This window comes from Sinohyriopsis cumingii, chromosome 4 (genome assembly GCF_028554795.1).
Source record: "Sinohyriopsis cumingii isolate HCF-2022 chromosome 4, ASM2855479v2, whole genome shotgun sequence".
Lineage (NCBI taxonomy): Eukaryota > Metazoa > Mollusca > Bivalvia > Unionida > Unionidae > Sinohyriopsis > Sinohyriopsis cumingii.
In genome coordinates, this window is record NC_142964.1 from 27045358 (window position 1) to 27189536 (window position 144179).

The 144179-nt window shown below is 37.2% G+C and overlaps 3 protein-coding genes across 11 annotated transcripts in view; 1 reads left to right on the plus strand and 2 right to left on the minus strand.

Moving 5' to 3' along the window:
* Positions 1 to 6607: 6607 nt before the first annotated feature.
* On the minus strand, positions 6608 to 106344 carry LOC149800852 (uncharacterized). 7 transcript variants are annotated; one of them, XM_089954868.1, is made up of 19 exons: positions 106226 to 106344; positions 103833 to 103968; positions 102628 to 102710; positions 102272 to 102309; positions 80100 to 80970; positions 79313 to 79374; positions 77872 to 77946; positions 55660 to 55779; positions 48276 to 48401; positions 47758 to 47832; positions 46147 to 46256; positions 28456 to 28551; positions 25362 to 25451; positions 24623 to 24718; positions 21426 to 21621; positions 16345 to 16518; positions 15771 to 15877; positions 14960 to 15030; positions 6608 to 10240 (listed from the first exon to the last, which is right to left on the minus strand). In XM_089954868.1, the coding sequence occupies exons 2-19, from the start codon at positions 103965 to 103967 to the stop codon at positions 9784 to 9786; spliced, it is 2982 nt and encodes a 993-aa protein (XP_089810994.1). In that variant the 5' UTR covers position 103968; positions 106226 to 106344; the 3' UTR covers positions 6608 to 9783. The 7 variants fall into 7 exon arrangements, with proteins under 7 accessions (XP_089810994.1, XP_089810993.1, XP_089810992.1 ...); XM_089954867.1 differs by lacking the exon at positions 106226 to 106344 and adding an exon at positions 106004 to 106215; XM_089954866.1 differs by lacking the exon at positions 106226 to 106344 and adding an exon at positions 105949 to 106215 and having other exon boundaries at positions 102628 to 102707.
* On the plus strand, positions 89230 to 91376 carry LOC149800853 (uncharacterized). Its single transcript, XM_089954223.1, has 3 exons — positions 89230 to 89483; positions 90405 to 90619; positions 91156 to 91376. Exons 1-3 carry the CDS (start codon positions 89368 to 89370, stop codon positions 91263 to 91265), a joined length of 441 nt encoding a protein of 146 aa, XP_089810349.1. The 5' UTR covers positions 89230 to 89367; the 3' UTR covers positions 91266 to 91376.
* A 26520-nt stretch (positions 106345 to 132864) lies between the features above and the next one.
* Positions 132865 to 144179, minus strand: part of LOC149800854 (lachesin-like) — a 175029-nt gene continuing 163714 nt past the window's right edge. For 2 of the 3 annotated variants that reach the window (XM_089954224.1, XM_089954225.1), the window contains exons 7-8: positions 137563 to 137766; positions 132865 to 134322 (exon numbers count right to left, since the gene is read on the minus strand). In XM_089954224.1, the coding sequence (XP_089810350.1) occupies positions 134222 to 134322; positions 137563 to 137766 (305 nt within the window). In that variant the 3' untranslated portion in view covers positions 132865 to 134221. The remainder of the gene's footprint in view (positions 134323 to 137562; positions 137767 to 144179) is intronic. The other variant, XM_089954226.1, reaches the window with a different exon arrangement.

The window sequence follows — 144179 nt, forward strand, 5'->3', positions numbered from 1 at the left end:
TTTTATTTTGAATATTCACAAGTGGTTGAAATTAACATTCCTGATTTTGGTGTTTGATCGCACTTGTGAGAAATACATTTAAGAACATTTATTTCCCACTGTCCAAATAAAAGCAGATTCCAAGAGGATAAATAAAATATATTTTAAGGCTCTCATACTCTTTTCGATTTTGCAAAGTAGAGTTTTGGTCTGAAAGAATAAGCGAACCATCCTTAATGGAACTGTCATGGGTACGCTTCAGTCATGGCTGACGTTGTTCAAGATAGGCCGGAGAATTACATTTCAAAAATTGTTGAAAACATGGAAACGATGACAATGAACTATGCCAAACAAAACATGTATATGAACGTTGTAAACATACCTTTTAAAATTCCTTCAGTTACTTGGCATTGCCGTCCAATAAAATGCCGAAATAAAAACATTTGTAATGACAAAATTATTAAGAGCTATTTTCCACACTTTTTCCTTACCAAAGCTAAATAACACCTTTCGGTCAAGCATTGTCTGAAGTTGTCTACTACGACCACAACGGTATGCGAGCAGAACGTAGAGAAGCTTTATACGCTTGATTCCAAACTCTCTCTTCAGACCCTTTTGATTTTCATAAGAACATTTGAAATTTTATCGATCCGTTCTGGACATTTGACATCGTTTTCGTTGAAAATTTTGACAATTATTTCTAGATCATGGAGGTATCGATACAATGAAAAAAGTTTATACCAATGTCAAAGCTTGCTATGTATGTCATGCCAGAGATTAAACTAGCCATCATGCCACCTAAATCATATCACTCTGTCTGCCGTCGATATCCAGCCGAAGCGTTGGGCGTTGACTATATTACTGCTGTGCAGCCCAAGACAAGTGGATACAACATGCTAGAAACGGTGGAGGAAAGAAAACAGGAAACCCTTCCGTGGATGGCCGAGATTTAGAAAACACACAGATTATATACTGATTCAGGGATATTTACTTCATGGATACTCTTGTCTAGTTTCCCCAACGAGACCTTAAGATATTTCCTCAGAATTGTCAATGGAGGAGTTTTACGACCAAATATATCAATGACGCCAGAGTTTAGAAAGTCAATGATTCCAAGAGATATGAGTGTGGGAACACGATTACGCTCAATCTTTGAAAACGTAATTATAAGTTAAAGGTATTGTGGAAGGTTACGTTGTAGTGGACATTCAACCTTTAAATGCACTCAACAGTGTGTTTGGAGGATAAACCAATGAGACACGTTTGTTATTTAAAGTGAACACATCTCTAGGAGTTCAAACCAAGGACATCGGTGTGTGTTCCTTGTAAACTTGGATGTGTTAATATACTCAATTATCCACGGATCATTCAGAAATTGATAATAAAATACATCAATATAGAACACAAGGTTTGATCATGTGAAGGTTTGCCGCCGACGAATTGTGTAGCATCTTGATTTACTACATCATTGTCACAGAAAGATATTTCCTTATGTCGCGTGTGTGCTGAAACGTGTAATCAAGTTGAGCCTTGTTTGTCTCCACGATAAGCAAGAATGAACCTTGGCAGGAAAATGATCGAGTGTCGAATGTTTCATGCTCACCATTGTTGATACCGCTTGCTAAACATATACGAATGTTTAGCACTTTCCTACCACAGAACAATACCAACAGGGCGAGGACTCTAATTTACGGATGTTCTCAGGCTACGTGAACGAACTTCTGAAACAGAAGCAAGAATCTACTAGCTATCATTCTAGGACTCTAGACCACAAAGAGGAGTTCAAAGAACGTTACCAAGACTTTGAAGGTTTCACCTTGGAACAAGTCTAACCCAACGAAGGGAGAAGACCCTATGCAAAAGTCAAGCAGAATTGTTTTCGATGAAAATTGTCTGAACGACCGATATTTCAAAGACGGAACATTGTTAGATCCATGTCGATACTTTCAACGCATTGACAATAAAGAAACACTGAATAAAGAAGTGGAAGTCATACCCGTAAGATTTAATCTTGGTGTATGAAGAAAAAGTAACAGAGTTCACCAAGTTTGGAAATATCATCATTTACAGGCAATGCCAGTTTAAAATTGTAGTCTGTCTTGGAACCTTATGGAGGTTCGGTGCATTACTTTGTTATCGATAGTTGTATTTACATCAATTGACTTAGCAGCTATCACACTTACACTGAAACCAAACGTGTAGGTAGTTGGACCGATGAAATCCACAAGACATTTTTTCGAATTTTACCACTGGTGGATCTAAACACTACTTTTTCCAGTGACGAGACAAGAAGGAAACCTTGACACGAAATGCAAAGTAAAGGACTGACACTGAGCTATCATTCTAGCCATTTGGTCAATTTGGATTTCTTAAAAATGTCCTTAAAGTTAGGTCAAGACAAAAACGTTCGTCTGAAAACGTCGGATCCTCACAAAATTGTACCCTTACAAGACAATCAGTTTGTATCAGTCGACGTTTGGAAACGTTATCAGATCGTCTACAGAAATGACCACGTCTTCTAAATCTCAAGACTTTATCTTACGGGTACCGAGCTCCAGTGCGATGCTATATCTTGCGATCAAAGCGATGCCGTACCCAGCGACATCAGCAGCAGCACGATGTTGAAGCTTTACTAGCAACGTTTCGCCGTACATGTGCACATTTTCGGATCTCATCCATACACTCAGAAAGCACGACGTATACAACTAGCTCATCGAGATTTACAAATGAAAGGATACACATTTCCGATGACTTGGCTCACTATTGTAATTGTGAAAGTCGATTCCAGACATTCAAAAAAGAATGGCCTAACTAACTGTAAGAACCCAGTCTCAAACATTTAGCCAAGACAGGATTTTATCTGCTTTGGTAAAGGAGATAAAATACATTGTGTCAGCCACTGGAAGCTTTTTTGAACATTCCAGCTGGTCTCCGTGCTGACACTGCCTTCCTTATGCATACTTTATACGAGATAAGCATTTGGAGCTGTAAGAACTCATTTACAGAGAGTTTGTCAGGATTCAAGTGGAAGGCCAACAAAAAAAAAAGTAGAGTTTCATCCTCTACGAAATATACATTTAACCGTTGGTACTTTCTTGCAAAAACAGAGCTGATTACTTTAAAAGTATTCGAGTTGTCATACATTCATAAAATAACTACAACCAAGATACATTTCGACGCCAAGTCTTCCGCCTTCAATGTTTGTGAGCTACAATGAATTTCAGCGGACAACGCATCAAATGATTACAAAAAATAAACTAAAAACCACAAAAAGCAAACAACCCCCCCCCCAAAAAAAAACCCAACAAAAACATTTTAAAGACGTATCAACTCAAGATGAGACTTATTCATGCGGTCTGGTGTATGAGTTCGTGGCCGAATTCCATCGATATGCTTTACCAGTACATTTGGTTGGCAAAAGTATAACCATTTCCTCAAAATAAACACTCCTCCTGTGAATAACTAGTTTAGAAGAGTACATTGAAAGCCGTCTACAAGAACTGCGATAACGCAGTCAGAAACTTTCCCAAGATTTAACTAAAACATAAAAAGAACAACTGTATCAGCATCATCAACTACAAAGACATTTTAATAATCGATATCTAAGTGCTATAAGAAGACTGATTGCTTTGAAAAGATCCGAATTGATCAGACTGTGATAAACTAATTATAAGACTTACCATGCAACGACTTCAATCAACAGTGTTGCACCAAATTCCGTTGATGGAAGTCTTAAGACAATGGATTGCCAGATGCTACTAAAAAAAACGACTGAACACTCCTTTCGAGTTTAGGATCACCTGTCGTGTGCGTTAATGGCTGCATTTCCTTAGATTTATCAGATTTTTTTTGCGGCAACTTTATTAATATAATTGTGCATTTTATTAAAAGTGTTGATAATACCGAACGTCTTGTGTGTCTCAATGACAAGTAGACACTCGTCGTACTTTATCGCCTTTTCATGCTTACCAAGAAGCGTGTATATCAAGATGTGTACACCAACATATATTTAATGAAAGGATGTATGTGCCTGGAAAGTCTTGGATTTGATGCTTGGATACAAGAAGCTGATTATACCAAAGACACTGTTTGACTGATGGAAGAAAGAAAAGAAAATAACGAACTTCTGTTGTTTTATCAATTAAAACTTTTCTGTTGCTCTTGTTATTGTTACAACACAATGAACAATTCAACCAGTATAAAATGCATAAAATGCCTTGTGTCGTAATGTCAGAAATCCAATCACAACGCGAGAGTTATGGCTGCATTCTGAGTTCTCAAAGTGATTAACAATTGGTGAGATCGTCAAAGGTGGTAGTCACTGTATCTTCGCCATCTCTTCAATCTGTAGATTGTTGTTCAAACTGGTTCAGGCATTTTACAAACATGTGATCAAGCACAAATTACAAATTTCGATCGTCTTTCCTAACGTATCACGTGTTGTGTGACAGGATGGAAATCTGTTTACACGTTAGGGAATGAAAGTCAAAGAGAATTAATTTCTTTTGAAGTAGGTATTCCAGTCGAAGGCGATAAGATCGTGTCTGACCTTACTCAAACGCAATTTGTTGCCTTCCATGATATTTTAGGTGAAACCGAAGAAGGAATTAAAATTTCGTTTACATGAAAAGGACATCATCATAAAGCTGTTATTGTTTGCATTGTTCAAAATTTATTCAACAAAGTAAAGCATATCTTAACATCAGTCAAAATGTGCATTATGCAATTTTATTTAAAAGTGTAAGAGTTAAATCTGTAAGTAAATAAGACTGAATTTTTACTCAGATGCTTATAAACCTTATAATTACAAGTTACCGGAATCTGATGTACAACTGAAAATCATGGACAAAAGGTAAGCATACAACATAGTAGAATATACATGACACTACATTAATAATTGTTTGGATAAAGACGATTATGTCCATATACTTGTAAACTGAACATAAAGGGAAACAAAATGAAGAAAAAGTCAAACAAGAAACGATCATCGCTATTGATACATCCTTTACTCCTACGGCTCTATTCAGACAAAGGAATTTCAATCCAAACAGTGGTCCCTCAGAGAAACGGGTATCATTACTTCATTCATTGAGGAGCAGCAGTAACAACACCATGGACACACCATTAATTACAATCTAGCTCTTACTGCTGGCTACGAGGAAACTAAAACTACACTGCATCGAGCAGGTAACGTGAATCTCAAGCGTTTAGGTGTACAAGATGAACAGCAATACTTGCATGGACAATCCACGTACACGTAACAACAACAAAATCAGCGAAATATTTCCATAATTCAAAATGAAATTGATGGAATCAATTGACAATAGCATGCTGATTTAACTGATATCCCTTATTTAGCTTCCTACAGTTACGAATATTTGCTTTGTGTCACCAGTGTGTCTTCGAAATCAAATTGTGTAGTTACTTTCAGTTCTTAAACAAATTCTGAATTTGTTCCACCGTTGAATCCTGACATTCTACCACCTAGCAGAACATCTATGCAAAAGGCCTCCAACATTGTCGGCAAAGCAGCTGTGGAGCTCAATAAAATGGATATGACAGACAAGCTGAAACTAGTCAGACAGGTTAATGTCACGCCTGGTGTTCAGCATCCCGAAACAAAGCGATTGACACCGTGTACAATGGCAAAGAAACAAAGGTACCGAATGTTTGAACCACACATTGACGTTGTCAACACTGGAAATCCTGAAACTAAAGCTAATTTCGTTGACTATTTTCAAAGAACGTATGTGGAAATATTTTACATATCAGCATACTCTTAAACTTTTCGACGTGTTAACACGTTTAGTTATTGCTTACAATCAAAGGGACAGTGTCGGAAAAGTGAAAGAATTGTCAAACATTGGAGATTGGGTTCGCATGGGAAGAACAAAATTCACTTTTGACAAAGGTTCTGGACAACATAATTGTTTCGTGTCAAAATACACGCGCGTAAACGTTATCATCCTATCTATAAAGTAGAAGCTATGAATGGAAAAGTGTTAAAAGGAAACTTTTAATTGCCAGAACTAGAATGAGTGACGAAAGATAGAATACAATATGCGACATCAAAAGCATTCTCGATCAAATAAACGAAAAGTGGAAGAACATGAACTCCAAAAAGTACGTTCGTTGGAAAGATCATCCATCCAGTTTCGATTCATGGATTGCAGTAAGAAGCTACCACCATGCCCTGGGAGACTACTGTATGTTTATCTCATTGTTCGTCTCAACAAGAACTGCAAAAATAACCACTGTATGCGTGTTGTATTGAAAGTGTCCCTAAATGTCAAATAGTCTTATGCTGCCAAAAATCTTTGTGGTTCATTTTGTCATTGGGGCTGCCATTGCAAATCAGAATTTGCAACACAAAGATAGTTAACGTAAACTAATTTACTCCTCAGTTGTACTGGATATTTTCTTCCAAGCCCTTTGCTGAAAGGTAGCTTTGCCGCAAGTGGCAGTAGTCACTTATCTTCCAATCACAGTAGCAGCCCTATTATGGAACCCTCTTTGGAAAATCTTTTTTTAATTATTGAGTGACTAGACAGAGACTAGAATATTCAAACTATTATTACGAGTATCTTATCTTAAAATAATTAACAGAAAAGTGTGAAAGGCAACAAGCTTTGTAAAATTAAAAAATTGATTTATTTCTCTAGAATATGAAGTGAAAATGAAATAAAGAACTTACGGGATTGCGACTTAAATCCCAAAATAAACCAAGAATTACAGACACAAGTCCAAGTAATTGAAAGTCCTGAATAAAATACAGTGGAACCCCAGAATAAATCCAAACATTGAAGGCGACGATGTGCCTGTGGTAGCTTATAAAGTGTTGATGTGTAAACAGTCTTTTGATGAATAACAGTAATATAATTCCAAGTTTGAATTCACAATAAATTTCTGTGAATATTTCTGTCCAAGAATTTTATCAAAGCACTTGTGTATTTTCAGAGAAAATAATCACTTGAATCCAATAATTTGAAGGAATAAAATTTTCAGCCCAAAAATAAAATACTTGAGACAACATATAATAAAATTTGAAAGAACCAGATCTTAAAGCACGACTGAGAAAATCCTCTCAGCTACAAGATTATATAGTTCTCTACTTGACCTCAGTTCACAATGAGCATTTTCTAACAAAATCTATTACCTAATGGAAAATGACCTTCTTGAATGATCATGATGTTTACAAAATAAACACAAGAACCTGGACTACGTAAAATACACTAAGGAAATTCCAAAACCTAGATCTCGACCCATCTAAACATATTTACTTCTATTAATAATAATTCTGGTTTCAAACCCGTAAACATAGGGGATAATTTAGATATGTATTAGTTGTTTACAGAATAAAGTTAATTTAGGTCAAGCAGAAACAAACTCAATTTTTGAGAAGGTCAAATGCAACAAACAATGTTACATTGCAATAGCATGTAATGAAATAAATAAAACAAATAAAATCCCATAAAAAAAAACAATTAAAGGAAATATACATAACATCACGAATAACTATTTTTGGTGAAATTATCTAATGCCATATCTATGGATATTTTTAGCAGCAACAAAATATGTCGTTTCAAAACAACATTCCTCCAAACCATATGCTTGAGATACCCTTGTCTCTCCCTTTCCGACAACAATGACTTTAGTTTTATTGAGACTGGCCAGCACATAAACTTTCACTGACATTTCTTTGTTGTTGTAGGAATCCTAAGGTATCAGTAGTTAGTAACATCATCTGTGTACAGTACTGCAAACATTTCATATAGATCTTCTGAGGTAAATACATCGCTATTACATTTGAGTTAAACCTGTGTAATCAAATCATTAATAAACATGATAAGACTCAAAGCACAACCTTGCCTTGTACTTGACGTGCATTCGAAGTAAGTAGTTAAACATTACATTTAGGTGTTCGGGCACAGCTATTCAGGAATATATATATATATATATATATATATATATATATATATATATATATATATATATATATATATATATATATATATCGTTATTTACTCTTTCCAACTCCTAAACCTTTAAAAATGTTGAGGTAGGAAAGTTTAGAAGAACACGAATAAATAAATAGGACGTGCTGACGTTACTCCCAGGAATAAAACTATTCCACAATCACTAGAAATATTCTCGAGACATTTGAATTTCACAGTTTATAGATTCGGTAAAAGTAGTTCTTATTTAAAAGTTCTGATGATATCACAGACGAGATTAAATATTTTTAAAATGGTTAGCAGTTCCTTTATAGCAAAAATTATTGTTAATATTCTTGAAAGTTTGAACAAGAAAAAAAAATTGGATAAAGGTGTTTCACTCTTTAATATTTATTTTAATTCTGTTAGCAACATTTGCTAATATCGGAACTTAGCGTCGTAGATTAAATATAAATTTTTTCCAATCTCATCAAAATATGACAAACCGTTTTCACGTGTCACTAAGCAATTTTTACAATATTTACACGTTCTGCTTATAAAGAATGCGTTCAAAACGAGAATTTACTTCATCAGTGCAACATAATCCTAAGCGTCTATTTTATCAGTAATGTAAACATTGTTGTATTTTTTTCACATTCACAAATAGTCTGGATAGAAGCTGTATATTAATTTACATTATTGTAAATGTAAGTCACCTCCTGTCAAACTATTTAAATGTCCATATTCTAAACAGTACTTAGCTGATCTCGATCATAATTTCACTGTTGTTTATGTTAAGATGTCTTTATTTTTCATAACGTCCTTTGATCGACATTGGTTCCATTGATGATAATGTCTATTGATCGGCATCGGTTTCAAATACAAGTTTTAAATCTTTGTCAACAATTTTGAATGAAATTATAATCTTTCAAAATTTAAAAAAAAAATCGTTTATAAGATGGATGTATTTTAAAAAAAATAGTACAAAAATAGCCATGGCGACTGCCAAAAAACCTAAACACGAGCACGCTTCAGGCTTTAGATAGACATAATATAGAGGCCTGCTGATAGATCTCTCGGAACACAAACACACACACAGATATACAGACTGACGCACACACGCACCTACCTATGCAATCACTATCAAGTAATTGTGCACAGAGATGCACCAGTTCCCCCTCCCCTCCTTCCTAACAAAACGATGTCTCCATTAGGATACAAACTGCGACAAGACTTAAATTATACATGTGATTTTAGATGTCTAGATTTGAACGAAAAACTGCATGGGGCAAACCTTATTTACTGGACAATTTTTCCAATAAATAAATAAATGAAGAAGTAGATAAATAAATAAAAATAGATAGATGGATAATCATCATACATAAAACCATTCTCCTACCGCTTGACGAAGCTCATATGATTTGTTGGAATCCCTTAAATACATAATCCCCAAATCTTCACTCAAGACAGTTTTAATTTGCTGGGAGTAGTACATACCAGTACCGGAATAATTTAGTAGAACACATCACTGCTGAAAAAATATTATTTTTGTTCCTACATATATCTTTCCCTTTTAATGATTAAAAACAAATTTTGCTGTCGGCCTCCACTCGCTTTCAATCATCAGTTCGAAGCTACTCTTCATTAAAACGAACATAGATCTCGCAGTCTTTAAAGAATATGTAAAATATAAGCAAATCGTCATCCAAGTCCCTTTCTGAGGAAAATTAAACTTACAAATTGTAGACATTTTTGAATACGAAATGGGATACATTTAATACAGCCTGTACTCGTATTGCGTCATGAATTGCTCGTATTTTGTATGTCTGCGAAACACCATAAAATATATTGACTCCCAGAACGAATTTATTCAAACATGAGAGTTTTTGTTAGGTCTTTTTGGCCTGTGTCTCGTAGAATTACCATAAGAGCTAGCGTCTTCTGTAGCTTTATGCCCTTCAGCCTTCATGGAACCAGCACTATCTCTAGTCACGCCAATTGACTGTGTACTGTTTGCTTCTTTCTTCCTAACGAGGATTTGATTTCTGCTATTCATGTCGCCTATGTTGGGCATTCCATAACGTTCGACATTCTCTATCGTGAACGCTACTCTATCCCCTGCAGCAACACTGTCACCATTCTCATCAAAACATTGATGTTTCCTGCTCGAAGAGTGACCTCCAGATGACGGCAACGAAGAGCGACCTCGAGAAGGCAGCAAGGTTTTCCGTCTGGTTAGATCTTGTCTGGAAATATCCATACTTGGGTGGTTTATACCAGGATTTGGATTTGATAAAGATGGCAATGGATTTGGACGACTGCGAGGACTGAAACAATTGGCAATGAACAACTTAATAAAACTATTGTCACATATTATGTGGCACGTGTAACACAAAGATAATTGTAATTTTTGGTCTGTATAACACCAACATATTGGTAATTTTAGGTCTGTATAACACTAACATATTTGTAGCTTTTGGTTTTTATAACATATTTATAGCGTTAGGTCTGTATTACACTAACATATTTGCAGTTGTATGTTTGTATGCCACTAAGTTAATATTGATTTAGGTCTATATAACGCTAACCTATTTGTAGCTTTAGGTCTGTATAACACTAAGGTGACTCAGCATTAGGTCTATAGAGCATTAACATATTTGTAGATTAAGCTCTGTATACCATTGACACATTTGTATCTTTAGGTCTATTTAACACTAACAGATTTGTAGCTTTAGGTCTGTATAACACTAACATATTTGTACCTTTAGGTCTTATTAACACTAAAATATTTGTAGCTTTAGGTCTGTATAACACTAACATATTTGTAGCTTAAGGTTTGTATAACACTAAAATATTTGTAGCTTTAGGTCTGTATAACACTAAAATATTTGTAGCTTTAGGTTTGTATAACACTAAAATATTTGTAGCTTTAGGTCTGTATAACACTAACATATTTGTAGCTTTAGGTCTGTATAACACTAAAATATTTGTAGCTTTAGGTCTATTTAACACTAAAATATTTGTAGCTTTAGGTCTATTTAACACTAACATATTTTGTAGCTGTAGGTCTGTATAGCACTAACAGATTTGTAGCTTTAGGTCTATTTAACACTGAAATATTTGTAGCTTTAGGTCTATTTAACACTGAAATATTTGTAGCTTTAGGTCTATTTAACACTAACATATTTTGTAGCTGTAGGTCTGTATAACACTAACATATTTGTAGCTTTAGGTCTATTTAACACTGAAATATTTGTAGCTTTAGGTCTATTTAACACTAACATATTTTGTAGCTGTAGGTCTGTATAACACTAACATATTTGTAGCTTTAGGTCTGTATAACACTAAAATATTTGGATCTTTAGGTCTATTTAACACTAACAGATTTGTAGTTTTAGGTCTTTGTGAAACCAACATATTTGTAGCGTTAGGTCTGTATAACACTAACAGATTTGTAGCTCTAGGTCTATTTAACACTGAAATATTTGTATCTTTAGGTCTGTATAACACTAACATATTTGTAGTTTTAGGTCTTTGTGAAACCAACATATTTGTAGCGTTAGGTCTGTGTAACATAAAGATAACATAGCTTTAGGTCTTTATAACACTAACATATTTGTAGCTTTAGGTCTGTATGACACTAAGATAACGTAACTTTAGATCTATATAAAACTTGACTATTTGTGGCTTTAGGTGTGTATAACACAAAGACATTGTAGCTTTAGGCCTGTATAACACTAAATAATGTAGCTTTAGGTCTGTATAAAACTATTAGATTTGTAGTATTAGGTCTGTATAACACTAACATATTTGTTGATTTGTGTCTGTACAACAAAAAATGTATTGTAGCCTTTGGTCTGTATAACACTAAGATAAGGTAGCTTTACGTGTATATAACACTAACATATTTTTAGCTTTATGTCTTTATAACACTATGATAATATAGCTTTACGTCTATATAACGCTAAGGTATTGTACCTTTAAGTTTTTATAACACTATGGTATTTTCACTTTAGGTCCGTATAACACTACGATAACGTAGCTTCATGTCTGTATAACAACAAGATATTGTAAGCTTACGTCTAGATAACACTAAAATATTGTAGTTTCAGGTCTGTAAAGTATTACGATATTGTAGCTTTAGGTCTGTGTAACACTATGATATTGTAGCTACGTTATTGTAGGTTAGATATGTAGAGTACTACGATATTGTAGCTATGACATTTTAGCTTAAATCTGTATAAAACTACGATATTGTAAATTAGACATGTACACTACTTCGCTTTTGTAGCAATGATATTGTATGTATAACACTGATATGGTAGTCTTTGGTCTATACAATACGAATATATTGTAGCTTTAGGTCCTCCTATGATATCGTAACTTTAGGTCTGTATAACACTGATATTGTAGCGTTAGATCTGTATAACAAAAATAGATTGTAGCTAAGATATTGTAGCTGAGGTTTGTGCAACACTAGGACATTGGAACTTTAGGTCCGTATAACACTAATATTATAGCCTTAAGTCTATATAACAATAAGACATTGGAACTATAGGTGTATATAGAACACTAAGCAATCGTAGCTTTATGTCTGCATTCAGTCGCATTTTTTCTATTAAACATTTGAGACTGAATTGCTTTCAGACTGTCAACATATTACAAAGTGGATCGTACTGCGGAGTCACATTTCGGTAGAGTTGCCATTTTGTGAAGAAAAGGATACCGTACTGCGGAACCATAATTCGGTAGAGTTGCCATTTTGACAACAAAAGGTGAAGCCGCGTTATCTCAGCTGATAGAGGGCAACACGCGTGATCAAAGGGTTGTGAAATACTGGATTTGCAAACAACAACAAAAAGAAAATGATTATGATAATTCACTACAATGGAATGCCAGAAATAGTTTTCACTGACATCGATACGATTATGACCAAGACATTCTTGCTTGGTCTAGTGCTAAATATGGCCACCTTGTATTCAAGCAAACTATGTTCAATCCATCAATGGGCATATAATTTGCGTTTTTAGTTCAAGTTGATATACAGTTGCACCTTGAATTAAGAACTAGAATTATTGTATTGCTGATATTTTACAGAACGTATATAAACAAAACACTGCAGAATTTAAACGGTAAACCACTGATATTATCGGGAGGAATAAATTAAGAATCATGCTGATTCAGTTTATATTTTGGAGTATGCGCATTTGTATATAGGTCTCCATTTTAAGGATTTCTTAGATTCTAGTGATTACTTTTTAGATTATGGGAAGTCGGTCCTGAGGATTATAGTCCTTAGCCCGAATTAGCTAATTACCAGGAGCAATCGTCATAGAGTCCAGTGTTGGTGAGATTTCATGATGGCGTTTTGAGTTTTAGCGAGTTCAGGTCAGAGCCACGTGTGACTGGAGCTCAGTAGTCCCTATTAAAATCTAATTGTGTGGATTGAGTGTTTGACTCCATTTGCAGTATTTATGATTGGGACTGGTAAATTGCACAATCGATCAATCAAGAAGGGACTGTTCCGTCATGGCAGGTGCCGTTTATTGTTACTACTGTTGGTAAATATAGTGTAGAATTACAGGCGAAATGAGGCTTAAAATCATGATTTGACTGGCATAAGATAACATAGGAAAAATAATTCCCTGCATTAGGTGGTTGAGTTGCATATTTTTACCTGCGTTAAATGCTGGTGCTACGTTAGGTAATTGTAATGAGGAGAAACCATGCAGCTTTGAGATTAACAGGCTATGGTGAAGTTGGGAGAACTGTGGCCATGTATTAATTAGAGGAAAACATATTTATAATCTGGGCGCGTTTGAATGTCCAGTTTACAACAGTCGTGGCACAGATGTCCTTGCAAATAAGAGGAAAACAAGTGACTTCTAGCGGGATTCACGATAGAGTTGAAATCGATCGGTAAAGGAACCCTTTTGGCGTATGTATGTATGTATGTATGTATGTATGTATGTATGTATGTATTTAAACTCTTGTCGTACTATGAAAGGTCTTTTCAAAGCTGTGCCGTTGAATGTTTGTTAATGTAGAATTTGATACATTTGTGATATGGACACATTATACCGTATCAATCATTAGTTACGAAATAAGCGTGAGCTAAAAACCCATTTCAGTGATAAATATATTAAAAAAGACAAGATAAGTTATGAGAGGATATTTTTAAAAAATAAGATATATGCTTGTCAACGTATATTATATATTCTAAAATATCTTCGAATGCTACACAATATCTGGTCCGTCCGATATCGAGGTTTTAGACAGTAAATCCATGACATAATGTCTGTAATTTGACGTAATCATGATTTAATGGCACTCCCCATGACGTTGTCACAGACAATTTAAGTTTCAACTGTTTATTTAGACAATGTTTTTCTAAATGTTATTAAAGTGGCTATGAATCGTATGTTTGAAAATTATGTTTGAGGATTTTTGGGAGGAAGGTTAGTTGTTTTCTTCCCACTGAAAATTAAACGTTGAATCTGTTTACATGTCCTGATGGCGGTTTAAATCAATTGAAAAAATCAAAATGCCATTAGTGTCCTAGTCTCGATACATCAATGATGAAAACGGGTTGACGTTGATCTCATTTGAAATTGACTTGAAATTGTTACAAACGGTATAATGGTCAATCTTGAATCATGACATAAATCTTTGCCTATTGATCCAATTTAAAATGTTGTATTTTTGCTTGACAATTTGAACTATATAAAATTGTTTCCTGTACTAAAACTCTTCTTGGTAGCAACATAACCTCTATCATTTGGTTTTCTTATGAAGAGGGGGTCTATATCATTAATCCACGTGCGATAAAAATGGCAGTGCAAATTATAAACGATTATATTACAGTGTTTCATGACTTCCAGATACAAATATTTGTACGAGGTTTGCCCCCAAAACGAGATTATTTTCTAAAACGGGATAGCAATGGCTAAATTCATAATGTAAACTTTCTTTAATTTTAATGATTTATACCATAAATTGTCCATATATTTTGAGGAGAGAAAATACAAATCAAGAATAAAAGAAACCTTATTTCAATCTCGCCAACAAATAGACATCTTTCTCCATATTTCAGTCTTTTCCCATTTTGCCAGCGAACCTGCAAAGAATTTAGATATATGTAATTTAGTAACATGGATACCTTTTAAACGAATATGGTGCTCCTACACGAGTAGATGGCCTGACCTCTGTAGACAGTAAAGACTCCCCATACATTGCCCTTTATCATTTGTTTTTATACATTTTGATTTGATAATGAAATTAATTTTGTTTCCACAGTAACTATTTCAAATTAGCGGTACATATATCACAAAGTGGTTTCAATCTTTCTTGCAGAATGATTTTTGTTTTGCTGTGCATCTATACATTAAAAGCATGTACCTGAACCCCAACAGTTAGATGCAATATTTACTATTTAAAATTTCTGTCGCCTATCTATCTATCTATCTAGCTGTCTGTATGTCTGTCTGTCCGTCCGTCAATCCGTCCGTCCGTCCGTCCATCCATCCATCCATCCATCTATCTATCTATCTATCTATATCTCTACTCTGTCATACATACATACGTACATACAAAGACACATACATACATACATAGATACATACATAGATAGATAGATAGATACATACATACATACATACATACATACATACATAGACACATACATACATACATACATACATACTTTAACATTAGCATGTTCAATTTTATTATATTTATTCAAACTGTGGATTATAAATGGTGTTTATAGCTATCAAATTTAAATTTTGCTATGAAACGTGATATGTCAATGTAAAAGTGTAAAGGCTAGAATATGAATGTCAAAAACACAACGTTTACCTTTGCTATACTTTCACTATTATTCATGTGTTTAATATCATACACCATGCCAATGGTTCCCTCTTTGATATCATCAGCTTCATTATCACCAGACGTATGGTACCTTCCTTGGAAAGACAACAACTCAAATGAACTAATATACACAAAGAAACATGCTAATGAAAATAGTAGCTGTGTCAAGCCTCTGTGCTATTTATTTAAAGGTTAAATTCCGTTTTCAATATTTAGGTTTACATCATCCTATTACCTTTTAGTCAATAAATGTTAAACTATTTATAAATGTGGGAGTTTCGAAACATCCTTTAGAAATCGGTTTTAATAAACAATTACACGCTAGCTTTGTTTGTGCAAGTTGGTCCTAAAATTATATTTCAGAAGGATTTTGTCAAAGTTTTAAAATATCTTTGCTGACATACAACCACACAAATCTTACTTTCGAAGGAACAAAAAAAAAATGTCTACATAACCATTTCTAATTGGCTAAATATACTATTGACTTAGTTGTATAAATCTCCATTGCACTTTACAACCTTTCAACCGAATATGTTGAATTAGTTGTAAAATTCTTCATTACCTTTTACAACCTCGCAACCGATTACGATATTGAATTGCGATTTCATCACTCTGGGTTCTTCATTTGCCTGAACTGTGATGTCATACGCATTCTCTGCTCCATAGCGATAACGGAACCGCCAACGTCCGTATTTCTTCGGTTTGTCCCATTGCACGATTACCCAGCCAGAGGAAGCTGATATATATATATATATATATATATATATATATATATATATATATATATATATATATATATATATATATATATAATGAATGAGAGAAATACAAATATATACCAAACAGAACGGAAAGTGCTATCCCTGGATTATATAGGATAATGTTTGATTGATAATAGTATGCAGGATTTATATTTAATACAATCAATACCACAATACCTCATAATATTTTCTACTCTTGTCTTTGAGAATCTTTTCTGAGAAACGAATTTAAAATCAACATGAGGAAGCACATTATGATACAAGATACAGAGTTGTCATTCATGCCTTACTGGAAATAGAACCTGAATCAGCTAATTACAGCGCACGTTTCCTACCCTACATCACCTATTTAAAGTGCATTCCCTCCCTAAAAAATGTAAAGTTCTACTTCTTAATCATATTGGATAATGTGCGATTCTAAGTAAATTTAAATGCAAACTGTTTTCATATAAGTTAGAACATTATAATGAGAATTAAACGAATAGTTGGTCGGATTGTTGGACCGTTGAATATTATATGGGTGACACAAATATACCGCTATCACGAAAAAATAATGTCGCATGCATAACATTCACCCTAGAAAAAAACCGCACTATTAGCTCTAAGACATAGTTGATTCTTGAGCAAAATATAATACAAAGAGACGTGAACTTTGATCTAAAAGTGATATATTGTTGTTAATTCCATAAATATATTAATTAGAGACCTGAAGACCAAGTCAGACTTGGCGAGACTCAAACCGGATAATACGTTACGAAAATTAAAAAATATTTGAATATTTATAGCATATTGTATATTGCTTTTTGAGCTCCTGAATTGAAATTGACAGTATTCAACCATCATAAACTAATTCGTATATACATCTATTTTGTGCCTTATGGGTGGGCTTTGCTTTCTCTGAATTCAAAGATTTCTGATCTTTTGACCAACTTCATATTGTCTGTAGTTCCTTTCTTGTCATCTTGTCATCAGCAGACGTCACAAACAAAATATGCAACTTTAGGTAGCTCGAAGAATCACGTGACCGTTTACATCCACTCAAATTGGAGAAAACGCGGTCATTCATACAAAATTAGAATTTTATATATACAGTGAGATATGGGAATATGTTCTGGAACAAAAATGATATCGCCTTTTGTATTTTTATTTTTCTTCTGCTCCATCTCTCTATCTCACTACCTTCCAGGACGTATACATCTTGTCTTAAAATGTAGACCAGTGTACATATATGCAATCAGTGAAGTGCCATCAAGAAATGCCTTAAAAAGAACTTCAAACTGCATAGCGTAGATTTAAAGAATTGTCACTTTTATAATTAATTTTCTACATTAGATGGAAACTGTCAGTGACCTAACTTACATGACCTCTTGTTATGTGTCACCCAAACAGTTTTATATATATGTACTACTCTATTACAAACGGTACACATTTTTGAGGGGAAAAAACCCAAATCCCCCCAAACCCAACTCATGATTAAATACACTAATACCAGTTTTCGAAAAGCAATTTTTTTAAAACTTGCATTGCAATCGTGTTTAAAATCGATGGATATTTCAGGCATTAATTAGTGTTTATTGCAAGCCGACATTACGTGACAATCGGAAATTTAATACAGCGTCTGTTACCGAACTAGTCTGCAAGCTTGTCAAGGTCATGCAAACATTTATGTTGAATGCAAAAACAAACGAAATGAAGAAAGACATTACTTGCAGGTAAACACACAATTCTTACAATGTTTGGCTTAAAGGTTCTACATTCTGATGTGTGTACGATACATTCGATTTGTTGCGTGTAGTGACCCCAACCCAAAAGTATCAACCCGTGTTTGAAATATGTCAATAACAGTAAAAATTGTCCTCTTTTTCATATAAATACGTTCATTATTTTGACAAACACATTATTTAAAGACTGATATCTACAAGCTATACTTATCAAACAAAGAAATCAAGGTATATATAATTAATTATACCTTAATTTCTTTCATAGGAATCCGGAATGACGGTGTAGATACATGAGAATTAATTACTATTAGAATGTCACAATTATAGTCCATGTAGCGAAATCAGCCCACTACGGTACTATGATCATGAACGTTCCAGCTGCAAAGAGCTCTTCGAGATTACTAACAAGCTAATGTCAAGTAACAAATCTATACTACTTCCAACTACCTTCTCTCCAGCCGACATTCCGGACATGTTTGCAAATTTATTCCGTGACAAAGTACAAACCATTAGAGATACACTAGACACCACAATTTCAATAGACTCGTCGTCACCATACAGTTGGGATACAGAATTTGAGCGGCAACCATTAGCAGCATTTGAACCTGCCTGGATGTCGTACGTACAATCGTGATGAAGAGTGCACCAAAGTCATGTGAACTTGATCCAATTCCAACATCACTGCTGCTTGAGTGCTTAGACCCAGTATTGCCTTCACAAACTGATATTATTAATAACCTCTCTCTCATCCGGGGAATTCCCATCATTTTTCAAAACTTCCATTGTAAAGCCTCTGCTGAAGAAACAAACACTAGACCGTAACGATTTAAGGGACTACCGCCCAGTTTCTAATCTCCCATTCATATAAAAAATCTTAGACAAGGTTGTTCTATCCCAGCTTGTATCTCATCTGAATTCAAACAGTCTTTTTAGCAATGTACAATCTGCATATCGCCCTTGACACAGTACTGAAACAACTGCTCTAAAAGTAGTTATTGACATTCCCTCTGCTTTGCATAGCGGAAAGATTACAGTCCCTACCCTCCTTGATTGGTCTGCAGCATTTGACACTATAGACCACGATACATTACTTCACCGTCTCCAGCATGTATTTGGCATTCATGATACAGCCTTACTGTGGTTCAAGTCCTACTTGGTGAACAGGACACAAATTGTATCTGCAAATGGAATACACTCCAGCCCAGTTAAGTTATGTTGTGGTGTTCCACAGAGTCTGTTATTGGACCTGTTCTCTTCATTCTATACACTCAACTGCTCTCAAGTGTCATAGATCATCATCCAGTGTCTCACCAATTGTACACTGGTGATACCCAAATATACAAATCTAGTCACCCAACTGAAATTGATGCTAACATCCAAGGTGAAGAGAGGTCCATTTCTGATGTGAAATCATGGATTACATGTAACAAACTGCAGATGAATGATGATAAAACTGAGGCAGTTCTGATCACAACACAAATACTTTCTCATTCACATCCTTTAAATCAAACAATAAATATCAGCATCACCAACATTAAATTCACACAGTCAGTACGAAACCTAGGTGTTACTCTGGACAGTACTCTCACATTGCACCAACATGTCATGAACATATGCAAGGCTGCATATCTTAAGCTGAGACGCATCAGCTCCATTCGTAAATATCTTTCAGCTGATGTCACGAAAACACTTGTGTGTTCATTAGTACTTTCAAGACTGGACTATTGTAACTCAATTATGTCTGGTTCATCTCAGTATCTACTCCAGAAACTTCAAAAAGTTCCAAACACAGCTGCTCGAATCATACTTAGAGTACCACGATCAGAGCACACCTCCCCTGCTGTCTATACCCTGCAATGGCTATCCATTCGATCCAGAATCAAACACAAAATTCGTTCTCTGTGCTCTGTGTTCTCTGTGTGTTTCACTGACGGACTCCAGTCCAACATACCTATCCGACCTCACCTACGTGTACACACCAGCAAGATACTTACGCTCCTCTTCTGACAATCGTATGCTCATTATTCCTACTATGAAAACAAAGTCATATGGACAGCGTTTTTTTGTTGTTTCTTTTTGCATACCAGGGCCCAGCAACGTGGAATGAATTGCCAACTGAACTTAGACACAAAGACACAGTGATCCCATTCAAGAGTGCTCTTAAAACTCACTTATTTCGACTGCAAGAACAAACTTAAAGACCTAATAATGTTTCCTACCTTAACTATTTTCAGCATGTTTTTTATGTTTTCTAATTTCATGGTGTTTGTTTTTCGTAATCATATCATTATTGATGTTTTTATGTTATTGGTGTTTTATGTTGCAAAGCGCTTAGAGCTTCTAAAAATTAGGCGCTATACAAAGTCATTATTATTATTATTATTATTATTACGTCGTCAAGCGAGTGTGTCTGCTACACACGAGTGCTTATAACACCGATTGAGTAATATCAATGTTTGCTGATGTGTGCTTAGTCGTAAGGGAATATGGACACGTGTGGACAGGCAAGGGGAATGGTACCGTTTACCCGCGGACCTGGCTTCGAATCTCCGTAGAGTACTTATTAAAAATCCTCTTACCTGTATGATATTATTATTTGTATTAAAATATTAATTCTGCCTACTATTTTTATCAAGCATTCTTCTATATGAATCCAGGGATAACACTTTCCATTCTGTCTGGTGTATATTTGTAATTCTGCGTGTGTATATATATATATATATATATATATATATATATATAAGAAAAAGTCTTTTGAGTAGATATTCAGAAATATTTTTACTCGTGAAGTGAAAAGATTTTGCATTGACACAAGTGCCAAAGTTACCGCTTCCCTCGTGAAATATTTCGGTATATCTACTCAAGAAAATGTAGATATCCTCAACAGATACATGTATTTAAATTATTTTAGACAAGTCATGCCTCAAGATGTATTAATGTTTATTTGATTCCTTAATTTTTATGTTGAATAAAATATGAACATTTACCCTTGTGTTAATGTCAGAGAAATAATCTTTCCATGTCATATGTGTTATACGTATATTGTGAATGCTGTTTAAATGGAACTATTTTTAGCTCATTATAGTAAACTTAACTACATTTGTATATTTACGTTGGAAGTATGAGAAACAAATCATACGGTGCGTGAAAGCCATTCTTACCTTTACCCTTGCAATAAGTTACTAACGTGCCAGGACTGTCATTGTCTTCGTCTTTCCGGTTCCAATCTGGGCCTCTTCGAACACGTGACCCGACAGGAGGGAACTGATAGGACCCCACTACCTTCTTCTCGTCTGAAGTTGTTCCTTCATTATTCTGGTGTTCCATCTCATCTTTAACCACCTTGTTAATGAACTCCTGTCAATGTTTTTATTTGAGTTTTGTTGTATATTATGCTCCAGTATTATAGTAATAACCTCGCAGATAATGGTCTGTCTTAAATCCACCTATTTTATGTAACTTATGGAAAACTCCGCCAGTTTGATCTCAACAAAGACTGTCAATACTTGAGATGTCGCGAGCATACAGAAAATATTGCGAATGCAGAAGAAAAATCCATTACTTACAATCAATGAGTATCAGCTTACGAAATAATTTAATGATAAATTCAATTACATATGAAATATTATGTCATGTGTCAATTAGATGAATGTCAGCAAAAATTCAATCATAGATGAGTCGCGTACTATTTTTAAATCTCAATCACAACATTAAAGTAATATAGTCAAATCTTTCAGAAAAATTTATTAGAAGCCAAAAAACATCAACATAATGTCAGCTAAACTATAAAAGTAGAATAAATGAGCGCAGAAAATTGCTCGTTGGATAATTTTGCCACAGTTTTGGTTTTGTATTAAAACCAAGAGTATCAACCGTGTACTCTTAGGAAAACGAAACAAATAAGGTTAAGATCCTGAAATTGTATAGGGCAATATCGGGTCATATCATATTTATATATGTGCCCTTAAGTTAACATGCGGAGGACACTACCGGAACAAGGCGAAATCATTTGTTAAATTGGTCCATATGTTTGAACGGAATCGTATTATAGGGGCAAAAGTGTTTATGATGACAAACCTGCGTGTAGGGAGAAGAGAAAACCTTAAAACTGTGATGGAACAAAGGGTTGACAGTTAATATGGACAAGTGAAAATGTAATCTTAAAATTGTGATGAAAAACTGGGTCGACAGTTTATGGACGTGGGAAAATGTAATATTCAAAAAACACCAACTCATTACAAGCCATAACCCGCTTTTTATTAATATTGCTATGATCAAGAGCAATTCAACGAGATTACTAGTATCAAAAAAATGTCCTGGGTTCGGCTAATACTGGAAGAAAAGTGACCAAGGATTCACTAGTCAGACACAAAACACAAACTGCAAAGAGTGATGTCGGAGCTGGTTTTTGTGTAGTTTTGCTCTAGTATCAAAAGATGTAACCAGGATAAAGTAAATATCCTCCTCCTCCTCATAGTCCCAAAACACAGCCATCCTGAAAAAACGGAAATTAAAGGGACTCCTTCCTCGTTTAGCTAAACATTAGAACATTTTCACAGAGACTAAATCAAGTCTTTTTTTATGCAAAAACAGATCATTCAAAAAGCAACCAAAGAATCATCGATACCGTTTGTGAATGTTGTTTCAATTGTTTGAAAGGGACATAACCGTTATCCAAAGAAAAGAAACAACGATTAAGAAAACATCGGAAACTTTTTTGTCAGACTGTGAAAAAGAAACAACGATTAAGAAAACATCGGAAACTTTTTTGTCAAACTGTGAAAAAGAAAGAGACCTATCAGTCCACAAAAAGCTGGTTGAACGAGGTTTTCTACCAATGCTGAGAGGACCCTTGTTAAAAGTCGCTGCTACTTTTTTAGTATCGCTTGCATGACCACTTGAATCTTATGAAAGCAAGAAAACGCATTTTAGTTCCACACAAATAGTGGATACTACCCCATCGTTAGTACGAACGGATACCTCACTTGCATTCGAAGTCAAACCAAAACTGATTACTCTTGTTCAGACATTCTCTTGCACACTTATTACTCCTCGTCCACGTAATACATTATAATATAAAACCAACTAGATGAAGTAAAGCGCATTAGTAGCTGGTTAACGTATTCACGAGTAGAAATAACCGCAGTAAACCTCATCACCTTTAGTTACAATCCTGCTCCTGCTGCTGGTTATGGGGGAGTTCATAAATTGTACCGTGCTGCTAAATCCAAAAGAATAAAATTGTGTACTTTTACCAGATATGGTTACAAACTCAATCGGCGTATACGTTGCAGAAACATATTCGACGAAATCTGCAGAAGTCAGGCCAAAGTGGCTGCATCGATCTTTATTGGCTAGCAGATTTAATCGACGTCTCCCATAGGCGGCATAAAATCGTACTTACAAATATAAAGTTCGTATTATCGATTTGTTTCCAAAAGAGCTTGAGTCGTTGCTTTGACTCGTTATACCAACCAGAATAACATTAAGTGGTATGTTCACATGTTATAATATCAAAAATATTAAACTGTACACACTATAGGCAAAGTGTACCGTCTATGTGATAATTGCAGGTATTCATGACGTGATATTTCATCCTGTAATAATATTACGGGCATTTCATGACGTGATATTTCATCCTGTGATACTATTACCAGTATTTCATGACATGATATTTCATCCTGTGATAATATTACCGAGATTTCATAACGTGATATTTCATTCTGTGATACTGTTACCGATATTTGATGACGTGTTATTTTATCCTGGGATATTATTACCGGTATTTCATGACGTGTTGTTTCATCCTGTGATACTATTACTGGTATTTCATACACTTGATCAATATTGCAAACAAAATGATGCGCATGCCGAGGCAACTGTATTACAATAACACAAAATCATAGTATAGGTTCCTTTTGACTAAATCTTTACTCTGTTAAGAAATGGATCTTCTTTCATTATTTTAAAAATTAAAATTTAAGGGAAAAACAATACACAAGAATGCAAAGATGCCGATAACAAGTTTCAGAACTTAATACAATTTTGAAAATTTGCAAGGTTTTGTATAAATGTCACAAGGCCCAGTCTTCATACACTGTTTCAGTTACATTATTCACTTGGTTACAAATTGAATAGTCCCACTGCAATTTAGTCAGCTCAGATTTGAAAACAGGTCAATATAAACCTTTTCTCAGGACTACGATATAACGAATCAAGATTTCAAGCAGTTAAAATTTTCTGGCCGTCACAAATTCTTCGTTTTCAACGAATAATCTTATTCTATGGCTTACTTTAAGGCCCAAAATACGATAATAATAATAATAATAATAATAATAATAATAATAATAAATCTCACAATATCTTCCTGGGGCAAACGGCTTTCTTGCTTAATCCATCGGGCCAAGAATGTTTCTGACAGACTGGCCAGATGAAAGTATTGTGAAGCAAATTCCTATAAAATAAGAATCAGTCTAAATTACAAACACTTGTATTTCCAACGAATCTAATAATGTACAGTATTTGGTAGATTTAATAAAATATCAGTTATCCTTACCATATACCGTGTTTCATGTCATACGATGTTTATGTTGGCCACTTCAGATAAAATGTACCGATCACCTTGTAGCTTTAGTTATTAAAATCTCTACTAATCCGGGTACATCGTTGCCTGTTTGTGTCAATTTAGCATATCATGGTAACATTAAATGAACATTCAATGACTCGTGTGTGCCATACCTCTCACGTGTCAGAATGGATACCAAGCTGTTAATTATAAATCACTAAATAACGGCAAGCGAATTGGTTTATATTTCTTATTTGTTATAAAAATTATCAAAACAGCGCGCACAAGAAACACCATTATTGTAAATTATAAACAAAAGTAAATGTTTTGTATTTTTATTCGTGGAAATTAAATGAACTTACATCATAATTACGATAAAAGGATCTTTATTATACGTTATTTATTATTAATCTCCGCCAATTAAGCTTGATATTATGCATTCGGAACAGTTATTAAAATAGCCTGCATCAATTTATCATTTGTACAGTTATTTAACTTTCTCAGAAATGTCACATATAGTACGTGTATATACCACTTTTTTTCCGTAATGAGCAATCTCTCTCCATTCAGACAGATTCATGACGTTTCCTCTGCAAGAGTCTGCGATAGCCGAAAGAAATTCCTGTATAAAAGATGAAAACAGCGATCATGTAAATGATACATATATTATACTCCCTGGATAAAATGCTCCTCCCCCTTCCACCCCAAACTGTTCTTTTTGTATGAAAATGTTGTTAGAAATATACATTTGTCAACTGCGAGAATAGGTGGCGTAACATGTGTACCTTACTAATCAATATTTTATTGTATGTGATATCCTTATAAGCGAAAGATATCATATCTTAACTATAAGTACAGTTCATGATCTACACTCATACATAACTAAAATATGAGGTTAAATCACAAATGCTCCATTCTTAGTCTGTTGAAGAGTTAAAATTACTATCATTATTGAAGCAGTTAGAATTCCTTGCGTATTGAAAGTGTTAGAATTCCTAGCATATTAAAAAGTTTAGAATTCCTAGCCTTTTGAAAAGGTTAGATTTTTCCTAGTGTAGAGATCTAACAACACTTCAGCAATAGACTGACGTAATGTTCAGTTTAGAAGAAAGGGGATCATTGATGACTGCCTTCTGCTGACGGTCGTGGTTTCGTAGATCTGGTGAGCTCCGGTTGAAAAATCACATCACTAATGTCTTAAATAACAATTCTTTGCCTTGCTTGGATCTCATCCTCTGCCAAGATTGATACAGCGAGTAAAGGAACGTTGCAGCTGTTCCTTCGTGCAGTCCGGATTTATAATGCATGACGATTTCCCGTGCATTCCAGTGAGGAATATATGGTCTGACTTCAAGCAACATCTTATATCGTATTGTTTTGCATTTAATTACATGTCATTAAAATGTGTGAAATATACAACCTACATACCATCCACACACAATTAAAGGCAAAGATAGAAAGAAAACAGCTCCGGCCTATGTGGTTTAAAGTGTCCTCCTCAGATTTGGGAGATTGCGGGTTCGAAACCTGGCTGAGTCATAACAAAGACATATAAAAATGGTACTTACAGATGCCTCAATTGGCACTCAGCATTAAGAGATTAGTGTTAGGACTGGTTTGCCTGGTGTCAGATAACGTGAATGTGTGGACATGAGGCTACATGTTTGCGACTTGATGCTCCAGTGCTAGACATCACTATGAACGTGTACACGGCAGTCAGCGACATGATTAAAGAATTGTTAAAGCTACATTAAAATTCCATCTCTCTCTCTCACTCACACACACACACACACACACACACACACGCACGCACACACACACACACACACACACACACAGAAAAGAGAAAGCAGAAAATAAATACAGAATACATTGATATCAAGTACCATTGAGTCCATTGGGTGTAACAGGAAGATGTTTCAACGTTTTAGGTGCGCGTTTGACGATAAATACACCAAAATAAATAATTTAGAGTCAGGATAAACTAATTCCAGAGGTAAGCAAAGGTTATTCCGTGCAGTAGACTAGGCTTTTACGGACTGTACAAGAGAGGTGTTTAACTGAATACAAAGCAGTTGGCACTTTTTTCGAGTGCGTTGAGTGAACAGAGTTTAGATTTTCACGCTATTTGGGACTAGAATACAATGTTAATACCCCGTTTCATGCCGTCACTTGCTTTGACAGACTGAGCGATTTATCGTGATTTTGATGCGGCTGATGCTAACATCTATGTAAATATTTGAATAGTAGATATATAAATAAAATTAAAACAGTTTCAGAGTCTTAAAGAAAATTACATTAACCCAATTCATTCAACAACATCATCTATAGGATCAGCATTTTCAAGGGACAAATATTTCCTGCTTGAATAATTTGTAGGCACAGAATATTGCTTTCATAATTTGTAGGCACAGAATATTGCTTTCATAATTTGTAGGCACAAAATATTACTTGAATAATTTGTCGGCACAAGATATTGCTTTCATAATTTGTAGGCACTGAATATTGCTTGAATAATTTGTAGACACAGAATATTGCTTGAATAATTTGTAGGCACATAATACTGCTTGAATAATTTGTAGGCACAGAATACTGCTTGAATAATTTGTAGGCACATAATACTGCTTGAATAATTTGTAGGCACATAATACTGCTTGAATAATTTGTAGACACAGAATATTGCTTGAATAATTTGTAGGCACAGAATACTGCTTGAATAATTTGTAGGCTCAGAATATTGCTTGAAAAATTTGTAGGCACAGAATACTGCTTGAAAAATTTGTAGGCACAGAATATTGCTTGAATAAATTATAAGCACATGATACTGCTTCAATAATGTATGAACACAAAATACTGATTCAGTAAGTTGGAGAAACATAATACTGCTTCACTCATTTATAAGCACAGATTACTGCATCAGCACGTGATACAATGAAACACTGAATATGGACAATCAATCACATACAAATTTTAACCCTTTAGTATGAACACTTGATTCATAACGGGATATGTAGTCATAGAATCCTATGTAAGCAAATGTATTCCAAATAAATTTAAAATAAAAATAAATACCCATATATTAACTTTATCTCAACAACATGCATTAAGACCCTATCAACTGGGTATTTGACCCGATACATATGACTTCATTTCTATTCATTCAACTCAGTTCATAAAGATAAAACTCCATATATTGGTAGTGTTATCCATATGTCGTGCGATGTCAATAGATGTACATGAGGTTTTTTTTCTTCTCACCAATGGTGTCAAGACGTTCCTGTAAGATTAAATCGTATTACTAATTATGTTTTTCTAGTCTCGAGGGGTCAAATATATGTGACATCAAAAGACCTCCAGTTGTTCCGACTGTGATGTCGGAAAAGGATCAGACACTAAAAGGTAGCATAACTAGTCACATCAGAATGTAGGAACTTATAGATGTGGCTATAAATTTGTATAAGTATATAATAAATACTTGTATCAATCCAACTTATAGCTGTGGCTATAAATCTGTATAAGTATATAATAAATACTTGTATCAATCCAACCAACTGCAAAAGATTGTATTTTATAAAATTCAGCTTCAAGTGAATTAATAATTATAGAGAAAATGGATTATATCTTACCATATCACAGTTGGTGCCAACAGCGACAGGATACACTTTAATCGTCGGGGACCTGATTTTAATCCGTATTAACTCCCTTGCCGCGTCCTCCTTTTCCTATAATGAAATTGTATTATGACGTATATAAAATCTTAACGCAACTAGTTACATTAAATTCCCCAAACCATAGAATGTCCTTCTGTCAAAGAAACTTTGACATAGAAAACAAATCAGATAGAAAGGGTGAGTCATTGTTCAGAAATAAACGTCATTACTTAAGTCAAATATTACAGCAGAAAACGTACTAATAAATCTTAATATTAATAACTCAGTTGATATACATGAATGATTGTACAAGTTAATTCTTGTCTTAGTCTTTATAGGTGGTAATGAGGAAAAGCAGTAAGGACATTACGCTGATATTTGGATAACTTTCTGTCAATTTTTTGACCGGTTTATGTCTACATTCTTTTCTAAACAGATGCGAATTTATTTAGTTCTCTAAGTTAATATTTAAACCACGCTTGTCACAGGGTCGATTACACGTTACAGGTATCCCCCATCCAACTATCCATTGATCGATACCCTCAGTTTTATTTGTATCGAGCCCATGTGGGATAATTGGCCATATTCCGACAGACTTAACCTTTCGCAATGCCACTGGGGTAATGATTCGAAAAATGGCCGCAAAAATGTTGATAGTAATAGTAAAAACAAAAATATCCATAATGCGGGGTAAAGAAACATATAACGGTGCAGTCAATATGTACAGAGATTACTCAGCAATAATTTCATAAGCTTATTTGGTCAAATAACAATCATATAAAGTGATACGATAATATGTTGTCATATCAAGAATATCGAACTGAACACACGACGTGTAGAGTGTAACGACAATATCAATATATATATATATATATATATATATATATATATATATATATATATATATATATATATATATATATATATATATATATTCTTTAACTCCCTGATCAAACGTCTTAACCACACCACAACATTCAATTTCGACCACACATCGTCTGAACTAGTCCAAACCACACTCGCACTGGAGCAAAGGTCAGTCCCTTTATTCTGCCTATACTGCCCTCCTCCTAGAAGAAAAAAACAAGCTGGCCGAATCTCTCTTTTTGGAGCAGTTTCCGAATCTCCTGGAGTATGGAAATTCGATAGGTGGCAACCTGATTATTCATGGAGATTTCAACTTTCACATTGACTGTCCAAGAAACCCAAACACATAAAAACTCATTGATTACATTAACGTTAACAACCTGAAACAGTAAGTTAACCAACCCACCCATAAACATGGTCACATTTTAGACTGGATTCTTCATAGACCTGATGATAACATTCTACGGTCCTCCCTGGTATCCCATGACCTTGCATCAGATCACCAATGCATTATATGTCATCTTGACGTATCAGTCGCTAACCCTCGACCTTTATCTGCTACTAAGAGAATCCTCCGTATGATAAATAGAACCAAACTAATGCATGACATCCAAGCAAACTTAACAACTTGCTTACCTCATACAGCAGAACAACTCGATAACTGCCTGCGTTCATTGCTCGACAAATATGCCCCAGCTACCAAGTGCAGAGTATCAATTCAAAAGTGTTCTCCATGGTATAGCAGTGTTAGGGACCAGCTTCGAACTGCTGAAAGAGACCGCCGTAAAGCTGAGAGGCTTTGGCTTTACACCAGACTCACTATTCATAAGCAAATCTATGAAGCCACCGTTTCCAACTACCTTCTCTCCAGTCGACCTTCCGGACATGTTCGCAAATTTCTTTCGTGACAAAGTACAAACCATTAGAGATAAGCTTGACACCACAATTTCAATTGACTCGTCGTCACCATACAGTTGGGATACAGAATTTGAGCGGCACCCATTAGCAGCATTTGAACCTGTCTGGATTTCGTACGTACAATCGTGATGAAGAGTGCACCAAAGTCATGTGAACTTGATCCAATTCCAACATCACTGCTGCTTGAGTGCTTAGATCCAGTATTGCCTTCACTAACTGATGTTATTAATAACCTCTCTCTCATCCGGGGAATTCCCATCATTTTTCAAAACTTCCATTGTAAAGCCTCTGCTGAAGAAACAAACACTAGACCGTAACGATTTAAGGAACTACCGTCCAGTTTCTAATCTCCCATTCATATAAAAAATCTTAGACAAGGTTGTTCTATCCCAGCTTGTATATCATCTGAATTCAAACAGTCATTTTAGCAATGTACAATCTGCATATCGCCCTTGACACAGTACTGAAACTAATCTTCTAAAAGTAGTTAATGACATTCTTTCTGCGTTGGATAGCGGACAGATTATAGTCCTCGCCCTCCTTGATTTGTCTGCAGCATTTGACACAATAGACCATGATATATTACTTCACCGTCTCCAGCATGTATTTGGCATTCATGATACAGCCTTACTGTGGTTCAAGTCATACTTGGTCAACATGACACAAATTGTATCTGCAAATGGAATACACTCCAGCCCAGTTGATATATGTTGTTGTGTTGTGGTGTTCCATAAGGGTCTGTTCTTGGACCTGTCCTCTTCATTCTATAAACTCAGTCGCTCTCAAGTGTCATAGATCACACTGGTCAACAGTGAAATCATTACTGACTTGAAAAGGCCCTAATCTGTAGTATTTTGGTGTGCCGAACACGAATATAACCGTGAAAAATTTGTATTGGCTCTCGTTTTGAAGATATTCATATACCTCATTTTCTATGTTTCACTGTGTAAATTTCTCCAGTAGGACTGCAGCAACATCCGGAATAATGATGTAACATTGCATAATACCATCATGCTCACATCATCCACAGTTGATTGCATCATTTTCTGATGCAATGCAATACTAATGCCATGCGGCTGCTGAAGTAAGTTGACGTCAGCAGTGTACTATACATGTGTAGGCCTATTATACTAATGCCAGGCGGCTGCTGAAGCTGACGTAAGCAGTGTACTATATAAAGCCCAATCAGATAGGTTCAGCATTTAAAATATTTTAGACGTTGTGCGAGACAGTTCAAGCTACTGTTACATAAAACTCATTATTTTATCCATTTACGTACAATAAAGAACAGTAATGCCTCGAAAGTGTGTTAATACCGCGGACAATTGTTGCTATATTTGTGGGGAAGTGACATTTGCCAACCAGAAGAAAAGTATCAATTCTCAAGTGAAGAAGGCATATCATCTTTACTTCGGATGCAAGGTTGGTGACCAAGACAAGCCTTGGGCTCCGCATATATGCTGTGCTACATGTACAACACAGCTTTCACAGTGGTTGAATTGCAAAAGGTCATCAATGCCGTTTGCAGTCCCAATGGTGTGGAGAGAGCCAAGCAACCACCTAAATGACTGTTACTTCTGCTTGGTTCCTCCTCTTTCCGGCGGAATAACGAAGCGAAAGAAGTCGAGAATAGTCTACCCAAACATGCCGTCTGCATTGAGACCAGTTCCACATGGTGAGGGACTTCCTATTCCAGAACCTCCAGCAGAATATTCTCTTGATTCATCTGACGAAGACAAAGGTGAGTCGACCTGTTCTTCTCCTGGTCCATCAGCATGCAGTGATCCAGATTTTCACTGTGGTGCATCATCAACCCCACACAGAATAACACAGGAAGAACTAAATGACCTGATTCGTGATTTGGACTTATCAAAGAACAAGGCAGAATTGCTAGGATCAAGACTCCAACAATGGAATCTTCTAGAAGAAGATGTCACAATTACTGCATATCGAAAGCGCCACCAGCAATTGGAGCCTTTCTTCAGAAAGGAAAGTAATCTGATATTCTGTTCCGATATTGAGGGCCTCATGAATGCTTTAAAAATCACTCATGACCCACAAGAATGGAGACTATTTGTGGACTCTTCGAAACTGAGTCTCAAGGCTGTGCTTTTGCACAATGGAAACATTCTTCCATCTATTCCAGTAGCGTATGCTGTCCACATGAAAGAGACATACGATAACTTAAGGCAGCTACTGAATTCCATTGAGTATAACAAGTACAGCTGGCACCTCTGTGGTGATTTGAAGGTAGTTGCCCTTTTAATGGGACTGCAGCAAGGATATACAAAATACATGTGTTTCTTATGCGAGTGGGATAGCCGAGCAAGGGAAATGCACTACATGAGGAAGGAATGGACTCACAGGCAGAATGTAGCCATTGGAGAGAAGAATATCCAACACCCAGCTCTGGTTGAGGCTCAGAAAATCTTGCTACCACCCCTTCACATCAAACTAGGATTGATGAAGAACTTCGTGAAAGCCATTGACCGGACTTTGCCAGCATTCCGATACCTGCATGAAAAATTCCCTCGACTCAGCGAAGCAAAGATTAAAGAGGGAGTTTTTGTGGGTCCTCAGATTCGAGAGCTTTTCAAAGATGACCAGTTCAACAACTTGCTGGAAGGTGACGCGAAACAAACATGGAATGCTTTTCGCCTAGTTTCTACAAACTTCCTCGGAAATGTTAGGGCAGAAAACTATAAGGAACTAGTAGAAGACATGTTGATGAAGTATAAGAAACTTGGCTGCAATATGTCTCTAAAGATTCACTTCCTTCATTCCCATTTGGATTTCTTTCCTAGCAACTGTGGTATTGTTAGTGATGAACACGGCGAACGTTTTCATCAAGATATCGCAACAATGGAACAAAGATACCAGGGAAAATGGTCCACTACAATGCTGGCTGACTACTGCTGGACACTCCTCAGAGATGCTCCCGAACAGCTGTACAAGAGACAGGCGAAGAAATCTAAGATGTAGTCAATGACTTGATTTTTTATAGGTAGGCTATTACAGTTGACCTTTTACTATTGGAATGCATTTCGTTATGTAAACATTAATTTCTTGCAGATTACAAAAAAACTAGAGCCAATTTTGCAATTTGACTGTCATATTCGTGTTCAGCACATAAAAATTGATAAGAATTGACTAATTTTATTTCAGTAACATGACTTTTGTAAAAATTTGTTGTCCAGTGTCATCATCCAGTGTCTCTCCAATTGTACGCTGATGATACCCAAATATACAAATCTAGCCACCCAACTGAAGTTGATGCTAACATCCAAGGTGAAGAGAGGTCCATTTCTGATGTGAAATCATGGATTACATGTAACAAACTGCAGATGAATGATGATAAAACTGAGGCCATTCTGATCACAACACAAAGGCTTTCTCAGTCACATCCTTTACCTCGAACAATAAATATCAGCAATACTAACACTAAATTCACACAATCAGTACGAAACCTAGGTATTACTATGAACAGTACTCTCACATTGCACCAACATGTCATGAACATATGCAAGGCTGCATATCTTGAGCTAAGAAACATCAGCTCCATTCGCAAATATCTTTCAATTGACGCCACTAAAACACTTGTATGTTCATTAGTACTTTCAAGACTGGAATATTGTAACTCAGTTCTCTCTGGTTCATCTCAATATCTGCTCCAGAAACTTCAAAAAGTTCCAAACATAGCTGCTCGAATCATACTTAGAGTACCACGATCAGAGCACACCTCCCCGCTGCTCTGTACCCTGCACTGGCTATCCATTCGATCCCGAATCAAACACAAATTGTGTTCTCTGTGCTACGTTTCACTGTCGGTCTCTAGTCCAACATACCTATCCGACCTCACCCATATGTACACACCAGCAAGATACTTACGCTCCTCTTCTGACAATCGTATACACATTATTCCCACAATGAAAACAAAGTCATATGCACAGCGTTCTTTTGCATACCAGGGCCCAGCAACGTGGAATGAATTGCCCACTGAACTTAGACACAAAGAAACAGTGGTCCCATTCAAGAGTGCTTTCAAAACTTATTTCGACTGCAAGAACAAGCTTAAAGACATAATAATGTTTCCTACCTTAAATATTTTCAGCATGTTTCTTGTTTTGTTTGATATTTTCATGGTGTTTGTTTTTGTAATCATATCATTATATGTTTTTTATCTTATAGGTGTTGTCTGATGTTGCAAAGCACTTAGAGCTTCTGTAGAGTAGGCGCTATACAAAGTCCTCATTATTATCATTATTATCAGTATTAGTATTAGTAGTAGTAGTAGTAGTAGTAGTAATAGTAATGATATTATATATATAAAGAATAAAAATCATATGGCGGATAATAGTTCTTTCAAGAGCACTGGATCCAAAAAGGGATCACGTGTGTCAGGGATTGATTAATATAAATGCAATAAACTGACAATGTACAGTGCAAAACTAGTATCTAGCTTGCATTAGCGATGTCGCCTCTTAATGAGTCTTTTTCAACGGCAAATACAAAACACAGACAAGACAAACAAATAAAACACAAAAACCGTTGTGTTTGCAAAACTTTACATGGCTGTTTCTACAAGAATTACAGTTTTAAATTTATTATGTTTCAACTAGTTTATTACAACTTGTTGCGGATGCTGGAAAATATTTTCTTGACCTAGAAATCGATGAGCCGTAACAATCTATGTAAATGTATGTAAGCACAACTTATATGATTGTCATAGTAGTAGTCATAGGCTATTAAGCAAATTTAGATAATTATTTAAAAGAAATTGTGTAGCCTGCAAAAGATAATATTTTTTTGAGCATGGCTATCTTTTTCTAGTCTTGTTGGTTTAAACCACCTGGTTTTAATGCTATAAGGCGGCGTATCTAGTAAGATTTATTTTCTTTCCTGGTTTCGGAACTCCAGTTGCGGTTGTGAGCAATTGCAATATGTGTTATATTATTGAAAGTGTGGCATGGGGATGAAAAGTGTTCTGCGACCGGGTTTCTGTACAATATATATATATATATATATATATATATATATATATATATATATATATATATATATATATATATATATATATAATGTTTTTGTTTAATCGTGATAAATTGGATCAAAGCGCTTTCAGAACTCTTTATATAGGTTTTCTACTTAATCTATTCAATTTGGTATCAAACCTTTAACTTTTTCTCTTGCTATCAAAATTATGGACAGAGTATTAAAATATTTTACACAAAAGCACACAAGTTAAAGGATTTCAACCAAATGTATAACCTTTTGTAAGAACCCTTAAATTTTATGAAAGTAATCCACCCACCCTATAGCCCAAATCTACATAACTTCAAACGTGAATATTTGACCCATACATTTTAGGCATCCTTACTTGTATCTGATTGATAACAACACCCAGTCCGTCGTTAGAGGTGAGGTGCCCCCTCCCCCAATAAACGGAAGGAGGGAGCCTCGACATGTCCAATTTTATTTGTCTCCAATTCTCTATGCAATTAATCTCAAAGAGTACTTTTAGAACATAGTATAGACAGGATACCAACCAATGGATATGTACTATTTTCCTAATTAGAAGTACCAGAACGCGGATCCCCCTTTTTAATGCTTTCAATATATGTAAGTCCAAACAACTATACAATTTTTAATAGAAATAAATAGTACACCTCAGATTTTAACAATAACAATACTTGTCCAAGAATCCAGTTTAACACATGACATTCCAAATAATTATTTATAACAACATTAATGGTGTGTTAATATCTACACAGAAAATTGCTATTTAGTATACAAACAAATATGAATTTATGATAAAGGCACTTAATAATTTGACAATGAGCTTAATGGCAAGTAACTGATGGTACTGTACCGCCCTTAATACAACTAATACGTATATTTAGATCCAAAAACGACTGTCTGAATGCACAGTACTATTACCTATAACCTGAAATTTAATCCAGCAAGTAAACAATCTAAAAAGAATTGAACATAATTTATATTAACCCTATTCTTCTCCTCATTATCTAAGAGGGACGAATTTTACCTTTGTTACTTTGCTTAGAATCAATTACAAAACAGAAAGGGCAATTACTGCACCCGAGAGGTGTATGCGTGTGTGTGTGTGTGTGTGTGTGTGTGTGTGTGTGATTTGGACTTTTAACAAAGATTTAACAATGTTTCAGTCATATGGCTACGATGTCTGCAGTATGACAGTTTTTAATGACTCCCTAACCACTAGGCTACCGGAGCGGTCAGGGGCCTAAGATACGTGGACAAGAAAGATAGACAATTGGTACAGTAAGGTGTGGTAGATACTGTACAGTTTTGATTAACATGTCTTTCTACTATAAGGTAACGGAGCATTAAAGTATTAGATTACAAGTTAAGTGTAATTTAAGTGCTAAAGTACCAAATAATACACAGCCTGATTCAACAGTTTGACACGCAGACAAGCGTTTATCTGAGCCACACAAAATGTCACAGTGCCCTTCAGATTGAAATGTTATACTAAAGTATGTAGATTGTGGTAAAGGTATATTTCTTTCAACAGGTGTTTTAACGTTTCGCCTTTAGCTTTTCTTGAGTTTCATTCAATTGTATTAATAATTTCTTTAAAGTTATTTTTATCTCTGTTAAATGCCCAATAATTTAAGCCCCTTAACTTCATAAATTTGTAATATCTCAATTAATTTACCTGTTCTATTTTCATCTTTTTAGCGATAAATGTTTAATTTCTACATCTGTCAAGTAAATCGAGATCTAATTGTATTGCCACTATTTTTATACTGCTAGTTTTGAGCGTCACTACATAACCACATAATAATCTTTCATATCCATCAATAGGCACTATATTAACATTTCCTTCTCGACTATCAGATCTTTTGAAATCTTGTTCAAGGTATTTAATTATCATGTAATTCTCTCGCCCTATGTTGATTTGTTTTTCAGGGATATCTGTTTCGCCATCATATTTTCAATCAGTTGTGTATTTTTTAGTTGTGAATTAAGTTCTTTGTTTGATTTTATGACTTGAGTATCCGTTGAATATTTGTTGTCTTCCATCAATATAGGAAACGCATAACCTTCAAATATACTGGTAATTAATGAATGTTCATGAGACATCATGTTTGGTACATAATTTTCGTTTGCCTCTTTTCCATCTTAGGAATGCTACAGAATCAGTCGTATATTTTCTGATTCTATAGATCCAGGTAATATATTATTTTAGCTCACCAAACAGATAACTTTTAATACTATGTATATCCATATTTGTGTTTATGCAAACAACATTGAACTTGTTATGTTTCAATTACATTTTAAAATATTCATCACCTATCTCTAATACGTATTTAATACCTTGCTTATATTCATTCAGAAAACGTAAACCGTTCTGTTGAAAGGTCATCTTTTGCTTAATCTTGATTAAGAGTTCCATGATTGTGGGCTAGAAATATAGAATGTTATCATCTATAAGTAATATTCAGTTACAATACTTTGCAAGTTGATTACAACGTAACCTTAAACAGAACATCGGAACTGGACATTAGGTCAACTAAATAAACACTTCGTTGATGAAAATTAACGAAGAAATGTGATGTAATTAATAAAATAAAACATTGCATAGATGCTTGACAACACGAATAAAATAGGACATGACTTGTTAGATTTGTAGGGGCTAGTATGACAACTGTGTTTTGTGGAAAGAATGTTGGAGATACTAGGTTAGGAGTTGTGCTCATTATATGACTTATTATTCTAGTTTTTACAGTGTTTGTCTTTACAAGGGTAGTTTGATTAAACTTGACCATGAGTTGATGCTGCATACCATAAGGTTTCAAAAACACAAAGAGAGTGTAACCTATGTCATAAATAAGTTGAAAACTATTGTTGAAATGGGGAGTAGAGATATAAGCAATAATGAAATACGTTATGATAGTGCAAATTGGTCAAGGACTCAGATGCAGAGACGCCAAAAGGGACATTAATACAACTGAATAAGACGTCATGACTTTGACCAGGCTTTCTATCCCATTACTTAAATGAAAGCTTTCCACTACCTAACGCGAAGTCTCTAATACCTAACTTACTACAACAAAACTATATCAATGTTAAGGTGGAAGGACCGGCTAAACAAGAAAAATATTGTTTTGAGTCCAAGTGATGAAAGAGATGGTAAAGTGTACATTTCATTACAGAATCTATATTTCATAGTCGATTATTTACACAGTTTAAATGATAAATAACCCAAATCAATTATTATATAAACAATAAGAACGAAGCCACGACCATGACAATATCTAATGGTTTCGATGATATTGAAATGTATTTGAAAACTGTCTAGGTAGGAATGCATGCTGATAGTGACAGTATAAAAGCAAATAAATTGAATAACAGCAACAGAACTCTAAATGTTTATTAACTCAGAGTAATAATTAAGTCGTGTTAATAAGAAATCATCTGTAAATAACTAGACTTTAATATACAGAGATCTAAATTATCAAGAGGTCCAAGTTTATATCTACTGAATCAGTGACAGTTTGTGGATTTTTAAAGCTGAAAAACCTATATAATTTCCTTGCCCAAATAACCATTGCAAATGATTTCTGTAACTCTCCTGCTCTATTGTGCTAAAAGTCCTACCTGTTAGAAAATACAGTTCAGGGTGAGTTCATCCCATACGATGATAATAACCATATAAACAATTATAAAGAAGTAATGTAAAATACTTGGATATCAACATTAGCTATAATATATTTTAGTGGTATATTCAGCACTTATATCATTAGAATATCTCAGACAGATTAATTTGCTATTTTTGTCGAAAAATATATAAAAATCTTTAAGAGGTCTCAATGATTTTAATTTTAATTCATAGAGTAAGATAAAGATGGTGAAGCACGAAGCAATGCCTTAAATTAGAACAACACTCGTATCGTAAATTTAGAAGATCCGAATGAAATATCCGCTGAGCCCGACGAAGTTTCTCTACAATGTCGAATGTCGAATACGTGAGAGACTGGAAGATATTACTTTGACAGGTATAAAGACATGGAGAAAAGAAACAATAATAAATAAACAGCCATTGATCAGAGTATCATAGAAAAGTCTACCTACCCAATGAACTGAAGAACAAATATATGATGACTAGAGAATGGTTCCAGATCATGATTTGTTTAAACAAGACTTATATTTTCAGCAAGCGCTTTACACGCTTTACCAACTGTTCGAGCGAAATCAAACAAAATAAATGTAGTAAACCTGCAAAAAGTATTAGAACAATTGAAGAAACGATTAATGCTGAACTATCATCCATACTAAGAGCCGAGGAGAAAAGAAAGAAATATGTACAGTCACAATACAACTTCAGGAGATGCATACCAAATTAAATAATGAAAATAAATCGACTGATGAAAGACTTTAAAGCTGATAGAGACAATTGCTGATAGAAGTCATTAATAGTATTTCACAATTAAAAAGCAACAATAACTTTTGAGAGGTCCAAATAGATATATCGAACTTAGTCCAAATATATATAACGATATAGATTACAATCTTAAACTTCACTGTCTGAACGAAAGGAATGATAGTCAAAATATGTAGCTCCAGTATGGATGAGACTCCGTAGATGGAGCAAATCCGTGTGAGATCTTACCAAAAATTAAACCCGAAATGTTTCAAGGATGACTTGAATAATTTTTGAAGCTTGTCATTTGACCACACTTAGACAGTTCCCCTCCATCAGTTTGCTGTAAACAGATCTTTTAACAGCCTGGTTACCTGACCTATCACCTCAACTGTGATTTCATCAGTAGAGTGAGGATGCCTCGAATGCGGGAACCTCAGAGTCTGGGACACTGTCCAGCCATAGTTTTCTGATTAGATTCTATATGCAGTCCATGTGAGAAAAAAATTCAGCCTCTTGGCATGCCGCAAGTACACCGTGTTTCGCAAGCATACAGCAGGGTGAGGCAATATGATGGACATATAGATCGTAAGTATTTTGGAGACTGATGCTTCTGCGCTCCCACATTTGCACGAAGTCTGCCGAAGAACCTGCTTGCTTTAGCAATTGTATCGTTCGTTTCAATGTGGACTTGTGAATGTGGCCATTTTCTATTTGTTGGTTCATCACCTCTGACTTCTTGATACTAATTGTGAGAACGAAATTGTCACAACCTGTAGAAAAATGACCCGTACTGTGTTGCATGTCAGACTCAGATCTGGCATTCAGGGGACAATTATCATCAAATAGGAGATCTCGCACAGTCAGTTATTGTGACTTTGTCTTTGTAGTCGTCTCTGATTGAACAGATTGCCATCAGTCATATATATATATATATATATATATATATATATATATATATATATATATATATATATATATATATATATATATTTATATATAATGTCGATTCCAGTACCGTAGTCACGGAAGGCATCCAAAAGCATGGCGGAGAATATCATACTGAAGAGGGATTGGGCCAATATACAGCCTTGCGAGGCTCCATTAGTGACTAGGAATGGTTTAGATGATTCACATTCGTCCACAACACATCCTGGAATTGACACAAAATTGCAGTGAATTTCTTTGGGCAAAACATTTCGCTATGATCTTTCATAGGCCTCCAGACTGACTGTGTCGAAGCCCTTTTTCAGGTCGACGAATGTCGTGTACAGGTTGGAGGTCTGTGCCTGGCATTTCTCCTGGAGTTGTCAAGCTGCAAACACCATGCACGTGGTCTCTTGTCCTTTCCCGAAGCCACATTTACTCTCGCGCAGGAACCCTTGAACAGTGGGATGCACAAGAGTATTCAGCATAATTCTGACAAGGAATTTGCATGCTTTTGACAGCAAAGAGATGCCCAGTGATTGTCAAAGGATTGTCTGTTGTCTTGCACCCTTAGGGCATAATTCCCTGAGTCCACATGAATTGGATGATTCAGTCACTTTCTGTGTCATGTGCAATTCTCTTGCTTTATAGACGTCTGCAGGTATAACAACTGACCAAAATAATTTGCCGTTCGATATCAGGTGGATTCTTTTCGGTTGGCTTTGGGGGATCTTCAAGTGATATGTTGATTTCTTTTTGAGGCATTCGATCAATTGCCCCTTGGGTGATACATGAATGTTGATTGAGGATGTTGCTGAAATGTTCTGTTCATGTTTGAAGCATAATTTGTTTGTCAGTGAGCAGCATAACTCTGTTTGCACTCAGTATTGGATATGTTTGTGATGACTGTGGCCCGCAGATTGTCTTCGAAGCTTCAAAGAAATCCTTCATATTATTCGTGTCTACATAGGACTGAATATCATCTGCCTTACTGCTAAGCCACTAGCCTGGCAGCTCTCAGAGTTTGCATCGGACAGTCTTGTTGATGTTGTTCAAGACTATTTTTTGTGCTGCCTTCCGTGACCGATGTGCCTCGTTGAGAAGTCTCTGACTGGCATCATTGTTCTCATCAAGCCAATTTTGATGTTTACGTGGGGTGGGACCTAGGGTTTTAGATGTCGTTGGGTACACAGAGCCACCAAAAAATGCCAAATTTTCCTTGATATTGTCGGAGTTTGTATAGATTATATCCAGTTGCCTGCTTCATATTTTGCTGTTTCAATTTGTTAGCATGTTGATATGTATATAATATATTAATGTGACTTTCATTCATTGTATTACCCAACATTTTTTGTTTGACGTCGTTATAAAACTCTTGGGTTGCTTTCGAGAACGTTTGGTATATACTTATTCCTCATTTCATTATAAATTCAATCATCAAAATATATTATTATCTGTGCTCATTTCTAATTGCACATTACTATTTTGAAACTAGCAGCACGAGGTAGTCATGGTGCAGTAAAAAAGGGTCTCATCATGCGCACGGGTTTAAGTTTTCAAAAATATCACATAGCATTTGAAATATCTTTTTTCACCTAGTATCATAATGATCGCCAATATACTTTAATGTAAAATACATCATAATACCATTTACGTATGGGTAATCCTCCTAGTTGATAAATGATCCTGCTAGTTTTTGATAACATGTCTATATGCATAGTTTGTTATTTATCCAGTTTCAATAAACAATCTTTCAGCCGAATCAGTATAGACTTATCGATAAATATCTGTTTCCAAACAATCAAGATGTCATTTCTCTAAATGTTTAATTATTTATCTGAATTTATCTTTTATATCTTTAACTATTTTAACTAGTTGCTCTAGAGAATGACACATACATGGATAATTTTCTACAAATCTCATTTGTTCCTCTTCGAACATTATCGTTTAAATTGACTCTATCATCTGTAAACTCTTTACTAAATGAAATATACTTTTCATTATTGTTTGTATTATTGATACTTCTTGATCAGGATCGTTTTTCTCTTTGTACCAAGACCTTCATAATCATGTGAGAATCAAATCCAAACAAAAAGTGAATAAATTGTGGAATAAACTTTAGATACATTTAAGGTGTGCACGGCATTTGTACTTTTCAATTTAGTGATCCAGATCTCTTACTCTGTAGCTATTAATAACTTTGTTTTCGTGAGTATTTACGTTTTACTTGTATAAGATATATTGGTGCAATTATGCTGATTTCTTTATCTTTGCTAATCTGTATCATTATTAATGTTTCTCGTTATTTTTCGTCATAAACAGTTTCTGCATAATCCTTTTTTTCTTGTAATTTTAACTCATAATACCAAAATAAACAACAAACAACAACAAAAGCCAATTCTTGGCCGTCTTACAAAAGTGATCTTCTCTGTTCATTTCTAATTGGAGATTATTCAAATTTAGATACATCAGTTATTCCACCATAAAGAAAATGATGTTGAATTTTATCGAATTTTATTAACATATCTACATACCTAAGTCTTTACATGAACGTCACTTCCTTTTTACCTTCACATTGTAACCCAGGCCTACGTTTGAAAAGATATATATTACTGTCAAAACATATATCTAACCATTATTAAAGTTTTTATTTACTTCCGGAACATATATCTCTGCTTGAAAATGATCATCTGCTAAATGATCCTAAATCATATGTTTAAATCATATTTTTATGCTTCTGTAACGTCTGTGTAGATTGTTTTAATCTTACAATTGTTAAATTCAGAATATTGATTCAGTCTATATCTTTACGTCTCTATCTATTGTTATTGATTTGCATTTGTCTAAATAACTGAATAATAAAGCAATTCGACCTTTATGATCGTAATACAAATTCCTTAAATACTATGTTTTATTAATGCTCGTTATATGATTGTTAATACTTGTAAAAGTGTTATGCCCTTATAAACATTCTTTGCAGTCGAAATATATCTGATTAATTATGATTATACAATTATCTAGTTCAGTAAAAGACATTTTTCATAAAAACATTAGCAAATTGCTCACCCCCGTACACAAAGCCTTTTCACAAAGAAAGTATAAAAACCAATTTCCAAAAAGGGACAGGCCGCATTTCTTTGCAGATCGTTGTTCCTACTCCACGTTATCTGAATATTTGCTCTTTTTCATACACAAAATTCTGGGTAATTACTCATCATACTTGATAAGATTTATTTTATACTGTAGGACATAAATTTACTTGGCCTAGTCATATAACTTTATTTTGTAATTGTTGCATCCACAAGAGTCTGTTTTATGCTATTTAATACGCTAGTCATGTTATTTGTATTTCATTTGATTCCTATTTGGAACATCTTTTTCACTGATGAGCTTCTTTGATCTGTTTTATACTGCCAGCTTTAAGAACGACTATGATACTGAAATATATGTGCTAAATTATTTTGGAGTAAACCTGATTTCGATTCCTCAACCTTTCATATACAAGTCTAACGCTTATCGCAATTGTGCCATATCAGTCTATTGCTAATATTATGATCTATAGTCTATATGAGGACTAATTTACACTTCCCAGTTGTTCAATAGGTCAGATAAATATAATTTCTTGTTTATATCCGTAATAATATATGTTAATATTCGTAATATGTTAATATTCGTAATATCAGTGACATAAATAGTTATTCCAAATCCAAATGTTTACACTCTAGACCAAGGCAGCCGTTTTGTCCATAATTTATTTATTATCAGAAAATAGTTATTATTTACTAATGATCTATATGAACGCACTCGCTACTATCTAAACATTTATAGAATTCAGTTTCTAATTCCTTCAGTCAAGCTCGGTTTACAATTGTATTGAGCATGGGCCTCATAAGCAACTAAAGATCAAGGTTGCCAAAGGCAGGTGTTTTTAATTAATTTCTGAATATGCAACGGAAGAGCATTTTGCCAAGATCTTACAGACGAATCTATTACTAGTGAATTTTCATATAGCTTTCGGTGAAAGTGGTAAGTTTGCCATTTTTGTGAGTGTGAAATCAATTAATTAGCTTGATTGTATAATAAGTCCCCTGAGTATTTTTCAGTCAGTGCAGACATAGATTGAACCAATGTACATCCTTGCGTGACGCGCTGGCTTTTTATCCATGACTTTTGTTTAAATGTGTTAAGTTTTGGGTCTTTGTACTGCAAGTTGAAAAACAACCTAGATAATAATTACATACCCCCTGGTTGGCATTCTATCTAGCTTGCTTATAGAATTTGCTGAATTTGGATTTACTGTATAGTGAATTTGAAAATAATGAAAGTGGGTATATAAAGATTATGCCCTTGCTTTTCATCCAAGTTTTATTTTTGTTTTAATAATTTAATAAGTCATGTTTTATAAAAGCTAATCGAAATTCTTGGCGTAAAATGTTTGAAAAAATGTGACTTAAAGAACAGAGAATATGATGAATTGTTTGCTGTTTTTAAAAAGTTTAGATTTAAACAATACACGTCAGATTTTGGATGTTACTGCTCAAACAGTAGTTTTAGTAAATGTTTAAGTCAATGTTAAAAAGTGAGCTGATCATATTGAGAAATGGGCTAATAACTGAGTTTTTTATGAAAGCGTACAGTTTTAGTACAGAGGTCTTTAAAATAGTGTTCTTATCCAAGGTTTATCAAACTCGACAAAAAGCGTATAATTTTAGTACACAGGTCTTTAAAATAGCGTTCTTATCCAAATTTTATCAAACTCGACAAAAAGCGTACAGTTTTAGTACAGAGGTCTTTAAAATAGTGTTCTTATCCAAATTTTATCAAACTCGACAAAAAGCGTACAGTTTTAGTACAGAGGTCTTTAAAATAGTGTTCTTATCTAAATTTTATCAAACTCGACAAAAAGCGTACAGTTTTAGTACAGAGGTCTTTAAAATAGTGTTCTTATGTAAATTTTATCAAACTCAGCAAAAATATTACAGAATGAGCAACAAAAAAAACCTAGAATCTTAGCTACCTTGACTACTTGCATGCATGCGTGCATATATATATATATATATATATATATATATATATATATATATATATATATATATATATATATATATATCCTTACGATACACGCGGACTGATATAGACCCATATTTGATAGTTGTATACAATTCTGCTGTGTTCACAACGTACGAAAAAAAAATGTATACTTGCTGTCTACTCAGTTTTGAGATTGCCTAATTGATAGTTTAACAATATTTAATTTGTTCATGAGCGAAAGGATAACTATTTCTAAAATTCAGTCAGTATTTGTAAAATAATTAGACTGATATACTAGAATCAATTGATACAAAAAATGACACTGGTCATATTTCGTATTTACTACGTTACAGTAATCCTACGTGAGCATTTGTTTTAGTGCGATGATAAAAATTCATATAAATTTATTATTAATCATATTGCTTTATGGAGCTACAGTAAGCTAGGATATGTCCTTTGCGTTTGCTATCAATATGAAACTAATCCGATTAGGATGATTAGGATATCACATAGGAAATAACCTTTTCTTCGCAATCTTTCACAGGAACATCTGATCCACTTGTCCAGTATCGGTATGTTGGTCGTCCATCTGTGATTAGAAGGTACCTCGGGTGAGATCTGATCCTTCTCGCTATAGCAGGGAAACGACGATTGAAATGATGAGACGTATTTAGACAAAAGCTGCAACTGTTACTATGCAACAAATCTATTTCAATCACACACATACAAACACACACACACATGCACACGCCCTGCACTTGTTAAAAATAATATGATATTATACATAGATTGGCATAAAAACATTAAATAAGAATTAGGACAAAGGACCGTCTTAGTATTATGACAGCAAAAGCACATAGATGTCCGTCATACGCTAGGAAGGAACATTAATGGAGGAACTACACTACTGACTGTCATTTGTATAAGAATCTTAGTAGAGGATGACCGAAACTAAATTTCTGGTTTCGGCCGAAAACGAAACCAGACCGAAAATTACAAATTGACTTTTGGCAGAAACCGAAGCCGAAACCGAAAGTTTAACTACACCTTGGGCCGAAACCGAAACCGAAAGATAAACCGAAGTTGCCGAACACAAGATTTATTAAATAGGCCTGGGTCATGATGCAATGCTACACTTCAACAACTGAGTAGGGTAACATGTCGACAACGATCAAGTCCATGATGCACTTATCAATTCGCTGAGCTGCAACGTGGTCATCAGGACAGACCATTCTGCTCTCGACCATTGATGTCAAGGACGTCTGCACAAAATTTGGTAATGCATGTCGCTTTCTCTTCCATCATCATCTTTTTCGAGGCACGCTCTGCTCAGTCGTTCATGGACCTCTTGAGATACGTACCATGGAGCTCCTTGTGGCAGCTGGCCAGATGACTTTTCAAGCCTGAAACTGTCTGAAGTCTTGGTTTATCGCTGCCAAGTGATAACAGTTTGTTGCATTCTTTGCACTGCGCCTTGCTTGCATCAGAATCGATTTTTGTGAAGTAATCTCACACTGCATTTTTCGACATTCTTTGCGGTGATTAACTAATCCGTGTATTATTAACTTCAATTTTCTACTTCACACAGATTAATTCACTACAGTTTAACTAACTGAAATTATCAATATTGTCAGAATTCGAAATCTCTGTATTCAACACGCAAGTAGACTGAAATGCAACAGTGCTTAGAATTGCCTGGCGCCGACTGACCGGCCGACAATCAGAGTAAGAGACGCAGCACTAGCATAGCATTCTGAATGTTAAAATAGATCTTCGGCTGATGACCGAAAGTCAATGTCAGTTTCGGCCGAAACCGAAAGCGAACCGAAATCTAAGTTTTTGGCTTCGGCCGAAACAGAAACTATGCCGAAAGAGGCCATTTGCCAACTTTCGGCGCCGAAACCGAAACCGAATTTCGGTCGGCCTCTAAATTTTAGTACTACATGTTTCCAACAGAAACCTAGCTTATTAGATCTCAAAAGAACTGTATTATCATTATTGTTATTATTATTATTATTATTATTATTTTTGTTATTATTATTATTATTATTAGTAGTAGTAGTAGTAGTAGTAGTAGTAGTAGTAGCATAAGTCATTTTATCCATAGCTGCTGTTTAGAGAGGAAAACTTACCACTTCCATACAATATCGCTTCACACAGACCCAATCCCCAATACATAGGGGTAGAACCATCGGGTTTCACCAAATCTGAAAATGAGAGTAGATGCCCGCTGGGCACTAATGTTAATGAATTATTTGCAAAGAACATTCTTAACATGATCTATAAGTTATGATTTCCTGGAATTTGGCCGTGTATTTAAAGAACAAAATCAAATTGTGGAATTACATTCACGGTACCGTTGAGTGATGTTTATTTTTAGTAACCTTGGTTTACATACAGTTAAATATACATCGACTGGTATCTCTGTTTCCATGAATGTACTGTTTGACACCCATCAAGTGGAAAGGTTTGGTTTCAAATAACTATGAATTTATAATATCACATTGGAAAGGGTTTGGTTTCAAATAAATATGCATTTATTTTCTGAGAGCTTAAGCAATCATTTTAATTAACCCGCTGGATGAATTAAATACGAATAAATAAATAAATATATAAATAAATAAATAAATGTAATTTTGCTCCTCCTTACGTAATTTTGTCAGCACCTCCTGATAGTTTGTTGTAAAGTGTTGGAGTACACACGTCTCAAGGCCAAAAGTCACCACAGCAATGTGTTCCTCTAGTTCTACATCAATCTCTTGCATTTTGCATATTTCTGAAATAAACACTACTGCTGCTACTACTACTACTAATAATAATACAGTGGCTATTTTAATAGACCCCCCCCCCAATAAATACATAACTTTTTCACACAAAAGAGATATTACTCCATTATCGAGGCATATAGATCCATATATATCTATTATGATATTATGATAAGCCAAATAAATTAAACAGTATATCAGTAGTCAAAGGACTGTTTGAAAAATCAAAATAACTTAATTACATTTTCAATGAGTGATGTACGGTATTCAACGCACCCGGTCCCCCGAACATTGCACCGGCCCTATGCGTCTATTAGAATGACTAGGGTAATTTCAATAATAATAATAACAATAATAATAATAATAATGATAAAATAATAATAATAATAATAATAATAATAATAATAATAATTTAATAATAATAATAATAATAATAATAATAATAATAATAATTTAATAATAATAATAATAATAATGCTATCATCATAATCGTCGTCATCAGCATCATAAACATACTTCGAGGTATTTTCTTGCACTTAAACCTAGAATATATTAACTTTCATTAACATTTAAGACCTGTAGTTCTATTGTTTGGTTCAAAATAGTTTGAAATCAGGTTTATTAACGAAATGAAATAGGAACTGCCATTAAGAAGGACGTAACATAAAGTTACAAAACATAATATTAAAATAAAATCGACATTGTCGCTAAGAAAGCCACAAAGAGTTACAAAACATAATATTAAAATAAAATCGACATTGTCGCTAAGAAAGCCACAAAGAGTTACAAAACATAATATTAAAATAAAATCGACATTGTCGCTAAGAAAGCCACAAAGAGTTACAAAACATAATATTATAATAAAATCGACATTGTCGCTAAGAAAGCCACAAAGAGTTACAAAACATAATATTAAAATAAAATCGACATTGTCGCTAAGAAAGCCACAAAGAGTTACAAAACATAATATTAAAATAAAATCGACATTGTCGCTAAGAAAGCCACAAAGAGTTACAAAACATAATATTAAAATAAAATCGACATTGTCGCTAAGAAAGCCACAAAGAGTTACAAAACATAATATTAAAATAAAATCGACATTGTCGCTAAGAAAGCCACAAAGAGTTACAAAACATAATATTAAAATAAAATCGACATTGTCGCTAAGAAAGCCACAAAGAGTTACAAAACATAATATTATAATAAAATCGACATTGTCGCTAAGAAAGCCACAAAGAGTTACAAAACATGATATTAAAATAAAATCGACACTGTCGCTAAGAAAGCCACAAAGAGGTACAAAACATAATATTAAAATAAAATCGACACTGTCGCTAAGAAAGCCACAAAGAGTTACAAAACATAATATTAAAATAAAATCGACATTGTCGCTAAGAAAGCCACAAAGAGTTACAAAACATAATATTAAAATAAAATCGACATTGTCGCTAAGAAAGCCACAAAGAGGTACAAAACATAATATTAAAATAAAATCGACGAAAAGTTACATAACGTGCTACTGAATATTGCTTCATGATATGACGATATTAGTATACCTGTTACGTGGAATAAATTACATTTGTCAATGATGATATCAGACACTCTTATCTGGCATCGACTCAAGATATATTTTCTTGCATTCCAATAAATATGTTTAAGTCACGAAACAATCTTGAGACGTTTAGGAAGGTAGGAAGACAGGTTAATGAAAACAACATTGAGGCGTGTTCACTATTTATCATTGTTCACATTTGCTTTCTCATGCTGAGGAAAAAGCGAAGTCCTTCAAACAAACGAAAGGTAATGCTACTTGGTATTAGAAATACACCACACTTGAAGTCCTTTAGCCAGTCGAAAGGTAATGCTGTTAGGTATTAGAAATACACCACAGCTGAAGTCCATTAACCACTCGAAAGGTTATATTCCTTGGTATAAAAAATGCACGACAGTTTAAGTCCTTTAACCAGTCGAAAGGTAATTTTCTTTGGTATTAGAAATACACCACAGTTGAAGTCCTTCAAACAGTCGAAAGGTAATGCTCCTTGGTATTAGAAATACACCACAGTTGAAGTCCTTTAACCACTCGAAAGGTAATGTTCTTTAGTATCAGAAATACACGACAGTTTAAGTCCTTTAACCAGTCGAAAGGTAATTTTCTTTGGTATTAGAAATACACCACTGTTGAAGTCCTTTAATCAGTCAAAAGGTAAAGTTGTTCGTATTAGAACTATATTTTACGTATATTTGCATTGCTTGTTTGTTAGCTTTATATTTCTTTTTATTTTCATTATACCCTATTGAAAATTATATTTTGGACTTGACTTTGTCCAGAATCAAATTCATTTTCTACTTGACCTGACTCATTGACTTTGGTTTCGTAAAATACATGTTTATTTCAATCTCAGTCTATAACTTTGGAAATTCATAATGATATACTGGGTCTACCTTTTGTTTAGTACATTTTATATTATACATTTAGTAATAGACTGCTAATTATAACTCAGATTGTATCCTGTAAACATCTGGAACCTTCCAGGATGAACTTTTCCATTAGGTCATAGGTTTGATTTTGAAGATATTAATTGTGAGATGATGTCAGGTAAGGAACTATATAATCTTGTAACTGAAACAAAAAATGTATTCGTGCTTTAAGATCTTAGAATAATCAATTGTTTTATAGTAGTGTCCAGTAAATAATTTAGGATGGAATTTTATTTAGTCTAATTATTCTATTTACTTATACACTAGAAATACAAAATGTTCTTCCAAAATAGCATTCTTGAATGTAGAGACTTGCATTTATAGTAAAATTTCAAATAAGGATACATTCTTGGATTGTGTTATTGTGATCCAACAAGAGAATGTTGGCACATCACCACTACATGAGCCACCACATTAACACTTCCAGTTTTGGATGTAATTTGGATTGCAAAAAAGCTTTACTGAGAACTTTACTCATTAGGGCTTGTGTCTGAAATTCTAGAATTATTTGGAATTTAATTCGCAATACTGTAAGTTCCTTTTTTGCATTATATTTTGTATTCCAGGTAAACAACCTGTTTGTTGCATTTTGCAAAGCTCGTTGCTTGTTACGTTTTTAATTACTTGTTTAAAGACCATAGAGTCAACATATACACTACAGCTGAAGTCCTTTAACCAATCCAAAGGTGGTGTTGCTTAGCACTAGAAACATGCTTCAGTTGACGTCCTTGAACCAATATAAAGATGATGTTGCTTAGAATTAGAAATATGCCACATTTACCATTCAAAATGTAATGTTGCTTAATAAAATAAATATAATACAGTCCAAGTCCTTTAACCGTTCGAATGTTAATGTTGTTGAGCATTACACATACTACGGTTGAAGTCCTTTAACCGTTTGAATGTTAATATTGTTGAGCATTACAAATACTACGGTTGAAGTCCTTTAACCGTTCGAAAGGTCGTGCAGTATTCCATCCCAAAACTCGTTCATATTTTCCCATACAAATGCAGTAACCTATAAATACCACATTGTCTTGATATCAAACAGTATAAATTATGAGAGGCACACAGGGTGGTATGTTTTATGAGGATGTTGGTCAATAGCGTGTTTTCCAACTTCCTATGTTGTCGTGACTGAAATACTAATAATGAATCGGAGAAGATGATAGAGTTTAAATTATGTCTGGTTTCGATATATTTCAGAGCTATGTCTATTGCTTGGATTATATTCCATGGCTGACCTATATATTGTTCCATAGAATAAAATCCAAAATGTTGATGACATAGATGAAGCTCTGAGGGAGTGGTCTGACTTATTTAAGGATGCAGTCTCTAGACATGCACCACTGAAAGTACATCGAGTAAAGTATGCAATCCAACCTATTTGACTTACTATTTGAACCCTAGATGCCATGAAATACGAGACCCATTCGAGGCTATGGAAAACCAACCACAATATAAAGTATGGAGAAACAAAATAACAAGAATGATAAAATCAAAGCTAAAAGAAAATAAACTTATTACCAATCAATCCTTAAAAAGAAACACTCAGTTCAATTAGAAAGCTTTCAATGTACTCATTGGGGGAACACACAAAGATCAGACAAATAAAATTCACTCACTTCTGGGAAATGACGCCATAGTCACTGATGACACTGACCTTGCAAATGTTTTCCATAATTTATTTCATCAAAATTACAACAAAGTTCAAGGGACCAGTGACACGAGACAACTTAAATGAATTTAAAAGTTTTTGTAGGAGCAGAATCCCCAAGGGAATATGTTTTTCTATCCCACCAGCATCAAAAACTTTGTTTAAAATGTCTCATTGAACTTGATACAAAAAAAAAAACCTACAGGACTTGATCAGATTGGTCAGCGACGCATTAAAGCGTCTACCTCAGCTATTTCAGACAGCATAATATTCATACTCAGTTTAAGTATTGCAACCTCATCGACCCCCAAAATAGGGAAACTACAAAAGTAATGCATATTCACAAATCTGGTTTGTAGAATAAGACATTTTCTCCAAGAAAAACTTTTATAACAGTTACATAAAACCCTATTAAGATTACTATAATACAGTAGGGTGTAATTCAAATGATAAAATAATAGCAAAGCTAGCACACCTTCAAAAAGAGCATTTGGGTTAATATCAATCCGCAAAATAAGCATGTAAAATGTAGCTGGTAAGTTAAAATAACCCCTTAAAGACTGAAATCGGCTGAATAAGCCAAATTAATGTACAGGATATCCAATAATAGTGCTCCTGAATATTTACAATCACTATTCCACTGTAGGCTAGCTGGTAATACTCTCAGCTGCGATACATGTCTACCAAATAGTATAAAATTTCCAAACCAAGGAAGAAATTATTCAAAAACGTTTCCAATACTTTGGAACTTCGCTGTGGGATAGTATTCCAGATGAGATTAGAAATGCCCACTCTATTTCCTTCTTCCAAACCCAATATATCCTGTGGCTTCAGAGATGTAGTTAAAATGAGAATGAAAACTACTGTATTTGTATTCATCAGTGCTTCTCTGTATCATTAAAAATACTATTCATCTATTTGTCACTAATTGCGAATTGCATGCATATTGACTATGTGGGCTAAACATGTCTGGGTGAGTATCTATCTGATGAAAGGAAAGAAAGGAAATATCTATGCATATACATGCTATAATGTATAGGTATGCATGTGTGTATACATGTACATTTGTATATAAATAAGTTCATTTATATGATGGCCTCAAGGTATATTAATTCTTCAGCTAGTTGTGTCACCCACTTTAACTATTATTATTACTATTATTATTATTATTATTATTATTTCGGCTGAACCATCCAGCAAGCGAACTTTTGTAGCTGATTTCCACTAATTAAGGCTTCAGCTGCCTTTTACTTATGCTTTAAGCCATGAGTGTAAATTCTTGGGTAGTTCTTAAAATTTGGAAATAAGTTCCTTATACGAGTAATGAAAGATGGAAGAATTTGTTTGGGAGTTTTTTTTTTTTCATGCAGCATATAAAGTACTTTGGGTTCTTTTAGTACCCAGGGAGGTTTTATAGAAGCTAATGACTTTTGTATGCTTGAAAGGTCAGTTTTGTACTGGCAAGGCTGGGGGGTATTATAATGATAAAGGTAAGTATGGCATTTGGCTTATGCCAGTATAATGTTTTGTATTTGGGCTGGAAAACAGACGCAAAGGCACGTTCAAATGGGTGGATCTTAAGTTTAGGGTATAATGTACAGATAATGTTTCTCTGCAATGTAACAGAGGTATCTCATTCACTTCAGTCAAAATACTTTCTCATTGGGATGACCTAAATGCTCTCAAATCGAGTCGTATTGGTTGATGGTGAATTGGGTCATGCGTCTTTAAGTACGACTTTCTGGCTGAACCATAAACAACACAAACATAATCCAGTTTGAATCTAATAAAGGTTCGACAGAGATTTAAAACGACTTTTCTAACAGCACCTCAGTCACTGTACGCTAATACTTTACATAAATATAGGGCTTTCAAGCATTTAGCTTTCGATTTCTTAATCTGTGGAACGAAGGTACGGTTCTGTCGAAGACAATACCTAACCATTGTGCTTCCTCAACAATATGAATAGGTGCTCCATCTAGTCCAGAGTTAGCTTAGGATCATCATGTTCCCTTAGTAGCTGACATAAATGCATGTCTAGCATTTTTGTTTCTGAGAATTTAAAACCATAGACAGTAGCCCAAATTGTTATCTTGTCTACATATTCTTGCAATCGTCTTTCAATTGTATGCACGTGTTCCGGACGATAACAGGTAGCAGCCCACACCAGGCGCCAAACACTCAGTAATTTTATTAATTGTGATGTTACAAACTGTAACAGATCAAATACTGCCTTGTGGCACACCCATCTCTTGCTCATACATATCCGACAGGGTGGAGCCCACTCGTAACTATAATTACAGCCTTGAGAAAGACTACAACATAAAAGTGGGTAGACGGCCTTTTAGACGCTGTGTTTTATGCGTTGGTGGTTTCTGATACTATTATGATGTCTTTAACCTTTATGTGTCATCAAGTTCTTGACAATGAATCCGTTTTTGGAGCTGTGGAACAGCGCGATAGACACCAGCTAACACAGCGTAACTAAGGAGATCTGCACGTGGTTGAAGTCAAGAAATATGGATCAGTTTTTACTCAGTTTGATAACGGAGATGCTAACAAAACTTCATGTTAAAACAAAATATGAATATTGAAATTTCCAGTCGTACTTGAAATGGTGATGCACAATAGCAACAACACTCAGCACTAGTAATTGTGTTCTCTACCGAGTTCCAGGTATGAGGACACATATAGTGACTTGGTCTTTTGTACACGTCAGAGCACTCGTACGTGTATATGTTTTATTGTCCCATACGGAAGGCCTTCCGTCTGGACGAAACGTAGTGAAACATTGCTGGAACTTCCATTTGGACGAAATGTAGGATAACATGGCAAGACATCCCATTTGGACTAAATATATGGAAACATTCCGTGACCTTCTTTCAGGACGAACGCAGGGAAACGTTGCTATTTGAGAGAGAGAGAGAGAGAGAGAGAGAGAGAAGAGGAGGAGGAGGAGAGAGAGAGAGAGAACTGTGACAAACTTCTTAAAATGGCACAAAGACATCCTTTGAGAGCTTTATCTATGACTGTAGTATCGACATTTGTTAAAAAAAATACAAAAAATGTTAGAAGTTATAATATCTTAAAGATGAGAAAGGTTTGGTTAGAGACAGTCTGGCAAATTTTACCGTCTATAACGTTCCTGAGGAATTCTAGGATATCACCCCAGTATTCAGCCATTGACATTGATGTATCCAGACATATTATTGTATGAAATCCCTTGGATCTGGGAGAATCAATTTTCTTTGCTGCAAGTACATATTTGTATACATTAACGGTTAAAATCAAACTTCAAATGAAACATACAGACGTACGTGTATACATTTGTTTCACTCTCTTTGTACATATATTAGTTTACCATTTCTATAAGATTATCATGCATTATTTGTCCTAACGTTTTCACCGCTAGATTTTACCAATTGTTTCAAAAGGCAATTTAAACCAAGGAATATTAGGAGCATTTCAAAAGTAGCGTGTTCTCTTCATATGTCATTTCGCGCCGTGCATACGTTCTTCATGAGTACACATATTCATCCATCACATAGTATATAAATGTACGTAACAAGTTCTGCAGCGTATTTTCAGCTCGTACACTAACGTCGTGTCAGACTTCTCCATTTCGTCCATGAATAATACAGCATGACCCGTATTATTATTATTATTATTATTAGACTGTCTCACATACACACATACTAAACCACCTAACAAATACAGTCTGAAGCATAAAGTCAAAGATAAGCTAAGAATAAGTACCAATCACTTATAATAAATCCTCATCATCATTGGCTACATACAAGTAATCCATTCTCATTATCACTGGCTACATAGAAATAACCCATCTTCATTATCATTGGCTAAATACAAATAACCCGTCCTCATTATCATTGGCTAAATACAAATAACCCATCTTTATTATAGTGGTCTAAATAACAATAACTCGTCTCATTATTATTTGCCAAATACAAATAACCCATCCACATTATCATTTGCTAAATGCAAATAGCCCGTCCTTATTATCATTGGCTAAATACAAATAACCCATCTTCATTATAGTGGGCTAAATAACAATAACTCGTCTCATTATTATTTGCCACATACAAATAACCCATCCACATTATCATTTGCTAAATACAAATAACTCGTCATTATTATCATTGGCTAAATACAAATAATCAATAACTTAATCCATTATCTTTAAAATGTATTACAGTATTGAAATACACATTTTTCCTGAGTAGTAATTGGGGACGATTCAGCGTCAAAGGGAATTAGCATTACAGACCCCCCCCCCGGGACTGTTTAGCGTCAATGGAAATTTAACATTAACCACCCTGGGACTGTTTAGCGTCTATGTAAATTTAGCATGGACGAAAAACCCTGGGACTGTTTAGCGTCAAGGGAAATTAACATGGGAATATGGGAATTTAACATGGACGAAAAATCGTGGGACTGTTTAGCGTCAAGGGGAATTGAACAATGGAAATTGAACATGATGGGACTGTATAGCGTCAAAGGAATTTAAACAGGGTGGGACTGTATAGTCTCAAGGGAAATTGAACATGGGATTTTTTTTATTATAAAAAAATGGGGTAGGCAATGGAAAGTCAGTCTCTTTTCGAGAAATGTGGGTGGCCCTGAAAAGGGCCTTTGGGTTTATGTTAATGTAGCCATTAACATAAGGGACACCGCATTGGTCTTCTTCTTGTCCTTAGGCTGCGCCTCACTGTAGGACCGTAAATCAGGACTCTTTTGAGGCATCCTTGTCTTTCTACGTAGATCCTACGTATCCACAGACTGGTGTCTGTCCTGTGGACAACTGTCCACTTGGACCGGACATACATGGGTATGTCCGTCCGGAACATCATCGAAGACACAAGCGTAGAAGATTGCACATCGGTCCACATCTTGAGGCGCCGAGAACAGGTGAATCAATGCAGTGAACTGCGCTTATTTATAGGTAGAGGTAGGATTGAAACGGATTGAGTTTGTTGACCAATCCAAACACGCGTTACAAAATTCAGTTAGCCCGCATCCAATCCGAAGAGAGCAGTATGTGACGTCACTTGGCCTATATAGATTCGCTAGCGCCTGTGTGCAGTCAATCTATGCGACAGTGATTCAACATGACGGAAACTCAGAAAACGATTAACTGGGGTGCACCAGCCGTTGAGACTACACAAGGGAACCCGGACTTACTTTCAGAAGAGGTGAATTGTGATTTTGTGGATTTTCTTACCTCGCAAGAATTTGTTCCGGAACCGTCGTCACCTTCATTACCACACGTGGAGAATTTTATACAGAGACAGAAAGAAGAATTGGAGAAATTTATACAGCGGCAAAAGGAAGCGGAACAAGCTTTTCTGATACAGCAACAGCAACAAGAAGAAGAGGTAAGAAAAAAACAACAAGAAGAAGCAGCAAAGAAACAAGAGGGTGAAAGTCAAACCGTCACGGTACTGTTGGACATTTTAGCGGAGTTAAGAAATCTGAAACAAATGTATCAGACTTCTTTATCACGACCGAAGAGAATACGACCTTCCCGAGCTAAACACGCCAAACCTGTGACTAAGCCTACCGTACCACCCTTAGTGATTTCAACCAAATCATCATCAGAAGTAGGCCTCGGCCGTGGCAAAGGCTTAAGGCAGTTAAAGTTGATTGCTTAAACTCACCCCTACACCAAAAAAGGCCCTTTTCAGGGCCACCCACGTCTCTCGAATAGAGATACACTTTCAATTTGCCAATAACTCAAAAAAAAAAAAACAAAAAAAAAAACAACAACCCATTTTACCCCTATAGTACGTGTCTGTGTATGAGTGTGAGAGTGTAGGCTCTTATTTTAAAATCAAAACTCAAAAACACTTACCTTATATAATTAATGTATTCTTTTATCAATAGTTACAATCCAATTCACAATTCACAACAGAGCTCTTTAAAAAGTTCTTACACTCCTTCTGTCTCATTGTTTAGTCTCTCTGTTTTTTAAATTTCTTCACCGTCACAGTCTTTTCCTCTTCTTCCTCCTCACTTTCTTCCCTTCTTCTTTTCTTCTCCTGTTTCTTTTTCTTCACCTGGCTGCTTTCTTCCTCTGAAGAATCCCTCTCTTCTTCTGAAGAATCTCTCTCTTCTTCTGACTCCTCTTGTTTCTTTTTTGGGCAATCTGGAGACCAATGTCCTTTTTCTTTACAATAATAACAGGTATCTTGACTTTCGTCTTTTCTAGCCCCTGTTTTCTTTTTCTTTTTTGACGGTCTGGACACTCTGAAGACCAATGCCCTTTCTTTTGACAGATATAGCAAGTATCTTGACTTTTATCTTGAAAGGAAGGAGAGTAGTCCGTCGGGCTGGTCTGAAGAGAATTTTCTAATGACCCTTCGCAAAGCTCTGATGAAACGTTCGATTTGGCTAGTCTCTTCCATCGTTGTGCTCGGTTTGAGAGTGAAATGAATAGTGAAAGGACAAGACACACACCCTTTTATATACACTGGTCTGCCATGACTATAAATTAGTCCATGGTGTTTAAACTTGAGTCATTTGACGTTTTTCACTCAAGATGAAACGATCCTATTCATTCGAGAAGAAAGAAAAAGAAGAAAGTAAGAGGCAGAAACGTGATCTATCGCCTCGTACCAGGGCTGAAGTCTTGGCACAAATTCATGCCAGTGATTTTGAAGAGGACATGAGTGAACCAGAATCCGAACCCTCTAAACAAAGTTCACCACCCTTAGTCAACCCTGAAAAGTACTATTCCATTCGAGAGACGGAAAAGCGCTCCTCTAGAAAATTTAGAACCACGGCTTACAAATACTCAGTGAAGTTTAAAGATTTCAAGTCCGACGTACCGTTAGAGAAAGCAGAAGGGTTCATCACTAGGGTGTGGGATTCTTTGCTCACCGCACTCAAGCGACAATGTCAACCCAAAGAAGACGATCACTTCAGACTTTCCATACGACACGACGGTTTGAAATCCCCTGTTTGGATCGAGTTTAGCAGACCTGTAGAATTGACTGCTTCCAAAGTCATGGACAAGATTCAACACGTGTAACAATCTAATGACCAGTTTGACATCACCGATGGAAAAGCCACACTGGACATGACCCACGTCTCTCCTCCTCAAGGGACCGGACAACGCAATAAGGTGTTATTGGTGAACGACCTTCGCAGCACCAAAAAGAGTCTCGTCCAAATTCACAATTCTCAAGACCAGATGTGTTTAGCCTGAGCCATCGTGGTGGGACGAACCTATGCGAACAAGAACGACACGGTAGAATGGAAAAGAACCTGGAAAACTATTCAACAATCCGACCGAGCCAAACAACGAAATGAAGCAGAACTCCTGTTACAACAAGCCGGACTGTCCAAAGACACACCCTGTGGCATTCCTGAGATGCAAAAATTGCAAGATGTCCTAGCTCCATTCTACACCTTGAAAATGCACCCTCAGGAAGTGCGCGGACCTCTGTTGTTTCGAGGGAAAGACTTTAAGGACGGAAAATACATTCATGTCTATTATAACGATGACCTTTTTGATACCATTACCAGTATCACTGCATTCCTGGGATACGGTTATTACTGTGAGAAATGTGACCATGGTTATAATAATCGAGAGCAACACAAACATTGCGGATTGAAATGCTCAGGATGTTTGGAATCTCCACCCTGTCTGAGCGAAGGACAAGAAAGAGTACATTGTCCTGCTTGTCTGCGCACGTTTGTCAGCCCTGCCTGTTACCAACAACATCTGAAGACGCAAGGTTCACAGCAGAAATGTGCTTGTCAACTGCTGAGATTGTGCCCTACGTGTGGACAAGACCTACGTACCAATAATGTCAAGGCACACCTATGTTCAGGAAAGAAAAAAATGTCACATTTGTCACCGCATCGTGGACTTGGAACACGAATACTACGTGCAAAAATACCAACCCCCACCAGAGAAAGAGGACGGTCACAAGAAGAAAGGCAATTTCATCTTTTTCGATTTCGAATGCATGCAAGAGACCGGCATTCACATTCCTAATTTCTGCGTGGCTCATCGAGCGTGCGAGAAGTGCATTCAAGAACCTATCTTCAGTCATTGCCCTCACTGCAGTAAGATTCCCGGAGGGCGTGAAAAAAATTTTCGAGGACCGAACACGTTAGCCGATTTTGCCCAATGGGTCTTAGACCCCATCGACAAGACGTGGAGCCAAGAGGACATCGAACGTTACGGAGATTGTCATCGTCATGCCACAGCGATGGCTCACAATTTCTCCGGATACGATGGACAGTTTCTTTTGAGATACTATACGGAACAAGGCACCGAACGTCCTAAAGTGACTTTGAACGAAGCCAAAATCATTTTCATGCAAGTAGGACAAGTGCAGTTTAAAGATTCGATGAGCTCCTTGGCCATGCCTTTGAGTCGAATGCCTAAAACGTTTGGAATGACAGAAATGGCTAAAGGGTACTTTCCACACTTTTTCAATACGGAAGCCAATCAACACGTCGTTCTACGCCATTTACGCGAGTCTCACTATTACGACCCCGACAACATGCGTACCGAACAACGAGAAGCTTTCTACGCTTGGTACCAGGCTCATGCCTCCGACTCCTTCGACTTTCAGGAAGAAATGTTAAAGTATTGTCGTTCCGACGTGGACATTTTACGGCGTTGTTGTGGAAAATTTCGAGAACTGTTCATGGAACACGGAGGGGTCGATCCTTTGAAAGAAGCTTGCACCATTGCCAAAGCGTGTTCCTTAGTGTATCGACAACGATTCATGCCTGAAAACACCGTGGCTGTCATCAGCCCTCAAACGACCCACTATGTCAAACGTCAATACTCGGTCAAAGCCCTACGCTGGTTACATTACTTGTGCAATAAAGAAGACAAATGGATTCAACATGCCCGCAACGGAGGAGGCGAAAAGACCATCGGAAATTGTTCCGTGGATGGCTGGGACTTAGAAAACCCCAAGATCGTGTACGAGTTTAACGGTTGCTTATTTCACGGATGTCCCGTCTGTTACCCTGACCGTGGCACTAAAAATCAGTTTTTACAACGAACCATGGAAGACTTGTACCAAGACACTTGTCAGCGACACCTGAAGTTAGAACAGCAAGGATACCAAGTGGTGGAAATGTGGGAACACGAATACGATCGCCGTTTGAAAACCGATCCCGAGTTTAAACGTGTCGTGGAAAGTTACAAGCTGATGGACCCCCTGAACCCGAGGGATAGTTTGTACGGAGGAAGGACCAATGCCACCTGTTTGCTGTACCAAGCCGACGAAGAGAAAGAAGAAGAAATCAAATACTTGCACGTGTGTTCGCTGTATCCCTACGTGTGCAAATATTGTCACTTTCCTGCAGGGCACCCGCAATTGTTGACGAAACACATCGACCTGGCCAACATTCGACAATACGAAGGCTTGATCAAGTGCAAAGTTTTGCCTCCCAAGGACTTGTACCATCCCGTCTTACCTCACCATTGCCAAGGCAAACTGATGTTTCCTTTGTGCCGTACTTGTGCCGAAACGTGCAACCAAGACCAACCTTGTCAGCACACCCAGGAAGAACGGGCCTTGACGGGAACCTGGGTCAGCGTAGAATTGTTCAAAGCTCTGGACATGGGATAGCAATTGTTAGAAGTGTACGAACTTTGCCACTTTCCCAAGACACAACAATACCACAAGGGTGACCCCACGCAGAAAGACATTTTCGCAGACTACGTGGATGCCTTTTTGAAACTGAAGCAAGAAGCCAGTGGCTTATCCTTCCTGGTGTCACACTCCCGAAGACCAAATACATTTCAAAGAGAAATACTATGAACAAGAAGGCATCTCTTTAGACCACATCGAGAAAAACGAAGGCAGGCGATCGTTTGCCAAAGTGATGTTAAATTGCTTGTGGGGTAAAATGGCACAACGACCGTGTTTACCCAAGACGGAATATTTGACAGAACCTTCCCGCTACTTCCAGATGATTCACGACAAAAACAAATACATGAAACACGTGGACGTCGTTCGTGAGGATTTGATCTAGGTCAATTACGAAGAAGATCTGGACTTTGTACAAGACGACCCTTTTGGAAATGTCATCATTGCGGCTTACGTGACAGCCCATGCTCGCTTAAAATTGTACGAAGCTTTAGAACTGTTAGGGGAACGCGTCCTGTACTTTGACACGGACAGTTGCATTTACATCCATCACCCGAGTCAACAGCACCCTGACATCGAAGGAGACTGTGTAGGAGCCTGGACAGACGAGCATCCCGACGACAAGATTCTAAGTTTCGTCAGTGGCGGTCCAACAAATTACGGCTACGAATACCGGGACCCACAAGGAGAAGTGCACACGACGTGCAAAGTGAAAGGATTGACTTTGAATTATCGTACCAGTCGTGTGGTCAACTTTGGGGTATTGAAAGAAGCCTTGCAATCCGGAGAGGATGAACACTTTAAAGTGACCACCTATCAACCGAACAAGATTGTACGTTTACCAACTCACCACATCGTCAGTCGACCCTTGGAAAAAGTCTATCAAATCGTGTACCAGAAGCGAGTGCGACTTCCCAATCATTTCACTTTGCCGTATGGACATGTTGGTATAAAACTTTGGTTGTAAGCGGATACCCACCCACCAGAAGGATGACTTCGCCACAGCAAGAATCGAGTGACAAAACCGATGAGAACTCCAAGTTCAAACCCTACCATTTTCCGGTTTTCTTGCCTAACTATTGTGATTGTACCCGTCGATTGGACACGTTTCAAGCATGGCCTACGGATAGGAAAGGATTACCTTCTTCGCATATTTTAGCTAGAACAGAATTTGTCTACTTGGGACCGGAGTCAGGATTGGGATATGAAGTACAGTGTTTCGCTTTTGGCCTGAAGTTACGAATGGATCTATGCATCTATAAAGATTCAGCTATTTTGGAACATACTCGATAGTCTCCGCACTGCCCTTACCTTTCTATGGCCTTTCCACCCATGACATTACGGTACAATGATGACGGTACCTTAGAGACGGTACCTTCCAAAACAAGACCTAAAAAACATAAAAAAGGAACGATGTACAAGCTTCAGACTGCATTGCGACTAGTATAAAAAGGGGCTATGGTCAAGATCGATAGTTCATTGGGACTACCAAGACCGAGCGAACAAGATGAATACTTTCAGAGAAACACAAAACAAGTTTAGTCAGGCACAATTCAAGTCTGGGGCTTCGGAAGTGGAATGCGATTGTGAGCCTTGCGATGGGTACGATGCTGTACGTTGTGACCTTAGCGACGCCGTAAAGCATCATGGGAACTTTGTTCTCACTACCCCTATCATGGAAAGGGATGCTGTGAGTGTCAAACCTGAGGGATGCGAAAGCGATGCCACTCGTCCTCTTGGACATTTTACTGGGTTTCGTTTTAATGGGGAATGTTCACCTTCACGTCTACCCCCTTACGGATGTCATCCAGCTCTGAGCAAACTCCTGCCCATGTTACTCAACCCTCATCGAAACGAACCTGTGAAAGACGAATATACGTTTCCTGTGCGTTTGTCGGAATACTGCGACTTTGAAAATCGTCTTCAATCGTTCAAAGGAAAATGGCCTAATTATCTGGGAGGACCGACCCCCGAAGAATTAGCCAGAGCAGGATTTTTCTACTTGGGCGAAGGAGATAAAGTCAAGTGCTTCAGTTGCGGTGTGTTACTTCACCACTGGGAACCGCAAGATTCGGCCTACGTAGAACATGCTCGATGGTCACCGAATTGTCATTACTTACCCTTAGTGGGACCGAGACATTGAAGTAACTTACCATAATCTGTTCATGGATACTTTACACGAGAACATTCGTGCTTTGCCTGTGGAATTGAGAGAACGCATTTAGCGAGAGCTGGTCAAAAAACGTAAAGAACAGTTGCATCCGTTACGTCACCAGATCTTTAAGCACTGGTACCTGAATGGTATAAGAGAACTGATTCGTCAGAAATTGTTTCTGTGGTCAGACCTTGTTCAATACTTCCAGGCCCCCGATGATCCACGTGTTGATCATTTTGGTTACTTCAAGATTCACCTAGTACAACACATTGAGGAAGACAAGGTAAAGGATTACCGACATATTTTACGTGGAATCTACTTAGCGGAAGAGGAAACTTCTAAACGAAGTCTGACGTTTCGGTTACAGTATGCAACATTTAAATTCCACACTGGAAAACGAAGATCTCTGGCTAGAAAGTACGTGTATTGTTTCCGAAACATAGAGACTATAAAAACAGGCTGCCCTGCCACGACTTTTATCGCATGTAATCCAACAGATTCCGTGGAAGGAACTCAATGACCATATTCAAACCGTGGATCATTACCATCGATTATTACAAGAACTGTATCCATTCAATTTGGGACGACGCATACTGTGTGTCTTAGTGACTTGTTTTCTGGGATTTTGTTTACCAGCCGATTCCTTGTGGACTATTTACGAACAGTATTTTCCACCCATTCAACATGAAAGTGGTGCCTTTAAATGTTCACGAGAGATTCCTTTTGCTCAAAGCCTTACGTTTTCATCTGGATACTTCTCGACCTCTACGGGAAAAAAAGATTCGTCAACTTTTAGCTACCCAAGACGTGTATGACGATGTGTGTATAGCTTGTGACTTACATCCCCACTGGACAGATGTCCGTGCCTGGAAAGAATGGCATTTTGAGGCTTGGACCCAAGAAGTGGCCCAGTATGCACGAGAGTTGTTCAAGGAAAAAAGTCACTTTTCAACCTGTGTTAGTGACGGTACCAGAAGAACCCGTCACCCAGGACAGGACTGTCGTGGACAGGCCTGAAAGACCCTTTCGGGAGGACACTTGTGTGACCTTACCCCCTATAGAACTGGTCAGAACTTTACCCAAAACATATTGTACAGACACTTGTTTTTATTCCACGTTAATGATTTTCATGTGCCTTTTATCGTTGTACTTAAGCCTTTGGCTTTTATGTATTTTTGTCATTCGTATTCATGTTTAAAACATTCAATAAACGAGTTCTGAGAAAAAGTACATAAACTCTCGTCTTGTTTGTTTTCGTGTCACAAGTGACATTCCTGACACTATGGCTACTTCTGCTGTCTCTGCTCCCTCTTCCTCCACTGTCAAAGACATCGACGAACACTTATATCGTGCCAGTTGGGAGGCTTTGTATCTTCGTCATCCCTTTAACATGCTCATTGCTGGACCTAGCGGTTCAGGCAAAACCGAATTCGTCAAACGTTTGATCGAACATAAACATCATTTGATCGATCGACCACCTCAGCGGATCGTGTGATGTTACAAAGAGTGGCAATCGGCGTACAGCCTCTTGCGAGAAAGTCAAGGCGATTCCATCGTGTTTGTGGAAGGCATTCCTAAAGAAGACGACGGCATCGTCTCTGACTCCCGTCAAACCCATTTGGTCATTTTCGACGACATGTTAGGAGAAGACGAAGAAGAAATTAAACTGTGGTTCACGCGCAAAGGGCATCACCGTAATGCCAGTGTCGTTTACATCACCCAAAATTTGTTTCAACAAAGTAAAGCCCATCGCACCATCAGTCTCAATGCGCATTACGTGGTCTTGTTTAAAAGCCCTCGAGATAAATCGCAAGTGCAAGTCTTAGCCAAACAGTTAGGAACGCCTTGGTTGACTCAGGCGTACGACGATGCCACTCAAACTCCACACGCCTATTTACTCGTCGATTTGAAACCTACGACCCCCGATGATTTGCGATTTCGTACCCACTTGTTTCACCACTGGTGCCAAGACAGAGGGCCTGTCCTGTACACGTCTCCGTCCTCGACTTAACTTCATTCTACAAAAAATTTAAAAAAACCTCAGACCCTTTTCGTCTGTCTCACACACATTTTGAACATGACGTCCCTTCAGTCGCATCTTCCGGTCAAATTGATTAGTGCCTTGTATGGCATCAATCGAGAAAAAATCCACAAATACGAGCTCGTGTCTTAGAAGCTAGTCTCAGAGAAGTCTTACGATGGTTCACGGTGACGGCACGTCAATTACTCTAAGGAATCATTCAGATTCCTCATCAAACCAAACGCCTTTTTGATCGAAACAAAGTCGCTTTGACCCAACTGGCCGATCCCCGCATCGACACTCAAACCAAAAAACAAATCATTTTGAAACCTGGAGGGAGCGGTACTCTAGGAGGGGTCATCATTCTCTCTTAAGATGGGATCCTAATGCCCCAAACTTCTCCCCAAGAAAAAAGTCAAACGAAGCTCCAAGAAGAAGAAGAATAAGACCAGGTCCCCAAGGAGAACTTCTCCAGTGGCGGGACCCTCCTCTTACCAGACACCACCCCGGAAAAAAAAAGATGCCCCCAGAAAAAGAAACAGAGAAAAAGTCCCCAGAAAAAGAAAAGTCCACAGAAGAAAACTAGTCGGAAGAGAGGCACTTCTTCGGCCAGGACGCAACCTTACACTCGCAAACCACGACCTGCCACGGCGGTGACTGCGTCTCCGGCAGCCTCACGTTCATCCACTTCTCCGTTGATGACACCAAGAACTGAAGAGTACTTGGAGACGTTGATCACACCAAGAACTTCTCCGTTGATGACCCCAAAAAGAACTTCCCCAGTGGCAGGACCCTCCAATTTAGTGGCAGTGGCTGCTGCTCACAAAGTACCTTCTCCCAAAATCAAAGTCCAAGAAAGATCGGGCATGTTACAAAGTTTACTGGATTTGTCCAAGCAAGAACTGGCTCGATTTAGTCCGTTGCGTACCCCTGCACGACGTGTCATGCCTGTCCTCAAACTGATACGACGTAAAGACAATCAGTGGCGACGCGTTCCAGTATAAAAAAGGCCTGTGACCAAGTCGGGGTATCAGTGTTTTTGGTGCTCCTGAAGACTCAAAGATGTCACCCTCCAGAAAACATCCCTCTTCTAAACAGCCGCAAGGAAAGAAAAGAAAAGGACTGCCTCCTCGTTTAGTCAAACATGGGGACATGTTATCTGTCCTGTCCAAACTTCTCCACCTCTACGAAAAAAACTCATTCAATCAGCCTCCAAAGAGGTCATCGATACCGTGTGCGAATGTTGTTTGAACGTCTTGAAAGGCACGATCCCTTTGTCCAAACACCAGAAACAATGCTTAGGCAAACATCGTCACGTTCTTCGCCAAATGGTTCAAAAGAAAATTCCCATTCGTCAAAAGAAGAAGATGTTGGTCCAACGTGGAAGCATTTTACCCCTCTTGTTAGGTCCCTTGCTGAAAGGAGTCTTGGGAACCATGTTGGGAGGACTGATGGGAGCAAGATAAAAAGGCCCTTGGAAGTCCCAAGATCTCAGAATCGACCGTTGACAACCCCATGGAAGGACGAAAACTAGCTTTAGTGCCTTACAAACGATGGATGGAATACCATCGTTGGCAAGAACAACGCACCCCGCATTTACCTCCCAATCCCCATTTGAGCGAGATGTCCCAGTTACAACACGAATTGCAGTCCTTGATGGATCGCCAAGATTTGTCCGAAACAGAAAAATTGCAAAAGTACGGTCAACTCTTGCAACGACTGCAACTCTTTCACCAGAAAGCTTTAGACGAAACAGCTCTACCCACTCTGAAAGATGTTAAGACCTTGATGAAAAGTCCAGCACCGTCATCACTACCACCACCACCACCACCACTACTGCCATCCCCACGGATCACCAGAGATGCTACCAAACGAAGACCTGAGGGAGAAGAGATGCGAGAAGTGTTTCAAACACCGTCAGCAGCTCCCATTTCAGGTAAGATTTCAGCATCCCTGTTGACCCCGTCCCCCACACCCCAACGAGAAGAAATGAAAGCTTGGGTTAAAAAGATGATGTCCACTCCTCCTTCGACAGAAGTGAAAAAGAAAAAGGGCAACCAGAAGTGAAAAAACAAAAGAAGACCAAAGCCATTATATTGCCACCTCCACCACCACTACCTTCGACTTCTACTCCCGTAGCCCATCGGACACGTAAATCCGTTTCTAAACCACCCTTTCGACCCACCCAAAGTAGCATCACCGAAGAGTGGGTGACTTATTAACACACAAACAAACACAAAAAAAATGGAAAAAGTTTTAGCCAGCATTTACTACGATCCCTTCCATCCTGCAGGTTACGCAGGAGTTCAAAAATTGTATCGTGCTGCCAAAACTCGACTGAAAAGTCTCCGTTTACCTCAAGTGCAACGATGGTTACAAGAACAAGCTACCTACACTTTACACAAACCCATTCGACGCAAGTTTGCCAGAAGTCGCACCCGAGTGGAAGGCATCGATCATCAATGGCAAGCCGATTTAGCCGATGTCTCTCATTTGGCCAGCTACAATCGTGGCTACAAATATTTGTTTTGTGTCATCGACGTCTTTTCCAAATTTGCCTGGGTCGTGCCCTTTACTTCCAAATCGAGCAGCGAGTTAGTGCGAGCCCTGCAACGAGTGTTGAAACAAAGTGGTCGTCACCTTCTTCGATGGCAAACGGACAAAGGCACCGAATTTCTGAACCAAGCTTTCCAAAAATAATTAAAGAAACGTGACATTCATTTTTTTACCACCGAGAATCCCGAAACCAAAGCTAGCATCGTGGAATGTTTTCAACGCACTTTGAAAGAACGCATGTGGAAATATTTTACGCATCACCACACTCTGAAGTACATCAACATCTTACCGCACCTGGTGCAAGCGTACAACCAATCTTACCATCGAAGCATTGGACGTGCCCCGCAAGAAGTGACTCCCGACAACGAAGTGCTGGTGTTTGAGCGCCTGTTTGGTACGTCCCCGACGAGGGCTGTCCCCAAGAAAAGTGGAGAGTTGAGCGTAGGAGATTGGGTGCGCATTGGCAAAACCAAACGCACTTTCGACAAAGGTTACTTACCTAACTGGACGACCGAATTGTTTCGTGTCACTGGACGAGTGCATGGGCGTCATCTTGCCGTCTATAAATTGGAAGACATGAACGGAGAAGTGCTCAAAGGAACGTTTTATTTGCCCTTGTTACGACGTGTCACCAAAAAGGAAGACGACGTGTACGACATCGAAAGCATTCTCGAACGCAGAACCCGTAAAGTGGCCAAACGACGTGTCAAAGAAGTCAAAGTACGTTGTAAAGGATATCCACCCAGTTTTGATTCTTGGATCGACGCTTCGCAAGTCATCGACTATAAAAAGAACTGACCATCATGCCCTTTCACACAGACGCAGCTACGTCGACCACTTCTTCACCCAGTTCTTCTCTGCAAGATTTACAAAAACAACCTTTGTGGGTGTGGTGCGGAGAACGTGTGCCTAAAACGCAAATCGTCTTTTTCTGCCAAATCTTCGTGGTGTATTGTGTCATCGGGGCAGCCATCGCCAATTTGAGTTTGCAACAAGGAGACAAACAACTGTGGACCATTTTCTTGAGCAGTTGCATCGGTTACCTACTTCCCAATCCCTCCCTGAAATTCTCCTCGAACGGGAACCACGGGAACCTTGTGTCCAGTACCAATGTCAGTCACCACTCCAACAACAACCACAACCAGAACCCCATTTTGGGCGGAGACACACCTCTGACGTCCAGTAACCCCTCGGACAGCCACAGAACTCTGGAATTATGAGTCACCAAAACCAATTTTACTTAACCTTACCTAGTCACAGTTCCATGGAGGTGTTTCCCAAGAACACGTTGTGCTGTTACACGGCCAAATTACCTCAGGCCATCCCATTAGATCACGAAGCCCATTGGGAAGTGGCTTTAGTGGAAATCATTCACCCAACCCAAGTCCTCAATGTCCTTCCCCATCAAAATTTTTTTACGGTGGAAGTTCATGACGAGTCAGTGCAAAAGTACTTGGATACCCATGTTAAATATGATCACAAAACCTATGATGACAAAACTCAAAAGTGGTCCTACCACTTGTTGATTCCCCTAGGCTACTATTTTAGTGGTCAACATTTGGTCAGCACCATTACCTCCAGATTTAATGTCGTGTTTCTTAAAGCTTTGGAGAGTGTCAAAAAAAGTGTCACTATGGAATACCACAAAACAGCTCGTCGCTTCTTGATGAAATTTGACGGGAGTAAAATCGTGTCCATTTTATTTTGTCCTGAATTGTTTGACTTGTTGGGCGGGGACATGGAGCTGAGGAAGATAGTAGAACAAAAACCTGAATCAGGAGTTATTTACGACAACGAGTCTTTGCCAAGTTTTTTCGTGCCCCAGTAGAACTGAACCAAGGACTGAATTTGATCTTTGTGTACTCCGATGTGGTGGAGTACAACGTGGTGGGACACACCTCCGTACCGTTACTGCGTGTCATTCCTTTCAAAGTGGATTCTGCCACGAACGCTGACGAGGAAGGTGGAAACACTTACCACGTTCACCGCGAATTTGTACATCCTCATTATTTGCCTGTCAACAAGTCGTATTTGGACACGGTCAACATTGCTATAAAAGGAGATCTGGGTCAAAATATTCCATTCACCAAAGGAAAAGTCACGGTGAAACTCCATTTTCGAAAACGGTTCTCTCACGACTCGTAAGTCACGTATCCAGTGTACCGAGGGGTTGCTCGACAGCGAGGACACGGTTTAGGAGATATGTTAAAATCGGCCTTTCGTTCGGTGGCCCCAGTGTTGAAACCGATGGTGACACGCGGATTGCACGCCTTGAAAGATGCGGAACTGACACAAGGCAGAGAATTTCTCCAAAATGTCATCATCGACAAACAAAACCCTAAAGAAACCTTCATCAGGGCAGGCAAAAATGTCTTGCTGCAAACGGGTAAAGACCTTTTGGGCCGACGAGACACACCTATAAATGCCCTGCACGCTACCGAGTCAGGCATTCCAACTTCCCTGACGCCACAGCAAGGACAAGGCAGAAAAAGACGACGAAGAAAACACCCTTTCACCAGACTTCACACATCTAAAGCTAGAAAGGCAAAGAAAAGAAGAACCGTTCGAGACTTAGACGTTTTCGATTATTGAGACACAGAGAAAAAATGATGCACCGAGAGTCTTGCGCTTGTTCCAAGTCGGAACTGGATCTGTTTGCCATGCCCCCCACCAAGATGACGATGCAAGAATCCCAATTGGTGGAATTTCACCCGGTCTCATCACTGACAGATTCTGCTCCCATCGAGTTTGACATCAAAGGACAGCCCGAAGATTACATCGATCTGAATAGCAGTTACCTGTACTTGAAAGTCAAAGTGATCAAAACGGACAACACCAATCCTTGAGCCAATGATAGAGTAGCTCCTGTCAACAATTTTATGCATTCCTTGTTCAGTGAAGTGGACTTGTACTTGAATAACAAACTGGTCAGCAGCAGCATGGATACTTACCCTTATCGTGCCTACCTGGAAAATCTCTTGCCGTACGGAAAAGAAGCCAAGAATACTCATCTGGATGCTTGCGTGGTATGGAAACCTGACACGACAGGCACGTTTAACGACACAGTCCTCACAACAGATGACGAAGCTCACAATGTGGTTTTTAACACACGTAGAAATAAAATTCTGCAAGGGCGAAGTTTAGAACTGATGGATCGTTTGCATTTGGACATGTGGTTACATGAAAAGTATTTGCTGAACGGAGTGGATATCCGTCTGAGACTGAATCGTAGCAGTGCCGCTTTCCATTTGATGGCCCATGCCGATGAATACAAAACTTTCATTCAAGAAGCCCGACTTTACGTGCGCCGTGTGGAAGTGTTACCTAAAGTGGGAAATGACGTTAGTCAGACGTTGAGCAGAACGACCGCCAAGTATCCGATACGACGCGTAGAAGTGAAAACGTTCACCATTCCCACTGGACAGCGATCCATGATCGAAGATCATCTGTTCCAAGGCCAGTAACCCAAACATTTGATCGTTGGTATCGTCAGGAATTCAGCCTTCAGTGGAGTCCACAACGAAAATCCTTTTGAGTTTCAACACTTTGGCGTGTCCAAGATTGAAGTCAGTCGCGATGGCAAGGCCTTGTGTACCCGACCCTTTGAGCCTAACTTTACCCAGAACAATTACTTGAGGTCGTACTTGTCCTTGTACGAAGCCACGGACAGTTAGGAACCAACACCAGTCACGGTATTACGTACGAAGATTATGCAGGAGGCTATGCTTTCTGGGGTTATGATTTTACTCCAGACCAAGGCAGCGACGAGGGACATTTCCACCCTATAAAATCCGGACAGATTCGTGTGGAACTTCAGTTTGCAATCCGAGACCCTGTTAATCCAACGTTGAACGTCCTACTGTATGCAGAATTCGACAATACGATAGAAATCAACAGTTTGAGAGAAGTCATTCTAGATTATTAGAAGCCATGGAAGACTGTTATCCCTCTTTACCTAGTGGAGAAACTTTGGAGATGGAATGTGAGGAGACCGTGGAAAAAGAATCTCAAGACAAAGACGAAGAAGTTATCATGATGAAGTCAAGATGGCCAGAACAAGAAGCCCATTTAGTCTCCTGTTTTGCCAAACACTTGGTCGAAAAAATGACGGAATTGATCAAGAAAGATTGCTATGGATGTCAAAACGATCATCCCAGTCAAATTCAACACGACAAATGCCTGATGTTGAGTCAAGAAGAAAAATTGGACGAGTATCTGGACGAAGCTTGGAGTCTCATCTCGGACGAAGTCGTGTTGCATTAGTGGTATAAAGACTTGCGTGAACATTCTTGTCCACCATTAACCACTCAAGAGATCCATCGTATCGAAGCTCTCCTGAATCAAAGTGAGGAGACGAAACGAAGAAACGGTTATTTGTCAGACATTTTCAAGCAAAAAGTCAGGATCGAATTGATGACTTATTATTACCTGTGAAGAAGAAAAAAACAAAACATGGATACCTGGGAACTTTATTACCTTTTGAACCACAGTTCGTATACGGCTTCTTGGAATCCTGTCGTCTGTGCAAAAGATGAACTCCCTCATCGCAAACCTCAAGACCATCTAGCTTATGTGATCAACACGGACGACAGTCATCTCCCAGGAACCCTCTGGGTAGCCGTTTACTTTCCTCAAGAAGGATGTGTGGAATATTTCGATTCGTACCGATTGCCCCCTTTGGACGACGATATCATTGACTTTATGAGAAGAAATGCTCAGACCACCCGATTCAATAATGTGAAATTACAAGGCACAGATTCCTTGGTGTGCGGACAATATTGTGTGTATTTTCTGCATCATCGCAGCCTGGGCTATTCCTTAGAACATTTAGTGACTCATTTTGATCCTCGTTCTTCTTCTAGAAATGATGTGAAAGTAGATCGATGGTTTTGTGACCATTATGCTTATCTTTTGTCTCAAGCTAGGAAACGTAGTGTCCATCAATGGCCTAATGACTTTCAACAGTGGAAATCACAATTTCATTCACAACGTTGTCAGCCCTGTTTAAAGTAGAGTGTGAATTGAAAAAAATGTTTGAGATTTGAAAAATAGTGTTATATTGTTGGATTATTGTTAAAAATGTTAGAGTTGTTTGTTAGTGTTAAGTGATTTTGAATAAAAAATGTTGTGTTTTGAAAAAAAAATGCCTTTTCTTTTGTTTGGCTATAAGAATGTTGATTCATGCTCTTTCATTTCTTACTATCCCTCTCATGACACTCATTGAACGTTGCGGCTCGAAAACCGTAGAGGGATGTTTTCCTTCACGTCCGCGCTTTGACTTTAAGAACCGGGGCAGTTTCCAGTCAAACCATCCATTGTCGACTCATCCTCCTACGAAGATGTGCTCCAAACAAGCTAAGCTAAACGAAGCCTACGTGAATTTGCATAGGGTCAGACACAGTCTGATACCAAAAGCTGAAGAGATAGAGAATGTGAGAATGTTAAAAGTCACTGAAGACCTGATAGAAGAGCTCTTCAGAGAAGAAGTGAACAGGGAGAAAGAAGAATGGACAGAGAAGTACTGACTTCAGAGACAGCAGCAACAGCAACAACAACAGCAGCAACAGCAGCAGCAGCAGCAGCAGGAACCTGAACCTGACAGAGGCTTTGTCGATTGTCGTATCGACACCAAAGAGTTCTTCTTCTCTTTCCGAAGAAGCAGACCTATCGTCAGAAAGTCTATCCTCAGAGGACGTCGCATTCTTAGAAACTAAAAGATTGCCATAGCAAGCAAGCAAAAAAAAACAGCCCTTTTCAGGGCTACCCCAAACTCTAGAAAAGAAATAACAATCCATTTGCCAGTGTGTGTAGGTAGAGTAGTGTGAATATAAACACTAACTCTTTTTTATAGTGTGAGTGTATGTGTTTGTGTATAGGATTGTGTGTTTGTAAGTGCTCACGTACGTTTGTGTGGATAGTAGATTAAGATCATGTTGTTGTTTTTTTTTGCTGTTTGACGTGTGGGGAGAGTAGATTTGGGGTTTGATTGCTTTGCGTATGTGGATAGTATATTGAAGTGATTAATGAAAATTTTTAAGTTAGTAACGGGTAGTATAAAAAAGTGAGTGAGTGTTTCTTTTAGGTCCGCGCGTTGTTTGGTCATGATCTAGGTAAGATCAATTTTGTTTTAGGGGATGTTTTCCATCACGTCCGCGCTTTCAGCATAAATTGAAACTCGTTCGGCAGTCTAGCTACACTTGTTGATTGATCAAGAGAATGAACACCAGACTAGCAAAACTGCTTGAACTTCATGTACACCTGGAATATGCCAGGCGTATAGTGAATGAGTTGGCTGTAGAGGCCCTAGTAGAAGAGGGAAGGATGAAAGAGGAGGAGAGAAGAAACAAAGAAGAGGAGGAGAGAAGAAACAAGGAAGAGGAGAGAGGAAATTTCAGAATCCCAGAGACAGAAAATTGGGATTCTGAAGCCACTTATCCCGCCTCTGCTTTTCCCTCAAAACGAGTGAAAAGAGACTGGGGAAGAAGATGTGTGTGTGGTGCCAGGCCTGGAAGGTGCCATCATTAACCAGGTGTCATGGAGTTCAAAAAAACAAACAGCCCTTTTCAGGGCTACCCAATACTCAAGAAAAGAAATAACAATCGATTTGCCAATGTATGTATGTAGAGTAGTGTGAATATAAACACTGACTCTTTTTTTCCTAGTGTGAGGGTATGTGTTTGTGTGTTTGTGTTTGTAAGCGCTCACGTACGTTTGTGTGAATAGTAGATTATGGGTTTGTTTATTGTTTCTTAGCGTATGTGGAGAGTATAGTTAGGGTTTTGTAACCGCTCACGTTCGATTGTGTGGATAGTAGATCATATGAAATGAGAAAAGTAGGGGATGTTTTCCTTCACGTCCGCGTTTTGTTAGGTTATGATCTAGGTAATATCAATTTTATGTCTTGGGGGATGTTTTCCTTCACGTCCGCGCTTTAACTATAAAACTAACAGTGTTTGCCATTGGAGCCCATTCCACGGAATAAGCAAACAAGAAGATGCCAGCAGCTTCAGCTTTGTATAACAATCTTATGGGAAGTTGGTATTGGATGGTGGATGGATTGAATGTAGCAGAAAGGCTTGAACAGGAATGGAGGCATGCAGTGACAAAAGACTTCGTCTCAAGACAAGTAACCAGCCTCCACTTAGCAATCGATATTGTGAAAGAAATGATAGAGGATGAGGAGAAGAGAATCAAAGGTTTCATTAACCCACCGTATGTGAAAGTAGGCAAGTTGAAAGAAGCCATAGTTTATGTGACTAGTGTAAGGTGTTTTTTAGAAGACATTGTAGAATGGACAGATTGGTCTTTTGTGAAGTGGGGCTTAGACAAGCTTAAGAAAGCGGAAGAAGTAATGAGGAAAGTGCTGACCGAAGAGGTCAAGAACATCAAAGAAAAGTGGTCAAAGGAGAGAAAAGAAGAAGAAAATAGAAAGAAAAAGGAAGAACTAGAGAAACTAAACGCTAACTGGATGAAAATCCAACAGAAGTTCCGAGCCATGGGTCACCCGGACTGGATACCGGAAACAGAAAAGAAGAAGAAAGGAATGATGGAAAAAATAAGGCGATGGCTAAAGGAGTGGAGGAAATAAAAGAAGAAGATGATGATGAAACCAAAGGCCCTTTTCAGGGCCACCCACATTTCTCGAAAAGAGATTGACTTTCCATTGCCTACCCCATTTTTTTTTTTTAAAAATCCCATGTTCAATTTCCCTTGAGACTATACGGTCCCACCCTGTTTAAATTCCTTTGACGCTATACAGTCCCATCATGTTCAATTTCCATTGTTCAATTCCCCTTGACGCTAAACAGTCCCACGATTTTTCGTCCATGTTAAATATCCATATTCCCATGTTAATTTCCCTTGACGCTAAACAGTCCCAGGGTTTTTCGTCCATGTTAAATTTACATAGACGCTAAACAGTCCCAGGGTGGTTAATGTTAAATTTCCATTGACGCTAAACAGTCCCGGGGTGGGGGGTGGGGGGGCTGTAATGCTAATTCCCATTGACGCTGAATCGTCCCCTATTACTACTTTCCTGTCAGCTTGCGAAAGTGAATTTAGTTCGGTGGAACTATTCATGAGCAGATCCGTTATCGCTGATGCACAAGCTTTCATCGGCAACACTTCCAACTAAAACACGGTATGTACTGTGGGACAACCGAAAGTGCGATATTATTTCATGTATATATTTTCTGGAAACTAAACATAAGTTGCCAGGTTCAAACGTTCGCAGCATCATGAAGAAAGAGTTTGAGCATAAAAGTAGCACTGCAACAAGCAAGGCTGATTGGTTGGTTGGTTGGTTGGTTGTTTTCTGCGCAATCAGCACATTATTGGTTATATCGTGCCAGCAAATTGGAATTAAACGCTTTCTCCGAAAACACCCAAATTACCTTTCCTAAGCACTACCACCTGAGCTACTGTGACTACCTGAGCTACTGTGTCTAATTGAGCTACCTGGGCTCAAATACGTTTTTTATCTTACCGGCAAACGTTTTATAATAAGAATGTCGCTTATTATACTTAATTGTACATAATCAATCCACAAAGAGTCCAATATTTACAAAACAACTAAATAATGCATAATCAATAATAAAATAGTCGATATTTGTAAAATTACTGGATAGAATAAAAATAACTACGGCAAGCAAATGCAGTTCAGAAATTAACCGGTTTCGATCAGAACATCTCCCATTTGAAATCAACTCGCATAAGTCTGATTGTATGGGAAAACATTTTGAGGGTTAATTGTATTCTCCATGAAAAAGAAATCTGATGTTCATACTAGTATATGCTTAAAAAAGTATTAAGTTTAATTATTGGAAAGATGCGACCCATAATGATAAATTATATACCTCTTTCGTTTGCCTCCTACAATTAATGGAAAGATGTGTCACACAAGCGTGTACAACTTTTTTTATTCCTTCTAAAATTTGTTGAATGCTGTGTCACATAATGATAAAGTGTATACCTTCTTCAAAGGCTTCCTGTATTACAGAATCCCAATATTCCTGTGGCACTTGATTCAACATCATGATGGGTTCATCTATAAGGAAAAGAAACAAAAATAAGATCACTTTATTTGTATGCGAGAAATAAAAACATCTCTCTCTCTCTCTCTCTCTCTCTCTCTCTCTCTCTCTCTCTCTCTCTCTATATATATATATATATATATAGAGAGAGAGAGAGAGAGAGAGAGATTAGATGTTTTTATTTCTCGCATACAAATCAAGTGATCTCATTTTTGTTTCTTATATATATATATATATATATATATATATATATATATATATATATATATATATATATATATATATATATATATATATATATATAAGATAATTATTTACATACTAGCAGATTATGACTGTGTAAACAACTACTGGACTAGTGTTACTACTCTACGGTCTTAAACCCTGTACAAAAATAAAGTGAAACCAACAATTTAATTAAAATCAACAAATAATTAATTTCTCTACATTATAAAGTGAAGTTCAAAATACACTATCAGTATTGTGAACTAAATCCCATTTAATCCTAAATATCTCATCATAAGTCAAAAAGTATAAACTGTTCTGTATAAATTCCAGTAGTATTGATCGTCTTTTTGTACCACAATGATGTAATCCAAAATGTCTTTGAATGAGTTCTCAATAATCCAAAAGTAGTATTTTAGTCGAACAAGTTAATAAGTACTTTGTAATTCCAATGAATAATTTATATAAATAACTCTTCTCAAATGATACCTGAATACAATCGCATACTGTGATCATACAATTCTCAAAAACTAAAAATGAAACAGAAATAAATAATTGTTTACCAAGTCCCCTTTATATACAAATACCCACTGGACCTACAATGCAATTGATTGCCCTGGGAAACCAAAATTTCCATGGAAAATTCCACTAACTCTTGAACTCAACATCTTGTTTACTACTTACTCCATTCACAACCCTTAACCATAATTATGGCAAATGTCAGGTAAACAAAACCTCCAAAACCTTCAATCACGGACACAATTTAAGCACATAATATAGATAGTCATAACAATGAATAAGGCAGTCATGTTTAAATGCATGTTTGCAGCGAATAAGTTTTCAAGTACTGCTTTGCTGGAGACGGGTTCCCAATTTCCTCTTTTTGCGATTAAGGCTAGGGTTGTTTCATTGGACAATCACAGCAAATTTACACGCGCTTGATATTCAATGTCATCCTCATCCACAAAGTTGTAACGTAATATAGACACGTGTGAGTGTGTGTGTGTGTGTGTGTGTGTGTGTGTGTGTGTGTGTGTAATTTTACACCCTGTGAGTTAGATGAAAGAGTTGTGATTTTGGACAGGCTGACGCAAATACATACGAAGGACATCTCAATATCTCCTTGATAAATCAATGGAAAAATGCAAATAATACCTGTTCTTCTAACTGTCTGTGATGTTTGTGGTACTGAAATGGCATCACTTCCCTCTGTTTGCCTGTAATATGAAAGACGATTGTTTCGAGCGGTTTCAACGAGCAAAACAACATTATATATATATCTATATGGAATGTAAGTATATATATATGTATTATTGTTTATTTTTTACTTGTATGTTTGGTTGTATAAATATATGTACATATGTCTATATGTATCTATGTTTATATGTCTCTGCGTATGTGAGTATCAATGAATGCATGTCTCAACGTACTTAAGTAACGTACGTGCGGAAAGAATGTACATATGCATGTATCAATGTACTTAAGTAACGAAGTGCGGTAAGAATGTACATATGCATGTATGCCAGAAAGAATGTGGGCAAGCAGGTATGACACCATAAATGAATAACAAAATGGAGATAGTTTGTCTGAATGCAGGCTAAAGAGACTTAAGTTTGGTTCAAGTTGGGTTTATGAAATGTGGCTTCGTGTACGGTATAAGACGAATGTTTCTGCAAGGGCTTAAAGTATGTGAGTTGTCTAACACGAAGGGACGTGTCTAATAAAAGTAATTTGTATCGCATATCTGTAACCAGAGATAACTTCGTTATCCTTCAGGTAAGGCCAACGTTCGCTATCGTACGTGTATATTTCTCTTTTTGAATATCAAAATCACATCAAATACTTTTATGTAGTTCATTTGTTTACATTTTAATATTCAAGACATTCGGATAAAGAATGGAAAAGAGAACGAAAACTGAAATCACTTCATTTAATTATTTACCTCCCTTGATCATCACTCCGCCCGATCTTCACACCGTTGTGCTCTGCGTTTGAGTGGTCTCGCACTTCTAGGCTAGTCATCGATGACTTCATCTCCTTTGTCTGGCCATCTAAATATGTTATCTGTCTTTTGGGCCGTAGGTCTTCGGTCTTCTTTAGCTTTGATTTATGACTCTGGATAAAATTCATATTATTTAGAGTCTCTCCTGTGAGTTTTGCATCTTTATTTAACCCAATGGCATGTTCCGCCCTAATGTCTTTCTTTCTGTTGTCGTCTCGTGGATCAGTTTGTACTCTTTTCAGTCCGGAGGAATCAACAGGAACTAATTTAATAGATGAACCATGATCGCCTGGATCAACTTCTCTAACTGGAATTTCTATCGGATCATTGAGAACAGTCTGATTTTTACCATTACTCGACGATGTTCCTGCAAATTTGCCCGTAACTCCAGCTTGAGTTTTCTGTTTAAAAATATGCACTGGATTCGTGTGAGAATGGAGCAAGAAGGAAGGTTCCGATGGTTTGCTTTCACGCTTTATCTCTTGTGGTACGTCCAGCACTCTTTTATCCATCATATTAATATATAAAGCTCCCTCAATGGTTCCTTGTGTTCCATAATTTGCAGATTCTTTTATGTTGTATTCACTGTCGTCCGTAAACTCCCGAGTGTTTGAGCAACTTGCTGAGTGACCTTCATATTTGCAATGTTCGTGATAGCAAGCATGACTATACACAAACATTTGTCCTGTCTGAAGTCGATGGTTAAATGTGTCAATACGATTCACCAATTTGTTAAGATCGTTGACCAGAGTAGGAATTTTCTTTTGATAATCATCATTATTATTCTCGGAAACTCTTGTTTTTGGACGAGCTACAACGATGTAATTAATTATCAAGTTACACGTTAGGAATTTGAACAGATTAGACAACATAAAGGAACATAATACCATAAACATTGATTGCATAAATTGATGTATCACGTTGTTTAACATCTTGTCTAAGAAGAGTTTGGCAGATAACTAGCTTTTACTTCATTTCTGACAAGGCAGAGATTTAGCATGGTACCAATTTAAATTTTTTGTAGATTTAGTTTGGATTTGATACATCACAATATGTATCTGACATGTTATACATCTACAACACAGTATGTACCTACAACACAGTATGTACCTACAACACAGAATATACCTACAACACAGTATATACCTACAACACAGTATATACCTACAAGACAGTACGTACCTACAACACAGTATGCACCTACAACACAATATGTACCTACAACACAGAATATACCTACAACACAGTATATACCTACAACACAGTATATACCTACAACACAGTATATACCTACAACACAGTATGTACATACAACACAGTATATACCTACAACACAGTATGTACCTACAATACAGTATGTACCTACAACACAGTACGTACCTACAACACAGTATATACCTACAACACAGTATATACCTACAACACAGTACGTACCTACAACACAAAATATACCTACAACACAGTATGTACCTACAACACAGAATATACCTAAAACACAGTATATTCCGTCAACACAGTATATACCTACAACACAGTATATACCTACAACACAGTACGTACCTACAACACAGTACGTACCTACAACACAGTATATACCTACAACACAGTACGTACCTACAACACAGTATATACCTACAACACAGTATATAACTACAACACAGTACGTACCTAGAACACAGTATATACCTACAACACAGTATATAACTACAACACAGTAGGTACCTACAACACAGTATATACCTACAACACAGTACGTACCTACAACACAGTATATACCTACAACACAGTATATTCCTACAACTAGACCGCTCCGGTAGCCTAGTGGTTAGAGTGTCCGCCTCGGATGCTGGAGTTCGTGGGTTCCAACCCTGACTAAATCATACCAAAGGCTTATAAAAATGCCAGATACCATGTGCTATTGCTCATTATCGTCGAAATCATGTATATGCCAGATACCATGTGCTGTTGCTCATTATCGTCGAAATCATGTATATGCCAGATACCATGTGCTATTGCTCATTATCGTCGAAATCATGTATATGCCAGATACCATGTGCTATTGCTCATTATCGTCGAAATCATGTATATGCCAGATACCATGTGATATTGCTCATTATCGTCGAAATCATGTATATGCCAGCTACCATGTGCTATTGCTCATTATCGTCGAAATCATGTATATGCCAGATACCATGTGCTATTGCTCATTATCGTCGAAATCATGTATATGCTCATTATCGTCGAAATCATGTATATGCCAGATACCATGACAGAGAACTTAGTCTATTAAACAATCTTTTAATATACACGTTGGTTGTGCAATGGATTATCCTTGTATATTTATTTACGGTATTCTCTTTGAAAATAACAGACGTATGCCCTATCTTGCCGTTAATAAATGCTTTTGACATTTTGCGAGAATTACCTAGAAATCATAAGAAAATAATAATGTATAGTATGATTATGATTTGCTAATATTTCAAAATTATGCGTTTTAAGTACCTCTAGCATGCGGCACATTGATATTTCTCGCACTGACAGAAGAATATATGTGAATTTGTATTTATGTATCAATCCTACATGATCCACACCACGCCATGCTTGTTTTATGTAACGTAGGTTGTAGACTATACACATTTGCCAAAAGTGTATGCACGGGGAATAAAAAGTCAGAGGATATATTACGTATCTTCTAGGTTTGTTTTTGATGAAGTCCTCTTTCAGGTATTTTTAGAGTTTTTTCCTATAAAAAATGTTTCACAGTGAAATATTATACTTGGAAGAAACCATGCTTCTCATCACAAGTATATGTTTGATACTTCGGATAATCTGAGACCAATATTGCAGTTTTCCAATATACATCTCTATACAACAGAATGCTCTGCCATTGTGATTAACACTAGGTCACAGCAACATAGTCACAAATAACCTTATTTTTAACATTTTGAAAACAAACACCAACCATTCCCAAGACACAATTAAATGATTATAACCAACACTATACCCTGTACGATAAAGAATATGAGCAGACTGTATGTTCCTTGACAATTCAGAAAGCACCTTATTTCATTTTTCAAACCCCAACAGCCTATCACCCATCATCTAGAGGCAGCAAATAAAGCACTAACGACCATAAACACAACGCCAATTGCAAGTCTTTTCCACTTTTTCTAAAAGCAAGCACCCACACGATGAAATAAAATATGCGTATGTTGTACTGCTACACACATTCCTAAGATCATGGCACAGCATACAATTTAAAGAAATATAATTTTTAAAAATCCTCTGAGATTATAACCCTTGATACATAAATTCTTAATCCGTAACGCTGTTCCCGCATCATAAACTAAGAGAGTCAGTCAGACTTCCGCCCATCTATCTTTATTTAAGACACTCCTAAACATAAAAGAAGAATCCACAACAATATTGATGACTTGGAATATTATTGCCCACACAAATTATTTAATTTTCTGAATTTATACATTTGCTACGTAAACTGTAAAACATTGGATAAATAATAAAATGGACATTACATATTCAGAAGAAACAATCAATAAACCTTTCCCATGTTTGAACAATTCAATTTAATGCAATAAACCTTTCCCATTCTTGAACAATTCAGTTTCATGCAATAAACCTTTCAATTCTTGAACAACTCAGTTTCATGTAATAAACCTTTCCCATTTTGAACAACTCAGTTTAATGCAATAAACTGGTTAACTACTGTTATCCAAGTACCATAAAAAATGCATTTAATGACACGAATATAAAACAAAATAAAAAATGGACTTTACATTTTCAGAACTACCAATCAATAAACCTTTTCCATCTTGAATAACTCAGTTTAATTCAACAAAATGGGTAACTATAGCTATCCAAGTAACATCAAAAATGCATTTAATGACATGAACATATATTACAGAAATAATAGTTATTTTACTTATGATTTATTAATCATTTTTGATAATTACAATTTCCATCTTGAAAATGATTATAAAATCAATAGATATAAAGTACACTGTAATACGAAACCCAGGCAAAATTGATTATACTGGGTTGTATGGATTGTAACATTAGGATGTGGTACACAGTTTTGGCATTTATCAGATGAAAGCACAACAAAGTCAGACAACATTTTAAAATACTTTCAGATATTCAAACTAAGGTCAGAATGTAATATTCCCTTATCTCTTAACAAGAATTCCTTTGTCGTGAAGGTCATATATTGTTACATCTGTAATTTGATTATCATATCCATTTTTTTCGTAAACGTCATCAGTTTGTAATTAAGTAATTTAATTACCAATGTTCCAATATCGTATTTTTACCTAACGCAATGTACTTCGCTCACCTAATTGTCATGGAATTATCATTAGGGTCATTAGTCTGGGAGTGAATCAGTTTGTTTCAATATCACACTGTAATGCATTAATTAGGTAACATAATGGTTTTGTTCCATTGTGCATGGCATATATATTTAGCCCTCCACTTCAGACCTTCTCACGTCGATCTTTAAACCCAGCATCGCAAGCAAACTATATTGCAGATAATACAGCTATATACAACTATATACACAACTATACTAGAAAAACAAATGGGATAGATGTCCTATCATACATGGCGTACGAGAGGGAGATCTCAACAGGACATCTGATATTGATTTAAATTCTCCTGTAATTGCCAAAGCTGCAATAGGTGATATAAGTAAATCATCAGGAAAATACACGTTACATAAACGTACCAAGTATTGATTTACAGGTAGAAATGCATATACAATCTAAGTATCAATCTATGGATAATTCACGAAAATATTTAACACCGCAAATGATAACCATCAAAGTCAACAAAATATTTTTTTTTAAATATTGTATATCCACACGAGTGGAGGACAAATGTACTATTTTTACAGAATGGAAGTCAACCTGTAGGTTGATGCCACTGGACGTTAAGATGTTGCAGAAATATAGAAACACTCATTAAAGCGAATTGTTCAGATTTACCTTAGTTTATGCAATTATGCGAAGCTGATATTGTTAGCATGCGGAGCAGAGTATGAACCAGTTTCGAAATAGTGAAGAATAAATGGGCCTCAGTTATTTTACTTGACATTTGGTAGGGAGAAATGTATTTGCAAAGATACGGGTAAAGTGAAATTGGTATATCTGCAAAGAGAAACAAAGTACGTTGACTTTGCACTGGTAAAAATGGTAGGGTCTATCAGCCTCCACCCGGTAAATCACGAGAAACAGATAATCAGCTTGTTAAATAATCACATCAACAATTTGTATACAATTGATACAAAACAAAAGATACAATAAGGATATTTCATCATTTACGTCCTCGATGATTGCATTCACTCGAGGCAGAAGTGCAAAGAAGCTGACAGAAACGTGTTATAGAAACTGGGAACAGAATCAATGTTAACAAGGCCAACAGTTTGCTATTGCATCAGACGATGGACCCGTGTTTAATTTGTTGTCACCATGAGCTACAAAGACCGAAAAGAAACTCGGATAAAAAAGCAGACACGAAAATTTACCTGCAAGTAAAATAAAAATACCCGAAAGTATCCAAAGTCTTGTGCGACTGTACACATTTCAACATCCGGTTTTCAAGTTGTCATGACAACCCCTTGTTGATTAGCGTGATAATTCTGTGTTATATACTATAATGGTGCTGTTATAGCCTAAACATCTATTCACATGGAGATGATAATACAGATTACTTCCGATGAGATGAGCCAGGAAGAAGTAATATTGAGACTTGGAGATGGTAATGCAGTTTGGTTTCTACGAGATGAAACATGAAGAGGTAATATAGAGACTTGGAGATGGTAATGCAGTTTGGTTTCTACAAGATGGAACATGAAGAGGTAATATAGAGACTTGGAGATGGTAATGCAGTTTGGTTTCTACTAGATGAAACATGAAGAGACTTGGATATGATAATGTAATTTGCTTTCTGTAAGATAAGTCAGGAAGAGATAATATTGAGATATGCTTTATCCTACATCTAAACTATCTTACTAGCCTAACATCCAACATAAAAAAGTCACTTAGTTTTATAACACCTCTTTAGGGCACAACATTAATTAATTTGTATCATGTGCATTCCTATATGCATTAAAACAATTGAAACAACAGCCCACATTATAAAGAATGTGTTAGAAAAAGGAATGTGACTCAATGCATATGGATATTGAAAATTTAAAGATTACTAAGGTGAATATTGCTTCACCGTGGGAAAGTGAAACATGACTTGCAACGTAGGTCACTCCCCGCCCCACAAACGCATAGCCACGCATAATGCCACTTAAGTTTATAAACTTATTGCAATTGAAAATAATTAACAAGAAAGAAATTAATATGTAAAAGAACAAAACAGGAAAGAGCAAACCAATGGACTGAAGACGAGACAAAACATCCGAAGAGCCTCTGCGTGAACGGTACATTTAATGAATACTTGTTTAGAGAGGAGCTGGTAATTTCTTAAATAGCAAAGACCTAAACCCCAGGCTCAAAGACAAGAGGTAAAACTGTCTATTTCTGCTGATAAAAGGAGTTGTGTTGTCCATCCAATATTCGTGAACAGTTCTAGGGAATTATGATGAATACTAGGTCACTCCTATCAGGATCGTTTATTATTGATGCATAATATTCAGTATTTTGATTTTATTGTGGAAAGACGAAATGCTTTGGATATGTAGGATGGTTATTCCTCCATCATACAAGTATTACAGCAATATCCTGGTGCTTCAATGTAAAATAAAACATATCAGTCCATATCTTTTGTTAATGTTGCAAATAAGTATATTTACGAAAAACAATTCAGAGAAATAATTGCCATGTAACTTTAATGCTGAACCATGGAGACAAGAAGTGTTTGATACTATTACAGTACTTATTTATATGTAGAGTTTTCTTAGGCAGTGGAACATTCACTGCTACGACATTAACGACTATTCTTTATATAAATACATAAATACACATTGGTCTTAATGTGCAAAATAACCGTAAGACAGTATTCATGATATAAGCACAATACAGTATGTTTGATGCAACCACAATACAGCGTACTTGATATGACCATAATACCGTAGGCTTTATATAACCACAATAGTGTATGCTTGATTTAACCACAATACAGCTTATTTGATATGACCATAATACCGTATGCTTTATATAACAGTAATACTGGATACATAATATAACCATTATACAGCATGTTTGATGTAATCTTAACAGTATGGTTGATATAATCATAACACAGTATCCTTTATATGACAATAATACTATATGACTGATATAACCGTAATACAGCACCCTTGATATAACCATAATACAGCATGACTGATATAACCGTAATACAGCACCTTTGATATAACCATAATATAGTATGCCTGATATAACCGTAATACAGTATGACTGATATAACCATAATACTATATGACTGATATAACCGTAATACAGTATGATTGATATAACCGTAATACAGCACCCTTGATATAACCATAATACAGTATGACTGATATAACCGTAATACAGCACCCTTGATATAACCATAATACAGTATGACTGATATAACCATAATACAGTATGACTGATATAACCTAATACAGCACCTTTGATATAACCATAATACAGAGTGCTTGACCGTAATACATTATGCTTGATATAACCGCATAACAGAATGATTGAAATAACCATAATACAGAATACTTGATATAACCACAATACAGCATGCATAATCTGACCATACTACAGTATGACTTATATAACCGTAATATAATGTGCTTAATACTCGTTTTAGATTTAGGTTGCTCTGCAAAATGAACTAACATTTGAAAACATCACTGAATATGTTGCACCCTGGAAGTAGAATTATTTCAACAGAATGAAACGCATTACGTTCAAATATTTTATTCAGGTACAACAATTCAATCTAATATGACATCAGACATAAATGTGTCTAATGTGTACAAGGGACCGCACGTATCTGAACAAATGTAATCCATTTACTGAATTTCAACAAGTCAGCCATGATATGAGGGTGTAAACCAAACTCAGTTCAAATCAAACTATCACAGACATTACAACACTGGATCCCAATACGAATAGCACCAGCATGCCTATCCCCTAAACGACAGATACACGGTAAATCCAAAACTCTGTCATTTTAAACTTGAAACCATTTCCTACAAACTGAATGTCTTCGGGTTCAATTCACGTTCTAGTAATAAGACACGCATGACTTGGTGTTGACGACATTTCATGACCAGCAATGCATTCGTAATGACAAAATGTCATTGGCACAAAATTAAAACTTTGACTTGGAATAAAAGTATTTTAATTCGACTTAACTGAAATATCAGGTGAAGCAGACACATCACAAATTAAACACCCGTTAATGTTTTGCTTTATTTACTTAAAATAAACAAATGTTTAAAAAAAAACAACAGAAAATCAAGAGGGATTTTTAATCTTGACATCTTGGATTTAGACACTTTTTTTTTACTACAACATATGTTGTCTGAGTAAATGATAAAACTAGCTAAGGTTTCTACCCGACCGTCGAAATCTCGCATAGATCATCGAAATCTCGCATAGATATCGAAAAGCAATGCGTTCATTATTGGCCAGACATAACTCACAATCAGTATGCAATATAAAAAGTTTCCAATCATGTATGTATATCAAAGTTTGCGTTAAATATGCATTGTGTACATGTATCGAGACACTAGATTGATTCCATGTTACAACTTGATCTTCATATCTTATTTCGACAGTCAATTCTATAAAATGTGTCATAAATTGAAATGTTGTTGACGATTAGATAGTGATATATGATTTTGCATTACATCATTTAATTTGAAATGATTATTCATTCACCATTTACATATACTTCACGCACGATTGCTTCACCGCGTGTTGGTAGGTGGCGTAGCTTTTAGTGTCATGTAGCAACCTTCCTTGCTACGAAATAATATCATCTATTATATTTCAAAACGGTCATTTACTTTAATAAAGGCTGTATGCGCATCGTTTTACCACACTGGCCTTACGATAAAAGGTAGGGCGTAATTTTTGCTGTGGATTTTACCTCCTTGCTTATCTATACATGTGTAGTGTCAGCCAAGGTTTCTTACGATATCAAATGTACTCTCGCTATCAAGGACTTCTATTCAGTGAAAGAAGGATTTCGTAAGAAGATGGCTACGCTGCTAGTATTCCTGCTTGCTGTTGTCCTCGTTTTGGTACAGTGCGGTTCTGTAATAAGAAAGGATTCGAGCCCTGACCCGGATCATTGTCACCTTATTGTTTGGGGGTAAATAATGGAAAACATGATCACCACTGTAAAACTTACACTTTCTGTCATGTTTAAGTCTTTCCGTAGAATGGGTCAGCGATATTTAGTTGGACACGATAGTTACATACTTAGCATGGATTGTTTATGCTGTCTTTCATGGATATATCTTGAACACATTAATTAGACAATTGTTAACAAGCGTTAATTTCGACAGCCTTGAAGAAATATCATTTTTCACAACTTAGTCACTGGTACAGTATAAACTTTGGACACGCAACGATTAATGTATATTTTGTTATTTGCACCATTTAAAATGTGTATTATCGACTTTCCAATTCATCATTTTACAAAATTAGAGGGAAAGGCATTTTCCTTCAGCACAATAACCTTTCTTGCAACTTGACAAAGAAACATACCCTGAATTCTATTTTCTCTAATCAGGTAATTGGCACATTTTTGTTATTTATAAGAATCGGTGTTTAGCAGAATTTGTTTCATTTCTGTGCACATATTCTGCGTTATTCTGTGTTTTGTTTATTGTAAATACAAATCTCAGGTCACCGGACACTGATTTCTGTTTTTAACGTATATGTGATGACTAATTACAGGACATTTAAAAACAATTCAAGTTTTCCAGAAAGAAGTGGAGCTTTTTCTTTTGGACTTCATATAACGAACGAGATTTATGCGTCTAGTCAATGCAGTTAGAAAATGCATATGTTTTCCTTAGTCGCATTCACTGCACCATATAGCAGTGCATTCATTGCATCATATAGCAGCTAAGACTACAAACATTCAATCCGATTTATCTATTTGTCCGCTTGCTATACATGAATTTCAGATTAGCATGTACTACTGTATGCCATCCCCACTCTCAGTATCAATCTATTGCGCTTTCCAGTCATAATGACCATCAACAGACTAAATTTTGTACTATAGGAAATCTGGTACACTGGTTGAGGAGCGCGCGGATCCCTCCTGTCGGAATGGGAGCATTTACTGGGAGTACCCTCAGGGGGAAATGAAGGTGCACTTCACTACTACTGCCGGACACAGTTCATCCTTCTCTGTCTGTCTCAGTAATGCCAGGCAAACAGATATTGTCAACATATATGACTACACAACCGGAATGCGACACATAATGAATTTAGGCGGTAATTATTTCTTATTTTTAGTTTCTTTCTAGCTTTCTCCTTACTTACTGGGCCGCTCTTTTAGTCTTATTCTCCTTTTGTAACGTGTTTCAGGAAGGTAGTTGTTTAGTTGTCTGCATATTTTCAGAAAAATATGTTGTTTCACGTTATTCGTAATGCCTCCAATGTATAGCTAGGCAAATCGCATGAGAATAGTTGAATAAATGTCTGTCCCCGTTTAACATTTATGAAATCGACGTCAGTAGATATTGCAGTCCAATTGGCAAGAAAAGCATGTAGAGTGTTGTGAAGTTTTCATAGTAATATGAATTTATCCAGGACTAGTCACTGTATCATCGACTGAATATTAATACAAGCTTAGAAACGCAATGGTTAGATTTTGTGTGCCTCTCTGATAAACACTGCAACATTTTTACCCATATATCGGAGGAATTAAATTTGATGGAGAGTTGCCATGACCATACTGTTTACAATTAATATTCCTCTCACATCACCTACAAATTAAATATAAATGTTTCCACTTCCATATTTTACAGAGCCTGAGGTGTGTTCTGCAAAGTCTCAAAATGGAGAAGTAGTTTTGTTGTTCGTCGGTCCAACTACAGTGGAACATTACCTCGCATTCATAGACTATTACATGAAATAGGGCATATTAAGTTTGAAATTATTAATTTCTCGTAATTCAAGAAAAATGTTATTTTTATGATGGCATTAATTACTCCAGTACATCATATTTGAAATAAACGGAAAAAGTGTACGCATTTTCATCTCTTTCAGTGTTTCATACACAACCACAAAACCGATGTGTGCGAACGCTTAAACAAAATTACTAATCAAGGGTTACAGATTGTTCGCAAAGACAAACATTTGGGGTAGAAACGTGAAATAAACTCTGACATTTCTATGGATTATTTAAGCGAATTATATAAATAGTTAAAAGAAGACGTATGAACAACAAATGGGATTAGATACTTTAGTCTTGCAGTCTTGTGTTGCCGATTTCAACACTAATGGCGATCTCGATAACCTTTAAGCACATTCATTTTAAAAAGAAAAGCGCTCAGAATGAGCAGGTTTCAGAAAACAAGGACAAACTTACGTTAGAAAGTCAAATGTTGGAAACACTTTTTAAGATAGCTATCTTTATTAAAAAAAATAAAGGTACCTTTCAAATAACTTAAAGGTGGCTTGAAAATAACTTAAATATACCTTGAAAATAACTTAAAGGTAGCTTGAAAGTAACATAAAGGTAACTTGAAAATAACTTAAAGATACCCTGAAAATAACTTAAAGGTAGCTTGAAAATAAATTAAAGATACCTTGAAAATAACTTAAAGGTAGCTTGAAAGTGACATAAAGGTAGCTTGAAAATAACTTAAAGATACCCTGAAAGTAACTTAAAGACAGCTCAAATAACTTAAAGGCAGCTTGCAAATAACTTTAAGGTAGCTTGAAAATAAGTTAAATAACTCTTTAGGAATACTATACTATAAAGTAGAGAGAAAAATCTGAATTTGTTTTTAAAATTTTCTTAAAACATCAGAGAACGTAACTTCACAAGATATAATAGACCCGAGTAATGATGAATTTCGGAAATGACTTAAAAAAACGTTCTCAAGAATTTAAAAAGCCAAAGCAGACAATTTTGAAAATTACATAGCATGGCTACAGAGATGACTGAAGTACATCGTGGTCTACAACGTATATTACCTGAGATGACTGAAGTACATCGTGGTCTACAACGTATATTACCTGAGATGAGTGAAGTACATCGTTGTCTACAACGTATATTATCTGAGATGACTGAAGTACATCGTGGTCTACAACGTATATTACCTGAGATGAGTGAAGTACATCGTGGTCTACAACGTATATTACCTGAGATGAGTGAAGTACATCGTGGTCTACAACGTATATTACCTGAGATGACTGAAGTACATTGTGGTATACAACATATATTACCTGAGATGACTGAAGTACATTGTGGTATACAACATATATTATCTGAGAGCTGGCGTAGTGTTTTTTATTTAAGTACGTGCTATATTTTCAAAATGAAGCACCTAAAAAGAACAAGTTACGGTGGAGACCACCATCATATCGTCCAGTGGAGAGTCAAATAATGCAAACCCCGTTCCGGAAATGGTGTTGATTAACGATACGGTCAATAGTGGAGTCATGAGTATATTTAATGCCATTTATAAAAATTTTTAAAGTATCGTGAGAGTTAAACAGCATAACAAACAACCATTTACCATGCAACGTTAAATTTAACTCTTTCAGTAAGCTACAGTATACTATCGAAGCGGTTAAATGATTTTCCAATATATTCCTGAACTAACATGGGTATGAAAGAAGTGTACAAATTGTCATTTTTTCTTAGAGTTGTTTTTTACGATTGACTGTTTACATCACAAGTAACACAATGGCTGCCATCATACGAGATAAATAAAAAATTAAACCGTATATAAATTACCTACCGATAATGGAAATAAATTTAGGCTGATACAAATTAAAGAAATTTAGAGTTATTTAGCTGAAGAGATAACACCATTATAGAGTTTCTTGTTAACGCTTTAAGACGCAATAAAATATACAGTAAAATGTTCCAACACAAACTAACTGTCAGCTGATAGATAACGAATGTCACAACATAATAAAATTGTGTAATTGTATATCATTCATATAACACATTAAACTGAAACTGTAAATAATAACATTATAAAATCTATAAAAACAGAATCAGATACAGGCTTTTGGATTTTTGAAACCATCGCACTTTAAAAAAAAAACCAATTATTACGCTTTTTTAGTCCTTACCTATTAAAATAGTTTTCGTTGTGATTTTATGCCATGATTTATTATCCCCTATAAACCATTACAAAGAGATATTATGAATGATATACACAACGATTACAAAGAGGTGTTATGAATATTACACAATTACAAAAAGATTACAAAGAGGTATTATGACTGAGGTACAATTATACAACCATTACGAAGAGGTGTTATGAATGATAAACAAGTAAACAACAATTAGAAAGAGGTGTTATAAGTGATATACAGTTACACAACCATTACAAAGAGATGTTATGAATTTAAAACAAATTACACAACGATTACAAAGAAGTGTTATCAATTATATACAATTACACAACGATCACAAAGAGGTGTTATGAACGATGTACAATTACACAACGATTATAAAGAGGTGTTATGAACGATAAACAATTACACAACAAATTACGAAGAGTAGTTTTAAATGACATAAAATTACACAACGATCACAAAGAGATGTTATGAATGATATACAATTACACAACGATTACAAAGAGATGTTATGAATGATATACAATTACACAACGATTACAAAGAAGTGTTAAGAATAATAACCAATTACACAACAATAGCAAAGAGATTTTATGAATGATATACAATTACACAACCATTCGAAAGAGATTTTATGAATGATAAAAAATTATACAACGATTACAAAAGAGGTCTAACACGACCATTATAAAGAGACGTTATGAATGATATCAAATTACACAATGATAACAAAAAGAAATCATGAATGATATACAAGTACACAACGATTGCAAAGAGGTGTTATGAATGATATACAATTAAACAACGATTGCAAAGAGGTGTTATGAATGATATACAATTACACAACGATTGCAAAGAGGTGTTATGAATGATATACAATTACACAACGATTGCAAAGAGGTGTTATGAATGATATACAAGTACACAACGATTGTAAAGAGATGTTATGAATGATATACAATTACACAACCATTGCAAAGAGGTGTTATGAATGATATACAATTACACAACCATTGCAAAGAGGTGTTATGAATGATATACAATTACACAATCATTGCAAAGAGGTGTTATGAATAATATACAATTACACAACGATTACAAATAGGTGTTATGGATTACATACAATTACAAAAAAAAATTTAGAAAGAGATGTTATGAATGATATACAATTACACAACAATTACACAATGATTAAAATGATGTGCTATGAATGATAAACAATTACAGAACGATTACAAAGAGATTTTATGAATGACAAACAATTACACTACGATTAAAAAGATGTTATGAATGATAAACTATTATCAAACGATTAAAAAGAAGTGTTATGAATGATATAAAATTACAAAAAAATTAGAAAGAGGTGTTGTTGTTGTTGTTGTAGGGTTTAACGCCATTTTTCAGCACGCTATAGGCTATACATGGCGGCCAGTATTAATGTGGAGGAAGAACCCCGGAAATCCCCGGAAAGAACCAACGAACCTCGAGAAGCTACTGGCAAGCTTTCTCACATACCCACATTGGCCGAATCCGAGACTCAAACCCACGCAGACAGAGGTGAGATGGCAGTGATCAGTAACGGAGAGCGCTTTAAACCACTCGGCCACTCGGGGCCCCACAAAGAGGTGTTATGCATGATAAACGATTACACAATCATTACAAAGAGGTGTTATGAATGATATACAATAATAGTTGACACTAACTTGACCCCCTAGCAAGCACTAAAATGCCGTGTAGTCCTCATGGTTGCTCCAGGTCTAATACAAACGATTCAGAGATTGAGAGAATTCTCATCTTAGTTATGCAAATGAATTAAACAAGTTCATCTCTTATCTTAATTCATTTACGTGAACATCCTACAAATCTAAACAAAAATATAAATTACTATGCCATTATATCTACAGTTTATGTAATTCCTGGAATATGAATTGTATCTCATTTGTGCAACCTTATTAATGGCGTAAATTGTACAGATTATCTTTAGTTAGATTTTACCTTCGTGACAGGGTCTGTTAAGAATTTATAACTGCATAAGTTCTATGTAAAGATTCTCATGTATGTGTTGAAAGTTACTAATGATAATCTTAATAATAAGATTTAATGACGACTCTGTGTTTATTTCTCACTGGCTGATGGGGTCTGGACCGTTCTAGAGAAATTCAGTTGATTCCCATTAGTTGGGCTAGTTCACATGAGTAGGTAAGTTCGAGATAAACTGAGCAGTAAGATACGTCAATTGGGGGGTATTTAGTGAAATATAGTTAGAATGGACTGTGTATATAAGGAAAGAATTAAGCAATCAAAGACATTCCTCTTTTGGAGTCATTTTCATTTCTTGTGTTATTGTTGTGAGTCTGCAGCCGTGTTTTAAGCTGTACTTAGATATTATTCGTGAGGGAAAACATTTGTTTGGACTGTTCAGTGGAAATAGAACGTGTTCATTATTTGGACTATACTACTATTCTAGAACTATTGTGAATTTTCCAAAGGAGTTCTAGACAACGCCATCTCGACAACGTCACATTTCTGGGTTGATCAGTACATTTCCGGTCTAGAACGTTTCATTCTTCTGGACTTCAATAGAACTTTATCAAGGTTATTTTGCATATACTTCATTATACTGTAAGTTCCTCTCAGATTGACATAACACAGTATGCATGATGTAGCCATAATACTGTATGCTTGATATCACCGTGATACAGTATGATTGAAAAAACCATGATACAGTATGTTTGACATAACCATAACACAATATGCTTGATGTAACCATGATACATTATGCTTGAAATAACCATAATACAGTATGCGTGGTCTTAGTGTAACCATAATACGGTGAGCGTGATATAACCTATAACCATAATACAGTATGTTTGATAAAACCACATTACAGTATCCTTAATATAAGCACAATACAGCATGCTTAACATAATCACAATACAATACAATATGCTTAATATAACCATAATACAATTATGCTTGATGTAACCGCGCTACAGTATGATTGTTATAACGATAATACAGTATGCGTGATGTAACCATATAGGGATGCTTGATGTAGAAATCACAAAATATGCCGTGTTATGGTTACATCAAGCACACCGTATTGTAGTCATATAAAGCATACTGGATTGTGGTTACATAAATCATGCTGTATTATGCTTACATCAAACTTGCTGTAGTATGGTTATATCAAACATACTGTATTATTGTTACATCAAGCATGCTGTATTATGGTTGTATCAATCATACTGTATTATGGTTACATCACGCTTGCTGTATACATAATCTATGTTGAGGTTTGGACCGAGACATGGAAATCGCAGTCAAGGGGTTACATTATTTGTCTTCCCATGAGGCTTGCCAAGGGGGGTGGGGAAGACATAAAATGGAAACCCGCGACTGGGTTTTCCTTGTCTCGATCCAAACCCCAACGTAGATTCTTTTTCTCATCCAATAATTTCCTTTAAAGTCAAAAAGAACTTCTCACTTGTGCAATATAGTTCACGCGCAAATGTTTACATGCGGTGCATTAATACAAATATGTTAATGAGGGCTGTGGCGTGACCGTGTCATCCGAAGTATACAGTTTTCATGCATGAGCCCAATAATTTAACAACATAAAATGTTGCATAGCACTGAGATATTATGCCATTTAATATATGGATGTTATATGAAATTAACAATAAATAGTTAATATTTATTACAAGAAAATGTTTCATTTTCATCAGTTCCAGTTTAGAAAATATTGTAAATAATGAAACGAAACTAGGTCCACAACTATGTTGTAGTATATAGGCTATTATTAAAACAAACAGTTACATAAAGCATGAGTGTCCGTGAAGAGACGCATGAAACGATATGGTGTGAACCGTGAAGAAAATAACTACGAAGCAGTAAATCGCGAAGCTATACATCGCGAAGCTATAATTTACGATATCACACATGCATATCATTAACTAGTGGTTGCTGGAATGCCTACTACTTTAATATATGCGACATAAATGGCAAATTTCATCATCGTAGAAAGCCAGACTGATAGCAATGAAAACAAGTTTGAGACAGAAATATCATTTTTAAATCTAAAGTATATCACATATATAATTTGATTATCTAAAATAGACAATTTAATCAATCCAGTCCTTAAATTTCTAACATTATAAGTGATCGCAAGCTGTTTATAACTTCCGTGTTCGCAAAATATACCTCTGTGTAGATAGCGTATTGGTCAAGTTATTTATCCTTCCTAGTGTACCTGTATAGATTTCTAAATACATAGTGTATTAATCAGATCGCTTAGCCATACCGTATTAACCTTTATATGGGTTCTTCAGTTTAACTTTTATGAATGTTATACATTTGAAAATATAGAATACTTTGTTGTATGCATTCATGATTAAATGGATCGAAGTTATGCAATCTTATTGATTGTAAAATTGGGATATCTGAATTAAAGACGTGAGACAATTGATATGGAAATATCGTTCGGGATCAATAATTTATGTATTAATGGGGTTGTACTATCAGATAAGGTATTTTTAATGTTTATTTATTAAACATATTATGTGGTAACCATTAGAATACATCCTGACAATATTTTTTTAATCTTGTGGTTCATAGTTTTCTCAAATATTAGAAAAAAATGGTAATGGCCTTGAGGTCATGGGCGTTAGCAATTTAGTTTTGCGTCATAGTGATGAGTGGAAAGGTGTTGTATTTTTGTGGAAAAGGAACCAACTCTGTTTCATCGCTGGTCGAGGACGCATAATGACATGTTATCGTGAAGGATAGGGCGTTTTATTGCAATTAATTTTGTTTCGTGGGGTGTGTGGTGATGAGTTTGTTTTTGAAAACCGAAAATAAGGTTATGTGTGGCAAAGTTGTTTTGGCCAAGCATAATTCACACATATACAAATATCAATGCTGCTGTCATATGTCTATATATTGTTCTGTTTGACTCGACGTCTCCGGTCTTTCTGTCTGTTGTCTTCTGTCTATCTATATGTCTGTTTGACTTATGACTCCGGTCTTTCTGTCTATCGTCCTCTGTCTGTCTATTTGTCCCTCTGACTTTACGTATCACGTCTTTCTGTCTGTTTGCCGCAATCTATATATTTGTCTGTCTGACTTTACGTATCCGGTCTTTCTCTCTATTGTCCTCTATCTATATGCCTGTTTGACTTTACTTCTGCGGTCTTTCTTTCTGTTGTCCTCTGTCCATCTATTTGTTAGTTCGACTTTACGCTTCCGTTCTTTCTGTCTGTTGTCCTCTGTCTATCTATGTCTGTTTGACTTTTCGTCTTCGGTCGTTATGTCCGTTGTCCACTATGTCTCTATTTGTCTGTATGAATTTAAGTCTCCTGTCTTTCTGTCTGTTGTCCTCTATGCATCTATTTGTCTGTCTGAATTTAAGTCTCCTGTCTTTCTGTCTGTTGTCCTCTATGTATCTATTTGTCTGTTTGAATTTAAGTCTCCTGTCTTTCTGTCCGTTGTCCTCTATGTATCTATTTGTCTGTCTGAATTTAAGTCTCCTGTCTTTCTGTCTGTTGTCCTCTATGTATCTATTTGTCTGTTTGAATTTAAGTCTCCTGTCTTTCTGTCTGTTGTCCTCTATGTATCTATTTGTCTGTCTGAATTTAAGTCTCCTGTCTTTCTGTCTGTTGTCCTCTGTCTATCTATGTCTGTTTGACTTTTCGTCTTCGGTCGTTATGTCCGTTGTCCACTATGTCTCTATTTGTCTGTATGAATTTAAGTCTCCTGTCTTTCTGTCTGTTGTCCTCTATGCATCTATTTGTCTGTCTGAATTTAAGTCTCCTGTCTTTCTGTCTGTTGTCCTCTATGTATCTATTTGTCTGTTTGAATTTAAGTCTCCTGTCTTTCTGTCCGTTGTCCTCTATGTATCTATTTGTCTGTCTGAATTTAAGTCTCCTGTCTTTCTGTCCGTTGTCCTCTATGTATCTATTTGTCTGTCTGAATTTAAGTCTCCTGTCTTTCTGTCTGTTGTCCTCTATGTATCTATTTGTCTGTCTGAATTTGAGTCTCCTGTCTTTCTGTCCGTTGTCCTCTATGTATCTATTTGTCTGTCTGAATTTAAGTCTCCTGTCTTTCTGTCCGTTGTCCTCTATGTATCTATTTGTCTGTTTGAATTTGAGTCTCCTGTCTTTCTGTCTGTTGTCCTCTGTCTATCTATGTGTCTGTTTGACTTTTCGTCTTCGGTCGTTATGTCCGTTGTCCTCTATGTATCTATTTGTCTGTCTGAATTTAAGTCTCCTGTCTTTCTGTCCGTTGTCCTCTATGTATCTATTTGTCTGTTTGAATTTGAGTCTCCTGTCTTTCTGTCTGTTGTCCTCTATGTATCTATTTGTCTGTCTGAATTTAAGTCTCCTGTCTTTCTGTCCGTTGTCCTCTATGTATCTATTTGTCTGTCTGAATTTAAGTCTCCTGTCTTTCTGTCTGTTGTCCTCTACGTATCTATTTGTCTGTCTGAATTTGAGTCTCCTGTCTTTCTGACCGTTGTCCTCTATGTATCTATTTGTCTGTTTGAATTTGAGTCTCCTGTCTTTCTGTCTGTTGTCCTCTGTCTATCTATGTGTCTGTTTGACTTTTCGTCTTCGGTCGTTATGTCCGTTGTCCTCTATGTATCTATTTGTCTGTTTGAATTTGAGTCTCCTGTCTTTCTGTCTGTTGTCCTCTGTCTATCTATGTGTCTGTTTGACTTTTCGTCTTCGGTCGTTATGTCCGTTGTCCACTATGTCTCTATTTGTCTGTATGAATTTAAGTCTCCTGTCTTTCTGTCTGTTGTCCTCTATGCATCTATTTGTCTGTCTGAATTTAAGTCTCCTGTCTTTCTGTCTGTTGTCCTCTATGTATCTATTTGTCTGTTTGAATTTAAGTCTCCTGTCTTTCTGTCCGTTGTCCTCTATGTATCTATTTGTCTGTCTGAATTTAAGTCTCCTGTCTTTCTGTCTGTTGTCCTCTATGTATCTATTTGTCTGTTTGAATTTAAGTCTCCTGTCTTTCTGTCTGTTGTCCTCTATGTATCTATTTGTCTGTCTGAATTTAAGTCTCCTGTCTTTCTGTCCGTTGTCCTCTATGTATCTATTTGTCTGTCTGAATTTAAGTCTCCTGTCTTTCTGTCCGTTGTCCTCTATGTATCTATTTGTCTGTCTGAATTTAAGTCTCCTGTCTTTCTGTCTGTTGTCCTCTATGTATCTATTTGTCTGTCTGAATTTGAGTCTCCTGTCTTTCTGTCCGTTGTCCTCTATGTATCTATTTGTCTGTCTGAATTTAAGTCTCCTGTCTTTCTGTCCGTTGTCCTCTATGTATCTATTTGTCTGTTTGAATTTGAGTCTCCTGTCTTTCTGTCTGTTGTCCTCTGTCTATCTATGTGTCTGTTTGACTTTTCGTCTTCGGTCGTTATGTCCGTTGTCCTCTATGTATCTATTTGTCTGTCTGAATTTAAGTCTCCTGTCTTTCTGTCCGTTGTCCTCTATGTATCTATTTGTCTGTTTGAATTTGAGTCTCCTGTCTTTCTGTCTGTTGTCCTCTATGTATCTATTTGTCTGTCTGAATTTAAGTCTCCTGTCTTTCTGTCCGTTGTCCTCTATATATCTATTTGTCTGTTTGAATTTGAGTCTCCTGTCTTTCTGTCCGTTGTCCTCTATGTATCTATTTGTCTGTTTGAATTTGAGTCTCCTGTCTTTCTGTCTGTTGTCCTCTGTCTATCTATGTGTCTGTTTGACTTTTCGTCTTCGGTCGTTATGTCCGTTGTCCTCTATGTATCTATTTGTCTGTCTGAATTTAAGTCTCCTGTCTTTCTGTCCGTTGTCCTCTATGTATCTATTTGTCTGTTTGAATTTGAGTCTCCTGTCTTTCTGTCTGTTGTCCTCTATGTATCTATTTGTCTGTCTGAATTTAAGTCTCCTGTCTTTCTGTCCGTTGTCCTCTATGTATCTATTTGTCTGTTTGAATTTGAGTCTCCTGTCTTTCTGTCTTTTGTCCTCTGTCTATCTATGTGTCTGTTTGACTTTTCGTCTTCGGTCGTTATGTCCGTTGTCCTCTATGTATCTATTTGTCTGTCTGAATTTAAGTCTCCTGTCTTTCTGTCTGTTGTCCTCTATGTATCTATTTGTCTGTCTGAATTTAAGTCTCCTGTCTTTCTGTCCGTTGTCCTCTATGTATCTATTTGTCTGTTTGAATTTGAGTCTCCTGTCTTTCTGTCTGTTGTCCTCTGTCTATCTATGTGTCTGTTTGACTTTTCGTCTTCGGTCGTTATGTCCGTTGTCCTCTATGTATCTATTTGTCTGTCTGAATTTAAGTCTCCTGTCTTTCTGTCCGTTGTCCTCTATGTATCTATTTGTCTGTCTGAATTTAAGTCTCCTGTCTTTCTGTCTGTTGTCCTCTGTCTACATAAAGGTCTGTTCGACTTTACGTTTCCGGTCTTTCTGTATATTTACCTCTATCCATTTGTCTGTTTGACTTTATGTCTCCGGTCTTCTGTCAGTTGTCCTCTTGTCTAACTATTTGTATGTCTGACTTTACGTCCCCAGTCTTTCCGTCTGTTGTCCTCTGTCTATCTATATGTCTGTTTGACTTCACGATTCCGTTCTTTCTGTCTGTTGTCCTCTGTACGTCTATATATGTCTGTTTGACATTAGGTCTCTGTCTTTATGTCTGTTGTCCTCTGATATTCTATTTGTCTGTTTTTACGTCTCCAGTCTTTATGTATATTGTCAACTATCTGTCTATTCGTCTGTCTGACTTTACGTATCCTGTCTCTCTGCCTGCTATGTGTATATCATTAGCTCAAAAGTTCGAAATACTAACCCTTTCCAGGCATATATTCTTCGTCCATAGTTGTTGAACTGAAATGTAACATAACACCATTTTCTTTTCGGTCTTCTCTTGAAAAACGTTGTTAAAACAATTACATATTTTTGAATAAATTAAAATTTGTACACTACCACTTAGGAAACTGCATATTTCTTTATTTAATTTCCGACATTTATTTCATTGCGTTTAAGGCGTCATAATATGCTTAACAAATGAACTAGGATTTTTCCACTTGAACTGAATATAATAACAAGAAAAAAAAGAATATTAAAAAGAAATCATAAATGTAAGACCCCTATTTAATTAAGGTATATATAACCTATGACTTATTCATACTCCAATTTACTTACGGATAAGGCCTCTGCAGGCGGTCCAGACTTTTATGAATCTTCTTCGTTGTTCCAGTCATCTTTTTCAAGTCTCTTTGGAGCTGCTGGAATGATTAGTATGATGATGATGTTAATAATAATAATGATAATGACAAGAACTACAGTTACTGCCTATATATATATATATATATATATATATATATATATATATATATATATATATATATACTGTGCTTTCATTATTACATATCATTACTTAAATCGTGTGGATGTTAGTATTAGAGAGATTAATAGTATGTTATTATGTTATCTCTTAACAGAGTGTTTTGAGAGATTGAGAATATATTGTGATGTTATGTCTTTATCTGTGGTTTCAAATGAAATACATTTATACAAAAGAAAATGATAACCGTTGCTCTCTCTCTCTCTCTCTCTCTCTCTCATAATGTTACATGAAACCGAATCATAATGTTTTAAATTATGGAAGTCTACATAAAACACTATGAAACTGAATGACAACTAAACTGGCAAACCTCAGTAAAAGTAATAACAACGAAACTTGCATAACCCATGAAACTGACTAACAACTACACTGGCATACACCATAATATGAATAACAACTAAACTGCAATACCTTATGAAAATGAATAACAACTAAACTGGTATACCCGATGAAACCGAATACAAACTAATCTGGCATATCACATGAAACTGAATACAAACTAAACTGGCATACACCATGAAACTGACTAATAACTAAACTGGCATACACCATGAAAATGACTAACAACTAAACTTGCAAACTCCATAAACTGAAAAACAGCAAAACTGGCATACTCCATGAAACTGAGTAACATCTAACTGGCATATATCATGAAATTGAATAACAATAAACTGTTATACCCCATGAAACAAACAATTAAACTGTCATACTTCATGAAACTAACACTTAAACTGTCATACTTCATGAAGCCGAATAACAACTAAACTAGCATACCCCATGAAAATGAATAACAGCATACCCCACGGCGCTGAATAACAACTAAACTGTCATACTCCATGTAACTGAATAACAATTAAACTGGCATACCCCATGAAACAGAATAAAGACTAAACTGTCATACCTCATGAAACTGAATAACAGCTAATCTGGTATACCTCATGAAACAGAATAACAAGTAAACTGTCATACCTCATGAAACAGAATAACAAGTAAACTGTCATACCTCATACTCTCTTTCCTGCAAGTCCTTATGCCGTGAATGTGCCCGTTGACCACGATCTGCCAATGCAATGCATTCGTCTGATATATCATCGTCGCTAAGACTACTTTCCTCTTTTCTCATATCCACGCCTTCCATTCTAAATACAGAGGCATTGCATGGCATAAACAATACCTGGTGTTCAAAAACCCTCAAAAAATATCCACTTTTCTGAATGTATGTAACGCTAATCATTTTCACCAAAGGGTAGATTTGAATTTTTTGCGTCCATTATTATTTCTTCTTCTTCCTCTCGTGTATATATTATTAGTGGTAGTAGTAGTAGTTGTAATAGTAGTAGTCCATATAAAGATTAAAATGAGTTTTGTTTCTCTTAGATAATATTATTTTATTGGTCTTTAAACTTCATTTTTACATTTAAGTAAGTATCCTAAACCCAAGCGATTTGAAATAATTATTACTATATAAGCTAAACGAAAAAAGTATATCACCAAATTGTTGTCGTAGTAGTAGCAGTAGCTTTCAATAAAAGCCATCTTTTTCATCTCTGTGGGTATTCATAATATCAAGTTGAATTTCTCCTAAGAAAGACAATTACTGTATATTCATATCTTATAATGTTATTCAATCAAAGATTGTGTAATCGCTCCGTGCGTATGGTCAAACTGATTTACAAGCTAGGATTTATTTAAGAAAGTGTAGAATCTACATTGCTCTTCGATGATCAACTCTACGTTCTGGCATATATTTACAGAGGGTACATACTCTTAATATTGTAATAAATATGGAGTATGCGCATTTGGTTATAGCGCCCCGTTTTAAGGAATTCTTAGGTTTGTGTGATTATTTGTGTGATTATTGGAATTCGGCGCAATGGAAGTATCCCTAGGCCGAAATAATTAGCAAATTATTAGGAGCAAACGTCACTAGTAGTGAATTCAGGCCAAAACCGAATGAATGTCTCTGTTGTAAGATAGTCCATATTAAAATCTAGTGGTGTACATTGGTGGTGGACTGCGGTGGCAGTATTTACGGTAGGAAACCGATAAATTACACAACGGAATAAATAAGAAGGGAATTGGCAGATACCGTTTATGTCGCCATGGGGGGCAAATGTGGTGCAGTGATATTGGCGAAATGTGCATGGAAAGCATACATTGACTGGCCTAAGGTGGCGGAGTTAAAATAGTTCCCAGTGTTAGGGTGTGTGATGTGTGATTTGAATTTTTAACGTAGCTTTAACAATTTTTCAGTCATATCGCAACGATGCCTGCAGTGTGACAGTTTATAGTGATGTCTAGCACTGGGGCATCATGCCGCAGACATGGAGCATGATGTCCCACCCAGTCACATTATCCTGACACCAGGCCGGCCAGTCCTAAAATTAATCCCTTAACGCTGAATGCCAAGCGAGGCAGCTGTTAGTACCATTTTTGTAAGTCTTTGGTATGACTCGGCCAGGGATCGAACCCACGACCTCCCGCATCCGAGGCGGACGCTCTAACCACTAGGCTCGGTACCCCAGTGTTAGGGGATACTCGTATAATTTGTAAGGCGTGAACGGTTGGCGGTACGGAAACACGATGAAGATAAACCATGCAGATGTGCGGTTGATAGATATTTGGCAGTTTGTTTTATATGTGGTCTTACATTAATTAGAGTAACATTTGGTATAGAACGGACACGTCGGGTTTTCTAATTTACAGCTGAAGTTGTATGGAAGTCTTTGGAAAGTTGGGGTAAACTTACGACTTCTAGCGAGAATTGCTCCAGGGTTTGAAAACCGCTCGGTTAAGTAAATACCCATGTGCGTGTAACAATATGAAATAGATAACATATATTTTCAGTTCATTTTTCTCTTCAAATTTTCATCGATATCCTTCAACCATTGATTCAAAATGCAATGATACTTGGTTACACATTTACATACTCAATTTGACACTAGTACATAATACAGCTGTACTCATACCAAATATCAAATCTGTACACCCATGTACATGAGTGTACTTCTTTATATTCTACATACTAATAATATATATTCAATTAACATGTATTAAGTATTTCTTTAATAATTGCCTGCAAGAACCTACGCAAGGATCTTCCTATATGTCAAAAATACCTTCCTGCAAACGAGCGTGCATGCATGAGTACGTCAGAATGCAACTTTATATCACCTTGAATATTCAACCACCGCAGATCATTTGTTCGGTTTATCCTTACTGTCTGCCTGTCTACATGCGTCGAATCCCTCCTAAATGTAAGCTGCACGTTTAACGCATCTTTCACACACAACAATATGGAACGTTTTGAGAAAGACCCAAAAGACATTCGACGCACTCCTGTGTTGTTGAAAAGTTGTCTGTTTATCAAGTATCGATTCCGCAAAGAGTACTAACCTGATTTATCGAACTACAGCAAACCAACAGTCGTAGGTCAAATAGGGTTGTCTGAGGTGCATACTAGTCAACCTTAAGATCAAAAACGAGTATAAATTCTACTCTATAGCGAATACCAGTCTGTTGTTTACTGTTTCAATGTAAAGGCATGGAGAGAGATATACAATCAAAACTGCATGCGCAAGCCTGACCCAAATTGACTTATCATAAACTATGAAGTTACTGAGGAAAAACCCAGTGAGAGTAGGTCGCCGATGTAAAAAAGCACGAATTCAAAAAGCTAGCAGATGATAGTCCAACTCGTAAGAAACATCTTCCTCATCACTGAGATTCACCAAAGGAACCTATAGTTCGTAGAATTTTAGAAATAGCAAATATACAAAATAGGTTGGGCTGTGTGTGTGTGTGTGTGTGTGTGTGTTGAACATGACTAAAATTAAATATCATGGATTTCAATAGATATGGAAATGATGTAAATCAGAATGTACTTAATTTTTCTCAGTAAACTACGGAATTACAGATAAATTGTATTTACTTTTCTAAGCACACTACCGTATTACAGGTAAATTCAACTAAATACAGTTATTAATGTTCACCGGTCCGCCGCTAAAAAGAACTACTTCGAATTCAAGTATTACTTATTATATGGCTTTAACACAATAAGGTAATACAATTGTTTGAATTTTCGATTGCAAGAATCGATATTTATCTCAATAAAACTTTGGTGTATATTTAATGTAGCTATATCCTAGTATGTAACACGCATAACAACAACGTAAGGCTTCATGACCGGGGTAAAGTAACTTCACTACAATGTTGTACAATGGTGTCATATAAGGCAAAGGCCTAATGATCGGGGCAAAACCACTTCTTACGACAATTTAAACTCTTGAACAACAATAAATCTTTTAAAACAGATTGTCCTACAATTCTAAGATATGCCTACACCCAAGAATGCCAATAGATAATAAGATAACTAATATCATTTGATAACGAAACTATCCTGTGTACGCACATGTACATGTAAATAATCCGGGTTCTTTACGGGGTAGGTCAATATATCTACTACAGTTCATATATAATATAGAGATAAGAGGCCAAATTTAAAATTTCATCGCATGTTAATAAATATGGTATTTTTGGGAAGGTCAAAGCATCCGAAATAACAAATTAGCAAAAAAAGTAAACTCCTTTTCATGGCTTTTGCTCATAGGAAGTGCAAACAACTTATTTTATTCCCTGCAACAACAAAAAATTCTCCAGAAAGTGAGCATTGTTTTGTTACAGTGTATATATTTAAAACAAATCCAGTAACGGAAAGTTTTTTTGGGGGTTAATTAATAAAGCAGTCACTATAGAATATAACCAGACTGTTATTGAGGCATAATATAGAAATGTATATGGTATAGAAAAGGACATTTTCGGATTTTAGGACAATCCATAATTTGCAGCTATAATAACTCAGAATTTACAATTATGAGTGTATGTCCAATCCAAAAAACCATATTATGTGTAAAGCTTGTCTTTATTCATGTTTTTTTTCATGTGAAAGTGAAAAACAAAAGGGATTGGTAACATCTGCCTTCTTACTTTTCAGAAGAAATCTATTAGGACAGTCTAATAAGACAATACAGATATTTATTCATTTTAAATGCCCACCTGTATAAGAACCTGTTTAGAATAATTCATCTAAAAATATTGTTTTGATAACTGAAAGTTTACATAAAATATTTTATTTTTCTCTAATATTTCCTGTGAAAAGTTAAATACTGAATATATATATTTTCTTGTTATTATTTATTTATTTATTTATTTATTTATTTTGCTACCGAAGGAGTCTGACGTTGTGTCAGTAAAGTACCTTACAATAAATCACCTTAATGTACTATAAATATATGCATATTTAGTATGCTCGTACGTTGATTTCGTGTTGTCACAGATATCGTTGGGCTTTATTGATAAAACGTCAGACTGGTTGCTACCGCTACCAGGTGCTCAAGGGAGAGAACTGACACACATTTTCAGTTAAAGATTAGACGGAGGGTATGTTTTAATACAAGCCTATCCCCACGAAACAAAGATGAGTACCACAGTATTCTTGGCAAATTCTATATATAAACAAAACCTCTCCCGCGTGAAACCCTCCATGATCCACACGTTTTGGGGATTTTTCATGAAAATATTCTCTGAGCCGTATCCAGTTCTTACCAATAACGTACAGTTTAAAAGAAAAGCCAAATGGTTTCCTTTACGCAGGTTATCACATAAAATGTTCCCACTATTCATGAAATTATCCAATCAAAGTTGAAAGAAAAGAAGCCCCGAAAAGAGGGGTACCCTCTTTGTACAAAAATTGTAAGATGGTGGCACTTGGCCCGACTGAAGCGATCTCTAGTTACGTTTTAATCGCTATATAATAAGTCAACAAAAACTCGAAGCAAATTCTTATACCCTCTGCGGTCATAAGAGACAGCTCCGGTGACCTAGTGGTAGAGCGTCCGCCTAGGATGCGTGAGGTCGCGTGTTCCAACCCCGGCTGAGGCATACCACAAACTTATAAAAACGGTACTAACAGCTGCCTTGCTAGGCGCTCAGGATTAAGAAGTTAGTGTTAGAACTGGTCAGCCTGATGTCAGGATAATGTGACTGGGTGGGACATCGTGCTACATGTCTATAAACTGCCACAATGTAGATATCGTAGCGATATGACTGAAATAATGTTAAAGGTACGTTAAAAATTGAAAACACACACACACACACACACACACACACACACACACACACGCATGATAATGTGCCGTAAAACACCCAATCGAAACCAGATGAAAGCAAATACATTTCAAACAAATTCAATATCAGGATTAATTTTTGCCCCAAGGTCTATAACCTTGGCTTTTGAAGTTTAATACATGGAATGTTATCCTTTTCAGTGGAAGAAACCACACACACACACACACACACACACACATGTACTTGTTATAATAAAGAGATACCAATGCACCTTTGAAGTGTATTGGTATAGTTTTGATATTGAACAGTGATTTACGTTGCCGTTCTATAAAACAGCACATGATTAGATTAAATAATGTTCTTTTTTTTATATAAATGCAATATATTGATTAAATGGGGGGGGGGACGTCATTTATGAGGTAATTCTGTAATTCAGAAACAACCAAAAGTGGTTGCTTCGTAAATTAATTTATGGAATCCACAGCTTCGCCTGCTTTTTTCAGCTGAATCTATTTTAAATTTTCGTTTGTCGCAATGCTTTTCTGAGTTTTTACATAAACTGTTACTGTCACAGTACATATTCATCACAGTCGTTTTGAAATCTTCTTTACCATTTAGAATCACCCGCGCTTGTTATCAAGTGTAATTCACATTTTCAGCATTGTGTACAATGAATCAGTTATTGTCGAGTCAGACTATAAAATTTCATTGTCCACTATCTAAACGCGACCACTGATTATTTCGGTAGCGAAGATAGGCATATTGCTTCTGTTATTCTTACTAAATTGTAATAAACTGGGGTATGTGTATATGTATTTAGGTTTCCGTTGATAGGTTTGTTTGATTTTTGTGCTTATTTGTTGATTATGGAGAGCCTTTGTTAGGAAAATATTTCTCCACCCGAGTAATTGGCCCATGTATATGAGTAGACCTATTAATGTACGGCATTCAGGAGACTTTATGACAGTATGGATTAGTTTTGTAAAATGGACCCTCTCTAATTTCTTAACAACTGGAATTAGTAGCGTTAAGTAATTTGTGATAGGAATAATTCTTCAGATTGTAAGTTGTTGGGGTCGTGTTTTGTATTGCATGGCGTGAAGTACTAATATTCGTCTTGGCAAAACGTACTGGTGAATCATACAAATGTGAAACAAGAAAAGCCATGGAAGTGTGAAATTTGAGTTTCATGCTGTGTGGTCATTGGGTCGTTACTAAATATTTTCTGTAGCTGCCTTGAGGCCTTTGGAAATATAGAAAGCCAATGTTATTCAAGCCACGTTCACACAGGCTTGTTTCGCGCAAGACCCCTTGCGTGTCACAATATTTAATGAATTCAACGGATAGCCTTGTTCTACTTAAACAGTCAAATTCGCTCAATAGCTGTGTGTCGTTCCTATTTCGCAGATATTTGTTCCGTATTTAACATAACTTCAGTTTAATTAGCTTATTTATCACTCGATAAATATTCATATTATTACTTGATATCTATGTACCTACAAGAAAACTAAACGTTTATGGGGATATGTCTCTAAGACAAGCAGACAGGCGGGTAATGGGGATATGTCTCTAAGACAAGCAGACAGGCGGGTAATGGGGATATGTCTCTAAGACAAGCAGACAGGCGGGTAATCTGTGAGTGATCAGTACAGGCGAGTGCCTTCCATCACTCAGCCAACTGGAGGTCCACTAGATTTCACCAAGATGACCAAACAATCCGTTTCATCCTTCCTTTCGCTATAAGCACACCATAGTACAATCAGAAGAACTATATATTAGTCGAATAAAATAAAACTATGACACATTTTGCATTACCAAGTTTTTGTATATAGAAATATATTTTGACTATGTTGCATTGGATACAATTTAAGTAACGAATGTGTTGCTGACTCATTAGACAAAAAAAAAAAAAAAAAAAATACAGAACTGGAAGGGACGCTAACTTAGTTTAAACGAATCGAGTACATATCATCTAGAAGAAAACAATATTTTAGAGACTGGAATGAAACACAATGACGATCCCATTCACTTAGGATGAAAAAGAGGCCTGTCAGCAGTATGATGATTTATATCTAGGCAAACTGGTTTGTAAACTTTGTCATATAAATTATAAAATCGTTGCAGAAAGAAAGCAGTCCTTTTTTTGCACCATTTACAGCATAATAATTGGCAGTGTTAGGAGAAATCAATTGGAGAATCAATAGCCAATAACCTAGCAGTACATATGACATTTGTTGACCAGTCTTTATTTGAGCTAACGTTTACTCCTAGTATCGTTCAATCATTAGATATTGATCACAGTGATAGTATCGTTCAATCATTAGATATTGATCACAGTGATAGTATCGTTCAATCATTAGATATTGATCACAGTGATCATCTTTTACTACTCGTTGTCTCTGTCTTATTTATGATTACAGCACACAAATTACTCAATGTCGAGGCCAAGCAGATTGTTTTCTTCAGACGACTATTAGTAAAAGAAGACTACGAAGACTATTGAAATTCTTTCGGAACATTCTGTATTTTTGGATATGTGATAGAACATTTATAACAGCGATTCTATCAGTTAAATATGCAATGTGTATCAGTTGTGCTTTCTTTCTCATATATCTACAGAAACCACTCTGTTAATGGTTTACTCATGTTCGCAAACATTCTTTATGAAGCAATGTCCATTCACTATGAACCATCCTCTGTACCGTTCTTCAAACATCAAAGAATGATACTTACGACTGGCTCAAACTAAACTCAGAACGAATGATAAAATTAGCCAAGGAATGACCAATGAAACAGAACACATAGATTATGTTAGAGAGCTGTTGCATTTTTATGTAGTCTCGTCTTCTGTATCGCTTTGACATAGTAATGGAAATTTCACTTTTGGACAAATATTGACAACAATAATTATTGACGAATAGAGATTCCAAAAGGAAATTAGATTACCACACTAACACAGATTTAGTTAAATACAGTCTCTTAAAATATACAGTGGCGCTTTACTAAACATAATTACTCCCGGTACATTCGATAGTATGATGTCCTTTTTAGAATACGGTAGTCAAACGTAACGTAAGGTTGTTGGGATCCGATACAAGGGGTCGTATTAAGTTGTGGTGGGGGTGGGGTGGGGTGTACTTTTTACAGCTCGGAAATATAAAATAATCTCTCGTTTGGTTGTGATGAAAACTCGGTATTCACCCCTCATGCAAAAGGTGAAGGTTACTATCTTAGTTTTGTGATACCGACATAGTGTACACTTAAATAATATTAAAATTATATTATTAAGGATATTTTTTATTCGTAAAATTCATCGCGCAAATTCTTTTTGACCAAGTATATTGATTTCCTTTTTATATCAAGATAATGTTTTGTATATGGGAAACTCAGAGTCATTGGCCACATTGAATGCGGCAACCGTCGTAAATTAAATTAGACAACGATAGCTAGACGTTAGCTAGTGTTTACTAATATACAGTGTTAAATGTATTATTTGATTTAATTTATATTTGATTTAATTTAATTGTATGTTCGTAAGTTTAATTTTTTATATTTCATTGCATGTTTTGCGGTAATGTAATTTTGTTTACTGGAATCTTATATTTTCCAGAAATTAGCTTGACTTAATCGTTTAGTCGTAAACATCTTTTTTCTGACTAGTTCCTGACGTTAATTCTAAATTAGTAACTGTTGAGTAAACAACTTCATTTATTTCTTTATTTTTGTTGTGGGATACATAGACTGAGATCGAAGCTGTACTGGAATACGTGACCTTCGACATGTAAATAGCTTCTACCTTGCTCTGGAAAGTGATCACGATACCCTCATACGGGTATCTTTTGTGCGTCTTACTTAGACTGTATAACCTTTTGCTATAGAGAAGTTATCTCAGTCGGGCTTCTAAACAGTTGATGTCAACGTGTTCGTTTTCTTGTGATTTCATTTGAAATTCTATTCAATGGAATTATTAATTCTTTTTCCATAGGAAGATTTAAGTGCTCATACATAATTCTTGGACAAAGACATTTATTGAAATTTTATTCGGAAACTCAGACACCATAATATCATCTTCTAAGGTAGAATAAAGACCTGCAGATATATCAATATGATACAAGCAACAGTATACGTCATCGCCTTCCATTTTGGATTTTCTTCGGTACTTGTACTCTAATTCATTAAAACATTATGTTACTGGGAATAATATTTTTGAAATCTTGGATTCTTCTTGGATTATTTTTGGATTTGATTCTTAAAACTGTATATACTTTTTTCCATTTTTGCCTGTTCTTTTTTCTAAGGAAAACATTATTTGTTAAATTTTACAAAGCTTGTTGTTTTCACTTTTTCTTTGTTACTGTTTATGAGAGCCTAAACACGTAACATAAAACCAGGATCACGCCTTTTATATAATGAAGACAAGAACGGACAGTAACCATATATTTTTTCCACTACGGTAGTAGTATAGTGAGATACCCTAGAGACAATGGAAAACCCGGTCAAAAAGGTCGTGGGAACGTTGGGAGACAAGGGGAATTTAACATGAAGATATTTAACATGGATGGGACTATAGAGTGACAAAAAAGAATGGGACTGTCTAGCGACAAGAGGTTGGGACTGTCTAGAGACAAGGTAAATTGAACGTGGGAATAGGGGTTTTTACGGACAAGGGGACCTGCCATTAATGGAATGACAAATACAGAGATAACACATACAACAGACAACTGACTAAAATATTTAAGGCAAGAAAGCAAATCTTTTCGAGGCATATGAGTGGCGCTGAAAAGGGTCTTTGGGTTCTTCTATTTTCTCCAGTTCTTCCACCATTTCCTCACGTTGTCAATCATTCATTTCTTCTTCTTTTTCTCTTTCTCTGGAATCCAGTCAGGATGGCCCATCGATCTAAATGTTGATTTAGTCTGTCAAACTCCTCTTTTTTCTTTCTGTTTTCTTTGTCCTTTCTTTCTTTGGACCACCTGTCCTGTATCTTCTGCACTTCTTTTTCCATCACTTCTCTAATTAGTTCTTCTGCTTTCGTTTGTTGGTCTAGCCCCCACTTCACAAAGGATCACTATATCCAACGCACCATGTCTTCTAAAAAACACCATACTTTCATCACATTGTCAAGGGCCTCCTTCAAGGTGCCAACTCTCACGTATGTTATTTGAATGAATCCTAGCAACGTTTCTTCTTCCTGTTCGATCATGCCTTGTACCAGATCCCTGGCTACTTTCAGGCTGGTCACTTGTCTTGTCCCAAAGTCTTTGGTAACTGGATACATCCATTCATGTTGTAGCCTTTCCACCACATAGGCGGCATTCACCATCCAGTACCATTTGTCCTTCAACTTGTTAAGCAACTCTATATCCATCCTTTTTTATTCTGTGCGAAAGACGTCGTTTGACTTTATACTTGTCAAGCACGGACGTGAAGGAAAACATCCCCTACACTAACTTCAGATATTATCTACTATCCGTACACAGTGGAAGGAGAAAAGAAACAAACCCCAAATTATACAATCAATAACCACATTATTACTATCCACACACGGAAGGAGAAAGAACAAAACTAGAATATACTAGCCACACACGAGGAGAAAAACAAACCCTTACTATACTATCCACAAAACCATAATATACTATCCACACACGGGAAGGAGAAAAAAAACCTAATACACTATCGATACAGAAGGGAAGAAAACAAACCCACACACACTCTACAATCTACACAAACGTACGCGAACGCTTACAAACCCCAAAAATAAATTAATCGCACAAACGCATGTGCACCTATTCAAACACACACTCTACTATCCATACAAAAGTACGTGAGCTCATACAAGCACAAACACACATCATCACATCAGTAAACGAGTCAGTGTTTATAATCACACTACTCCACACTCACTCAAATTGAAAATTTTGAATAGTTCCTCTTTTCTAGAGATTTGAGAAGCCCTGAAAAGGGCTATTTTTAGAACTCCAGAAACACCTCATTATGTCGGCACCTCCCAGGTCTATCTCCACACACGCATCGTCTGCCCAAGTCATGTTCCAAATTGATGCCTGTGGTTGGGAGCGCTGAGGGAGGTTGACTGGCTTCACTCTCCCAGTCTTCACTGTGAGGGATAGCGAAAACTTCCCTCCTTCTCCTGTTCTGCACACGTGGATGTTGCTTTCTTTTCTCCTGCGCTTGCTTAGGCTCCCGATCTTGCCTCTGCAATTATTGGTCCCAGACTTCTATTTGTGGCACGACATGCCTCTGTGTTGGTTGTGTCTGTGGTGTTGGAAGTGGCTGGGGAAGTGTCCTCACCATAGGCTGAACTTCACAGCACTGTCGATGCATTACGTAAGGCCAAATTGTTCTTTTCTTTTCCTCTTCTTACTTCTTCTTCGTTTCCTTTTCATCCTCTTCTATCCTGGCTTCCTCCTGTATCGGCTCCATAGCCAGCTCATCCAATAAGCGCCTGGCATATTCCAGGTGTATCTGGAGTTCCATCAGTTTTGCGAGTCTGCTTCTCATTCTTCACAGCTGATGAATCAACAGTGGGCAGCCAGACTGACGAGTGCTCCCATTTTAATTGTGAAGCACGGACGTGAAGGAAAACATCCCCTGTCTTAAAACTTACATTGCTCATATCATTACCCCAACAAACACGGACGTAAAAAAAACACTCACTAATTTTTTTTACTTACAAACACTAATTACAATCACACACTCACTGACTATTTGACAAGCTACGGAAACAAAGTGCTTATAGACAAACTTCGAACAAAGTCAAACAAATGAACTGCTTATAGACACACTTCTAACAAAGTCAAACAAACAAAGTGCTTATAGACACACTTAAATATTTTAAATTTACTAACATACAACTGGCAATTGAATTAGTATCTCTTTTCTAGATTATTGGGGTAGCCTTGAAAAGGGCTGTTATTTTCTGGACCGGAAATTATGGCAATCTTTTATTGTCTAATATGGTGGCAGGCTTTCCCAAAGGATATGGTCTGCTTCTTCGGAAAGAGAAGGAGAACTCTTTGGTGTCTACACGGCAGTCGACAAAACATCTGTATGGTTCCTGTTGCTGGTAATGCTGCTGCTGCTCTCTCAGCTTCTGAAGTCTGTACTTCTCCGTCCATTCTTCTTTATATTTCTTGATTTCCTCTCTGAAGTACACTTCCACCAGCTCTTCGGTCACTTTCAACATTCTGACAGTATGTCTTACTCGATGTAAATTCACGTAAGTTTCGTTCAGCTTGGCTAGTCTTGAGCACATCTTCATAGGAGGATAAGACAACAATGGATGGTCAGACTGGTTAAAGCGCGGACGCGATAGAAAACATCCCTACACTGTTTAGAGTCGGAACGCTAGGATAGTTTCATTTGAGGGTGAGGTTTAGAGAAGCTAAAGAGTATGGTTTATCATACAAATGGCAAACAAACGACAGACGCAATTTTTTAAAATAACAGTTTTATTCAAATAACTAATAACCAACAATTAACAGATTTTTAAATTAACAATCAAACAATTTTCAAATAACTAACTATTTTGGACAAGGTTGAAAACGTTGTGAAGCGAATCTAGACTACCGCTGATGAAAGTCATTGGGCCACTGATTTACACTAAGTTTCCTAGCTAAAGACAAAAGATAATCATAATTTTCACAAAAGCGTCGATCTACTTTGTCGTCGTTTCTAGATGAGTGACGATCCGAATAAGTCACAAAATGTTCTAAAGTATATCCAAGACTGCATTGGTGAAGAAAATGCATACAATATTGTCCACACCGTTCAAGCTGTGCCTTGTAAATTTCACATTATTGAATCGTGTTGTCTGAGCATTACTTCTCATAAATCCATACGAATCAAAATACTCCACAAAACCTTCTTTAGGAAAGTAGACGGCTACCCAGTTGGTTCCTGGGAGATGACTGTCGTCTGTGTTGATGACATGAGCTTGATGGCCTTGAGGTTTGCGATGAGGCAGTTCATCTTTACCACACACTTTACCACACATGACAGGTGGTTTAAAAGGTAATAAAGTTCCCAGGTATATTGTGAACATTTTCTTGTTAGTTTTTCTTCACAGGTAATGATAAGTGATCAGTTTAATCCTGACCTTTTGTTTGAAAATGTATGTTAAGTAACCGTTTCGTCGCTGAGTCTCTGCACTCTGTGCCAAGATAGCTTCGATGTGATAGATATCTAGAGTCGTCATTGGAGTAGAGGAATGATCATGCAAGTCTTTATACCACTAATGCAACATTTCCATAGATTCTCGACTATTCAAAGAAGGATTACAGCCTTCCATTGCTTCTAATAGTCTAGAAAGACTTCTGTCAAACTGTTGATTTCTATCGTATTGTCGAATTCGAAATACAAGATGACATTTACCGTGTGGGGTAGAGGTTTAGCAAACTGAAGTTCCACATGAATCTGACCGGATTTTACATGGTGGAAATGTCCCTTGGCTCTGCCTTGGTCTGTATTGAAATCAAAAGCCCACAATGTGTAGCCTCCTGCGTAATCGTCGTACGTAATGCCGTGATGGCGTTGGTCCCTAAATATCCAGTGGCTTCGTACAGGGACAAGTACGATCTCAAGTAAATCTTGTCACCAAACTTAGGTTCGAAGGGTGTGGTAAACAAGGTCTTGCCATCGCGACTGGCTTCTATCTTGGATACGTCGTAGTGATAAAAGTAGAAAGGATTTTCATTCTTGACTTCATTGAAGCCTATCCTTGAAACAGATGATCTTTGATCATAGAGTGCTGTCCAGTGGAAATGGTGAAAGTTTTCACTTCAACGTGTCGTATCGGATAATCGGCAGTCGTTCCGCTCAAAATGTGACTGATGTCGTTTCCCACTTTAGGTAACACTTCCACACGTCGTACGTAGAGTTTGGCTTCCTCGATGACAGTTTTGTATTGATCATCAGCTGCATCTATCAAATGAAAAGCGTACTGTTGCCATTCAGTCTCAGGCGGACATCCACACCGTTCAGCAAACACTTCTCTTGCAACCACATGTGCAAATGTAAACGATCATCAGTTGAAAACTTTTGTTGACTCCTTTGACTTTGTTTCGTCGTTCTATAAATCCCATATTTTTTGGAGTAATTGTTGGATCCACTTCGGTTTTATCAAAATGGCCAGGCGTGTCAGTTTTCCATACCACGCATGCTACCAGATGAATGTTCTTGGCTTCTTTTCCGTATGCCAAGTGATTTTCCAGGTACGTTCGGTAAGGGTAGGTATCCCTGCTGATACTGACCAGTTTGTTATTCAAGTACAAATCCACTGAGCTGAACAAGGAATGCATGAAATCGTTGATGGGAGCTACTGCTTCATCGTTTATATGATTTCCAGTTGGATCCTGAATTTTGACTTTCAATTACAAGTAACCGCTATTCAGATCGATGTAATCTTCGGGCTGTCCTTTGGTTTCAATCTCGAGGGGGTTGATCCTGTGTCCTTGACAGAGGAAACGGGATGAAATTCGACCCATTGAGGTTCTTGCATCGTTATCATGGCGGGTGGTTTGGTAAACAGATCTGGTTCCGACTTGGAACAGGCACAAGACTGTCAGTGCATCATGTTCTTTTGTCCCTGTTTTTTAATAATCAAAAACGTCTAAGTCTCGAACGGTTCTTCTTTTCTTAGTCGTTCTATCTTTATGAGTACGAGGGCTTCTGAAGGGGTGTTTTCCTCGTGGTATCTTTATACCTTGTCCTCGGCAGCGTCCAGGGCATTTATAGGTATTTCTCGGCGGCCCAAAATGTCTTTGCCCGTTTATAGCAAGACATTTTTGCCTGCTCTCAAGAATGCTTGTTTAGGGTTTTGTTTGTCGATGATGACATTTTGGAGAAATTCTCTGCTGTGCGTCAATGTGGCATCTTCCAAAGCGTGAAATCCATGTATGACTCGGTTTTTTAACTGAGGCTACCGAAAGAAAGGCTGATTTCAGCATATCTCCTAAACCATGTCATCGCTGTCGCGACGCCTCGGTACACTGGATACATGACTCACGAATCGTTAGAGAATCTTTTTTAGAAAATTGAGTTTCAGCCTGACATCACTTTGGTGAATGAAATATTTTGTCACAGATCTCCTTTCATAGCAATGTTGACTGTGTCAAAATACGTCTTACTGGCAGGTAAATAATGAGGATGTACAAATTTGCCGTGAACGTGATTGGTGTTTCCACCTTCCTTGTCAGCGTTAGTGACAAAATCCAATTTGAAAGGAATGATATGCAGTAACAGTACGAAGGTGTGTCCCACCACGTTGTACTCCGCCACATCGGAATGCACAAACGTTAAATTCATTCCTTGGTTCAGTTCTACTGGGGATTGGAAAAAAAATTACTAAGTTTGAACTGCTGATGATGAATTGTATGCTAATTTTTTTGGTTCTTATATTCGTAACCATGTTGAGGTCTCCACCCAAGATATCAAACAAATCACAACAAAATTGAATGGCCACAGTTTTCTCATCTGGAAATCTTATCATTAGGCGACGAGCCACTTTATGGTACTCGAAATTGATAGATTTGTTCACTTTGGTCAAGGCTTTGCTAAACACTGCCTTGAATATGGTATCAATCGTGTCCACCAAATGTTGACAGCTAAAATAATAGCCTGCAGGAAGTTTAAACTTATAGACGTGGCGAAAAGAATCAAGGGCGGGTAGTGTTCTCTTAAAGACATCTGTAGGGATGTTTTCCTAAAAGAATTGTTGCACTTAGGTGTTCAGAACGTCGACCAAAATATGGTTTTGAGTATCAGTGATGTTTTCTTTTATCTGTATAGGGTGAATGAGCTCCACCAAAGCCACTTCCCAATGGGCTTCGTGATCCAATTGGACGATCAAAGGTAATTTGGCCGTGTAACAACACAATGTATTGTTGGCAAACACCTCCATGGAGCTGTCACTTTGTAAGGTTAAGTAAAAGTAGTTGTTTTTGTTCATAATTCCAGAGTTCTGTTTCTGTCCGAGGAATCACTAAGTGAGAGGAGTGTCCCAAAATGTTGATGTTTTGGGGTGGTGACTGACGTTGGGCACCAGGCCCCCCTTGTTCCCGTTCGATGAGTATTTTAGGGAAGGATTGGGAAGAAGGTAACCGATTGAACTGCTCAGTCGTCCACAATTGTTTGTCTCGTTGCTGCAAACTCAAATTAGCAATGGCAGCACCGACGACCCAATACACCACAAATATTTGGCAGAAAAAGACGATTTGCGTTTTAGGCACACGTTCTCCACACCATACCCACAAGGGTTATTTTTGTATATCTTGCAGAGAAGAACTCGGTGAAGGATCATTCAACTGCGGTGGTAGCGGTAGTCGTGGTTGTGTGGAACGGCATTATGATTACTTCTTTTTATAGTCGATGACTTGCGAAGCGTCTATCCAAGAATCAAAACTAGGAGGATATCCTTTCCTACGTACTTTGACTTCTTTGACACGGCGTCTTCCCCACTTTACGGGTTCTGCGTTCGAGAATGGTTCTGATGCCGTACACTTCGTCTTCTTTGTTGGTCACACGTTGTAACTCGGGCAAGTAAAACGTTCCTTTTAACACTTCACCATTCATGTTTTCCAATTTTTAGACGGTAGGATGCCGACCAGAGACAAGAAACAATTCGGTGGTCTGGTTGTGTAAGTAACCTTTGTCGAAAGTGCGTTTGATTTTGCCAATGCGCACCCAATCTCCTATTGCCAACACTCCACTTTTCTTCGGGACAGCCACTGTCGGGGATGTACCAAAAAGGCGCTCGAAAACGGTCACTTCGTTGTCCGGAGTCACTTCTTGGGGGACACGTCAGATGCTTCGATGGTAAGACTGGTTGTACGCTTGAACCATTTATGGTAAGATTTCGATGTACTTGAGAGTGTGTACAATATTTCCACAGACGTTCTTTCAAGGTACGTTGAAAACTTTCGACGATGCTGCCTTTGGTTTCGGGATTCTCGCTGGTGAAAAAATGAATGTCACGTATCTTTAATTTTTTTGGAAAGCTTGCTACAGAAATTCGGTCCCTTTGTCAGTTTGCCATTGAAGAGAGTGACGACTGCTTTGTTTCAACACCAGTTGGAGGGCTCGCAATAATTCATTGCTCGATGTTTAAGTCAATGACACAAACCAGGCAAATTTGGAAAAGAGGTCAGTGACACAAAACAAATATTTTTATCCGCGATTGTATGTGGCCAAATGAGAGACATCGGCTAAATAGGCATGGCATTGATGACCGATGCCCTCCACTCGAGTGCGACTTCTAGAAAATTTTCCTCAAATGGGTTTGCGTAAAGTGTACGTGGCTTGTTCTTGTAACCATCGTTACACTTGAGGTAAACGGACAATTTTCAGACTGGTTTTGTTAGCATGATACAATTTCTGAACTCCTCCGTATCCCGCAGAATATGATGGGTCGTAGTAAATGCTGCCTAACACCATCTCCAATTTTTCTTAATAAGTCATCCACTCTTCACTGATGCTACTATTGTTTTTGTGTGGCATTTTCTTGGTTTGTAATGTTTTGCGTGTTCTTCGATTGATATGTATCGAGGAGGAGGATGTCTGAACAGAATAATCGGTTCTTGTTTCACTTCTGTCTTTACCTTCCTTTTCCTTTCTGATGACGAAGGGGTGGTCATCATCATTTTAATCCATCCAATTCTGGATCTAGGTCGTGTTGTTGACTTGCGTACTTTTTCTGGTGGAGTTTGAAACTCTTCTTCTTCTTTTCCTTTTTCTGTCTTGGTCACTGGGGGTAGTGGTGGTGGTGGTGGACTTTTCTTTGCAAGAGTTGACCGTACTTTTGCGATTTTCTCTTTTGGACAAATCGTTGCGATCCATCAACGTCTGCAATTCAGCTCGGTCAACTTCTGATTCGGAGGCAAATGCGGGGTCCGTTATTCTTGTCAACTAGAGTATTCCATCCATCGTTTGTAATGCAATAGAACCAGTTTTCGCCCTTCCATTCGATTTCAAGGGTCACGTCTGAGATCTTTGGAATCCAGAGGTCTCTTTTATCTTCTTGGTCCCTTTTTATCTTGCTCCCACGAGTTCTTCCAGCAATGTTGCCAAAACTCCTTAAAGCAATTGTCCGAACAACAGAGGCAAAATTTCCCCGCGTTGTACCAACATCTTCTTCTTTTGACGAATGTATATTTTCTTTTGAACAATTTGGCGAAGAACGTGATGATGTTTGGCTAAGCATTTTTCTTGGTGTTTAGACAAAGTTATCGTGCCTTTCAAGACGTTCAAACAACATTCGTACACGGTATCGATTGCATCTTTGGAGACAGTTTGAATGAGTTATTTTTCGCATGAACGGAGAAGCTTTGGACAAGACGGACAAAATGTCCCCATGTTTGACTAAACGAGGAGGCAGGTCTTTTCTTTTCATTCATTTGGGTTTAGAAGACGGGTGGCTTCTGGAGGGTGACATCTTTGGGTGTTCAGGAGCACAAAAACACAGATTTGCATTCTTTTTCTCAGGCCTTTTCTATACTGGAACGCGTCGCCACTGATTGTCTTTACGTCGTATCAACTTGATGACAGGCATCACGCATCGTGGAGGGGTTCGCAACGGACTAAATCGGGACAGATCTTACTTGGACAAATTCAGTAAACTCTGGAATATGCCCGATCTCTCTTGGACGTTGATGTTTGGAGCAAGTATTTTGTGAACAACAGCTTCTGCTGATAAAGAGGAGGAGGCTGTCACCACTGGAGATAATTTTGGAGACGCGGGTTTCCATTGTTTCATCAAATGAGGAAGAACGGGTGTCAAATTGGGTTTGGCTGGCATCACCAGCAACGGAGACGTGGAAGAACCTGAGGCTACATGAGACGCGGTCACCGTTGCTGCAGGTCGTGCTTTGCGAATGTAAGGTTGCGTCCTGGCTGAATTGTATCTCTTGTGAGTAGAAGCTGTTTTCTGGGGGCTTTTCATTTTCTGGGGAGTTTTCTTTTTGTTTTTCTGTGGGCTTTTCCTTTTCCGGGATTGTGACCTGGTCTTGACACCATTGCTCTTTTTCTGCTTTGGAGGTCGTTTGGAATTTTTGGGAGTGGCTTTTTTCTTGGAGAGAACTCTGGGGGCATTAGGATCCCATTTTAAGAAGGAGCGAATGATGACACCTTTTAGAGAAAGGTTCCCTCCAAGTTTAAAAATGATTTGCTCTTTGGTTTGAGTGTCGATGCGGCGATCAGCAAGTTGAGTCAAGGCTAGTTTGTTTCTGTTCAAAAAGCGTTTGGTTTGATGAGGAATGTGAATAATGCCTTGCAGTAACTGACGTGCTGTCACCTTAAACCAACGTACGACTTCTTTGAGACTGGCTTCTAAGACGCGAGCACGATTTTGTGGATTTTGTTCGCTAGTGATGCCGTACAAGGCACGAATCAATTTGACGGAAAGATGAGACTGAAGGGACGTGATGCTGACGCTGTATGAGACAGACCCAAAGCGTCTGAGGTTTTCATAGATTTTTTGGTGAAGTCAACGTCGAGGACGTGTACATGTCAGGCCCTCCGTCTTGGCACCATTGGTGAAACAGATGGGCACGAAATTGCAAATAATCCGGGGTGGTTGGTTTTAAATCCACGAGTAAATAGGCGTGTGGGGTTTGAGTGGCATCGTCGTACGCATGAGTCAGCCAAGGTGTTTGGCTAAAACTTGCAACTGCTATTTATCTCTAGGGTATACAAACAAGTCCACGTAATGAGGAGTGAGATTGATGGTACCATGGGCTTTACTTTGTTGAAACAAATTTTGAGTGACGTAAATGACACTGTGATTACGATAATGCCCTTTGCGCGTAAACCACAGTCTAATTTCTTCTACGTCCTCTCCCAACATGTCGTCGAAAATGACAGATAGGTTTGACTGGGGTCAGACACGATTCCGTTGTCTTCCCTATTAATGTCTTCCACAAACACGATGGAATCGCCTTGACTTTCGCCACTCTTTGTAACACCACACGATCCGCTGAGGCGATCTTATAATGTTTATGTTCGATGAATCGTTTGACAATTTCGGTTTTGCCTGAACCGCTAGGTCCGGCAATTAGCATGTTAAAGAGATGGCGACGATACAAGGCCTCCCAACTGGCACGATCTAAGTGTTCGTCGATGACTTTGACAGTAGAGGAAGAGGGAACAGAGACAGTAGAGGTAGCCATAGTACAAGGAAAATCATTTTTGACACGAAAACAGACAAGACAAGGTTTCTTTCAAAAAACTTTTTCAGGACACGTTTATTGCAAGTTGAAATGGAACAACACGAAAGACAAGAAATACATAAAAGCCAAATGTTTAAGTACAACAATAAAAACACATCAAAACGATCAAAGTGAAATATAAAAAAGTCACTGTACAAAAAGTTTTTGGTAACCAAGGTGTCCTAGGGAGAGTGTTTAATGTTCTTACAGTCTCGTTTTATACCCTCATTTGATCGTACTCCAGTAGTCAAACCAAATTGTTTAGTCACTAGTTCACACACTATACTTCCCACAGAATTTTCCTCTAGAGACAAAATTTGACAGCATAAAAGATTTGGATAATCCACTAACTCTTCCTCTGGTACTTCTTGTAGTATGGCTAACGTGTAACAAGTAGGATCAGTAGACACCAAAGTATTCTTGTCCTCGTCCAGTTGAACAATGATTGACCACTGGAACGTTTTCAGATATATCAGTCCTCTTATAGCATTCAGGTACCAATGGTTTAAAGACCGGTGACATAACGGATGCTATTGTTCTTTGCAATTCACTTGCATTTTGACCAGCTCTCGATAAATGCGCTCTCTTAACTCCACACGCAAACCACAAATGTTCTCTTCTAAAGTATCCATGATTATGTCAGTAAGTATTTTTTAAATTTAAAATCGTCTCCTTGAGCGAAAGTAATGAACATAGTGAGCAATTTCTGACCACTGCCATTCAGGGTAACAGCCAAAAATGTCAATAAACTCTCCTGATGTAAACGGTCTAAAGCGGAATAATAGGATGAACGCACACTTGATCCAAAGAAAAATGGCCCGTTTGTTGACTTCTTTCACTTTACTCTTGTGAATTTCTCGACACGAAAGTAATACAATCACCCATTGAGATTTTACTCTTGCAAGTCCCTGATAAAAGTCCTTGCGGATCTTCTCTTTCAGTTCGTTTGGTTATCCTTGAATATTATATTTTAAATGGGGTTTAAATACTGGTCTCGGCGTTGTCAAACATTTGACTCATAACCAAGCTGGTTTCTTAAATGACATGGTATGTCACTTCAACGACTAGGGGCCCACTAAAGGTAGGTAGTCACAATTCGGAGACCATCGAGCATGTTGCAGGTAAGCTGAATCTTTCTTTTCCCACAGGTGAAATGACACACCGCAACTGAAGCTCTTGACTTTATCCACTTCGCCAAAGTAGAAAAATCCGGCTCTGGCTAATTCTTCGGGAGTAGGTTCTCCCAGATATTTAGGCCATTTTCCTTAGAACAATTGAAAACGAATTTTAAAGTCGCAGTATTCAGGCAAACACACAGGGCACGAATATTCGTCTTTTACATGCTTATTTCGATGAGGACAGGATGAAATCGACATGAGTTTGCTCAGTTTTGAATGACGTTCGTACGGTGGTAGACGCATGGTTTTGCTTTAAGGTTGACATTGACAATGAAAACCAGTAAAGAGTCCACGATAAAGATTGGCATTGCATTCGCATCCGTCAGGTTTGATACGCACAGCATCACTTTCCATGGCAAGCGTAGTGGTAGTAGTAGTAGATAAAGCAAAGTTAACATGATGCTTGACTGCATGGCTGGGGTCACAGCGTACGGCATCGCTCTCAGCGCAAGGCACATCATTGCACTCCACTTCAGAATCATCAAACTTGAATGTCTGTTTAAAAAGATTCATCTTTCTCGCTTGGTCCTGGTAGTTACAATGAACTATCGGTCTTGGACGTTGTCCTTTTTTATATGCTGACCAATATAAACGTGACCGTCCGGCAAAGTGAAGTGGTTGGGAAGCCTCACTCGCTTCTGGTACATGATTTGATACAGTTTTTCCCAGGGTCGACTGACGATTTGGTGAGTGGGTAAACGTACAATCTTATGCGGTTCATAGGTGGTCACTTTAAAGTTTCCATCCTGTCCAGATTGCAAGGCTTCCTTCTTTCAATACACCACAGTTCACCACTCGACTGTGGCGATAATTGAGAGTCAATCCTTTTACTTTACACTCGGTGTGCACTTCTCCTTATTTGTCCCGGTATTCGTAGCCGTAATTGTTAGGACCGCCACTAGCAAAACGTAGAATCTTCTCGTCTGGGTGTGCGTCTCTCTAGGCTCCTAAATGGTGTCATTCGATGTCAGGGTGACGTTGACCAGAGCAATCGATGTAGATGCAACTGTCCGTATCAAAATACAGGACGCGATCTCCTAACAGTTCTAAAGCTTCGTATAATTTTCAGTGAGCATGGGCTGTCATGTAAGCCGCAATGATGACATATCCAAATTCGTCGGCTTGCACAAGGTCCAGTTCTTCTTCATAATTGACTAAGGTCAAGTCCTCACGAACGACGTCCATGTGTTTCATGTATTTGGTTTTGTCGTGAATCATCTGGAAGTACCGGAAAGGTTCTGTCAAATGCTCTCTCTTGGGTAAACACGGTCTTTGTGCCATTGTACCCCACAAACAATTTTACAGCACTTTGGCAAACGATCGCCTGTCTTCGTTTTTCTTGATATGGTCTAAAGCGATGCCTTCCTGCTCCCAGTATTTTTCTTTGAATTTCTTTTGGTGTTCGGGAATGTGGCACCAGGAAAGACATCCACATAGTCTGCCAAAATGCCTTTCTGAGTCTCGTCGCCCTTGTGGTATTTTTGTGTCTTGGGAAAGTGGTAAATTTCGTACCCTTCTTCCAGTTGGTTTGCCAGGTCCAGAGCTTTGAACAATTCCACGCTGACCCACGGTCCCGTCAGGGCGCATTCTTCCTGGGTGAGATAACAAGGTCGGTGTTGATTGCACGTTTCGGCACAAGTGTGGTACAAGGGAAACATCAGTTTTCCTTGGCAATGGTGAGGTAAAACGAGATGATACAAGTCCGTGGGAGGCAGGACTTTGCACTTGATCTATCCTTCGTATTGTCGCATGTTGTCCAGGTCGATGTGTTTCTTCAACAATTGCGGGTACCCTGCTAGAACGCGACACTATTTGTACACGTAAGGTTACAGCTAACACACGTCCAAGTATTTGATTTCTTCTTCTTTCTCCTTGTCGGTTGGGTACAGCAAACAGGTGGCATTTCTCCGTCCTCCGTACAAACTATCCCGCGGGTTCAATGGGTTCGCCAGCTTGTAACTTTCCACGATCCGTTTAAACTCGGTTTTCAAACGGTGATCGTACTCGTATTTCCGCATTTGATATCCTTGCTGTTCTAACTTCAATCGCCGCTGACAAGTGGTCTAGTACAAGTCTTCCACGGTTCGTTGTAAAAACTGATTTTTGGTGTCACGTTCAGGGAAGCAGAGGGAACATCCGTGAAATAAGCAACCGTTAAACTCGTACACGATCTTGGGGTTTTCTAAGTCGCAACCATCCATCGAATACGTTCCGATGGTCTTTTTGCCTCCTCCGTTGTGGGCGTGCTGGATCCATTTGTCTTCCTTGTCTCAAAAGTAATGTAGCCAGCTTAGGGCTTTGTCCGAGTACTGACGTTTGACAAAGTTGGTCGTTTGAGGACTGATGACAGCCAGGGTGTTTTCGGGCATGAATCTTGGGCGGTACGGTAAGGAACACGCTTTGGCAATGGTGCTTCTTTCAAAGGATCGACTCCTCCGTGTTCCATGAACAGTTCTTGAAATTTCCACAGCAACGCCGTAAAATGTCCACGCCCGAACGACAATACTTTAACATTTCTTCCTGAAAGTCGAAGGGGTCCGAGGTACCAAGCCTAAATAGCTTCTCATTGTTCGGTACGGATGTTGTCGGTGTCGTAGTCGTGAGCCTCAGGCAGATGGGGTAAAACGGCGTGTTGATTGGCTCGTGTATTGCAAAAGTGAGGAAAATAACCTTTGGCAATTTCTGTCTTTCCAAATATTTTAGGCATTCGACTCAAAGGCCCCGCTTGTTGTAACAGGAGTTCTGCTTCTCTTTGTTTTTTGGCTCGGTCCGATCGTTGAATAGTGTCCAGGCTCTTTTCCATTCTACCGTGTCGTTCTTGTCTTCATACGTTCGTTCCACCACAATGACATGGGCTAAACACAACTGGTCTTGAGGATTGTTAATTCAGAGGAGGCTCGTTTTGGAGCTGAGAAGTCGTCCACCAATAACACCTTTTTGCGTCCGGTCCTTTGGGGAACAGACACGTGGGTCACGAACAGTGTGGCTTTTCCTCGGGGATGTGAAACTTATCGCTGGATTGTTGCACGTGTTGAATCTTGTCGATGACTTTTGAAGGTGTCAATTCTGCTGGACTGCTATACTCGATCCAAACGGGGGACTTCAAATTATCGTGATGAATGGAAAGTCTCAAGCGATCGTCTTCTTTGGCTTGAAATTGTCGTTTCAGTGTAGAAAGCAAAGAATCCCAAACCCTCCGCTTTCTCCAGTGGTACGTTGGATTTGAAATCTTTAAACTTCACCGTGTACGTGTAAGTCGTGGTTATAGATTTTCTAAAGGAGCGCTTTGCCGTCTCTCGAATGTGATAGTTGTTTTAGGGTTTACTAATGGTGGTGAACTTTGGTTGCTTGTAGACTCTATGGGTCTGGATTCTGGCTCACTCGTGTCATCTTCAAAATCACTGGCATGAATTTGAGCCAAGACTTCAACCACTGTGCGAGCCGATAAATCACGTTTCTGCCTCTTACTTTCTTCTCCTTTCTCCGTGAAGTGATAAGATCGTTTCATATTCACTGCAAAAAGTCAAATAACTAAATTTGAAACGACATGGGTCACTTTGTATCCATGTCAGACCAGTGTATATATAAAGGGTGTGTGTCTTCCCTTCCAATGTTCATTTCACTCTCAAACCGAGAAGGATGGAAGAGCCCACACAGATCGAACTTCTGATCAGAGCTTTGCGAGGTGTCATAAGAAAAGTTTCTTCAGACAACCCCACGGACTACTCGCCATCCTTTCGAGATAAAAGTCAAGATACTTGCTATATCATTAAGATGAAAGGACATTGGTCTTCAGAGTGTCCATACCGTCAAAAAAGCAAGACAGGTGCCAGAAGATACCTGTTATCATTGTCAAGAGAAAGGACATTGGTCTTTAGAATGCCTACGAAACAACAGGATCAAGAAGAGGAGAGAGGTTCCGAACAGGTACCCTCTCCAAAGGAAGAACCTCTACACGTACAGAAAGAGAAAAAAGAGAAGAAAAGAAGACGAGGAGAAAGTGAGAACGAATAGAAGGAAAAACCTGGGAAAGTGAAGAAATTCGGAAAACAGCGAGTGAACAAAGACACAGATGAAGTCTATGAACGTTTTAAAGTGTTGTGTTGTGAATTGGATTGTAAAATGTGTACCAGAATAGACCAGGTAGAAAACGTGTCTCTTGGATTTTATTTGTTAGAATAATGACCTACACTCACGCACTCACTCACACACGTACATCATGGGTAAAAAAGGGCTTTTGAGTTTTAATTGATTTTGGCAATTGAAATAATATCTCTTTTCGAGAGATGTGGGTGGCCCTGAAAAGGACCATTGAATATTTGTTTGTTTAAAAAACAAACTCAATAACGGGACGTAATAATCTTTAACTGCTTTAAGCACTTGCCACAACCAAGACCTACTTCTGGACTGGCTCCTGTCGATGACGATTAGGTAGAACTCATTAGGGGTAGTATTGCAGGCGTAGTAGCAGGGCTTAGTTATTTGGCTTGGGAAGGTCTTTTCTCTTCGGTCGTAATAAAGAAGTCTGATACATTTGTTTCAGACTCCTTAACTCCGCTAAAATATCTAAAAGTGCTGTCACCGTTAGGCTTTCACTATTCTCCTTCTCTCCTAGACCTTGTTTCTTCTCTGCTGCTTCTTCCTAACGTTTTCTTCTTGCCTCTTCTTCTTCTCGCTGTTCCTGTTGAAGGAGAAAAGCTTGTTCTGTTTGTTTCTGCTGTTGTAAAAAATTCTCCAATTCTTCTTTCTGTCTCTGTCTCTGTTTAAAATCATCAACGTGTGGTAAAGAAGTAGAAGGTGACGAAGGTACTGGTACCGGAACAAATTATTGCGAAGAAGATAGAAAATCGACTAAATTCCAATTATAATCGACCTCTTCTGGATGTAGGCCTGTGTTGACTTTGGTAGTCGCTTCTCGTCTCGACGGCCGGTGCACCCCACTTCATTGTCTTCTTAGTTTCCGTCATGTTTGAAAACTGTGTCACATGGATTGACTGCGCACAGACGCAAGCGCATCTATATAGGGAATGTGACGTCACAGTCCGCTCTCTTCAGATTGGAAGACTGACTCCGTGTTTCGACGGAATTTTGTAACGCGTGTTTGGATTGGTGAATAAACTCAATCCGTTTCGATCCGCACTTTCTCTTTAAATAACCACAGTTCACTGCATTCCCTTCACCTGGTCTCGTCACAAGATGTGGACAAACGTAGAATCATCTACTCTCGTATGGTCAATGCTGTTCCGCACGAACTTACCCATGTATGTGAAATCATCATGGACAATCATCAGGATCACCGATACGAGCGTTTGGAAAAGAAGAATTTATGTGGAGAGACAAGGCTGTTTGAAGAGATTCATTATCTACGGATCAGCAGTCAGAAGAAGTTTGAGGAAGAGAAGACCTATGCGTTGCCATCTATGTTACCAACAAAGGCGCTTTTCAGGGCCCAGGGCCACAAATATGCCTCTAAAAGATTTGCTTTCTTGCCTAAATTTGTTTTTAGTCGGTCGTATAGTTGTTTGTGTTTGTATGTTGCCTGATGTATTTTGTACCTCTGTCTTTGTCCCTCTATCAATGGTAAGTCCCCTCGTCCTTAAAAACCCTCTATTCCCATGTTTAATTTACCTTGTCGCTAGACAGTCCCATACCCTTGTCGCTAGACAGTCCCATTCTTTTTTGTCACTCTATAGTCCCATCCATGTTAAATTTCCCCATGTTAAATCCCCCTTGTCGCCAAACGTTCCCACGACCTTTTTGATTGGGTTTTCCATTGTCGCTATGGTATCCCACTATACTACTTACGGTATAGTCAATCCGAATTACATTTCATATCTATCAAAAACTTTTTGTGCAGTTTATTTTATTATGATACTTTGATGCATTGGTTCATTACATGCACCGCCCGATTTTATTATTGTTTGCCCAACATAAAGCACTTTCATTGACACAGTAGGACTTATCGGCATTAAATTTCCAGGCATCAGACAGTAGTTTACGGATTTGCTAGATCAGGTCTGAGCCACATGATGGTGTCATGTAAACAAAGGTACAAACAGGATGCGGAAGGTGGGGGGGCAAATTGAAAATGTGTGTGTGTGTGTGTGTGTGTGTGTGTGTGTGTGTGTGTGTTCTAAACATGATGTGAACTACCTTGTGACACGTGATAATGTTCGTACCGATGCGATTATGGAATTACAAAGCGAGTCAGAGCTTTTAAATAACATGCGTTGATTTCAGTGGTATAATGAGTGTTTCTGTCTCTGCCTATCCTTCTGTGTACAGGAGCTGACACGATTTATTCTACCTGGTTTTGCCGTAATAATCAGTAGCTCTACAAGTATTATTAAGTCTGGCAAATAGTAACCACCATCACATTGATGGAGCAATTTCCATATGAGCATATGAATATACATAATCATTAAAAAAGTTAGTTCCATCGATACGTGTTGCTCATAAGTTCCAACTATACTTGTCGCTCATAAGTTCCATCTATACTTATCGCTCATTAGTTCCATCTACAATTGTTTCTCGTTTCACTTTGAAGATATTGGTGTCAGTCAAGATTAGGACGATAAAGCAACGGAAATAAGAATTTTCCAGAAGAGGAATTTGATTTTGGATTACTTTTTGCAACGAAATGTGTATTTAGGGTCAGGGCGGTGGAGTGGTAACACGCTGACATCATTCCGCCGTGGTCACACTTTCAACCACCAACGCCTGATTGTGAAAATAATATGACTTCACATCCAAAGATGGTACTATACTTAAGGTTAACAGGTGACCTTCACCATAAAAATAGCTTCATGAACACAGCCGTGTCATTGACGTAAAACTAGGAAGAACATATACAGCAGTCAATAATCAACAAAATGACAATAACGTAACAGCTATCCGGAGTTATGGAATTAAAACTGAGAAGAAAAAAGTCAGCAAGTAGTAATTTGCAGAGTGAATATAACATAGCAGTGGAGCAAACTGGTATGAATTTATTATTTATTGTAGATCTGTACAAGATTTTGCTGGTGTTAATGAAAGCTTGTGGAAAAAAAGAAAGAAGAAAATGCATAAACATAAGGGGAATGAAACAAATAATGCGCACACTATAACGAAACCAGACAAAATCAGTGACACTGATTACCGGCAGGTTTACGGTGTTCCGAAATCAGACAAAATCAGTTACACAGATTACTGGCAGGTTCACACCGTATCGAAAGCAAACAAGAACGATGGAACGGATTACTGGCAGGTGCACAGTGAATAGAAATGAAACAAGATTAGTGGCACGGATTACTCGCTGGCGCACTGTGTACATATATCAGACAAGATCAGTGACGCGGATTACTGACAGGTGCACAGTGTACTGATATCAGACGAGATAAATAACACGGATTACTGGCATATGCAGAATATATATATATATATATATATATATATATATATATATATATATATATATATATATATATATATATATATATTTAAAAAAAGAGATAACGAGTGAACACAAATGTACGGACATAATGATTTATATTATTTCGTTTCTTCAACGTTAAAGCAATATTTACCCATGATGACAAATGAGATTATATGGAAACATGTAAACATATACCACACACTACGCACACGTGTTTTCATTCATTTGATGAACTTGTAAGGTGAACTCCATGGACTGAATGGTGTTTTAAAACAGCAAAAGGCAGTACAGTACTATTAGCTTGATGCGGTCTGCATAAATCCTTGTATAATGCCGTATATTACGTAAAGGTTTCCATGCGCACAGACACATTTCACCATGTAACACAAAATTTATAACAACAATGAATAACTATATTGTGCTGATAATCATATTATCGATCACTTTTATTCCAGTTTGATTTGATGTTGATGTGAACCTTCTCTAGTCCAGTAAATCAAAATATCTCAACAGTAATTAATCTACAAGCGAAGAATTTCTTCCTACGAATTAAATCAGTTCATCTTTATGAGCAAGAAATACTTTTTCAGATAATTTCAGACTTACTTCAACAATACAACTAAAATATTGTCTAACCGTACTAATACGCTCTTCGTCCGAGTTTTCTGAGAATGGCTGAAAAATCCTTAAAATTTCCAACAAATTCTGAATGTATTGTTTGCTAATGAACACAATACACAAAATTCCTAAGTTTCCTTCATTTCATATATAAAATTTTGGGCAACTAGGATAAAGTTTTTTTGTAGCCAGTGACAGTTTTATTTTTTATTTTTTAAATTGTGACACAGAAACCATGTCGAGGTCTGTTGAACATTACGGTCCGTAATTTGCATGGGAAGGTTAACTAATCCAAATTAGTGTGAGGGATACATCATGGTATTATCGTGTATGAAGTCTAATGAGAGGAACATTATAAACTAAATTTGATATTCATAGAATCTAAACAAATCCACAGTCGGCTTATATTCCAAGTAAATCTATAACTATGGTAAATAACTCCCTAAAACTCTTTGAAAGTCATACAAGATTTGTCTCCTTTGGCATGCCATCAATTCTAAAATCTAATGAAGGTAGCGACCGGATGCCGACGTGTCTATTTTTCACAGATCTATCAAGGACATCCAACAGAAATCTTGCTTCAGAGGGGTATAAATCTCCAATAATATGCACACTTTTGCATACGTGCATGTATTTCGTAATGATGGTAAAATGTTCCTCTTCCAGAAAATGAAACTGATGGTCATTTTTCATTGTTAGTTATAAGTTCTGGAATGATTAATCTTGGCTTTTTCGTGTTCTTCTTTTATTCGCAGGTGAGACGCATGGCACACCACGTTAACATCTTCAGTGGCCATAATATACGAAACCAACAACAAGCTGCAGTTTTTCTTTATCACATCAGTAATATATGGATGCACGAGACAATGCAAGTGAGAACGGTAATCCCGTGCTGTATATGACTAGATCCCTTGCTGTCCAAGCTGCTCGCAAAACCTGAAACAATAATGTTTCAATTATCTATCTATCTATCTATCTATCTATCTATCTATCTATCTATATATATATATATATATATATATATATATATATATATATATATATATATATATATATATATATATATGCATGGTATGTACGCTGTATCAATGATATACTACGAGATATATACAGTATTCATTAAAATGACACCAGGCTTACGACGAGTGGTATAAAAAAGATACAGAGTACATACTATACATGTAATTTATTTTATATCTCATACAAATACACTTATCTGCCCTTTTAGCGAGTTAAAATTGACATCAGGCAATTGTATATTTTCCGTGTGTGTGTGTATGTGTGATTTAGATTTTTTAACGTAGTTTTAACAGTTTTTCAGTCATATCACTACGATGTCTGCAGTGCGACAGTTTATAGTGATGTCTAGCACTGGGGCATCATGTCACAGACATGGAGCATGATGTCCCACCCAGTCACATTATCCTCACACCAGGCCGACCAGTCCTAACACTAAACGTTTAATTATTTACCGAGTGAATGAACTCATCACATCCCTGCCGAGTATGTCCGCTACAAAATGTAGTTCTATTCCTTTTCTGGCCATTCACAAACACCTTTGCAAATTGATAAGCTGATTGTTTTCTTTTTTGAGTTTTTATTAAAATTAAAATTTATAAATCAAAATAAAACACACATATGATTTAAACATGAATGATGTTTTACACTGAGCACTCAGCCATTCACTTACCGGCACAGTGAAATTTGTTTGGAGTATAAACTATCCGAAATGACTAACAACAAGAGATAATTAAAATATTTTAATGTATTTACAATTGATTTAAGTCATTATTCTGCTTTAATTAGCATTACTACATATCATGAAATTCTCTCTCTCTCTCTCTCTCTCTCTCTCTCTCTCTCTCTCTCTCTCATCGTCGTATGACACAAGCTAAATCCTCTACGTTCGTATTTGCATGGATGTCCGCCCGTAGCTTGTTACGATGGTCAAGGTCGACTGAGAGAGAGGAGAGGCAACCTTTTGACATTTGCATATTTAATTAATTTAATTAATAATAATCGATTTTTAGAACACTATAGTAGTGTAAAGCAACAACAACAGCAACAAGAACAAGAACAAAGCATTAAATATATTACAGTAGGTGTGCCTGGTAATCAAGAAATTTACCGTAAAGTATCGACAGGCTGTTGCAACTTTGTATCATTGATTATATCAACACTGTAGATAAATCCCACTATAACTACTCCAAGTTTCCTTTGACCCTTCTCATCCCATTTGTAATATTTAGACAGTTATGTTGGCGTGTAGGGTCACAGTCATTTGTCTATTGAATGATGGAATTCGCCAACACCGTGATTTGTCGGCATAAGGTAGCCGCTTACTAGCTGGCATAGCAAACTTGAACGACCTTTGATAGAGATTTACCTGTATCAAATCAATACGATTATTATTTATTTCCTCAGAAATTGTGGGTATAACATCCCTTATGTCATTAATCGGCTGATAGACGAGATGAAACTACACCGTTGATGAAATTAGACCTGTAGCTTGCGAGTTACATTGCCACTCACATGACTACACAAATCTCTCAACCTACATGTCAACGACACATTAGTCACTTGATACCAACAATAAACCATTTTCCACTGTTGTTGTACATAAAACTCGAAAATATTTTAATACTATTTGTAACTTGAATTTATCGCACACTTTATTCTTAATGTATTTATTCTGAGAACGTCCAGAAATATGTCGGTATCACAAGACGGTGGAGAAAACCAGATTCATGAAGTATTGAACAGAATCAGCGATGCTTTTGTTGGTGTCAGGTGACTACCGTATTGACATGTGCACTCTTTTGAATCTGGTTTTCTCCAATTTGCTGCGACGGTGAGGGATTTCTAGTCGTTGTTTTCAGAATAATTAGTTTGAGAAGTTTCTGTAAGTTCGTTTCCCAATAACGATTACGAGACTTTCATGTATTGTTTTGATTTTTTCTTTCTACAACAAAATTATGTCCGCGGATTAAAGACATAACTAATACTATTCTAACAATTTCTAAGAAAATAAGTCATATTTTTATCGATTTCAGTCTCGATCAGAGGTCGTGCGATTTTACCAGTCCTGGTAGTAAGAAGCTACCCTCTGCAGACACGGAAGGGTCAGAGGAAGTTCGGATTACACTACTGTATCTCTTGCATACGATAATACCGTCTTCAAATGTACCAATACTCTTTCGTTTCTTTATGCCGAAATATTCCCACAAGGCTCGGTTTGCTCTTGTAAGGCGAATAACTTCAAATCCATTCTTTCGAGTAAATAAATTTCTGAAAACTAAATTCAGGTCCATGCGCCTGCTAACTAACTTGAATACTGAGTTGGCGTGATCGATATTTGGAGAAAACAGAGGAAGTTATCGTGACCAAAGCACTTTGATTGGATCGACCATGTATTTCACACTCGAAACATCAAATGCGGCCCTTGTTTGTTTAAATGTTTTGCTCTCTTTTCATTCTTTGAAGCTTAAGCATCCCTCATCACAGAAGATGGTGCTTGCTTTGTTGTATGTACACTCCGTATATTAGATACAACAATAATTTATTTTCGAGGGATTGATATATTTACCAACACTGATTTTTGTATACTATTAATTTAGTGTCATTATGAACAGAACATAAATATCTGAGAGAAATGTGTATTTTATAAATTATTATATTTAACTGGAAAAATATCTCCCGGTCTTGACTTGCCACAACCTAAATAAACTTTGTCTTGGTCTTGACTTTCCACCCCTTAAAAAAAAACTTTGTCCAAATAATGTTACCGTGCATCTCGTTTTATATTCTCTTGCAATCTATGCGTGCATCAAAGGAGAAAAACAAAAGATGGTTCTTGAATTAAATTGGAAAAATTGTGAGGAATACACTGATATGTGGAATGAAAAGAAGACCGTGAAAACATCCCGGTACAGAAAACAGAAAATCGTTGTGCGGTGTGTATTACCAGAATAGCAAACCGCCATATACCGGTATCGTTACATACACCACTACTATGCAGCAGAATGTTTCTGGTGTTATGTGCATGGTCGAGAGGGAATTGTGTTTGTGCAGGCAAGTCGATATATATATATATATATATATATATATATATATATATATATATATATATATATATATATATATATATATATATATATATATATATCGTTTACACACTATTTCTGCCTAAATTGTCTTCATAGTGGTGTCTGTAGTTGTTATTGGGAAGGTCTGACTGTATGACTTCATCGCCCTCACGCTCGTGATCACCTTTCTGCCAGTAATCTGGAACCGGATCGTTAGGTGTACGGGGAAAAACGACTGCTTCATATGTCGTTGTGGTGGTTGTTTTAACGGCTTTCGTGGATGGCTCTATATATTCTGTCAAACAATAAAGATTTTATTAGAACTCATGAACTCCAATGACGAATCTTTTATGTATTTATTATTTTTTAAATTTTTTTATTTAGCACTAAAACGGACTGGGCAGAAGCCCATACAAATACCATCTTCTGCACACGGCGATAAGATATTCTCAATACTATACAGAAATAGCAAACAGAGATAACACAAATTAATAGCAATGTTTATGAATTGAAAAAAACATTATTAAATATTGCAACAGTGTATAATTACTAACTACCCCCACCCACCTCCACCGACAAGTCTTTGATATTAACTACAATCTTTTTAGATGGTCTGACTTGTATGGTAAAATGACTTATTTTAGAAGCAGAGAGTATGAGACTCTCTACAATATATCTGTTTTGTTTATATCAGCAAATATTGCCCCATCTGAGGTCTGCGCAAAACTGCGGAGATACTAATTAGTTCCTTTGTTTGGAGGGCGGCTCATGGACCGTCGTTCCGGCTTAGTGCAGCCACCTGACAATTTTTGTGTTAATATAAGGCACAAGCGATCTTTGTTTCGGAGATCTTACGGTTAAGTAGCGTATCATAAAAAAGTAATATGTAATAAAGCTCTGCAAATGAAGGTCACCAAGTCTGATTTTCTAAGGATAGAAGGCACACTAGAATCTACATGGCATATGTTTGCAATAATTACATTTACTGTTTTGCCTGCGATTTAGTAAATTATTGCCTTAATTACACGCAGATTCATATGTATACATGAACATCACTAGGTCTGGTTTGAATCAGCTTGAGAACTCAGTTCTATTTATCGTATTTTTTATCGTACTATTCATAATCATCGGTCCAACACACTCTCAAAACTTCCTCCTCTATGTCACTGTGCTAAGCGTATAGGCGCAGCTTAAATTAATTTATCTTTTTTAAACTTAGAAATGTCTTACTAGTAAGGCTAAAATGTGAACAGGATGCCTTCTTGTTGATATATTGTGACTGTGGCGATTTTGACTGTGGCAGTCTTCTTTGTAGCTGGCTTTGGAATACACGCTTCAATGCAGGCCAACTCGGAACGACTATGTTGACACTAGCATGGGTAGTTCACGCTTTTCTATACCAGATTTGCAGGTCATATATGAGCTGGCTATCATTCGATTGAATTATTACAAAGAAGACGAAAATGTATACTTATTGCCGATTTGGCAGTACATTTTGTGTTCACTTGTGATTGCAAAACAGCATTATATGATGGATATGCGCTGTAAATCGGCATCGAATCCGAAGGCTGTCGTGTAGACGGTTCTGATAATTCACAAATTCCTGTGTAACTTTGTATGTACCTGTTGTGAGCTTGGGCTCTTCCGCGGAATATTAGTTTATTTTTGCCACTTTATTTGATTGTAACCGAAGCGTATGCTTTGTAACTGTTTATTTTTTGGCTGCATCTAAGATCAACTTCAACTCTTCTTCAGAGATGGCGTTGCCGTGCAGTGACTTAGATATGTTGTCCGCTAAAATGTTGAGGTTTGACTCGGCCAAGACTAGGATTTCGTCCTTCATTTTTGCCTTGAAAGATAGCCGCTGACTGATAAAATTCCCAGCCACAAAAATAGGACCAAGCCTAGTAGCTGTGATCTCAAGGACACTGGCAAAGGGGGAAGGTATGATTGCTGACAATATTCGACATGGGTGCCCAGAGAGGCTTCTGTCAGGGTAGTGTCAACACTATCCACCGCGTTCGCTACTCGTCTTTTGTAAAGGGTGCGCTCCTGTTTAACCACTGTCCATAGGGCGATTTTAGCATTGGAGATTTTTTTTTTAAAGCGAATATTGTGTGGGTATTGAAGGTTTGGTTATAATAACATTATAATTCCTCCATGAGCAGAGTGATATTAATCTGGAGGGGTGTGTGGATTAGCCGTTCTGTGAACACGCTCCTCACACCTGCCACCGTAATGTACTATCAACACGGCGATAATGTAAACAAATGGCGTCATTTTGCTTCAAATTACTAGATCTGGAAATAACACGGTCTTCAAACATTCCCACCAAACACGTTCGCAAAGAGCAAAAGATACCATACCCTCTGTTGGCGGGTTCACCTGCTATTTGTTTCTTTGGCCGACAAACTGACGCCACAGAGTGCGTCTTCTTCTAATACAACTATGAAGATTTTTGCCGGTAAAAAAGTGATAGAGGGCGCTGCTACTGCAAAAGAAATGCTCTTGCCGAGGACATTTCGAAAGACTTCACTTTGTCACTTTCAGTCGAGTCTGTGGCCCTCAAGATGGCAGTAATTGTGACTGTACTTTAGACCAAGAAATCGCAACCAGCTCTAGTTTCTAGCTGGCGGCTTAGTATGCCATGGGTAACTAGGATGCATTATGTCCATCTGTTCTGTGTCCTAATTGCAACCTAATCAGAATCTGTAAGTGTCATCCCCAAGAATACACACTCTTGCACTAGTAATTTTATTATGTGGTGATGCCAAGCCCTTTCTCTGAGATATGCATCGATTATCGAAATCTTGGCAGGAGGCACCAATGATTCATACTCCTAGCTTCTATATGGACTGTCCTCCCCCAACTCCCCCAAAAGCATTGCTTTTAAACAAAGCATAGAACGAGTTCCTAAATGCGTAGGTCTAAGATGATTAAGTGGTTGAAAATTGTTCCAAAGCTTTCGTTGAGATATTAAAGGGAATGAAGTAAAAATCATCAACAGGCATGGTGATAGTGTCGCTGTTGTGGAGGATAAACCCCTTAAAGTTTTCAAGGTTTTACGTTGAGTCCCATAGAAAGTAACCAGATGAATTTACTGCGGTTATTCCGCTGACTGATATGATACGGTCTGCGTTAAGTAAACGATCTTAAAGGTGACAACAATACTTGCATTGCGGACGAAAATTTCAGCATCTGAGGTAAAATTGAATGGGGGCGATAGCTGAAAGGTAATTGTGGCGCTCTTACTAAAGATGACAGGACCTGGTAGACTTACAGTATGTTTGTACTGTTTAGTACTTACCCGCCACCCACCCACCACCACCACCAAAAACACCCACACTATCCACAAAAAACTACATTTAAATGGAGATATTGCACTCCAGCATATCAACTGGCGAATGTCTTTCGTCTAAGATGCGTATCAAGAGTTCCTAGATGACACCTTTGCGCACTCTATACCAACGTGGCATTTTATATGAAATAGTACACGACTCCTCATTTGACTTAACCCCCACATGAATAACGCTTAGCAGAGCGTTTATTTGTGCAATGTTTGCGTAAAACCACGCAACGTTGATTAACTCTGAGGGATTGCGTGTCGTGTGCGTGCCTGACCCGAACATCCCATTTTAGGCAAGCCCAAGATGGAGGTAAGTGGTATGAGATCGAGTGATCAGTATAGTTCGTTAATTTCCCGCCCTAGCGTCGCGTTTGTAGTCTGAATTCATTCCATCAATTGCAGCCTTTATAACATTTTGAGCGTTAGGATATTATAATATCTGTCAGCCACGGTGTAGGTTGTTCGGACTGTATGCACCTTTACATCGAGAGAGTCCAAGCAGTTGTTACCGAGCATATCAGAAACGTACCATCACGAAGGATGGGGATTTTCTCAAATCGCTACATGGGTACTAGGACAAGCACGGATTGGCTAAAACAATATTTGCAAGTGCATTTGTGGGAGCATGGATATATGAAATGGTATTGCAACATGCGTTTCGTTTTAAAAGCGACGGATATAAGGCGTCTCCGCTGTCTTTAAATACAGTGAAATATCGACTATCCGCTATTTGCTTTTCAGTCTTAAAAATGTTGCATGAGAGGTCGTTTCAGTTTTAAGACACAAAGTATAGACTTATCTGATAAATATGCACTTACAAAAGACGTAGGGTCAAGTTTATGATTGATAAGTGGCATACTGCTGTAAATCAGCTAAGCTGTTCCGTCTAGTACACAACAGCAGACTGTCAGCATTAAGGTTCGTATGAAGAACTCCCTGCTATCCAGTTTTTGCATATATTATGTTGGCTTTCAGGTAAGATTGCTACGCAACGAACTGCGATGCGCTAATCCGATGCACATACGTGTCACTCAGTTTGACAATAATGTTGGCGCTACGGTCCACCCACATCTATGCAGAGAATTTAAAGTGGATTCAAACTCGCACTGACGTCAACTAATCTCCGTCAGTTGTATTCGAATGGTGTATTGCTATTCCACGTTACATGAAAGATCGTATCCAGATACAGTTGGTGTTACACCCCACCCTTATCTGACATTTGATCACTACTCGCAGGAATAAGGACCAATGGACGGGGAACATTCATGATGGCCAACTCGCAATGTGCTATTCTGGTTACCATAGTGTGACTTAAGGAAAGCGTTCGAGCATATCAGTTGACACTCGTGGGAGCGTAAATGTCAAACCAAGACCTCGTTAATAAACGTTGCGAAAGCCTTGAAGCCCCCGAAAACGTTCCTAACAATAATCGAAGATAGAATTGCCCATAAAGGAGACCATGCAATTTTGATACAAAAGTATCATGATGTGATTCGTAATGCTATTAGCAAGCTCAGTTTTTTCTTCTTCTTGACGGTGACCTTTAGGCAGTACCTAATTACATGCATCTTCGTATGGGAAATTAACAGGATTAAAGCAACAAAACTGTTGAAGCAGCTAACGACTTAGTTCTTTTGTGGCGACTCTGATGTTAATGCGACATGGCTAAAAAACAGGAGTCGCACTATCATACAGGAAGTACAAACAAAATAACCACATGCAATGAAAAAAAAAGGCTGGCTTCGACCCATTCACAACGGTAGAGCAAGATATACAAAAGGTGCCGACACATCCTGTGCGCAAAGAATCCGAAGACCACGATGGAAGCAAAATATCGCCAGTCGTGGGTGCTATTAAATGTCTGGTATTACTATCGTGTGCGCTGCTGTGTGCGAGTGCTAATGTGGAAGTATAGAACGGCAAAGAAAGCAGCAAAGATCCTGATGACAAGCACCACCAATTTGATGGCCTGCCTGCCAGCCAATGGAATTGCTAGCGGTTTTCCCGAGGAATGACACATTTGAGCCAACAATACAGACCAGCGCCGTCAAAGGATATTCTGCTCAATTCTCGGCATTCGTGCCTCGCAATCTAGCTGTCGTTTTTCGTTTCTTTGTTTGCTTTTAATTCTTTTATGATTGACCATTTTTCTTAACTGTTAGGTCAGGCTTAGTTGTCGGAATAGAAGATAATAACGTTGTACTACCTCCTCCACTTGTGAATGCTAGGTCAGTTGTGCTTACGATAAAACCGAGCGCCGTGAGAATCGAGGATAGAGTGATACCTTGTTGATGGTTTCCCGAAAAAAACGGTATATTGGTTCCACTCATCGTTGGCTATCAGTAGTTCTTCATCGCCTGCTAATCTCAGATGTGCAATGCATGTTTATATCTGTATAAGCCGTTCCACGTCCGCAAGCATTTTTCTCTCTGAAGTTTGGATTTGTATTCTGTTCTGCAGTTTGAGTGATAGTATTTGAACGTGCATATGAAAGATCTGCCATCGACAGTGACTATCTCGACGTCAGTAAGCCTTTTTATTTCTGCTGCCAATTCTTTTTTGTACAAGTAACAGTTGTTTGTGATGTCCTTTAATAATATTATAATGTGTTCGTTGTATGCCTAGTTTGCTTATACGCCTCATTTGTAAAAACTTACAAGTCTGGAAAATTTTTACGCCATAACACAGTCTCACGGTATGAACTCCCCAGGGATATTATACTCAGTGAATTTTAATATGCCTTTAACCAACAACTATAAAACTTCGATAGCCAAGCCTTATCTTTATAAAATTTGCCTTAAAGATGGCTTCAAACCTCTTTATCGCGAATTTTAGTTTTAGCTTCTAACAGTTCGACACCACTGCAGGCGTCCTTACACTTTCCATGTTTCTTGTTGTTCATTAGGGTTGGGTTCGATAAATGTAGTTTCTTCTTCATCTGGTTGGTAAGTGTGTCTTCATCTGGTTCAACGGTGTCTCCGTTATCAAAGTATGTCATTGCAAGTCAAAGCCACCGTCAGCCATTTTTCTCCACTAAGCAAATAACTATGCGACAATATGAAACAAACTCAGATTGCACTCATCTTGTTAATATATGTCAAAGGAACAAACTTTGTACAAGCAAAAATATTTCTCGATGCGAAAACGAGCTCGATTCATTCGGCTCCCTCTGCCGCAAGTATAATATCCTTAGCACCGTCCTTGTGAATAATAACCAACAGCACCATAGATCAAAATAAGCAGCTTGTTTTCTGATTTCTAAATCCACACTAGCAACAATGTCATTGTGTCCAGACTGCTAAGCTGGCATTTTCAGTTGCTTTAAACAGCTCAGTAGCCCCAGAAACCAACCATACAATTGA

Excerpts from the sequence above, each read along its gene's own strand:
- LOC149800853 (XM_089954223.1), top strand. The coding sequence starts at position 89,368 with ATGGCTACGCTGCTAGTATTCCTGCTTGCTGTTGTCCTCGTTTTGGTA. Across the intron at positions 89,484-90,404 it reads TGTCACCTTATTGTTTGGGG|GAAATCTGGTACACTGGTTG; the intron begins GTAAATAATGGA and ends TTTGTACTATAG. Across the intron at positions 90,620-91,155 it reads ACACATAATGAATTTAGGCG|AGCCTGAGGTGTGTTCTGCA; the intron begins GTAATTATTTCT and ends CATATTTTACAG.
- LOC149800852 (XM_089954865.1), bottom strand. The coding sequence starts at position 106,157 with ATGTCTTTTGGGTCTTTCTCAAAACGTTCCATATTGTTGTGTGTGAAA. Across the intron at positions 46,257-47,757 it reads AGCGATATTGTATGGAAGTG|CGAGAAGGATCAGATCTCAC; the intron begins GTAAGTTTTCCT and ends TCCCTGCTATAG. Across the intron at positions 15,878-16,344 it reads CGGTTGCGAGGTTGTAAAAG|GAAGGTACCATACGTCTGGT; the intron begins GTAATGAAGAAT and ends TGTCTTTCCAAG.